Below are 142,082 nucleotides of genomic sequence, written 5' to 3'. Positions count from 1 at the left end.
CTTCATATCTTCTTAGGCTATCTTGCACTTTCTTTTTCTGGATTTTTGTGTTTCATTCATTTGATTTCCTTTTGGGGACCTGCTTTCTGTCTCAGTCTGTAATATTGTAATATTTTGGGGAGAGAATTTTCCTCTCAGACCTCTGTGTTTCTCTCACCAGGCAATCCAAACAGTAATGGAAATGAGCATTTTGGTTTATGTAAACAAAAAAATATCTGTAATAATTTATGGTATTTATTTAAATGACATGCAAATTACTTTGTGAAACTTGGGAGGGAAGCAGCACAACTGAAACAGAACAATTGTCTCCAAGAACATTCATTTCAAATCCACATACAATATTTAATTCATGCTTAATTATTTCCCCAATGCTAGTCTAAGCATTACTAGTTTCCTTTGTCCTTTTGCTTTTGCATGCAGTGTGATTAGCAAAACTGCTTGTGCTCTACCAAGTCCTGCACATATGGGGTTTAGCCTCATTGTTCAAGGGGTGGAGCAACAAGCAATATGAACATTCATGCTGCCAAATTCAGCACACGTGAGCCCTCCAAAGCATACGGATATCACCCGTTTCATTTCAATCCCTGTCCATATTTTGCATCACTACCATAATGGCAACTCCATTGTCTGGATGTATTATTCGAAGCAGCTTTTCTCCCATTGTTTGTGCACTGTAATCCTGGAGGTTTCTGTAGTTGTCGTGAGCAGCTTACTTGAAATAAATCACTTTGCTCTCACAGATCACTTTCTCTCAACCTGATGGCAAAGGAATAGGCCATGACTAAAGCATGAGACCTGTGATCTTTCTGAAGAAAATCTCTTCAGTAGAGTTTGTAATGGGGGTCTGTTCTCAAGGTTTGGACTCAGTATTATCTTTCGTCCCTCCTGGATTTTTCTATGAGGCAGGATGGGAATATAGGCTGAAAAAAAAGAGTAATAATGCTGGCTGTGGATGTGTACCATAACAACATTTTACACATTTCAAATACTAGCAAAGGAACACATTTACCGTTTGACAGAAATTAAGGACAGTTGTTTAATTCTAGCAAAATCTTAGCCTTTTGTTCTTCTGTGGTATAGATTGGCACAACCTGCTGTGAGTCTTCAACAGGCTTTTGAGAACGAAAGAGCCCCTGGAACTTATCATAGAGAAGGGGCTGCCCAGGTCTTTCCCTTTGTAGTATTCAGATAACTGCTGAATCAGTGGCACTCGCCTCTTGTGATTGTCTAGATGCCTGCTGTTGTAGGTAAAGCCCTCTCGCATTAGCTGTTCTTTATAACTTATGCCAGTATTACTGTATTATTATTATGTATTACTCCTAAAACAGTCATTTATGACATTTTTAAGGCAATGGCTCCCAAACTGAGGTCTGTAGAAAGCTAGCAAAGGGCTTCTTTGTAGTTTGCAGTTTCTGGGCTTTTTGTTTCCAAAGTCTAGATCACATTATAGGACAAATATAAATACGGTTTAAACACTGCCCTGCTCTACATTTAGCTTAGCAATAGCTCCTTAGAGTATGCTGTTGTAGCCACATAGGCCATGTTTATTCCCAAATGGTGACACCCTTGTGAATGCATGTGAATCAGAGAGGTGGCCCAGGAGGCAGTATTAAAATACAACATGCTAACCTGTGTAAGTCTGAAAATCCTACTGTAACACATTTGAGTATTTGCAGTGACTTCTGAAAGCTTTGAGTCTGGTCTGTCATTGTAGAGTGATTCAAATTCACCTCTCCATCTTCTTGCCTCCAAGCTATCACATGAGAGAAGAAAATCAGTCCATGCAAACTGTATGAGGTGATCTCTTCCCTTCTTCCTTACTACCTGGCTGAGTGGGAGCTCTCCTCTTGCCTGCCACAGTGTCAGAACTCCACTCCAAGAGGGACAGTAGACAGAACTGTGTTCCCAGAAGAACAGGAAACTTAGTCTAACAGCTTTGTAATAGCTAGGCTCTCATTCAGCACCTGTGAAGTTGATGTAAGGTCAGAAGTTAAGTCAGCCCAGGACCGTCGACTTTTCCTAGATGCGCTCTTCAAAAGAGCGCTGAGTGGGGGAAGTGACTGTAGGAGATGTCTCTGATTTTTAGCTGCTCTGTAAACCTTGCAGGTGTGATGTGTAGCTATTTTTTAACCAGGATTTTATTTCCACTTGGGTGTTCATACATACTATGACATACAAACACGTAGGCTAGTTTCAGGACACTGACTTTTCAGATTTACTGTGGCTTTTTTCTGAACAGGTCACAAAATGGCTACTCTGTAACATTAAGCACAATACTGAATTAGGCTGCTGAGAAAATGAAAAAAGACAGCATAAAGAACTACTGTAATGAAAGTCTAAAAGAGCAGAAGACACGTACACAGTTTGCAGTTGAGGTTACAGCTTTAACAGCTTGTTTGAATAATGCTAGCTAGCAGTGTCTGCTTTATTCCAAAGTGCCAGCCTATATTCTGTATCATCTTTCAACACTGAGATGATATAAGGCAATTCAGAGTGTTTTGTGACCTTCCGCACCCGTAGTCCATCTTTTGGCATTGAAACTCATTTTACCCAACTCGGCATTTTATCACCTAGGAGTGTGTGAGTAGATCAAAGAAGCACCTTCTACAACAGTGGAGTGATTTAGTTTAGTCACACCGTTCTGCAAATTCACTGTTTCCTACAAGCTGATGAGGCAAACCTCTTCTCTGCTTAATGTCACATAAGGCACACTGAAAGACTGTGAGAGACAGATGTTCTATATTTTCACTTCATATGCAAAACCCTGTTATATTCTTTATTTGCATTCAATTAGAAGTCAGAGCCTGATGAATACCTAATGTAGGAAATGGGGAAAAGATTTGCCATCAAGCATACACTTTGCTTGTGGTGGATCTCTGTAACCTGCTATTGTGCCTTCCTGTAGTGATTTGGTCATTTTTCCTATACTATTTACACCTGCACAGAGGTGACGAGTTAATAGGTGAAAATTGGAGTTATGTCCCTGGTTTTAGAAATGTTGCCTTTCTTCATTCCTTTTAAACAGCCATTCTGCAGCTGCAAAATTCCCCTAAGTGGCTCAGTTTAATATAAATGCTACAATATTTTATATTAGTTTTCTATTGATACATATTGTGCCATGTTTGATCTTGGGAAGCTCACTGTTTTCTCAGGAATCCAGAGTAAAAAATGAGCAACTAACTCAGAAGACACAAAACTGTAGTGTTGTCAAGAAGGGAAGGTTCAAATTAGAAATAAAATATGGAGCAGAAGTGGTAGACTTACAGAATAGAAGCAATTACTGCTGTGACCCTGGGAGAACATACCAGGGTAGTGTAGCATTAGGGGAGAGACGGAGGTAGTCTAAAGCCCTAGACATTAGACAGGGATAAGCAAAGCTGTTTTCTTCACGGCAGTGTAGGGTTTCCAAGACTTCTAAGGAAAGAGATAGAAATCTCTTAACCTCATAAACTTGGATATGATGAGAAGCCTGTTTTGTTACATCTTCCATCCCTTTTCTCTCTGTGGACCACTCCCACTGTTCTGGGGAACACACATTTCTTTCTTTTGAAAGTTTTCCCCTGCCATTATGAAAACAAGAAAATTAAAGGGGGGGGGGGGGGGGGGGGGGCTGTTAAGAGAGAAGTACAACTAGGTGAAAGGATGAAGCCAAGCCTGTCACATATAGTTGCGTAATCCTCGTGTTTTCTCTGGGAATCTGGCACAGAAGCAAATTTACTGTTTTAGTGTTCAACAAGATGAAGTGCCTCACGATAAAAAGAAATCTGTCATGGTTTCCTGTGAAGGTAATAGGAATTTCAGAGAATTGCATCAGGTACTTCTGGACAGTTCCTCCAGACCAAGCCTACTTCTGATGGGCATTTTCTCAAGACTCTGGAAAAAAGCAGAATGAATCATGGTGGTGGCAGGAACAGCCCATCCCCAGCAGAAATAGTTCTTGGCCCCTCTCTTAGTGTGTCAAAAGCTGTGGAAACATGTGGCAAGCCCGGCATGCTGAGGAAATGCTGAACTGGGATGTGGTTATTTTAGGTCCCGCTGCAGGTTAGGGAAGGACTTGACAGAAATCTGCTAGGTGGTTTTTGAAACCAGGATGCCAGTGCACTGTTGCTGTTGTTGATTTCTGAGGCTTGCTTCTGACAGATGACTTGCGGATTTGGGATGTGAAACAGTTTTTTTTTTTTTATTATTCTTTTATTATTATATTTACAAGAATTGCTGGCTGGTAACTGCATACACAATCAAATCTTCATCCAGCTGATTGCAATAACCAGATTCGGTGCAAAGACTTCAGCAGAGTCAGAATATCTCAAAGGGAGTAGTGTGATTTACAGCAGCATGTAAATCCTTAAAGAATACACTCTGCACTGCTCACTTGCATTTTACTAACTTCAACCACAGAAAAAAATAGAATCCAAGAATAGTTTGGGTTGGAAGGGACCTTAAGCTCGTCCAGTTCCAACCCCTGCCAACAACAGGGATACCTTCCACTAGAGCAGGTTGCTCCAAGCCCCGTCCAACCTGGTCTTGAACACTACCAGGGATGGGGCAGCCACAGCGTCTCTGGGCAACCTGTGCCAGGGCCTCACCACCCTCACAGGGAAGAGCTTCTTCCTAAGAGCTCATCTCAATCTCCCCTCTGCCAGTTTAAAGCCATTCCTCCTCGTACTGTCACCAGAGGCCCTTGTCAGAAGACCCTCTCCAGCTTTCTTCTCAGCCCCTTTAGGCACAGGAATCTGCTCTAAGGTCTCCCCAGAGGCTTCTATTCTCCCGGATGAACAAGCCCAGCTCTCTCAGGCTGTCTCCATAGCAGAGGTGCTCCAGCCCTTGGAGCATCTTTGTAGCCTCCTCTGGGCTCACTTCAGCAGAAAGACCAAATATAGATCGAACACCTAAATGCTGATGTAGCCCTAATAACCTGTGTTTATTTTTAATCATAGTATTGAAGTAATAATTCAGTTTGGGACAGAGTGATAAAAATTCCCTCCTTTGATGCTGGCAGATTCATTGCTTTTAATTTTGCTCCTTGGAAAGCTGCTTGCAGCTGGAATGTGGGGGGTTACTTTTTAAAATGTACATTGTGGTTCTCTGCTCAGTTTAGGAATTGCATTTGCTTTTTACATCCAAAACATAAAACTCAAGAGCACCAGCAGACCTGGAGCATTCTGAGTTGTTACACACAGAGTTGGTTTATGTGATCATAGAAAGCATAGCGAGGTTCAGAAGTCCCCAGTGCAGCCACAGAAATTGTGTTATTCCTCCTCCTTCTCCTCCTTCTGCATTTACATTTTCTCAACAAGGACCTGAGGGGAGACGGTTTACCTTAAGTCAGAAGTGAAATCGTAACAAAGGCTTAGCTAACAAAACCAAACCCCACCGTAATAACCCGTTCTTGGCAAACGTCAGCATTTCTAGCATCAGGCAGTGACTTTCCAAGGGCTGTACTGGTGTGCACCGGGATCAGTGTGGCATTTCAAGACACGTATGTGACACAGGTGCTTAACGCTGCTTCGGTGCAGAGCACGTCCAGTTACATGTGCTGCTGCGCCAGACCGGCACGCTTCACCGTGCCGATGATGGCTGCAGTGCACCCGAATGAAAAGATGCATAGGCTGTGCTCAGACGATGCTCCCGGCTCAGGGCCCGGGATGCCCTCAAGGCACCAAGTGCAGGCGGTCCCTCTCCTGCTCCTTCCGCAGCAGCTCGGCCGCGACCGGCAGCCGCTCTCGCAGCACCGCGTACCTGCAAGCACCGTGACATCTCGCAACGTCTCCTCCCTCCCACCCCCCCAGGGGCCGTGTCCGCGCACGGGAGCGGCCGGGGCACCCCGGAGGCGCGCTGCAATCTCCCGAAACGAGCTCCTGGGCACCGGCTGCACCGCGCCTGGCCTTCGGCCTGCGCCCGCCTCGGCACCAGGGCCGGGGCCGGGTTGGCTGCCGGTGCCGCCGCGGGGGCAGGCGGGAGGGGCGACAGCAAACCCGCATTCAGTGCCGAGCGCTCTGCGGAGACCGGCTGCAGCGGAGGGAACCGGGCCCGCTGCTCGGGGCCTGCCACCGCCCAGCTGCGCGAGTCCCCGGCGCGGAGGTGAGGGCTCGCGGCCGCGGGCCCCACGCTCCCTCGCGGAGCACCCGCCAGCGCCGGAGGGCTCCCGGGCCTGGCCCGGCGGGACTTCGCTCCTCTTCCCGCACCGGCGGCACCGCAGCAGTTTCCGGCCGGGCGCGGCTGCCGGCTGAGGTAGGCGGTGGGGAGGCGGGAGGAGCGGGAGGGACGGTCGCGGTGGGGGTCGACGCCGGCTCAGCCCGAGGGGACCGGGAGCCGCGGCGCTGGGGCCTCGGGAGCCCCTGCGCTGCCCGGGGAGCTCCCCCTCATCCCGGCCCGCTGTCGCCGGGTTTGCGTTTGCGGTGGCCGGGAACGTTCCAGAAGAGGCCGCTGGGGCAGGCAGGCGCGGTGGGGAGCGGGGCCGATGGGCCGCGGCCCACAGCCCGGCGGGTGCCGGGGCTGCCCCGGGAAGGTGGCGGGAGAGCCGCGGGGCCCTGGGGCGGACCCGGCCCCTGGTCCTAGCTCTGCTCTTCCCCTCCTCGTCCCCCGCCGCTCCAGTCTTTGGGACCGCACCGGGCTTTAGAGCGACCTCGGGGTACGGAGGGAAAGGCACGGAAAACCTTCTGTGCGGCTGCACTCGCCTTTGTCTTCTCATCCGTGGCTGCCCCCTATCTGGCAGTGTTCAAGGCCGGGTTGGACGGGGCTTCGAACAGCCTGCTCTAGTGGATCGTGTCACTGACGGTGGCAGGGATTGGAACTGGGTAAGCCTTAAAGTGCCTTGCAACCAAAACCAGTATGCGATTCTGTGTTTTATTATGGTGGAAATCCCTTTAAATAAAAACACAGGCCACTATGATGCTTAAGAATAATTTAATGAAAACAGAGGACCAGCAGTTCAGAGGCAGTCAAGAAACCAGTGCTGAAATGGCAGCCCTAATCCTGGTATAGTATAAAAACTGCAGATTCAACTCCCCTCTTTTAAACTCAGAGTATTCTTGCCATGCCTTCCCATTCTAGGACACCAGGAATTACTAATTGTGAACAGTTTGTTTACCTGTTGCCTTAAATCTTGTTTAGGCATCGGATTCACTTCTTACAGAAAGGAATAAATAACTCGAGAATTACAGCTTAAAAGCAACAAAGACTAAAGTGAGTACTTTGGAGATTTTTGAGTTCACAGTAATGTACTTTCTTGTACTTGCACTTTCTTGTAACTTTTGCAGGACAAAATCAGGTAATAAAAACAAAACAAGGTAAAACTCTTCAAAGTGCCCTAGCTACTTTGGCAACACCTTTATGGCATTCTCAGAAGAGAGTTAAAGCACTTAAACATTATTATATCCCCTAAATAAAACACAGTCACTTGGAAATTTTGACTAGTGATACATTAACGTAAGAGAAGCCTAATTCCCTGCAGTGATTCTGAACGCAGTCAAGTGCAGAGTAATTCAACATTACATAGCAAGTCAGTGGCAGGATAATGCATTAATCTCATCCTTACACACACACACCCCTTCCCAACAACCCACAAACAAACAAAACAAAACCCCAAACATCAACCCCAAAAACAATACTTAATTGGCCTATGTTCACAATAGTACAGATAACCAGTAATTGTTATGTTGAAGTATGCAACTGTCAAAGTAAAATTCATTACACTAAAAAGCCTGCTCTGGAAAGGTTTATTCTCCATACTGTATCTCTGCTCTTAGCTCTTTGGAGAGGTAATTTATCAGCACTGCTGTCAACTTCTGCTGGAGACTAGCATTTCCCATTACAAGAGCAGTCAGCTGAGCAACGTCAGTCCAGTCTAAGCTCCTGAGAATAACAACAGCTTCATCGTAGAGTTTCTGCTGCTCAGCAGGAGGCAATTCCAGTAAAATCTGAGGGACTGGCCTGAACTGTCCACTCGTCATCCAGGCACCAAGTAAGCCACCAAATGCACCTCCTAGGACAGAGGGAGAGAGGTGTTACTCCTTGCCGGTTAAAACCTGAACTTCTATCCACAGCCTTCACCAGCAATGTTCCCACCTGTATTAGAAATCAATGCGGAGTTGCATATGTCTACTGAAACTCCATTCATACCCAATGCTCAAAGCACCAAGAAGGATTTTTAAAGCTCTTTACATCCACAGCAAACACAAAGCAACTGCTTGCACAATCAGAGCTAATAGCTTCAAGCTAGAGAAATCAGAAACAGAACAACACTCCTTAGGGCTCTAGTCTCTTTATGGTAAGCCGTACCACCAAACAAAACCATGCCCAAGGAAAATACTGGATATTTACTTTATCAGTGCCATTAGCTTATAGTCTCTTGCCAGAGATTCCCAGACTGAGCCAAGCTTTCAGCTTCTCTACGGCCACACATTGCAGCCTTCTGCTCCCATGAAGTCCACCCCTCAGAGACCAAACCATCAGCTTTGTGTGCTTAGACACATTCACACTTTCATCTGCCAAACCAACAGCCCACCCCAGCTGGCCAAGAAATGCTCTGCTAAGTAGACTGGTTCAGAGGATTTCAGAGGTGCCACTGTCTCAACCTTAGACCTCTGGATGGCTTCCATTTTGCTTCCACAGGAGTCCAAGTCAGCAAGGTCACTACCACGCTAGAAAGAAACACACATGCCTTTCTGATGCACACCTTGTTTCTGAAAAGCTGACAAACAAAATGGCATCTTGTTAAAGGCCATCTATATGAAATCTAAACACTGCATGCCCCTTTCCTTCAACCCATACCTACACACTAGCTTCCTCATTTCTTCACTCAGGAAGTTAACCACAATTCTTGTTCCTACAGCAAAACACACTTACCTACAGCGATTCCAGGTGGACCTCCCATCAGACCCCCAATAAAAGCTGTTGCACCTGCCAGCAGCGCTCCTCGACCAGAGTGCTTGACAGCAGCTTTCATCCCCTTCTCCTGGGAGAGGTGGCAGAACAGCTGCATCACATCATCAACATTGATGGGCATCTTGGCGAGGTAAGATCCTGGAAAAGATACTTTAAATTACCTCCAGATTGCTGCAGCAAGGACTAAACCTTGTTACGAAATTAACGCTAAGAAAAAGCAGAGTTTGGAGTCTGAGGCTGAAAGTACAGAGGCACAGTAAAAAAAAATAAAACATGAATTTATTTTCTCTTTCATTTTTGTGAAAACCAAGCCTACTTGCAAATAGCTAATGACTGACAGAAATGGAAGTAAAACCACATGGTATACAGGAAAATCTGATTTTATGAGAAATTAGGAGACCAAACAAGGGGAAGCACCAGCAATGAGAGATAGGATTCAGTTCGTCCCATCAGCAAGACAGAAAATTATTGGTCTTTGTCCTGTGCCTCCTTAGGATGACCTCGGACCGACCCAACTACCTGAGTGCTGACAAGCATTTGCTGCTTCTCTATGGGGCAATTCCAGCCAGCATTTCATGCAGAGCTCCTCAGTATGAAGCCTCTGCAACACGGACGGGACAACAGAAGGTGGAGAGCTGACAACAAAACACAATACAACACAACAGCTCTTGATGACAGTAACATCATGTGCTTTCCCCCAGTCAAGCTGACTGACTTCCACAGTTTCCTAAACCAATCTAATTGTAATACACATGAAAGGATGTTTTTCGAGCAGAGACACCTGAAGGTGAAGCATCAGGTCCCTGCAGTGTGCAGAAGCCGGCTGTCCACGGAAAGCTACCTGCGTTGCTCCATCCACCTACTGACAGCACTGGCAAACAAAGGGGGTCCCAGAGTAATCCATAGTGTGAACCTCAGTTCAGATCCTTACTGTTTAACATTCCCATCTCATTACCCTACTTCACCCTTCAAAGAAGGATGACTTTGAACAGGCAAAAGCCCTTTCACTCCCCTCGCCTCACTGCCCTACCAATAGAACAAGGAACACTCTCCCAAATGTCCACATAGAAGATACTCTAAGCAGCACACAGCCTGGCCTACTGCTGAGCTGTCCTCGCTGCTCTTCACAACCTCCTCCTGAGTTAACAGAGCAGATCTTTCAGTAAACATCTCCACACTGTGCATGTACGTAGAACAAAAAGCACCTACAGGATGAATTCCAAACTCACCAAGAAATGAAGACAGAGGTCTAAGCTGTCATACCAAGAGCTAGCTTTACCTTGGCAGACACCACACTGTGTAAGCAAGAATGTGGGTGAGAAGGTCCACATACAAGTACTAGAAAGCACACGTGCGACCTGTGTAGATCTTCAAAATCCAAGACACCACCAAATGCTTATGGAGGAACTGATGCCCAGGATAAAACCCATGACAATGTCTTCTGTCTCAGCTGTACAGCAACAGCTCTACCTGTAGTGCAATTTTTTAGAACATCAGCAGTACAGCAAAACCAAACAAAAAGTCCTTGGCAGCTGAAACATACTGAAACTTCACAAAAAAAAATGGCATGCACAAAGATGTGATGATTAAACAGGCCTTAAGTTCATTAACTATTTGAATAGCTGGAATCAAGATATTCCAACTCATAAAGGAAGGCTGCATCACTGGTCTTGATTCTGTTGCTTGAGTAGCATTCGTGCTCTTAAATGATCACTTTCTCAAAATCCTACCTTTAGAGTCCAACCCAGGATTTTAAAATCTGCAAAGAAGGTGGTCTGATTTGAATCATGACTGGCATCTGCAGCCAGGAGAACTTGGTTTAAATAAACCAGTTGTAGCCATGCTCTGCATCTACACTCGTCAGTAATTTTGCTAGGGCTGAGCACAAAATGTAAAATAAACTGTCAAAGAGCCGGCATATTAAATGCCGGCATTTCAGTTATTTTTTTATTTATTTGCCTACAATACCGATTTCATGTTTACTACTGCTGAAAGGATGGCAAGGCCACATTGTAACTCACGGAAAAGTGAAACCATAGAAGCACAGAACGGTTTGCGTTGGGAGAGACTTTCCACTAGAGCAGGCTGTTCGAAGCCCCGTCCAACCCGGCCTTGAACACTGCCAGATAGGGGGCAGCCACGGATGAGAAGACAAAGGCGAGTGCAGCCGCACAGAAGGTTTTCCGTGCCTTTCCCTCCGTACCCCGAGGTCGCTCTAAAGCCCGGTGCGGTCCCAAAGACTGGAGCGGCGGGGGACGAGGAGGGGAAGAGCAGAGCTAGGACCAGGGGCCGGGTCCGCCCCAGGGCCCCGCGGCTCTCCCGCCACCTTCCCGGGGCAGCCCCGGCACCCGCCGGGCTGTGGGCCGCGGCCCATCGGCCCCGCTCCCCACCGCGCCTGCCTGCCCCAGCGGCCTCTTCTGGAACGTTCCCGGCCACCGCAAACGCAAACCCGGCGACAGCGGGCCGGGATGAGGGGGAGCTCCCCGGGCAGCGCAGGGGCTCCCGAGGCCCCAGCGCCGCGGCTCCCGGTCCCCTCGGGCTGAGCCGGCGTCGACCCCCACCGCGGCCGTCCCTCCCGCTCCTCCCGCCTCCCCACCGCCTACCTCAGCCGGCAGCCGCGCCCGGCCGGAAACTGCTGCGGTGCCGCCGGTGCGGGAAGAGGAGCGAAGTCCCGCCGGGCCAGGCCCGGGAGCCCTCCGGCGCTGGCGGGTGCTCCGCGAGGGAGCGTGGGGCCCGCGGCCGCGAGCCCTCACCTCCGCGCCGGGGACTCGCGCAGCTGGGCGGTGGCAGGCCCCGAGCAGCGGGCCCGGTTCCCTCCGCTGCAGCCGGTCTCCGCAGAGCGCTCGGCACTGAATGCGGGTTTGCTGTCGCCCCTCCCGCCTGCCCCCGCGGCGGCACCGGCAGCCAACCCGGCCCCGGCCCTGGTGCCGAGGCGGGCGCAGGCCGAAGGCCAGGCGCGGTGCAGCCGGTGCCCAGGAGCTCGTTTCGGGAGATTGCAGCGCGCCTCCGGGGTGCCCCGGCCGCTCCCGTGCGCGGACACGGCCCCTGGGGGGGTGGGAGGGAGGAGACGTTGCGAGATGTCACGGTGCTTGCAGGTACGCGGTGCTGCGAGAGCGGCTGCCGGTCGCGGCCGAGCTGCTGCGGAAGGAGCAGGAGAGGGACCGCCTGCACTTGGTGCCTTGAGGGCATCCCGGGCCCTGAGCCGGGAGCATCGTCTGAGCACAGCCTATGCATCTTTTCATTCGGGTGCACTGCAGCCATCATCGGCACGGTGAAGCGTGCCGGTCTGGCGCAGCAGCACATGTAACTGGACGTGCTCTGCACCGAAGCAGCGTTAAGCACCTGTGTCACATACGTGTCTTGAAATGCCACACTGATCCCGGTGCACACCAGTACAGCCCTTGGAAAGTCACTGCCTGATGCTAGAAATGCTGACGTTTGCCAAGAACGGGTTATTACGGTGGGGTTTGGTTTTGTTAGCTAAGCCTTTGTTATGATTTCACTTCTGACTTAAGGTAAACCGTCTCCCCTCAGGTCCTTGTTGAGAAAATGTAAATGCAGAAGGAGGAGAAGGAGGAGGAATAACACAATTTCTGTGGCTGCACTGGGGACTTCTGAACCTCGCTATGCTTTCTATGATCACATAAACCAACTCTGTGTGTAACAACTCAGAATGCTCCAGGTCTGCTGGTGCTCTTGAGTTTTATGTTTTGGATGTAAAAAGCAAATGCAATTCCTAAACTGAGCAGAGAACCACAATGTACATTTTAAAAAGTAACCCCCCACATTCCAGCTGCAAGCAGCTTTCCAAGGAGCAAAATTAAAAGCAATGAATCTGCCAGCATCAAAGGAGGGAATTTTTATCACTCTGTCCCAAACTGAATTATTACTTCAATACTATGATTAAAAATAAACACAGGTTATTAGGGCTACATCAGCATTTAGGTGTTCGATCTATATTTGGTCTTTCTGCTGAAGTGAGCCCAGAGGAGGCTACAAAGATGCTCCAAGGGCTGGAGCACCTCTGCTATGGAGACAGCCTGAGAGAGCTGGGCTTGTTCATCCTGGAGAATAGAAGCCTCTGGGGAGACCTTAGAGCAGATTCCTGTGCCTAAAGGGGCTGAGAAGAAAGCTGGAGAGGGTCTTCTGACAAGGGCCTCTGGTGACAGTACGAGGAGGAATGGCTTTAAACTGGCAGAGGGGAGATTGAGATGAGCTCTTAGGAAGAAGCTCTTCCCTGTGAGGGTGGTGAGGCCCTGGCACAGGTTGCCCAGAGACGCTGTGGCTGCCCCATCCCTGGTAGTGTTCAAGACCAGGTTGGACGGGGCTTGGAGCAACCTGCTCTAGTGGAAGGTATCCCTGTTGTTGGCAGGGGTTGGAACTGGACGAGCTTAAGGTCCCTTCCAACCCAAACTATTCTTGGATTCTATTTTTTTCTGTGGTTGAAGTTAGTAAAATGCAAGTGAGCAGTGCAGAGTGTATTCTTTAAGGATTTACATGCTGCTGTAAATCACACTACTCCCTTTGAGATATTCTGACTCTGCTGAAGTCTTTGCACCGAATCTGGTTATTGCAATCAGCTGGATGAAGATTTGATTGTGTATGCAGTTACCAGCCAGCAATTCTTGTAAATATAATAATAAAAGAATAATAAAAAAAAAAAACCTGTTTCACATCCCAAATCCGCAAGTCATCTGTCAGAAGCAAGCCTCAGAAATCAACAACAGCAACAGTGCACTGGCATCCTGGTTTCAAAAACCACCTAGCAGATTTCTGTCAAGTCCTTCCCTAACCTGCAGCGGGACCTAAAATAACCACATCCCAGTTCAGCATTTCCTCAGCATGCCGGGCTTGCCACATGTTTCCACAGCTTTTGACACACTAAGAGAGGGGCCAAGAAAAAAAATTGCCTTTAATTTATAAGTTCTAAAGACATTGAGTAGGTTAAACAAGTTTAAGGGCTGAAGGAGTTGCATCCAGTCCTTCACAGATACTTAGTAATCCAGCAGTCCAAGTAAGAAGGTTACATTCAATGTGGGACAGGCTAGGTGCCAGATTTCCTTCAGTCTCAATGGAAGGAGAAAATTCCCACTCAATTTTTGCCTGAGTTTTTAGGCATCCAAGAGCCTTGTGAAATCAGGTCTTATGTTCCTAAAAGTAGTTTGTTCATGAGTAAATTTGTTGTCTGTTTTGTTAAATGAACCAATTAAATGCTTTGATAAATTGACATGCTTAGAGAAATACACAAATAATGCTCTTAAGGTTTCAGTTCTTATGAAACAATACTAAAATGCTCTTTTAAGCATTGCATTTGGATTGTCTGTCAAATACCTGAGTTTCTTATCGTCTCCTAACAACTGGAACTCGAACATCGGGCTGAATGTATAGTCAGCATATAACATAGTCATATTATAATGAATATCCGTAGATATAGCAAATCTTGCTTACCACAGTGTGGTGTCTGCCAAGGTAAAGCTAGCTCTTGGTATGACAGCTTAGACCTCTGTCTTCATTTCTTGGTGAGTTTGGAATTCATCCTGTAGGTGCTTTTTGTTCTACGTACATGCACACTGTGGAGATGTTTACTGAAAGATCTGCTCTGTTTACTCAGGAGGAGGTTGTGAAGAGCAGCGAGGACAGCTCAGCAGTAGGCCAGGCTGTGTGCTGCTTAGAGTATCTTCTATGTGGACATTTGGGAGAGTGTTCCTTGTTCTATTGGTAGGGCAGTGAGGCGAGGGGAATGAAAGGGCTTTTGCCTGTTCAAAGTCATCCTTCTTTGAAGGGTGAAGTAGGGTAATGAGATGGGAATGTTAAACAGGAAGGATCTGAATTGAGGTTCACACCACAGATTACTCTGGGACCCGTTTTGGTTATTGGCATTAACAAGGGTTTCAGTGAGGTGGGTATGATGTGATCATTTTGGCTAGGGATGTTAAGGATAACAGGAAGGGATTCTACAGGTACATAGCAAATAAAAAACAGACTAGGGAGAACGTAGGCCCCCTCAGGAAGCTCTCAGGAGAACTGGCTACACAAGATTTGGAGAAGGCTGTGGTTCTGAATGACTTCTTTGCCTCGGTCTTCACTGGCAAAGGCTCTGACCTCACCACCCAAGTCTTGGAAGGCAGATGCAGGGATTGTGAGAATGAAGACCTTGCGCCCACTGTAGGAGAGGAACTGGTTTGAGATTATCTTAAAAACCTGAACTTGCACAAGTCCATGGGTCCTGATGAGATCCATCCACGGGTCCTGAAGTAGCTGGCAAATGAAGTTGCTAAGCCACTGGCCATCATATTTGAGAAATCATGGCAGTAAGGTGAAGTTCCCGACGACTGGAAAAAGGGAAATATAAACCCCATTTTCAAGAAGGGGAAAATGGATGACCCAGGAAATAACACACTAGTCTCACCTCTGTGCCTGGCAAAATCTTGGAGCAGATTCTCCTGGAAGGCATGCTAAGGCACATGAAAATCAACAAGGTGCTTGGTGACAGCCAGCATGGCTTCACTAAGGGGAAATCCTGCCTGACCAATTTGGTGGCCTTCTATGATGGGGCTACAGAACTGATGGACAAGGGTAGAGCAGTTGATGTCATCTACCTGGACTTGTGCAAAGCGTTCAACACTGTCCCACACGACATCCTTGTCTCTAAATTGGTGTCCTGGGTTCAGCAGTAGCAGTCATGTTCTCCTTCTTGGTAGCTGGTGCAGTGCAATGTTTTGACTTTCGGCCTGGGAACAGAGCTGATAACAGTGATGTTTTGGTTTGGCCAAGGACTTTGTGAGCCTCATGCTCTGCCAGGGAGGAGGGGAAGCTGGGAGGAAGCAGAGACAGGACACCTGACCCAAACTGACCAAAGAGGTATTCCATACCACAGCACATCATGCCCAGGATGTAACTGGGAGTGAGCCGGAAGGGCTGGGAGACTGCAGGGTTGGAGGAGGTATCGGTCGGTGCTTGGTCGGGCTGAGGGGGGCAAGTTATCGGTTGGCTGGTGGTGAGGTGTTGTATTCTCTTCCCTTGTTATTTCCTTTATCATTGTTATTATTGGTAGTAGCAGTAGTGATTTGTGTTATACCTTAGTTACTAAACTGTTGTTATCTCAACCCGTGGGAGTTGCATTCTTTTGATTCTCCTCTCCATCCCTCCGAGAGCAGGGGGAGGGCAAGAAAGGGGGGGGGGAAGTGAGCGAACAAATTACCTGACTGGGTTTAAACCACGACAATTGGAGAGACATCAATTTGATGGATGGACCACTCGGTGGATAAAGAACTGGCTGGATGGCCGCACACAAAGAGTTGTGGTCAATGGCTCAATGTCCGGCTGGAGACCAGTAACGAGTGGTGTCCCTCAGGGATTGGTGTTGGGACCCGTCTTGTTCAACGTCTTCATTGCTGACATGGACAGTGGGATTGAGTGCGCCCTCAGCAAGTTTGCCGATGACACCAAGCTGTGTGGTTCGGTTGATACCCTGGAGGGAAGGAATGCCATCCAGAGGGACCTTGACACCCTTGTGAGGTGGGCTGATGCCAACCTTATGAAGTTTAACCATGACAAGTGCAAGGTCCTACACCTGGGTGAGAGCAATCCCAGGCACAGCTGCAGGTTGGGCAGAGAAGGGATTCAGAGCAGCCCTGCGGAAAAGGACTTGGGGGTGTTGGTCAATGAGAAAATGAACAAGAGCCAGCTTCAGTGTGTGCTCACAGCGTAGAAAGCCAACTGTATCCTGGGCTGCGTCAAAAGGAGCGTGACCAGCAGGTTGAAGGAGGTGATCCTGCCCCTCTACTCTGCTCTTGTGAGACCTCACCTGGAGGATTGTGTGCAGTTCTGGTGTCCTCAACATAAAAAGGACATGGAACTGTTGGAACAAGTCCAGAGAAGGGCCACAAGGGTGATCAGGGGACTGGAGCACCTCCTGTATGAAGACAGGCTGAGAGAGTTGGGGCTGTTCAGCCCGGAGAAGAGAAGGCTGCGTGGAGACCTCATAGCAGCCTTCCAGTATCTGAAGGGGGCCTATAAGGATGCTGGGGAGGGACTCTTCATTAGGGACTGTAGTGATAGGACAAGGGGTAACGGGTTAAAACTTAAACAGGGGAAGTTTAGACTGGGTATGTGAAAGAAGTTCATTACTGTGAGGGTGGTGAGGCACTGGAATAGGTCACCCAGGGAGGTTGTGAATGCTCCATCCCTGGCGGAGTTCAAGGCCAGGTTGGACAGAGCCTTGGGTGACATGGTTTAGTGTGAGGTGTCCCTGCCCATGGCAGGGGGGTTGGAACTTGATGATCTTAAGGTACTTTCCAACCCTGACTACTCTATGATTCTATGCTTTTATGATTCTATGACCCAACATTTCTGAAAGCCCAGCCCAATTTTGTGGATGGCATTGATATTTCAATCCCTCTATTACTGCAGATCTAGTATTTTACATTCCTCATGTTTCTTAACATCTGGGTGGATTCTGTAGGAAATATTTTGTTGCTAGAATCAAATTGCAGTTCTGTTTACTTGTCAGTTACACAATCAGTTGAGAAATATTTTTGGTTTTCGTCTGGTTCAGCCTCTGACATATAAAACTTACAGCTCCTTTTAAATGTTGATCCACTCATCTGGGGCTTTGGGGTGAACGCAGTAACCTCTGGAATTACTTTATGTGTATGTGTTGTAGTATATGGTTTATGTTTTAGTAGCTCTCAGTAGAGCTCTGTATGTATGGTTTGAACAAGAAACCAACTTGTACGTGCTGTGCATCAGCTACTGTATTCTCTAAAATTCACTGCAGGGCTTAAGATATAGTGAATATGCTGAGAGGTGACAGAAATACTTGCAAGAGTGGAAGAAAGTGAGTCCTCCTTGTAATGTCTTTGAGAATTCTGAGTGCGATGCTCACATTGGGAATGAAGTGGGAACATCTCTGCTGTGTTGAGAACCTTCTTCAATCAAGCCAGAAAGACTCCCAGGTATGTTTAAGTTTGCAAGTGGAAATTCCCTTTGGGGGAGCTGTGAAGGGAGTAAAGTGGTAAAATCATTTACTATGGAAAAAATACTCAGAGTTGGTTGAGTTCCAGTGGGTTTCTGCTTTGCTTGAGGATAACACACTACTAAGAATGTGTGCATTCACTGCACTTTGTATGCCAGCAGATAACAGTGTGATTCCTGTTTTCATTACAGTCTGGGCTTCTTTCACTGTTCAGCCAAGTGCACTTTGAATGTGGTCAGGAAAGATTATTTCATTTATTCAGAGAAGCCCCAGGGCAGCTGATGCCCTTTGCACTGCTGAGGATGCCACGTTACCAAAAGGAAACTTGCCAGTGTTCAGTGCGGTGGGTGGAGCAACACAGGTTGCTTTCCGTGGACAGCCGGCTTCTGCACACTGCAGGGACCTTCTCTGCTCGAAAAACATCCTTTCATGTGTATTACAATTAGATTGGTTTAGGAAACTGTGGAAGTCAGTCAGCTTGACTGGGGGAAAGCACATGATGTTACTGTCATCAAGAGCTGTTGTGTTGTATTGTGTTTTGTTGTCAGCTCTCCACCTTCTGTTGTCCCGTCCGTGTTGCAGAGGCTTCATACTGAGGAGCTTTGCATGAAATGGTGGCTGGAATTGCCCCATAGAGAAGCAGCAAATGCTTGTCAGCACTCAGGTAGTTGGGTCGGTCCGAGGTCATCCTAAGGAGGCACAGGACAAAGACCAATAATTTTCTGTCTTGCTGATGGGACGAACTGAATCCTATCTCTCATTGCTGGTGCTTCCCCTTGTTTGGTCTCCTAATTTCTCATAAAATCAGATTTTCCTGTATACCATGTGGTTTTACTTCCATTTCTGTCAGTCATTAGCTATTTGCAAGTAGGCTTGGTTTTCACAAAAATGAAAGAGAAAATAAATTCATGTTTTATTTTTTTTTACTGTGCCTCTGTACTTTCAGCCTCAGACTCCAAACTCTGCTTTTTCTTAGCGTTAATTTCGTAACAAGGTTTAGTCCTTGCTGCAGCAATCTGGAGGTAATTTAAAGTATCTTTTCCAGGATCTTACCTCGCCAAGATGCCCATCAATGTTGATGATGTGATGCAGCTGTTCTGCCACCTCTCCCAGGAGAAGGGGATGAAAGCTGCTGTCAAGCACTCTGGTCGAGGAGCGCTGCTGGCAGGTGCAACAGCTTTTATTGGGGGTCTGATGGGAGGTCCACCTGGAATCGCTGTAGGTAAGTGTGTTTTGCTGTAGGAACAAGAATTGTGGTTAACTTCCTGAGTGAAGAAATGAGGAAGCTAGTGTGTAGGTATGGGTTGAAGGAAAGGGGCATGCAGTGTTTAGATTTCATATAGATGGCCTTTAACAAGATGCCATTTTGTTTGTCAGCTTTTCAGAAACAAGGTGTGCATCAGAAAGGCATGTGTGTTTCTTTCTAGCGTGGTAGTGACCTTGCTGACTTGGACTCCTGTGGAAGCAAAATGGAAGCCATCCAGAGGTCTAAGGTTGAGACAGTGGCACCTCTGAAATCCTCTGAACCAGTCTACTTAGCAGAGCATTTCTTGGCCAGCTGGGGTGGGCTGTTGGTTTGGCAGATGAAAGTGTGAATGTGTCTAAGCACACAAAGCTGATGGTTTGGTCTCTGAGGGGTGGACTTCATGGGAGCAGAAGGCTGCAATGTGTGGCCGTAGAGAAGCTGAAAGCTTGGCTCAGTCTGGGAATCTCTGGCAAGAGACTATAAGCTAATGGCACTGATAAAGTAAATATCCAGTATTTTCCTTGGGCATGGTTTTGTTTGGTGGTACGGCTTACCATAAAGAGACTAGAGCCCTAAGGAGTGTTGTTCTGTTTCTGATTTCTCTAGCTTGAAGCTATTAGCTCTGATTGTGCAAGCAGTTGCTTTGTGATTGCTGTGGATGTAAAGAGCTTTAAAAATCCTTCTTGGTGCTTTGAGCATTGGGTATGAATGGAGTTTCAGTAGACACATGCAACTCCGCATTGATTTCTAATACAGGTGGGAACATTGCTGGTGAAGGCTGTGGATAGAAGTTCAGGTTTTAACTGGCAAGGAGTAACACCTCTCTCCCTCTGTCCTAGGAGGTGCATTTGGTGGCTTACTTGGTGCCTGGATGACGAGTGGACAGTTCAGGCCAGTCCCTCAGATTTTACTGGAATTGCCTCCTGCTGAGCAGCAGAAACTCTACGATGAAGCTGTTGTTATTCTCAGGAGCTTAGACTGGACTGACGTTGCTCAGCTGACTGCTCTTGTAATGGGAAATGCTAGTCTCCAGCAGAAGTTGACAGCAGTGCTGATAAATTACCTCTCCAAAGAGCTAAGAGCAGAGATACAGTATGGAGAATAAACCTTTCCAGAGCAGGCTTTTTAGTGTAATGAATTTTACTTTGACAGTTGCATACTTCAACATAACAATTACTGGTTATCTGTACTATTGTGAACATAGGCCAATTAAGTATTGTTTTTGGGGTTGATGTTTGGGGTTTTGTTTTGTTTGTTTGTGGGTTGTTGGGAAGGGGTGTGTGTGTGTAAGGATGAGATTAATGCATTATCCTGCCACTGACTTGCTATGTAATGTTGAATTACTCTGCACTTGACTGCGTTCAGAATCACTGCAGGGAATTAGGCTTCTCTTACGTTAATGTATCACTAGTCAAAATTTCCAAGTGACTGTGTTTTATTTAGGGGATATAATAATGTTTAAGTGCTTTAACTCTCTTCTGAGAATGCCATAAAGGTGTTGCCAAAGTAGCTAGGGCACTTTGAAGAGTTTTACCTTGTTTTGTTTTTATTACCTGATTTTGTCCTGCAAAAGTTACAAGAAAGTGCAAGTACAAGAAAGTACATTACTGTGAACTCAAAAATCTCCAAAGTACTCACTTTAGTCTTTGTTGCTTTTAAGCTGTAATTCTCGAGTTATTTATTCCTTTCTGTAAGAAGTGAATCCGATGCCTAAACAAGATTTAAGGCAACAGGTAAACAAACTGTTCACAATTAGTAATTCCTGGTGTCCTAGAATGGGAAGGCATGGCAAGAATACTCTGAGTTTAAAAGAGGGGAGTTGAATCTGCAGTTTTTATACTATACCAGGATTAGGGCTGCCATTTCAGCACTGGTTTCTTGACTGCCTCTGAACTGCTGGTCCTCTGTTTTCATTAAATTATTCTTAAGCATCATAGTGGCCTGTTTTTTCCTTTAAAGGAACTCTTTCTGAACTGAGTACTGAAATTTGAGCATGAAGCCAGGCTGGTACTGAACAGGTATCCGTTGGCAGCAGTGGTGGTGGGGTGAGGTGCTGCCTGCAGTTAACAATGTGAGTTCCAAATGCAGTGTTCTTGAATGTCCTAGCCTGTTGTTCACTGTTCGTTTCAAGGCACTTGTAAGACAAGTTTTTAAGTAGAAAAATGTGTAGGTGTACCTTCTTTTTGTATGTGAAGCCAAGTGAAACTGCTCTGATAATTTCATTTTCCCCTAAAATAAAGACGCGTCTCTGTGTGTGGGGCAGAGTTTCTAGAAGCTGAGTTTTAAATGGTGAAGCTTTAAACTTGGAAATGGCTATTGCATGCATTTGATTAATTGACTCCTGCAGATACCATTTGGCATGAATAAATTCAGTGTACTTTTCTTCTTGGAGTGCAGGGCAATGGTTATTGTTCTTGTCACTTGAAAGCACATTTTTAGTGATGTGAAAAGCTGACGGAAATGAATGGTAAGTGGGTACTCCTTACCCTGTCATAGTTTCATGATGACAGGCCTGAAATCTGTGGTTTTTCAGTTTTACTGACAGATTATACACACTGCACTGGCTCTTTAAAACTTTACGCACTTTGTATAGTTTTAACGACTATTTTTATGAAGCAGTTACTTTCATTTGCAATCTTCTGGTTATTTCACAAATTAAGTTTTCTCCTTCCAAAATAATAGCAGCAGATGATTTGCGTGATAGAGTAGCATGTCGCCTGCTATCATAATTCTTCATTTGCTCTTCAAACCCAGACATGAAAAGTTGACATCTTAATGTAAAGCAGGCCATAGAAAAGATGTTGGTTTCAGTTAATTTATAATAGTATATAGTATTTAAACAGATTGTCAGAAGTTTTAGAGTGGTTTCAAACATCAGTATCATGACTCCCGTTTTAGAGGTATTCATAAATTTGAGCCCAAATGTACGTAGTAAGTTGATTTTATCATTCATATCAGTGTAACAGACATGAATGGAGCTTAGATAATGTGAATTGGTCCTGTATTCTGCTATGTTACTCTATTTCTTAGGGTATTCTTTCAAATTCTAGAAATGATAAATCAGTTAGAACTACTATGTTTAGCCTTCACTATTGCATAAATGGGGTATGTGTCATACAGATACCAACAGAAACAAGGTCTAAGTAGTCTGGAGTTCTGCAAGGATCAGTCTAGCTTATGTTAAACCCCACTGCTGCTGAGCTTCCAAGGAGCTTTATACTCCATGCCCACAGGATAGCATGCTCTTAGTAATCAGTATTTTAACTTTTCAGATTTTCAGGTTTTCAGATGACTGAGTAGAACCAGGAAGAAATGAATTGAATTAAGTTTGTTCTCTGTATCATTATTTAAGAGGTTTGATGCTCATGAAACTTCCTGGAAGGTGACAGTTATGTATTTTCAAAGTGGTAGCAATAGGTTTGTGGTTTGGTCTGAAACACATTTCACTGCTGGTAAGAGAAGAAAAACAGAATCCAGCTCAAGAGAGCCTGGATAAGAAGAATTGGGAAATAACCGCTTCTGATACATAACTACTGAGGGAGAATGAGCATGGCACCACACAATGGTTTTGTGGTTTGTATGTAATTTATGACAGTTCGTACTGTTGAATGCTGCAGAAAGATCAAATTCCACCTTTGTGGCTCTGACTACAGAGCTACCATATGGAGGTCACTGTGGTATTTGGTATGTAGCCTTCTGTGGGTGTTTGGGCAAGTTGAAAGAACCCTTCAGCAGATCTGGTCATGTGAGGAGAAGACAGGCTGCATGAGGATGTAATAATACCTGTCTGTTGATGCTCTTTGGTAGAGATGCAGCTGTCCACTGCTGCATTCCTGCTTGGTGTTGGAAAAGGCCACAGGCAGCAGTGCCATCTTCTGAGACCTCTCCAGCTGAGTGTGCAAGGCACAGTGATCACCAAGGAAACCAGGTAGTGTGGCATCAGCAGCATCAGGAGGCTGCTGAAAGAGCCACTATTGGGAGATGTACATATTTATATAGAGAAACCATCTGTGATGCTGGTTATTAACCTAGTTTGGTTGTAGATGTGGCAGAATCAAGCTATGTTTGCACTGGCAGATATTTTATTTTTAGTTTAAAATTCCTTTTTTTTCTCTGTGTTTTTGTTTTTTTGTTTGTTTTTTTTTTTAAGCTGTCTGATTTGAAGATAGAAAGCAAGCACGATTATACAGTGTGATGTTAGCAAAGAGAGGGAGTATCTTTTTTCTCTTAATTAAAAAAAAGCAACCCTGAATTCAACCATAGATCAGCAATTGAGATGTGCCATCTAGTGGCAAGTAGATCATTTCTCAAATAACAGCCCAGCTACAGAGTAGACTGGAGTTTGTACACATTCCTGCTGTCCTAGTTTAACCCCAGCTGTCAGCCCAGCCCCAGTAGTCACTCGCTTGCTGCCCCTGCATCAGATAGGGGAGAGAATGGGAAAGGTGATGATTACTGAAGAACAAGTGGGTTTTGTGAGCTGATCAGCAGCCAGTTTACAAAGACTGATGGACCACAGTCGAATTGGCAAGCCAACAATTCTTGGCTGTCAATGATGAATTGACTTTTTGGACAAATCTTTTATATCCCTTAGGATATCATAGAATCATAGGATGGTCTGGGTTGGAAAGGACCTTAACGATCACCTAGTTCCAACCCCCTTGCCATGGCTATCAGAAGGAGGATTGGTATATATGATTGATACAACCTGCGCCGCTGTCCCGCCATTGGTACAGGGTCTTCTGTCCAGGAGCTGTGTCCTGTGGTCTCCCCAGTGTGGGGCCTCTGGGACTTGAGCACAGCAGCACATTCATCCATTGATGAAACAACATCCCTTGCTATGTAGGCCTCTTTTACTTTTTCTGGTGCTTTCACATACACATAATTCCAGTCATACATCATTTCCCCCAATCTTAATATTTCTGTTACAATCTATGCAGATTCATGTGGAAACTAATTTCTTCCCATGTTTTCCTTGCAGCAGCTCCAGTAGTGCTCACTAGTAAAATACAGGTAGACTCAAGGGTTTAACCCTGCCTGGCTGCAGTGATAGGACCTGCTGAGTTCGCCAGTAGTTTCGCAGCACCTGTGCAGCCAGAGGATGTAAAAGCAATACGTTTTTCCCTAGAGTAAAAGCTCTTATAGAGAAAGCAATAGCTTCTTAGAAAGGCTGTCACTGCTTGACCAGCTGATGTATAACTCCAGACTAATTGAATAGCAGACTTTCAGCTGGGTTGGAAAGCTTTTAAAAACCCAAAGGCCTTTGCATTGCAGTGAACTAAAGCTATTAGCCCCTAATTAAAACATGAGGTTTCATCTTTACCTTTCTAGTGATCACAGAAATCTATGTGTTTTTCAGGCTGTAAGCCAGAAATCAAACATTCATCACGTAATTGCAGTAAGTGTGTGCTAATACGACTCATTAAGTGTGATCTATGAATTTCAGAAGAGTCAAAGAGATAAATATATAAAATTATTCTGAAGTCTGCAAAAATGAAGGCATTCATTTCTTTGGATGAGTGTTCAGCAGGAAGGATTTAGAAAAATGTGAACATTACAGCTTTCAACATTTGGTAAAGACATCTGTACCTTTGCCATTCCCTAAACCAGTCTGGTTTCATCTGGTGTCCCTGCTAGTCTTTCAGCAAAGACAACCCTTCAGCTGTCAGCATGGTGGGCCTCAGAAGAGGTATCACCTTCTGCTTGTTTGCCAGATGACTTCAGTAACATCCCATCTCCATCCTGGACGCACTTTTCGTTAAACACTTTGTAATCTGTCAGTAGAAAATGGTGTGTTACAGAAGTGTGCTATCACTGTTACACAGCAGCTAACCACTCTCTGACCCTGCAGTCAGGACATGAGCGTCAAAGGAGGACTGATGTCGTAAATGTTAGTAGAGGTTAGCAGCACTGGGTTGAAGAAACTGCTAAATTGTGAATGTAGTTGTTTGCTTTGCTGCAGGGGAATGAAAGATCAACACTGGTGTTTGACCTTAACTAATTAGACCTCACATAGGAGTGTCTGACAGGGATGCAAATAGTTAGCATTCTTTATTTCCTGCTCAGACTCAGGCTGAGTGGGAAGGAGTGATTTAGGGTGAAATTAAATCTTTCCTGTGCTCTGACATGTTGCTTTGGAGTAGAGTACTCTCAGATATTCCCTAGTACATGCAATCTGAAGACAGCAGGAAGGCTTTGTTATTTCTGTATCAGTCAATAAGATGTGATGAATAGTCTTTGTAATATGGGGTCAAAACTGATCTGACAAAAGAAAAGCTTCAAAGGTGTTGTTTTCCCTTTGCCCCACTGCAGCATCCTGAGTGACAACTTGTGTTGAGATGTTACAACAAAATAATGAGAATCTCACAGCTGAGGCAGAATCAGCCCATGAATGCTTATGGAGTGAGGAGGGTTCCCAGTGAAAGAGATCCTGGAGCTGGGGACAGTGTGTGTTTAGCCTTGGCTATTCCTTTCTAGGTAACAGTATTCCCTCCCAGCCGGGGGGGATCCATGTGTCCTTCTGAAGTGGGTAAGCCAATGGTTGAAGCCTGTCCTGGGTCCAGAGCGGTAGATAAACTCCTTCTTCTGATGTTTGTATGAATGTGAGTTTTTGGGTTAACCCAGCAAACTGCCGGTTGATAGTTCCTGTGGATTTCTTTCCTCTTCCCGGCAGGCAATTCTGCTTGGTACTAATGGAAGTCTTCTGCAAGCAGAAAGGAGGCCAAGGCAGCTCTGACTTCTCACTACCATCTGCATTTACTCAAAGTTCTCTTAGGGTTTTAAGCCCAAAATGAAGGGGCCATCTGACTTTTCCTTCTTGTCCTTCCAGGTTAATTTTAAGCCCTACATAACCAGATTTTCAAAAATCCTAAATTAAGGACTTTCTCCCTTTTAGTGCAGTGAAGGATACAAAAGACATAATAGCTGAATGTAATATTTGGGCTTGAGGGAGAAGGAGTGCAAGAGCAAGTGCCTCAAGAAAGCGGGGGACAAGACAAAGCAGTTCAGCAAATACTGTGGTATAGTGCAAGACTTGCTGGAGTATCAGCAGCCTGCTCTGTGCCTGTCTGTGAGCTGAAGTTCACGCAGCAGACTTTTGACAAACTGTAGTTTATTAGTTGCTTATGCAGGAGCAAAGTCAGTAATAAAAGGCTAAATAGTGTGCTGGCGAGGCAGGCTTTTGGTTCTGATTTGGTTGGTTTCCATAAAAAAAGGGGCTTGCTTGTTTTTTTTCCCAGCCATTCTCTCCAGGAATCTGTGTATAAAAATATTTGTTCCATAACCACAGTGAACAGCCTCCCTTTGCCTGGCAGGCATCTGCATAGTTGAGGCTTTCTTCCGTCTCTGAAGTTTAACTCTGCAGGAGCCTGTGCTGAGTCTAATCCTACTTTTGGGCTTTCATATCCCCAGCCCAGCCCTGTAGGACTGGAGTTGCTGACAACAGTGGCAGCACAACCCTGTGAGTACAGGGTGAAGATCAGCCTTCATGTTGTGCCACTAATAATAAGGAGCAACAAGGATAATAAGGAGTACTCTTGTAGTGCTTTATGTCTTCCAAGTGCTCTGCTGATACTAATTAAGGCTTCATGCAGCCTTGCAACAAAGGTATGTGTTTCTACTGTGCATAATTTAACTGTACTGTCTCGTTATGCAATAAGCCAAAATTGGGTGATGTCTTCAGACAGCAATCAGGAAATCAATTAACCAGCTGCTGGCTGCTCACACCCCAACAACTGAGCCAGCTTCAAAGCTGCCCAATGTCTTTCGGTTAGCCTTGGCACATCTTTGGGAACCTCAAATATGAGTGTGCAACAAAGTGGCTCTTGTACTTCACAGTTTTCAGTTTCCATCATGCATGTGGCCTTCACCATCCCTTAACCCTACCTGGAGGATGCAGTCCCAGTACAGCTGAGTTAAACACAGGCACTGCGGTGCTTAAATGAAGAGCCCCAGTTTGTGCCGCTGGTGCTGTGTTGTGATTACGGTATTATACTGATGTGCACTGGTGGCAAAGGAGAACAGGGTCATACTGTGTGGTGCTGATGTGTCAAGGAACAGAGTGGGTGCTCTACTTTAATTGCAAGGTTTCAAAAGCCTTTCCAGGCAGTGAAGCCCTGGCCTGCAGCACTGCAGTGCCTGCCATCAGCTCCCAGCATCAATGTGATCCAGTGGTCAGCAGAAGGGTAGGTGTCAGATAGGTAAATGCCACCGGAAGAAAGATAACCCTGATCAGATGGTCACGGTGCTGGTCTCTGTGTGACCTATTTCCCATCTAGGAAGAGCTAGAGGTCACTGTGGAGAGATTTCTGGCAATACAAGTTCAGTGCTCAGCAGCAGCTCAGAAGGCAATGAGAAGGTTAGCCTGGGTGGGGAAGAAAACCAGGAAGGCAGCAGTAAATATTGTTACATCACTGAATTGAATAGCTATGTATTGAATAGCCTGTACAGCCTGCTCCATCCCCTCTGGTTAGTCCTTTTGGAACTGAAAAGGCGTTATAGAGCTATGAAGAATACAGAGAAGGATAACAATGTATGGGAAGGCATCTGTGTAAAGAGAGATGGGCTGGTTTAAAACTTCAACCTGGAAAAAGCACTTATGGGAAGAGCTCTGCTAGTGGCTGTGAATGGCACAGAGATTAATAGAGGAGCAGTACCATGGTACCGAAGGCAGGGTGCACCAATGAAACAGGCAGAGGTTCAGGAAAGCGCTTGTTCACAAGGTGTAACAGGGAATTGAGGAGCTCGTTGACACAGGATGCTCTCAGTACCAAACCAAAAGTGCACTCAGAAAGTGATTACTTAGATTGATGGCAGTAAACACTATCAAACACACTGGTCCAGAATCAAGCCTGGCCTTGAGAAGTTTCTCACCATGGGCTGACACAGACTAAAGCAGTGGAAGTGGGTGCCCTGTGGCTGCCTCTTGCATGCCGTCCCTTGTGATTTTGGGATAGGTGACCTCTGGCTCTGGTTTGTAAGACTGCTTTCATGTTACCCCAAACACGTGCAGCACACAGTTTCTGCAGTGTTGTGCTAACATAGGTGCTACTACAAGTAAAATAGGACATATGTGCTGCCAAAGCAATTGCATTCTGAGAACAGCACGGCACGCTTTGTGTTGTGCAGAAGGGTTTTCCTGTGACACAGGAAGAGCTGCCTGTTTGCCTTTGTGCCTTTCATCCTGCTCAGGAGTGGACCCTTCCTCTCTGGGTGCTTTCCAATGTACAAACAATTGATTAAGCAAGGTAAGAAACCCAAACCTCTTGCAGTCCATCAGCTGCAATCAGTTATTTCATGTTCTCAGAACTGCAATATCAACTTAAAAATTAAACCAATGTCTTTATTACTTGTGCCAATCAGAAAATGCCTCCATGCTACCAGAATCCAAATCACTAGGCAGTATTTTTAAAGAAGGAAGTCTCCTTTATTCAGACCCACATACAGTGGAAGTTGTATTAAGATGTAGTCATGCTACTGCTTTGTTCTGCAGAATGGAAAGTTGTTTTACACAGAAAGATGACGTGGTCTGATTGAAAAGTTCCTCCTGTTTTCTTTTGGAATGTCTTAAGTGTTCTCACAGAACTAATTAAAAAAAAACATAATAAAAGAAGAGACCTTCTTCTCTTCCCCTCTCCTGCTGTTCTTCCCAATCCTGCAGGCAGCGAGCCTGCAACTGCAGAGATGCCTGTGGTGCAAGGTTGGCTCAGGCTAGAGGGATGTCTCAGCATTGCACCGTACTGGTGTGGCTGGCTCCAGGAAAACTCAGTCTGCAGGCCATGAGAGACCCATTCTGGTGGAGGGTAGGCACGGAAGAGAAAGTTCAGCTGGTGCTGAGTGTGAGGCAGAACTGTAGTGGAGGTGATCAGCTCCCTGTGCTCCCCACACGTCTCGTTCTGGAGCTGCCTATGACAGTTTGTATCTGGGGAGCTGCATTGCTGGTGCTAGGGCGAGCATCAGCTCCTCAGCCTGCTTCCAACATAGGAACTTTCTCCATCCCCCAAAGGGAGGAGGAGCTGCAATGCTGGGGGCTCCACCCCGTGTATCATAGCCCAAATGGCTCTCCTGAGTGGTGAGGGTGCTGAAACAGGGAACCTATGTGAAGGAGTAACCCTGTTTTCATCAGTCTGTTTCTAACTTGTAAGGTCTAAACCAATAAATGTATCCTTTAGAGTCCCTTCTGTGACACAGCCATGTGCTGCAGTTTCACTATGGCATGTCCCTGAGGAGACAGAGCATCAGCTGTTGTGAGTGGTCCCTGCTTGGTGACTGCCAAGGTGTTCGCAGCGCTTTGGGCTCTGGGGCGTGCTAAGAGGGACTGCCCTTGCTCGAGGGCTACACCAGCTGCATTGCAGACCCTGTTTCTATGAAAGTAACATAGCTCTAGCTGCTGTATTATAGTGACAGCAGTGGTACTGCTGAAGTCTTGAAATAGCCAAGTGTGACAGTCGCCTCTTGTCCTCCCCAGATGAACACCATAGCAGTTCATCACTGATTCTGTAGAGCATCTCATTGTGAAGGCGATTTCCTTGTAAGCAGATGGCTGAAGAGTGTAGTGTCCCAAGTGCTTGTTGGGACAAAGCACAGACACAGAGCTTTGCTCAGCCTGCTGGCTGTGGGTGTTGGATCTGCCTTGAAAGTGGCCCTAGTAGAATAAATAGATGTGACTGCAGCCTGAAACCCTGTGAGACAAGTTCGTCCCCCGTCCCCCAGCCACACTGTGCCTGACACTAGCCTGTCTCTGTCGAGGTTTGGGGGGTAAGGCATCTCCCTTGCATGAACCGCAGCAGAAGGCTCTGCTGCAGAGGCTCTTGCAGGGTTAATGCACAGCATCCCTCCCTCTGCTCCATGGGGTGATTCAGTAAAGTCAGCTGTGTGAGGAGTGTCAGGAGAGCAGCTGGGTCCTGCCAAGGCAGTGAGAAACAGCCTCTCCTCACAGAGGAGACGCCCCTGTGAGGGGTGCCAGGCTCCCTGATAAGAAGATGCTGGGGCAGTTCCCATGTTCCTCTGTCCCCAGCCACAGAGGCTGGGCCCGGGTGCTTTCTCAGGGTGCACTGGGTAGCAGGGCTGGGCTGCGAAGGGCATGCAGTCTTAAGGCAGTGTATGAAAGACCTTTGGACTACAAAAGCCACACACAGTGAAGCTTTGCAGGGCTGCCTGGGTTCATGCAGGGGAGATACCTCACCTCAGACCTTACAGGCTGGTCACAAGTGTGCTCCAGACCATTTTTTGAAAAGAGCTAGAGGTTGGTTTGCCTGAAACTTGCTGCAAACACCCATCAAGCCAGAGACTGACAGAAACTAGTTGTCTGTGACCTGGGTGATGGTGACTCTGGTTTGTGGGTTGGTTAGCTGGCTCGCACCACATTATCAGAGCCATTGAAGCTATCTGAAGACAACTGGACGGGTTGTTCCCACAAGTGCTGCTCTCCTGCATGTGCTCCCAGGCACAGGGCTGGGTCTGCAGCTCTGGCACAGTGGAGAGCTGGTGTTCACATAATGGGGTACATGCAGCTCAGGAGGGCTGCCAAAGGGGACCCCAGCACACATACTTGCCCAGGCTGCCTTGTCACAGCAGGGCTGTACACTGTAAGGTGGTCATCACAGGTTGATGACTATGTGGGGATGTGATGTGTGTCAGGGGACATGGTTCCCCCTGTGGGCTTCAACAGGAGAGGGAGCAAATCCACAGAGAGGACTTGGTGTCTCTTGAAGATCCTTTGTATATGAAACCACCAAAGGTTTGGTTTTACCTTGTGTGTAGCTCCTCTGATAAAAACATGTGACTTTTTAATTACTCCTCTGTTAGAGGAAAAGAGACCTGTCTGGTCCTGAGTTCACAGAATCATAGAATCACAGACTGATTTGTGCTGGAAGGCACCTCAAAGCTCATCCAGTTCCAACTCTCTGCCACGGGCAGGGACACCTTCCACTAGACCAGGTTGCTCCAAGCCCCGTCCAACCTGGCCTTGAGCACTGCCAGGGATGGGGCAGCCACAGCTTCTTATGTTAATGATTTTCCTTCTCAAATCTGGTTTGTTATTTTTAGCTAAGTTTCTCACCAAAACAGACACTATTTAAGACAAAAAAGGAGAGGCTAGACAAAGCTCACACAGGGTGAAACATTCTCTTATAGCCTGGGGCAGCAGTATCCTGGCAGCAGGATTGCTGCCTGCAGCTCTGCCCTAGGGTGGTTTAACCACCTAAGAGAGGGTTCTGCTCAGGAGTGCTCTGCTAAAGCAAACCTTCTTATCTGGCTTTCCTCTGTCTTTTTCTCCGCCCTTCTTATGACATGTAGCTGAGCAGCTGTGTAACTTGCTATGGCCATGAACCGCTCCATAAGAGGTTTACTGAAAACATGCTTATGGTTTATTTGCAATTCCAGGCCATATTGGAAATTAAGTCAAATGCCAGTGTTTGCCAGCACTTGACACCACCTCCTTGCCTGCCCCATCTGCTGTCTTGGGACTGCAGTACTGGCTGCTCTGTCTGTTTGGAGGTTTTATGAACTGCATGTGCAGGAGAGGCTCCTTACCATCTGTGTGCACGGTACCAGGGGGGATTCTCCTACCTGGGATATGCAGCATAAAGCAGGCCTGGCTGTGTATTGCCCCTATGCTTCCCTGGAGCACCTCGCTCCTTCCCAGCAGGTCTGCAGAGCATCTCCAGCACTCGAATCTTGGGCAAGGGTTCCTCAGACCTGTTTTCCTAAATTGTGCCCATCTTGACAGTGACAGCTATGTCACATTTTACTCCTGCAAACACCTTTCTTAAAGATCCATGGCCTGAAGCAGAGTCAGAAACAGAAGCCTGTATATTTTGTTGGAGACACAGCGCTTTAAAGCTCAGCAGTAGATGGCAACATCTGTGCTCCTCAGTTCCTCCTGCTAACCAAAAATTCCAGGCTGAGGAAAATGGGAAACTGCCTTGCAGCAGTAGTGAGTCGGGAGAGGCCACGGGCTTTGGCAGAGCCAGAACTTCTGCTTGGGTAAAATCTGAGTGTTTGAGTAACTGGGAGCAAGACTCTGACTGAGAAGCTGGCTCAGTTCACCCGGCTGCCTCCAAAAGCTTGTGAAGTGCTGAGTCAGCACCGTGCTCTGAAAGAGGTGGTGTGTCTTGGCTGCACCTTGGGATGGTGGAGCACACGTCCCATTGAACCTCTTTGATCCTTTCTGTATGGTTCATTCACAGAACAAATCTCCCATTACCTTTCCATTGGCTCTTGTGACTGGCTGCTACAACAGTGCCATTGTCTGCCTCACCTTCCTACTGATTTTGGCAAGCCGAAGAGGACTGCCTCGTTGCATGGCCCCTAGCTCTGTTTCCCTCTTTCTTTGCTGGAGAGTCCCCAGCAGCTGCAGCAGGTCTGATGCTAACATTCCAGTTTTGCTTTCCATGTTCAGTGCACTAGTGCCTTTCTTGTTCTGACAGCTACAGGGACTGTCCTGTGGCTCCTCTGTGCCCAGCTCAAAAGGAACTATTTTTCTAGGAGTGCTTGGGCTCCCATTTTGGCTCAAGGGAGCAGGAGTATTTTTCAGTGCCAAGGCTGGTATGCATGGTGGGATGCTGCACAGTGCAGTGCCCTTTGGGCTGTGACACCTTCAAGCAGGGGCTGAGCAAGGAACCCCTTCTGGCAGCCGATCCCCACACACAATGTTTGGGAGCCTTTCAGGAGGAGGATGTGACCCTACAAAACCCCCAGCCTGCAGATGTTTTTCCGAAGTGAGCATTCAAGCTATCGCTCTTCCTAGACACATGGGTTTGCAAACTGTAATGAATCCCTGGTAAGGTGTTTATTTAGCTCAAAAAAAGAAAAAAACCAAACCATCAGGAAATGCCCCATTAATGCACTGGAGATAGAATCAAGCTGGGAAACTCCAGGCTGGGCTTTAACAGCAGAGCCGGTGATGCAAAAACCATGTGTTCAGCAGGCCAGAAGCCAGGAGCCCCAGGCTCTGATCCCAGGGCTGAGCTCTCCAGCTTGGCTAATAAACTACAGGAAAGCTGGTGGGGGGAGCCTTTGTTTAAATTTCCCCATGCTTTCCTGGACAGGCTCTTTTTACCATATGCATTAACAGTTTAAAAGGCACTATATTACTTGGGGTTTCCAAGTAAGATGTCTTCTCTGATCCATGGCAGCCTCCCCGGGTCTCCCTGCTCAGCTGCAGTACAATACCTCATCGCTGCCTGCATGGAATGAGGATGTGCCACTTGCTGGAAGATGTATGTGTGTGTGCGTTTCCCATAAGGCCATCAACTACAGTGTGCACAGTAAAAACCCAGAACTGATTGGTTTTGGTAGAGTTTGGTTGGTTTTTGGGGGGTTTTCTTCCCTGCTGTGATTAAGAAAAGCTCTTGCTTAACAAGAAAGCATTTGCTAGAGGCGTGCCTGGCCATCATTAGTAGATAAAACCAGTTTATAGCTCTTTTGGGGCTGATAATAGTAAGATCTTTGGACACATAAGATAAAGAAAAGCTGATCTGTAAGAAAACTAAGTAGCTCAAAACTGGACTGTATTTCTGTTTGCATAGCATGTACACCCTTCTGGAGGGTGGGAGGCATTATAAAAACAATCACTGCTGCACAGAGCTATGAACTAAGCTTGGAGAGGGATGGTAAAAACAGAACTCACTGTACTTACTGCTTTAAAATCTAAAAACATCTGCTTAGGCCACAAGGTTTGTTGACCCACTCCAAGCTGCGGCCCCACCAGAAAAATATCATTTCAGTTAATACAGACTACTGCAGGGGATTGCAAAAGACTTGGGAAAAGTAGGTTAGATAATAACATGGTATAAATAGAAAGGAAGCATCAGATTTGGCTTTCTTTTTTTTCACTCACGCTTACCTCAGGAGCAGTAAATAGAAACCTATTAGATTCACCCCACAGCTAAGGGGTGGCCAGCCAGGCCTGAATCCCAGCTGCTCCTCTTTAAGGCTCTTATTAAATAACAACACATTTTTTGTCATATTTTTTCTGGTTTCTTCCTGTTGGCCGTATCTTTATTCGCACACAGTCAACCAATACAAGTTCACTGAAAGAGTGGCAGTTTACAAAACACAGTAAAAGTGATTACTTTGAATCAAAGTTTAAAAAACCCTAAGTCTGGCCATCTGGCAGGCAACGCACTGTTTGCAACAGGTCATGGTAAGGAAACAGTTTATAACACTGGCAATGTACTCCCAGCCATGTTCCTTTTCCAGAGCATAAAATACACAATACAAAAATATAATCAAAGTAATAATGAGTTTGTAGAAAATCTGCTGCAAAACAATTGCTGTTTTCTGATTTGTTTTACCCCCATGCTATAGTATGATAAAATACTTGAATAAACATGGCTTATTTCTAACTTAATTTGAGCTTTAAAGTTGAATTCAAGTGAACTGTAAAGTCTTGGGCTCCAATCCTGGAACTACATAAAGGATCTTAACTTTGGATTTGTAAGACTGATAGACATTAGGTGAGCCCACAGGTGAGTCTCATGCAATGCCTTGGGCTCCTGCTCAGGAGGGAAGTGGAAGTGCAGTACTTCACAGGATCTTAATTTGGGGCATTTTCCTGGATTTTTCAAGACTTAACAAGTCTTCCCTGGGCTACCCTTTTACCTGATAGGCTTGAGTTCATTAGGTTGCTGGTAATCGTAGATTAACAGCCCATTTTTGAGATCTAGGGCTCTGCACTTAGTTGAGACAACTGCAGTAAGTCTCACTCCTCTGCATAATTTTACCTGTCCCCTTCACCTTTCCTTTCTCCCTCCTGGCCTGGTACCATCAAAATGGCCTCCTTCCATGTGAGATTGCTGGATGCTCCAGTGCTTTACTAAGGCGGCTCACACTGAGTTTTGCATGAGCTCCCTGCATTTGGAGCACTATTCCCTTAGTGTTTCCAAGTTGAGAGACCCACTTGTAGAAGTGGAAGCCTATGAGACCTTACCGTGATGAGCAGCTATCCCCTCAGGCTGGCAGGCTTGCACTGAGCATCTCTGATGTACATGCAATGCTCATGGGAAACAGTAGTTGGAACACCCCTTGCCATGACAGAGCAACACACTGCTAGCAGGCAAGTGTTTAACTCTATGATTTCTTGCTCCTTTCTCTCCCAAGAGCCTATCTCAAAGCCTTTAAGAAGAGAAGTCAGTATTGCTCTGTATTTACAGACAGGAAGACGAAGGCACCAAAGGTTGAGCTCACTTGGCCAAGCCTGATCTGCAGGTCTCTACCCAGTCTGTACTCTTCACTGAGCTGTTGCTCTCTTCACTCTGTCATATGAGACACATTCTCAGACGGGTAATCCCATCTCTGCTCCCCAAACAGACACCGCATGCAGGGGCTAAGATCCACCATCCTAGGCACAACTTCCAGGGAAAACATCAAGAAGGGTGTGCACTGGAGGCCAAAAGCTGGTTTCACAATGCCTAAATGCCACTGACTCCCTAGGACTTCAGCTATGGAAAGATGACCAGGATACTTCTGAGGTATAGAACTCGGTGTCTGCTGGCCACTGGTCAGCTTTGTCATCATCAGACTTGTCGCTGTCATCACCACTGGAGGGTTCATAGCCTGGGATGGCAGAGCAGATCGGCTCCTGCTGCCTGCAGTCTCCCTCCGCCTCCTTCTTCTTTTCTCCCAGCAGCTGCCTGTAGCACAGGTTGCAAACCCTCAGGGGCTTGGGGGAAAGCCGGGGCATCAGGAACCTCTGCCTGGAGCAGTCTGCACAGACAACAAAGCCACACTTGCGGCAATGGTGCCTTCGCGTGAGAGCGGAGAATTTGGTCTGCGTGCAGCGCATGCAGATATCCGTCGCCTTGTCCGGAATCCAGGGAGCCGCGTGCTCCGTGGAGGGCTGCCGGCCCGTCTTTGTCAGCAGGTGCCTGATGCACTCCTCCAGATGGCTGATCCACTCCTTCCTCTCCGTCAGGGAGGCTGCAGAAACCACAAAGGACTTCTTGGAGGTTTTAATCATCCAGCGGTTCTTCATCTGTAGAGTGTCTGGCAGCGTCTCCAAAGTGACATCTTCAAGGGGAATGATGTGCTGGGAATTGTACTTCCTTTTGTTGATGACTATGCTGCCATAGACAAGGATGTCATTGAAGAGGAAAAATATCCGAGGTTTTGGTTTCTTGCGGCATTCTTTGGTTAAAATCCCTTCTCCTAGAAGGACCCTTCCTGGCACAGCTAAAGGCTGTCCAGAAGCCCCAAAGCAGTTTTCTACAGCAGCAATGCGCTGGCTGTTGATCTCAGTGTTTGCAAGATGGTCCACCATCTCCAGCTCACTCTGAGGAAAGTAAAGAGGGAAGTGGTGAGCTTGCAAACATTTGCACCACGGTGAGGCTAAGGCAAATGCATGCACAGATGAGACACTTCTAAAGCAACCTGAGGTTACGATAATCTCCTTACCACTCCTCGCTAGTTTGTTACCTTTACAAGTTAAATTTTCAAACTTTATGACACCACTTTGCAACAGTGGTGGAAGCCCTTGAAAGGCAGAGCCAGCTCCTTCATCACAGCCACGCTTTTTACTAGCATAACTGTGCAACCATAAAGAAAGTTGTTTGGTCTGAACCTGCTCTTATGCAGGCATAAGTACTTACTGTACTACATAAGCTGAAGGGTACCAGGACCCCTCCTTTTATCCCTCTTGGTGCTGGGAGCTAACTGATGCTCGTCTGGATGCAGGCTCAGGGAGGAGATTTATGGTCTTAGGAACAAGCCTCCCATTTCTGACTGCACACCCACTTTCTCAAGGATTAGTTAAAGCACACAAACCCCACAATGCTGTTTGGGGCCACAGCTGAGGCAGGAACAAACCAGTGCAGGATCACTTGTTCCCTCTGGTCCTCCCTGCATGACAAAAAGGGGGAAAAAAAAACCCACAAACAAACAAAAAATCAAAAAATGGAAGAAGCACCTACTCTGGGAATAAATCCACACAAGCCAAGCCCTTCCTCCCTTACCACAGTTACATCGGGGCTGCTGGTGCTTCCACTTGAAAGACATGTTATTCTTAAAATAGCTTGATCTCTGCTGAAGCATGTTCATCTATACCACACCTCTGCATCCTCCTTCTCACACAGTCTCAGGTGTCAATAGTCTGCTGGGGCTTTTTTTAGATAAGTGTACCTCTGCAGTGAAAGCAGTTGTTTGCTATCAGTAGTTTGCAGTGAGGAAAGTGCTCCTTGCTGGTTTTGTTGCACCTAGTCCCTCCTGCGCTGAAGGGTGCTGCCCTGAGGCCAGCTGGCCACGGGAACCTGAGTCATTTCCTCCTCCAGAGAGGTAGCTCAGCCATCACGAGGCAGCTCCGAGGTCACAGGGATGTGTATCCCCCTGGCTCCTGTTAGCAGTTCATTGAATCACTGATGCAGAGCTGTTCCCCATGGTTTTCCCTGTTCTCCTTGTCCAGAGCCCCTGGAGCCATGGACGTTGGAGGGGAAAGGGAAGGAGAGGAGGACAACACGACTGATCCTGTATGTTTAGAACAATGATAATTTGCATTCTTCCCTTGCCCTTCACCCCAAATCATCCCTTTGGTATTCTAGAAGGGAAACCACAGAGCTGTTGCTCAAGGGTGCCGCATGCTATTTACAGCTGACCTGAGCTAGCTGGCAGAAAGACCTCTTAATTCCTCTGAGTTCCCAGAATTTCCTTCTCTAGAGCAGGAGAGGGTACAAAGGCACAAAGTTAAGATGCAGGTTTAGCCTGGGGAGACCTAAATGGAGTAACCTACCCTGCAGAAATCAAAAACACTACAGAAGTATTGAGTGGCCAGTGCTCCTGAAAAGCTGGCTTCTTTGAGGTCTCCCTTGAACTAACAGGAGGATCCCAAGGCCTCCAGCTTCCTTCAGGAAGGATGTGCATCCTCAGGGTCTTGAAGCACCAGAATGGATTTGATGGAGTTGGACAGCATTAGGCATATCCACTCATATGGGTATGCTTCAGTGTGAAGGACAATTTACAATGAACTGAAATGCTCAGATGGAGGGAATCTGATACCCTCAGCAGCAGCAGCTGAAGAAATGCCTCAACCAACCCTCGATCTCAGTATGGACATGCAGAAGTTGTGGAAAGGGATTTATCACTGCTGTCAGGAGAGGAGAAAGGCTCTGTTCTCCTTGATGTGTCAGCCCAAGTGGACCTGAGCATGGAAGGGAGCTGCTCTGCTGCAGGACATACATCCAAATCTGTTCTGAATTACAACAATGCACCATGGTGTTTTTTTTTTCTCTCCCTCTTAAATGAACAAGTAAGACTGAAGAACAAATAGGCAGGGCAAACTGCTCTACAACTGAACACTAAACTCTCTGACCGTGAATACCCAGAGTCACATCTATCTTGGAATGTGGTTTTGGGAGGTTTCTGATAAACAAATCCATGGATGAAGAGCTGCTGAGTGAAAGACCAATAATAAAGGAAAGACCAAATAATAAAGGAAAAGAAAAACTGAAATTACGGCTTGGGAAGTTTGGTGTGGAAAGACAGTGAATGCAACAAAATACTGTCAAGAATTTTTGGCAGCAGCAACACCAAGTGGGATAAACCAAAGCAGTTAATCCTGTTCCCACCAGTCTCACTTCCTCATATTTCTGGGTTATGGAGCACCAGCTCTCAGCCTGCTTCTTTTACTTTATATATTTTAGAAGCATGGTCCAACCTTTCAAGCATGTACAGTGCTTGACATGACTCTGTTTCTAGGTATCCTCCTATATCTGAAAACTTTTTGTCAGATATAAAGATTGTGCCTGCAAAGAGCCAGGAAACATGAGCTTATTTTCAAAGAGAAGTGCTAGCAGTGGAACAGCAGTGGTAAGATGTAAAAATAAGAATACAAATTTTAATCTCTTTTCTTTTCCTGTTTGTTCAAGTTTGCCCTGTCGGGTCAGCACGGTCACAGTGCTTTTTACCACGGGATACATACGCACGTGTGTCACATGCAGCAGAAGATTACAGAGCTAACATGAGGGTGTGAAGATGTACTTTACGAATGTGCTACTTTTCACAGGAGTTTTTGGCATGGCAAAGTTTGGGGTTTGTTTTTCTCGTCAAGATCTGTTGGTTCTGCATGTGATCAAGTATTATGCAGTGAATATATAACTCTGTGAATATGACTTATATTCATAGGAAAAAGAATATTATTTGGCAGTCCACTTCAGAAGTAAGCAAGCCATGTTTTAAAACAATGAGCTCTTGTTCACTTGTGATTCTAAGCAGCCATGTTGATGCATGCCAGGCAAAGCATTTCAACTGAAACTCCTGGATCAGGGAGCCTGGGGTATGTTTTCAAGACGGTGTGTATCTGAGGCTTGGGCATAGCAATGTAGTGAACTGTTCTACCCGATTCTTCTGTTCTTGCTGTCACACAGAACTGACAGTCTTGGTATCCACTGCATACCTAATGCATACCACATGCAAGGGATAGTCCAGGCGTAATGGCGTGCACTGAGATCTGACTGCCAAGGTCTGTCAGCAGAAAATGCCCTGCACCTCAGCTCTCTGCAGCTCTTCCTTACTCCCTTCTTCTGCTTTGCCCAGCTGAGAAGTCTCCCCTGGAGTTAAGGTCGGTGTAAGATCTTCCTCACCAAGCAGAGTAAGCAGGATGAAGCCACCTTATAGCCACAGCAGGCATTTAGAGCAACAAAACCATAGTTCCTGTTCTTTTGCTGACAGAAGGGATTTCAGCTTGCCTCTCCCTCCTTCCTGGCATGCTGTAATTGCAGGGCTGCTGGGTGCAGGCTCTGGCAGCCCTCTTCCAGCTGTGCCCCTGAGGCAGCTCAGTGCATGTACGTTTTGTGACTGACTGTCGCATTAGGTCTTTGATTAAGAAATGCCACCAGTCCTAGTGGGATATGGACAAACAGGGCTTATTGCCACTGTTGCTCAGCACACCCAGGACTTGTGTCACATAGGGCCACAGTGAGGGCACAGCTGAGCAGTGGCATTTGAGGAGCTCAGACCGATGCTACCCAAACCAGCAGTACGAGCTCTGTTGCGGCTCTTGTGCAGGTTCAGAGGTGTCCATCAGCCTTGTACAAAAGGAAGGAAAACCTCAAACTCAGGGAAGAGCCTCACCCTCTCCTTCTGCCCAGTTCTCTGTCCATTCACCCGTTCTCAGGCAGTGCAGCACTGCGCTGCTTCCCCTGCACTTCCTCCTCCCCCCTGCCGCTCCTCAGCATCAACGCGGTGAGTGACCACAAGAATAGACATCCACTGGGAGCTCTGGAGCTGATGGGACTCACATAGCAGCATGTAGTAAGGCCACCTGTTACATCCTCAGGCTTGGGCACGGGCTCTTAACAAATGACATACACAGACTGGCTGGTGAGTGCCACCGAGGGAAGAGATGAATTCTGTCTCTCCCAGCACCTGAGAGCCCACGAGCCTTTCAGAAGGGATGCGTGGCCAAAGGTGGGGATTCCTCTCACAGCTCCGCAGCGGGATCACCCCTTCGGCTTTGCTACGCGGTCAAACTCGGCAGAGTTCCTTCTAAAAACCCTGTAAATCCGCGCTCTACCTGGCGCTCAGGCCACGCCCAGACACCGGGGTGCCGCAGACCGGCTGCCCCGCGAGCAAAGAACCGCACTCGGGACAGAGACACGCAGGCGGGCCAGGCCCTCCGGCGGCGAACACGGCCTCCCCCACCGCTGTCCCCCACAGCGGGCGGAGCAGCGGAGCCAGCTCGCTGCCCTGCGGCCGGCACCTCCCGGCGCACCAGCCCGGCGCAGTAAAGCCTAGGTTCCTAAACAGCTCTCCTCCTCTGCACCAGCTACCCTCCCTGCCGCCGCGCCAAGCCCCAAGCGCCAAGCCCCAAGCGCCAAGCCCCAAGCCCCGCCGTGGTCCCCATACCTCCGTGGAAGTGCCTTGGAGACCTCCGGCGAACAACCTCGGGCCGCGCCGCCCCAAGCAACCCCGCTCCGCAAGGGCCGAGCCACGCTCCCGCCGCTCCACCACAAGGTCCCGCCTACCTCTGAGCCCGACAGCCAATGGGCGCCGGCAGGGCTTGGCGTGCCGCGGGGAGCCACGCCCCCTCTCACGGCGGCTGCAAATGGCGGATAGGGACTGGGCGGTGAAGGGCAGCTGGGGTGCCGCTAGAGGGCGCCCAAGAGCGGTCTCTGTGGCGTGGGGGCGGTTGGGCTCAGGGTTGGTGCGCGTAGCCGCCGCTTCTCGTGTCAGGAGCCGTTGCCCGGTGCCTGTTGCCCGGTGCCTGTTGCCCGGTGCCTGTTGCCCGGTGCCTGTTGCCCGGTGCCTGTGACTGCTGCCCCCGTAGCTACCGTCAGACCTTTCCGGCCGCCTCTTGTTAGCCGAAGCCTGGGCTGGTGCCCACCCGGGGCCGCTCCAGGGGCATATCTTGTGGTGGCTGCGTGTGCCACGGGCCGCCGACCGCCCCTTCGGTGCGTCGCTGTCAGGAGAGAAGCCGGGCAGGTGAGCGGAGGCCGCGTCCCTCAGCACCCGCTGCGGCTGCCCCCGGCTCTGTTAAACACCCCTCAGCTCCCATGGCCCATGCTGATGTATAATTCAGGTGCTTCCACACTGTCTGTAATGGGTTTTCTATTTTTAATGGGAGCTGATGGACGTGTCAAGGTGTTAAAAATGTGTGGGTTTTTTTCCCCAGGTTTTTGTTTTCTTTGGTAATAATAATGTGGACTGGGAAGCTCGTAGTGCGCTTCAGGGCTGAAGTGCTTGGGCAGTCATTAGAGCTTCTACAAGACCTTATTTCTTAATACTTTATGTTCGTGTCAGATAAGCAGGTAAACGAGGACATGGACTGAGCTAACTGCAGTGTGTAGCTCCCTGGCAGCTTATGGTGAGGGGTTACAGAGACGGCTGTCAGCAGAGCTCAGTAAACCACAGAGGGCAGGCTGCTGGTGGAGCTGGGAGTTCCAGGTTATTGGTAGTGCTTTATGTGGGACATGAGGGCGCAGCCTTTGCAGACCAGCTGTCACAACTGGGAGCTGTTTTGTGTTGAGCTTGGACACCAGCCGCCTCCATCCTGGCTGCCCCTTAAGCGGTCTTCTGGCTCTGGGGACATCTGCCCAGCTTAGGAATGAATCCTCAACATACATAAAGCTAACTGTAAATATACAAAACACTGAAATAAATATAACAGAGTTTGTCTTAGCTGCCAGAATAACTCAGATATAACTAGCCAAGGGTTATTAGTTTTAAATTGTTTTTTGTCTATGTGCTAAAATTGTCCTGCATTTGCTCTCATGTGATGCTAATCATAGTCTTTACCACTGAGGTGTAGTTGATTTATTCTTCTTCTTGTTCATCAGTATGCTCACCTGGTCACTAATCAGTATATGTTGGCCAAACATAGTGTTGGGCTAGCCAAACAGGCTGGGATTTGAAGGTTGTTTCTACTTTCTCCGTCTTCAGTCAGAAGCAGAGGTGTGTTCAGGCAGTGGTTGCATGAGGTGAGGAAAGTCTCGAGGTATATGCTGTGCATGTAGTCAGTGTTAAGCAGTCACACTGGAGACCTGACTTTCTGTTGCTATTTTATTTGCCTGTTTTGGAAGCCATTACATCCTTGTTTGAATGCCTTATTGAGATACAGTCTTAGAGTTTAACCAGTAGTCTTAAAAGCTATTCAATAGGCACAGTCAGGAGCTCTTTTTTTTCTGACTGTAAAAGTGAAACATTTGTGGGATCACTTGAAAAAGCTGCAGCCCAAATTACCAGCTTTTAATCCAACTAGAGCAAGGTAAAGAGACTTTATCTGATCTGTTGCCTCTGGCATTTTCTCCAAACCCACTTGTTTCTCAGTAGCAGAAACATCTTGCCCAATTGGGATGCAATAATTTCAAAGCAAGTAAAAGAAACTGCAGCTGCTCAGCTGAGTCAGCCAAAGGTAAGCTCTGCAGGGGAGAAAATGGCTTTTTATGATCTTCTAGTGGCAAAATTACTACAATAGCCTGCAGGAAAAGATTAGTTTATACTAGTAACAAAAACATCTGTTAAATTCTGAGCTCACTGCATGTTAAAAAAAAAAGAAAAAAAGCAAACCAAACAGGCATTTGATAAAATTATTTTGAATAAAACTCAATATTGAGATTCAGTTTGTGATGTCAGGTGCCTACTGTGATCTTAGGATAGACAACTGTTTTAACTAATTGACTACATGGGGCATTTCATCAGTGGACAAGACAGCTTTTAGCTACAGAGATTTTATTGAACTGAGCTTGGAATGCTCTTATTACTTAATGAGCGAATAAGTCAACATGTGTTCATTATGTGGGTTACTTGTAAGCAGGAATAACCTCTGTCCTGTGCGCTGTGAGAGCACACTGTGCAAGGAGGTATGAGTGTCTGTCAGATCTGGCTCCTGGGGGTTTCAGCTCATCAGCCTGTTTTAGAAATACAAGAATTGCCATGATTGAATTGTGTCTCTGAAGCCCTACCAGCATCATTTGCATGCTTTAGGAACGAGGTGCTTCCAAATCTGATGTGCAGAAATTGGAGCCCTGCTTGGCTCTTTCAGTTCAGACTGCAACTTCAGACTGTCAGTTTCCAAAATACCACTGATTCCCATGCCTTAGAATGGCTGCCAGACAAACCCCTTTCAGAGGGTAGTTGGGTCCTCAGAATTTTTCTCAGCCCATGTACAGGCAGTTACCCATTTCTTGAGCTATTCCTGGGAGCCTGGCTGCAAAGTGGTTGTCAGAATGATGAAAGTATTCGTGGACGCAGACTTGAGACCCACTTTTTTTCTGCCTTTTGTGTAAGGAAGAACATTGTTGTGTTTTGCATGCATGCAGCACTTTATTCTGAGGATCCCAAAGTGCAGTAGGAATTCTAATAACAGTGTGAGGGTTTCTGCCCTTCTCACAGAGAATAAAACTGAAACTTGGAGAATTACATACAGTCACAAGCAGCTTGATCACTGAAATAGAAATAGTGGGTTATTTGCTATTGTTTTCAGCAGCAACAGGCTTTTGTGCAGAGTGAATCACTTGGAAGGCTGAGGAACATTCTCCAGAGCTCCTGATTCATGTCCCCATGTGCCCCACCACAGGGTCATGTCCCAGATCGGAATCCTCAGTGTTCATTACTAAAGCGGTCATGTGCAAGGAGCACAAAACCACTCATACTTGCAGACTCTAAAGTTGCAGGTTTGTTTCATAAGAGCCTTTGCTCTGCTGTGCCTTGTGTTCCCTGCCCAGACTAGCCCTGATCTGCAGGTCACATATGTGCAGTGCTGTGCATGGACTTCAGGTACAATTGGAACTGAAGTCTTGAACAGCCAATAATAACCAAGCAGGTAAACAACAGAGGCTAAATTTAAATGCTGTGTATACCTACATAATAAATATTTGCTGTAGGCTGGCTTCTATGAAAAAAGAAAGAAGGGGAGATATTGTCCCCAGTAAAAAAGATGTGGTTATCTGCACTATGAGAAGGGTTTGAAATCAGTGTTATCTATGGGCTGTGTACTGGTGTTTGTGTAAAGCAGCTGTCTGTGCATCTCAGTGCTGTGAAGGTATAAGGTATTTTGCTTGTTCCTCCTTAAGTTTCTAAATTTGAAAAATAGCAGTGGTGAAAGAGGAATGTTAGGGGTTTCCCTGCTAAGCCTATTTTGGTTTTCATAGCTTGTTCTATTTGTAGTAGTCTGTAACTGTAATCACAGAACTGGTTAGAAGATCTGATCCAAAGCTTGGTATGAGTTCTAATTTATGTTTTGGATCAGCATGTAATATGTAGTTCCATTTATATCCCCCTTCTTAACTATAAAATACTCAGGGTATTTCATCACTGAAATGTTCTTTACATACGATGTCATCAGTGAGTTCCGTTCTGTGTGACAGTATACTGTGAGCAGTGCTAAAACTTGAAACTTAAAACTATGAGCAAACCAGCTACACAGATTAATGCTGTGGGGTCAAGCAGAGAGTGTGCAGCAGTGTGGTGGATGTCAGGAGGGCATGCTGGACCTCTGGTGCTGGGCCTGGGAAGATGCTACTGCCTTGTGGTGCAGAATACCCCCCTACATCCCCCACTTCCTACACTGGCAGCCTTTCCCCTGTCTTCTGGAGCACCATACCATGTGCCAAGTTACTTAGTCTCAGTTTTTTCAGTTTGTGTCATTAACTCACGCCTTCTTTCACCCTTAACAGTTTGAGTTTCGTCTTCATTTTCTGAGTGGATTGATCAAGTGGGTCTGTCTCCGTGAGTCTCCAGGTAGCACCCAAGAACTGCCCAGTACAGGGACATTCTGCAGAGAAAGCTCAGAAGTTTGTTTTTTTCAGAGGAGCAGGAGAAGTGAATAGGTACTGACAAACAGTAGGATTGGCATGCTGCCAATCCGTTAATTCTGAGCAGTGTTTCCCAGTAATGGGAGCAGGTTCTGCTCAAAATATGAAAGGGAAAAGTGAGAAAGATGTGGAGTAAGAAGATGAAATGCCAGAACTGTGAGAAGGTGCAGGTATTATGTGCAGAGAGGATTATAATATTAAAGGAAAAATACATGAAAATAATGTGGAAAAGAGAGGTGTGCCTAAGAAAAGCTGCTGAAAGCATTTTGCAGCATGATGTGAAGAGAGTACTGCATCTTGTGGGCTTAGCTTTCCTTCCAGAGTAACATAATTCTGTGTATGTTCTTCATCTGAACTCTTTTCCTATTATTGCTATTCCGTTTAAACAGTGATCTCATATTCAGAATGTGTTTTTATTGCACAAAATAAATCATGGTGAGCAATTAGCTATTTCAAACACTAAACTAAGGTAGATTAGGCATTTCAAATATTAAAGTGGGGGAAAAGCACCAGGAACAAGAGTGTGATAATCATTAGTTAATTTGAAAAGATGTAAATGTGTTCACCTATGATTGACTGATTAGTCAAAGACACATGAAAGGGTTTCATTCATAAGCCCCGCTTTGCCCATGGATATAGCTTCTATTTATGTGAAGAACATGCTTTGGTCTCTTTTCTTTTGGAACCCAAGCTGAGTGTGTGTGTGTTGCTTTGAAAGCAAAAATCATCTCTTTGTAAGGGTCCTGCGCCTCACCCCACATCAATGCCTTTTGTGCAGGAAGGCATCTGCTGTGATTGCCTGGGGAAATTTTATGCATCAAGTGCATAGTGCAGAGAGCTCTGGGAAAGGGGGGGGGGGGCGAGGAAATCCTTGTTTCCTTTTGTGTTCTTCAAGTACAAGAGAAATAGAAAGGTGGTGTGTTTTTTTCAAGGTGTTCTGCTGATCTGGAAACAAGACAGCAGATCTCAGCTTGGCTGGGATCCTCATCCATTGCCATGCTGGATCTTTAAATGGAGGGGTGCTGAGCTGAAGGAGGAGCCATGGGTATTTCTTACCAGGTGGAAAAGGTTGATTGGCTTTTAGAGAGTGTATTGCTGCCTGGGTTGTGCAGGGTGTGAGATGTGATATAGGCTAGGGCGCAGGATGTGTGAAGGATCACACCTTCAGTTGTGAAGTGTGAAAACTGTTGTCTGCTTGAGAAACTGGATTTTATGTAATAGGAGGTATGTGTGGGACTGTTGAGGGACATCTGAAGGAGGAGTTGAGGAAGGAAGCTGTGAATGCTCCATCCCTAGCGGTGTTCAAGGCCGGGTTGGACAGAGCCTTGGGTGACATGGTTTAGTGCGAGGTGTTCCTGCCCATGTCAGGGAGGTTGCAACTAGATGATCTTAAGGCCCTTTCCAACCCTAACTGTTCTATGATTTTGCTCTGTACTTCAGCTAAAGCTGAGCAAAAATTGTCCACGTGCATGCTCTACCATCCTGTTTTTCTGGGGGGAGTGGAAGGGACCTGCAAGAGTTTTCGTCAGGTTTCTCTTGCAGGTGTACTGAAATAGGCAGGAAGCCTTGGGTTTTGTCTTCTGGTTGTTTTGTATTTTTCCTTTTTTGTGTTTCCTCAGAATGAACTATTTCTTTTCCAACCTCAACCCTGAAGAGCAGTTGCGGGGAGACAGGGGAAAGCACTGCAGTTTGGCTCTGTATCATTTGGGCTGTTTGAATTCATTAGCTTGGGAGCCCTCACGAATGCCTCAGGCTGTGTACCTCCTCATGCACCCAACTTGGGAGAATCTCTTACCATTACTGCATGCATTAGCCTTCATTAATACAATTAGCATAATAATGATTAGGATTCATTATTCCCTACAAAAAGATAAAGCCAGTAATACATATCTCAGTACCAAATTCCTTAGTGCCTTGTCTTGGAATTGCTTTATTTTGGAGCTGTTTGCTCTTTATATCCTTCCATCTCCTAGAAAAAAAGAAAGCTGCTTAATTGTAAAACTGTTTGGGTCAAAGAAATGTGCTCAGATGATCTTTCACGCATGCTAAATAAGTGATCTATGGGACCCGCACAGCTCAGACAGCCACTCAACTGTTGAAACTGCAAACTTCCTCAAGCACAAAAGCTACTTAGTTTCCCCGTATTGAAGACTTTTTATAATAGCAATAAGACAACTCTAGAGAGAACCATCTAATATTAACTCCAGGGAGTAATCATCTAATCACAATCTGGGGGTGATTTGGAGCACTCATCTGGACCAAATGTCTCACAACACCCTAGGAGTGGTTTTATTGCATGATAGCAGTACCCCATTGAGCCTTATTGCTTAATTAAAAACAAATTCCCAAGTAATTTTTTTGCCTTTCCATAAAAACACAGTAGTACATAGCATGTATAAAACATCCATTAAATGATGGTACATGCAAATTTACATTGTGAGATACAATCCGTTTCTTTACCACTTGGGGTTGAAGTTAAATGTAAAACCATTTCCTATAATCTGTGCACTGCTGTGTTTAGAGAGGAATAAATATGGGAAAGAGAGGTTCATCGTAGGATGCCTTGTTTTTATTAAGTGATATGTTTGGTCTCCTTACAAAGGAGTTCAAATTTTCATCCATCTTGCAGATGTAATAGTCAATCAACAGTGTGGCCTTTTCTGCTTCCTCCTGGAGGTTTCCTCAGCATGCTGTCCTTTCAGTGCAGATCTACAATAGGTATCCTGTATTTCTTCCTGGGAATTTAATTCCTCTGAGCAGAGAGAGCATGAGCAGTGCAGGTGATGTATTTGGGATACATCTAGCTTACAAGTGGTGCACAGGTGTCCTTTGTGGATTTTGTAGTCTGGTTTGAATTAAGCATGGTTGGTGTACAGCTGACTTCTGCCTGCGCTGGTTGCATGGCTCAGAGGTCTCCACCTCCTGCAGTTTGACTGGGACCACTGCTACAGCTGTGGCTGCCCTGCAGAGAACCCAGACTGTGGATGGGGAGAGTATGAAAGTCCTTTTTAATATTGAGGCATGCGTCAGCATCCCAACCCACAGCTCCCTTAGACCTTTACAGAGTGCTTTCATAGCCCCAGATGTAGTGCTCCCCTGAGGACTTTGAACACTGTTGATATGTTACAAGCAAAGAAAGCAAATCCAAGGTTTTAAGTGATTGTTCAAAAATCATACAGGAAGTGCTAGAGAGAATGCTTCAAATTGCTGGTAGCCAAAGGTGTAACTGGGCTTTTGGCCACAGCAATAAATGGGGAGGGGAAGGGGAAATGGTTGGCATGACATTTTCTTCGGATTTGTCACTCAGGGTGCCTTTAAGTAATTGATGGAGATAAGCCTGCAAGTACATGTTTTTAAATATAAGCTGAGAATTAGCAGTAACTATTACTCTAGTTGTTTCACATGCCAAAGCCTTCCAGTGGTGCCTACAGGCTCTGCATAGAAGATGACACTTGTGTCAATCTCACCCGCTGTGGCCTCCACTCTGTTACACACAGCCTTATGGTTTTCCCTATCAAATGGTGGTTGCCCAAGGACTGGTGGGAGCTGAGGCCATGTATGAATATCTGCTGTTGGTAGCACATTGCAGCATTCAGGGTCATAGAAGCAGCATGCTTTGTTCCATATTTAGATTTTGTAAAAAATAAATGGTATGTTTGGTGAACCACTCTGCTAGACTGTTTTGCTGGCTTCATTTTAAAAGTCCCTTTAGAGAGACATTTAGTGTTGTGGTTTGGTACAAAGAGGTTACAACATTGTACAAAGTGGTTACAACATTGTACTAAGGAAATGAATGAGAGGAAATCTAGTCACCTGCCTGAGGTCAGGCTGAAAGCATGGCAAAAAGAATAATTAAGTCTGTGTATTTAAACCAGTTCTGTACATTGGCAGGTCAGGAAAGGACATGAAAGGACCTGTCAGAGTTCTTGAACAATAAACATTTTTACCTGAAAGATCTCTGCTGCTTTTATTAGGAATGCTTTGATCTGATACTCTGGGACGGACTTTTTGTACAGCTGACAGAGCAAGTAGCCAACAAAGGAAAGACCTAATAGGCTTTAGTACCTTTAACGAAGAGTTTCTCTTCCCCCTTAGATGTATGATATTTTACAAGGGCTCTTTTCATCTTAATGCATCACGCAGATGGCTATATGCGGTAGGAGAAGCACGCACTGCTGGCTAGGGGGCAGGGTTTAGCAGGCTCGCTGTCAGACTTGACTGGCCCTCAGCGTGCAGCTGCGGTAGGGTCAGCAATGCTCCTTGCCGGCCCTGCCTGTAAAGCAGCTGCCACTGGCACTGATGCAGCCTGGATGCATTTGCAGGGCAGCGCATCGGAGCTGCCCCAGAGTAGGGCCTGGGGGGGAGCAGCTCTGGTAGTGTTTGGTTTGATTTTGTCTGGGGCTCTTTGTGTTTAGAGGTTTTTTGCAGGTGGGTTTTGCAGCAGAACAGGGGGTTTATTAGCCTTGAACAGAGCAAGAAGAAACAATCGTGCCCTACCTTGTGGCATCCAGACACACTGGGCAGCTGTGGACTGCTGGAGTAGGTGAAGGCATGCCTCAGTTGCATCAAACCTGCAGTTTGCTGAGTGCCTGCAGCAACACTGAAGGGTTTACAGAGTACAAATCTAGCCTATTCCCTCATCTGAGCACTTATTTTTTGTCATCAGGACACAGCAGACATCATATATCTGCATTTATCTAGCCTTTAACAAGATGAGAGTAAAGAGTCTGAAGTTGATGGCTCTGGGACATGTATGACTTACTTTAAAAGTCATGAAGGAAATGAAAAGTGTGATATTTTAGTAACTGGAAGTGCCTGGCTTAGTTTGGTTCTGGCTTTTTTTTAATTTCAACACAGTAGGCAATTTAGAAAATATGTTTACAGTAAGGAAAACGCAGTTGTTATGGAAACATCTGAGACAGGCAGCTGACATAGGATAAGACATGCACCAGATTAGTAGTACAGATAGACACAGTAAAAAGGCAAGTTCATGTAAGGTAAAGGAGCAGTTTCTAGGCGCCGTTTACTCCATGGGTGGCTTTTCACTGACATCGGGGGGGGGGGGGGGGGCGGGATCACTTTAAAACTGCGAGCATGTGGCTCCATCTTCTGGTACCAGAGCAAAATGCATTGACCTGGGAATAGAAGGAGGTGAGGCGATTTCTATAGCACTCTTACGTTAGCTGCAACAAAAACAGTAGCGACAACAACAATAATAAATTATAATAATAATTGCCACAGATCCAAGCCACAAGTTATTAATGTAGTTTTCCTGAGGCTGCAACCGTTCTGCTGCATGGGAAGAAAACTGTAATTTGAAACATTTTCTTAAGTGTGTAGCCCAAAAAGTGCCTTGTCTTCTTTTACAAAACCAGTGTTTGATCAGAGCATGGACTGTACCAGCAAAGCTTGGTGCCTGTGTAGGTGCTAATATTGCCTCCTGCTTATAGCTGTAGGATGTTTTTCTTTGTTTTTCCCCTCCCCAACAATGTATTTGGCAAAGTAGCTAAAATTCATGATACATCATGGAAATGCTAGCTGGGTAGAAGCAGGAATGAACAGTTCTATGAGGAAGACTGCCAGAAGTTAAAAGAAAATAAAGCTGGTTAATTACTTCAACAAACAGTGAATGTTGTTACGGTGCATACTGCACGTACTTAAGTGAGCTTGATTACTCAATCTGTTCACATTAGTAACTCATTTTGTTTTAAATAGAAGTAAGTCATTGTTCAAAACTAGAAGATGTTATTGTTCTCTGGGTAAGCTATGGGTTTTCTAAGTAATCCTAAATAATTGCCCCAACTTTGTTGCTTAAGAAAAAACTCTTAAACAGCACAACAAACCAGAAACAAAGGTAATCATCTTGATGCTGTGCTGTCCTGAAGCTGTTGCTTGCAATGCATTGCAAATAGGAGGTATTGCACTGTAAATGCAAAATGTAAAACATGGATCATGTGTGTAACTTATTTAACTTAGAATCATAGAATCGTTAGGGTTGGAAAGGACATTAAGATCATCTAGTTCCAACCCCCCTGCCGTGGGCAGGGACACCTTACGCTAAATCGTATCACCCAAGGCCTCCTCCAACCTGGCCCTGAACACTGCCAGGGATGGAGCATTCACAACCTCCCTGGGCAACCCATTCCAGTGCCTCACCACCCTAACAGGAAAGAATTTCCTTCTTATATCCAACCTAAACTTCCCCTGTTTAAGTTTGAACCCATTACCCCTTGTCCTGTCACTACAGTCTCTAATGAAGAGTCCCTCTCCAGCATCCCTATAGGCCCCCTTCAGATACTGGAAGGCTGCTATGAGGTCTCCATGCAGCCTTCTCTTCTCCAGGCTGAACAGCCCCAACTCTCTCAGCCTGTCTTCATACAGGAGGTGCTCCAGTCCCCTGATCATCCTCGTGGCCCTTCTCTGGACTTGTTCCAACAGTTCCATGTGAGACTGACTGGTCTGTAATTCCCTGTCATCCATTTTCCCCTTCTTGAAAATGGGGGCTATATTTCCCTTTTTCCAGTCATCGGGAACTTCACCTGACTGCCATGATTTCTCAAATATGATGGCCAGTGGCTTAGCAACTTCATTTGCCAGCTCCTTCAGGACCCATGGATGGATTTCATCAGGACCCATGGACTTCTGCACGTTCAGCTTTTTAAGATGGTCTCGAACCAGATCCTCTCCTACAGCGGGCCCAAGGTCTTCATTCTCACAGTCCCTGCGTCTGCCTTCCAAAACTTGGGTGGTGTGGTCAGAGCCTTTGGCAGTGAAGACCGAGGCAAAGAAGTCATTCAGAACCACAGCCTTCTCCAAATCCTGTGTAGCCAGGTCTCCTGAGAGCTTCCTGAGGGGGCCTACATTCTCCCTAGTCTGTTTTTTATTTGCTATGTACCTGTAGAATCCCTTCCTGTTAACCTTAATACCTCTAGCTAAGTTTAATTCTAACTGAGCCTTAACTTTCCTAACCTGGTCCCTAGCTTCTCCACAACATCCCTGTACTCTTCCCATGCCACCTGTCCTTGCTTCCACTTATTATAAGCCTCTTTTTTCAACTGAATTTTCCTCAGGAGCTCCTTATCCATCCAAGGAGGTCTCCTGGCCCTCCTGCTGCACTTCCTTCTGGTTGGGATGCAACACTCCTGAGCTTGTAGCAGGTGATCCTTGAATATCAACCAACAGTCTTGGGCCCCTCTGCCCTCTAGGGCTGTATCGCATGGAACCTTCCGAAGCAGGTTCCTGAAGAGGCCAAAGTCTGCTCTTTTGAAGTCCAGGGCAGTGAGCTTGCTGCACACTCTTCTCACTGTCCTGATGATCTCAAATTCCAGCATTTCATGATCGCTGCATCCAAAGCTGCCCTGGAGCATCACATTTCTAACAAACCCCTCCCTGTTGGTGAGCAGAAGGTCAAGCATGGCACCTCTCCTTGTCGCCTCCTCTACTGCAGAAGGAAGTTGTCTTCTACACGATCGAGGAACCTCCTGGATTGGTTGTGCCGGGCCGTACCGTCCTTCCAACAGATGTCAGGGTGGTTGAAGTCACCCATGAGAACAAGGGCCTGCGAGCGTGAGGCTTTTTCTATCTGTCTATGGAGTGCTTCATCCGCAGGTTCTCCTTGATCAGGCGCTCTGTAACAGATCCCCACAGTAATGTCTCCCATAGCTATATTCCCTTTAACCCTGACCCACAAACTCTCTGTTATCTGCTCACCTGTCCCCAGACAGAGTTCCATACTCTCCAGCCTATCCCTAACATAAAGGGCAACTCCCCCTCCCCGCCTGCCAGGCCTGTCCTTCCTAAAGAGCCTGAAACCTTCCATTCCAACACTCCAGTCATAGGAGCCATCCCACCATGTTTCTGTGATACCCCCGTAGATGTGCCCACATCTCTAATTCCTCTTGTTTGTTCCCCGTGCTATGGCATTTGTATAGAGGCTTACTTCAGTGGACATATGTAAGTACGTTTGGGTTTTGGTTTTTTTGTCACCCTAGATATTGAGCTTAGGTTATAAGGGACTGTTTGTATGAATTATTAGTTCTTAGTCCAAACTCCTGCATGGCAGACCTGTGAGAATGAGGGTGTGGGAACATAAATTTAATGGTCCCACTGCTTTTGCCTGTACTTCTGCCACTCTTGCACTAACATGAGTGGTGAGTTATTTGCATGCAGCAGTTATCCATGGTGAGGGTTGTATGGAGACCTGCTTGGAAAGAGTGGGCTCATGTCAGCCCAGCTCCTGTATGGCAGGCAGTCATAAAACAGAAATCATCCCTAATAGCAGCAAGGCTGTGGAAACTAGAGATAGAACTAGCCTTTATTCCTCAGTGGGGTACTTTCAAGCCCCCCTCAGAGGGAAGCATTTTAAATGGCCACAGGCTGTGCTGATATGATTATATCCTCTATGGCTTGCATTTATCCTTTCTAAATTGTCCCTGCAGCTGGAGTGCACTGGGCTTCCCCTTGGTGCTACCTGAAGTTTCCTCTTGAGGCTGTCCCATGTTCCTATGAGCTCCCCCCCCACACACACTTAACATTCAGTTTCATCCTGTTCCATTTCATTGGTGATTTTAAGCTTTAATTTTTAGGGTCTGTGGCTTTCTCTGTATCCTGTGGATTATTCTAAAGGGATATACTCACCTTTCTGAAAGAAGTCACAAGGTAGAACCTTTCACCAACTCTAACATTAAATAAACTCTACAGACCTCTTTAAGGAAGTACAAACCCACAACAAATCCTGCCTGGATTGTGCTTGATAAATCGGATCTTTTGCAGACATCTGGAGATTCTGTTTGCAAATCAAATGTGCTTCCAGCCAGCCTTTTTTGCAGTCATTGTTACCATAATTCAGGTTAGTGTTGTTGCCACTTTTTACTTGCTAAAACACATGTGGTGCTTTATCGCTTAAAAAAAAAAAAAAAAAAAAAAAGAGTCTGCTTTGGAACAGAAGTTCTTTTAAAACCTGCCTTGTAAGTCTGCTGTTTGGAGAAACAAATGTCAAATCAATTGTCCTAGCTCTGAACTGCCATTCTGAAAATGCAGCTGTGGGAAGAGATTACTTGGGTACTGTGATGGGGAGCGCTTAAGAATCTAGACTGAGAATTATGTAGCAACAGAGACCTAAAATAACAAGTGGAACAAGTAAACTTCTGGCTTTTCCTACAAAGATTAGCTTAAAAAATACTAGATCCCAAGTGAGGGTGTTCATGCCAAGTTTTAAATCCCATTTGAATTTTTATAGCAGTTATAATCTCTGATATATAACTTTGCAAACAGGGTATTGTAACAGAAGTGCTGAGTCATTTGACTATTGCCTCACAAAAGAGAGTTGCTGCAATAAGCTATAACTCTGTGACAAGTTTGTAAGGCTGCCTTATGTCTGCATATTATCGGTGGGTCTAAGATGGGGAGAGTATTTGTGTGTACATGATCAACTGTATGAGGTTGTTCCAGTAGTGTCAGCCTCCTAAATGTAACAGACACAATGCAGTATATCCTTATCCACTGAAATGTTGCCACAGGGAGAGGCTGAGGCTTGGACACACTGTCATGGAAAATAAAGAAAAGCTTATTTATTCTTTCTTTTTCCTATCCTTATTTTTCCATATTTAAGAAAGAAATATATATTACAGAAGAAATGGAAGTTCCCAAGGAGCTTGGGCTGCAGAAGGATTCCACGTGCCAACTCTCTTTTCCATCTCATTATCATATGCTTGCAATCAAACTCTAATTTTTGAGATAAAAAACCTGCAGGATTCTTTACTGGGACTATTAAACCTTCAATCTTCATTATTTAGGATGGCTACTTACCTTCTACTCAATGAAGCCATAATGCAACCATTCCTATAAAAACTATCAAAATGGCTACTGTGGCACCGAGTAGATTTTCCTCCGTGTAAAATAATCCTCTGTGAGTGAGACATAACTATCATTCACATTAATTAGGCAGCCATATAATGGGGTGTTCAATAGCTATTACATCATTTAAATTCTTCAGTGAGCACCTCAACCACCCAAGAACTATCCAGCTGAACATTTCTGAGTCCATAATTTTGAAATAATCCTTTAGAGGAAGAATATGCATGGCAGAGTGTTGCAGGCAATTTCACACACACACAAAATCATTTTATTCAAATTTATGGGATTATTTTAACATTTATGAGAAGTGCATAATCCTATTTTTCCTTTCCTCCCAGAATAATAGTGCTAGTAAGTGGAGTCCATTTTAAAGATGATATTGTGTGTACACTAGAGGATGGCCAAGCAGCTGGTATTCGGAGGTCTGCCTTGGGAGTTGTACTCAGATACACCACAAGCGTATCCCTAAATGTTTTGTTGCAAGCCTGGGGCTCCAGAGCCATGTGGCTCAGCTGAGAAACCCTGACTCATGGACCAGTCAGGGTTGAAGGTTTGGCTTTCAAGTCTTAACTTCTGCCTTTAACAAGCATATGACAACTTCAGCATTTATATTCAATTTTGGTTATTGACTTAAAATTCATGAGGTCAAGCCAAAGTCCTTTGGCATTTCTGGTAACATTGTACTTCCCAGAAACTATTATATGAATATTATAATTAATGTTCTATTTTTTTTTTTATATGTTATGACTAGTATCTCAGTCAAAAGTATGCATGGTTGTCATGAGGCCAGGAGCTCATTCTGAAAGCTGAAAGAAATAAGGCTGAATTTCTTAACTAATACACTAGGATGAAAATTCTGTTATCAGGCCTGTACCACATCTTGAACATGCTGTTCAGTTGCCTACAGAACATGGTGGCTATTAGAAGATTGATCAGCACCTGAAAGCTTCTGAAAGTAAAACAGTGTTGTTTGGCAACAGTTATGTGCTATGGGAATAATTCCTAATGGAATGAAAAAAGGTAACAGCCTAAAAATAGGCTGGGGAGTGGGGCAGGATAGGCAGTAAAGTTTAGGTTGTGCCTTTTCCCTCAGCATCCTGGTTCAAAGCTGTCAGTTATGTTATGTTAGACAACTGTATACTCAATTTTTTTTTCTCTCCTCTTAATGGTTTTAAGGTACTGTACCTTATCTGACTAATACACTAATAGAAAACAGCAGAGAGCTCTTAATTCAGTATTAAGTGTTGCTGGCTTCTCCGTAGTTCTCTATAATTCCAGTCCAACAGGCAGTGTGCAGAGCTAGATGTCAAAACCCATCTGCAGGTAAAGCGGCAGGTACAGTTTGTTCTGCAGCCCAGGAGGTTTGTATTTGCCAGGTGTAACAGCTCTTCTCAGCAGCAGTGGATGCTAGATCCTCTCTCACGTTTGCTCACTAATGTAATTAAACCAGGACACTGAGGGAGATTTCTGCCTTACCAAAAGAATACATTTTCATCACAGGCTGTAAGAAAGGTGAGTCTGGGTTGGAGTTAGTTACCATAGGAATGACAGAATTAAGGAAGGTGAGCCTGAGAAAAAGATAGGTCAAACCACTGTGAAATTCCATGGAATTGTCCATTGACAACAAATAATTTGACTTGGATCACCAGAATCATGGTCTGGTGAATGTTGTAAGCTCTGTAAATCCAGTTTTTGTTTATCTAAGAGGATTAATGAAGGTGAGCATTTGTTATATAGGTCAACTAATGTGTTTTACTCAGTGAGCCCCTGCATGCTAACAAGCTCACCTTGGGTGCAAGAAGGCAGTACAGCTGGGCTAGGAGACACAGCTAGTAAGGGTTAATCTTTCAAAGTACTCAGGTGCTTTCCATATTGAAAGAGCTTGTTTAGAATTTAGGTGTTGCCAAAGAGGCTGTGGCGGTGCAGGAGACTGCCCTGATATAGTTGCTACTGATGACAGGGGATCTTCTGTCCTGCTGCTGATGCTGCTTCCACTTCACGTGGTGCATAGGCTGAAGAAGATAGAGCTGTTGGAGCCTGAAAGGAGAGCTTGTGGATTGTTGAAGCTTGTACTCACATCACTTAAGGTCAAAGTGAAACAAACGGAGATTAATGAAGGAAATTGTAGTGTGTGCGGCAATGTGGCCTTCAGTGTGAAGGTGTCAGTGACTGCAGCAGGAATGATAAGGTGACCAGAACTTTTTGTTAGTTAAAAACCATGTCTGTGTATGGTTCTGGGACTTGTAACTGGTGAATGGGCATGTGTAACTGCTCTGGTAATGGACCTGAGGAACTACCTCGTTTAAAGAAAAGCAGTGCTGCCCTGACTTTGAGAAGACGCTGTTCCTCTTGAAAACATGCTGCTGATGCAGAGGAGCAAGATAGTGTCTCAGGTCTAAGGCAGTACAGTGGGTCCTGCCTTAAACACAGCTGTGTTTTAACTGTATTTTAAAAGGAGTAGAAGGAGGTGTGGAAAAAAAAACAACAAAAAGATAAGTGAACTGTTGTGGTTATGTGAGGCAAAGGATGCTATTTATGAAGAGAATTATAAGCAAAGATGTTATTTGATAGCAAAACTGTCAGTAGCTCTGTCATGTGTGCTGGTTCTTTGCACATGTGCACCAACAGAAACGTGACAGAGTGTAGACCTGGGCTGTTTTAAGAGCTGTTACAAATTCAGTGTTTCCCAGTCACCCATTTGCCTTGGAGAGTAAAAAATTCTGATAATTTTTAGATGATATCCTGTGGCTTTTGCTCACTTCTCAGGGACCACCTCATATTTATTTGTAGAATGTTAAAGATTATCTCTAAAGCTTTTATAAAAGCTTCATAAATACCAGGAGAAAAGAAAAAGTGCTGGAGAGGGACCAATAGCCTAAGTTGGTTAGTGTGACACATGCAGTCTTTATCAAAATTGGAGTATGTTTTTCCTGAGAAAAGTAGAAGCCTGCAGATGATGCACAGAATTACCAGTGAGTGTCACACCAGTGAATACCTGCAGCTTTTCCCTGCAGGATTTGTTTCCACTACAAACTGACTCCCCTTTATTACTTAGTCTGAACTCCATCCAGTGTTTTTAGCTCTGTATTCTTTGTCACCCTATGCCATTTCTTGGTCTCTTTCTATGAAAAAAAAAAAAACACCACCAATGTTTCCAGCTAGAGGTTTTAAACCTATGATTTGCAAATTATCATGAAAATAGTGAAGCCAGGCTTGCCTACCTTTTATTTACACATCTTGGAACAATCAGGTGTCAGAAACATCACAGGATGGACAGTACCTGTTTGATCAGTACAAGATAATCCTGTTAGGGCTACTTGATGAATACTGTACTATAGCTCATTTAGGGTAAGCACTTCAGTGCCACTACTGGGATCTGTAGGAGGTGGATGTTCCTAGTGCTTTAGATACTGGGAGGTGGCCCCATCAATGCTGTATCTCTTCAGGAGTGCTCTTTAGGGCTATACCCATTGCTTCTGGCAATTTTCCAAAGTGCTCCCAGAGCTATCATGGGGTCTGTGGAGCCATATTTTTTTGTCTTGGTGGCCTTTCCAAGGACTATGAAAGTATGCTGGCATCTGTGGTGCATTCTTCAGGGGGCCATTTGCTTACTCAGGTCATCTGGGGCTTTTTCCCTGTTTCAGGGAATCTGGAGTTTTGTGCTGGGAAGGGTATCTGGGCTCCTGTCGGTAGCGCAGGAGGTCTTTTGGGCTCCCCAGTGCAAGACAGGCACAAACATACTGGAGAGAGTCCAGTGAAGGGCCACTAAAGTGATGAAGGGATAAAGTATCTCTTGCATAAAAGCCTGAGAGTGCTGGCATTGTTAAGCCTGGAGAGAAGAAGGTGCAGGTTGGGAGGGTAGGGAGAATATCTTATCAATGTCTATAAACACTTCAAAGGAGGGTGTGAAGAAAATGCAGCCAGACATTTTCCAGTGGTGCCTAGTGACGGGACAAGGTGATGGGCATAAACTGAAGGATCAGGAAACACTTTTCATGGTTTGGGTGATGGAGCACTGGCATGGGTTGGTTGGCCAGGGAAGTTGTAGAGTGTGCCACCATGTCGATATTCCAAAGCCATCTGGATATGGTCTTGGGCAGCTGGCTGTAGGTGGCCCTGCTTGAGCAGGGAGGGTTGGATCAGATGACATCCAGAGATCACCTGCCACCTCAGCCCTTCTGTGATTCTGGAGTTGCTACTGTCACAGCCAGGGCCCCTAGCTACCACAGGCATGAGAAACTTGCTCCAGGCTTTGAGGGCATCCGGAGTGCCTGCTGCTTTACTCCAGCCTCAGTGCTCATGAAGAAGAGGAGCAGGTAATTTTGCAAGTACCATGGCTTTTAAGGCTCAGTGTTCACACTAGGGTAGGGTTGAGTGATTAGGGGGTTTTGAAGGGAGAGTTTGAGAGGGTGTCTTAAAAAGCCTTGCAGGGGGGAGTGAAGCAGGGAAGAGGGGGCTAGAGTTGGTGGGGGGCTGCCCTTGTTGGTGTGCTGTGCGCACATGGGTGCCAGTACCTCTGCTGCTGTGCCTGGCTGTCAGTGTTACAGATCCTATGGGCATGATGGACTTTACTGTACCTCCTCCAGAAAGCTCTGGCTGATGAAGCTATGCCACAACAGAGACTACAGCCATCAGCATCGCTGGATACTGATGATGACTAGGGCAGACCTCACACTATACTGTTGTTTTTGCTGCTACTTGCAATGGATCTGCAATGGCCTTAGAGATTGCAGGTATCCCTAAAGCCTGTCCCAGACCCACCAGATGCTGCCTTAAAGCTGCCAGCAGCCCTCAAACTCTGCCAAACCCTTCCTGAAAGCTCCTCCTGACCCCAAGCACTCCTCAAAGACACCTTAAGTCTCTTTTAATTCCTCTGTCTTCCTATCCCTCTTTTCTTCTCCTCCCTATGCCCTTTCTGTATTTTTGTCTTCTATCATCTGAAGGTTTGGCATTCCTTTGTGTGTTGCCAGGCCTTCATCAGGGCCTGGTGGGTGCTCTGTGATGTTGATCAGCAGTGAATGGAAGAATGATCTGCTTTGTTCAGATATGTGTAACACCTTTCCAGAGATTTTTGTTGCTGGGTCACAGGGCTGTGGATGTGCTCTGGGAAAGCACCACTGAGCCAACATGCTTTGTGGGCAGTATGATTGGTAGTGAAGAGGCTTGTGGTGGAGGTGTCAGGAAGAGAGAGATCGGTCTCCTAGTACTTGGGTGTTAGGGCCAGGTGCCCACAGTAGGTTAGCCTGGGAGTTGCTGTTACCATCTGTCTCATACATCAGTGTGCAAGTTGTCCTCTGCATAGGCTGTCAGTGCCTTTTGCTTGCCTGTGTCCAGATGGGGCTGTCACGAGGTACAACTTGACTCATGAATGCGATGCCAGCACATAGCCCAGTTTCCTGTTGGATATGTGTTTATGTAAAGAGGTGTCTTCCTTGCATCAGCCTCTTTCTGCTCCTCTTGCACCTCTACAGCAGTGGCTTGCACTTGACTCAGCCTTTCAGGCACATGGTTGAAACAGAGGGCTTTCTAGCAGGGTCTGTTCAATTTGAGCTACTTGTGTGCATTAGGCAGTCTATGAAAGTGATGCAAAACCTGGCTTTTCTTGTTATCCTGCTACAGTCTGTTTCCCATTAGTTTAGTCTCTCTCGTACTTGGTGTTTTAGAGGCTGCTTTCTGAATGGTCTGGAGACCAAAAATTTGGGTGCCGTGGGTGTTGTATGCCTGGTCTCTGGGAGAAGAGCTGGGGCAATGCTAAGTGGAGAAGCATATGTGGGATGTGGGAGTCAAGGGATGGAGTGCAGGCTGGCTTCCTTGCTCTCAGGTCAGTGAGCAGGATGTTCCTGGTGGCAGCATGCTGAGTAGGCAGTGCTTTGGGGCATGGTGGTGGATGGTGTCTTGGGAGTCTGAGAGGCCTTAGCTTTCCTTCTCCCGCCTCTGTCGAATGAGAAAATGGGTAGGTGGGAGGACTGCTTGTTCCCCCCTTCTATGTTAGGTGTTCTTCGTGCCATTTGTAACATTGCAGTGTCTGTCTGTGCTGCAGTTTCCCTGAGGAGTACCATCTGCTAAAGGCTGAAGACAGCCGGGTGATTAGGTATAGCTTGGACGAGAAATGTGCTGGACTAGAAATGTGGTTAATGGGCTAAAAACATGTCTAGTTTACATCATAAATATTTCCCCATCCGCAGTATTTTACCCTCACTCTGGACCCTCTGCACCACCTGCTGCATAGCCGGGGTAACGCATAACGGTTGTTACTGCGCAGGAGTTCCGGCTCACAGTGTGGCAGGCAGGCTCGGTGCAAGGACAGCTTGGAAAAGTTCTATGTATTGCTTCTTGCATATTGTCACACTTGAATTGTGGCTGAAACCAAGCTTATAAACAGCAACTGTAAAGTGTCTGTGATGTGTCTTACGGTTCTGCTGCACTCAGAAATGAAGGGGAAATGTTTTAAGCTGTGGGCAGTAAAACCTTGGCTTCTCTTTACTCTCTTCCTGCTTGCACGTGCTTTCATTTTTCCTGTGTAAAACTGGGTGTGGAGGTTTTCTTGTGCAGTTTTTTTTTTTGCTTAGAATTTCTTGCTGGGGTTTTCTCACTCAGGTATTGTGGTTTTCTTCTTAATTTTGTGGGATTCAGTATTTATCAGTTAGGATTTTCAGTTTACACATTTACCACTCAGAGCAGGGTTTTTTTAAAATCTAATCTTATCCATAAGTTGTAAAGCCCAAACAACCATTTGGGTTCTGATATCTGCAGTTTTTCAGCTAGAGTTTATGGTTTATAGCAGCGCTGTTCACAGCGCTGCTGGGGATTTATGGACTCTCAGGGCTGTTGGTGGCATTTTCCATTATCCTAGGGACAGCCAGGCCTTGCCAGCTCCAAATGAGGTCCCTGGGCTGCTCCCAACTTTGCCTACAGCACCCTGATATGCCTCTAGTGTGTTGGGGGCAGAGGGGTGGGGCATATGCTGGTGGCACTGGGAGATAAGGATGCTGCATGCCACTGGGCTTTCTTCTTCTGGTTGTGCCTCACAAAGTCATCAGTTTGCCCTAATCATCCTCTAGTGTTTTTATTTTCATTATACCCCATAGCTCTCATTTTGTTCTTTTTCCCTTAAAACTAATCCTTTTTCCTTTTTGTGCACCCCAGGGCTTCTGCCTTTTTCTTTGGCAAGCTGCTCTCAGGAGCCAGGGTCCACTGTCTCTGAAGGGGCTGGTGGTGATGGCTCTTGTTCCTGACCGTGGGATGAACACTGCCATGTTCCTATTCCTGACCATGGGACCACTGCTGCATGTTGGGAGGCTGGGGACAGAAAGCTCCTGGTGCAGCTAGTGGTGTTGATGGCAATGGTCCTTCTACATCCGATATGGTATAGTTGAGCAGGGGAGGTGAAGCTTGCGGTGGCTGCGCTGGGCCTTATCTGGGACAATGAAGGCATTGCCCTGAGATCAGAACTGTGACCACAGCCACAGAGAAGGTGAGCTGGGTGTCCCTGCAACTGGGAATGTCCTGGGCAATGTGAAACAAACAGTGGAGCAACAGCATGCTGGGACAGGCGGAGCTGCGCTGGGGTGAGGGATGGCCCTGAAAAGGGGAAGGTGGTGCACTGGAGAGGTGCACTGTGGCACACCTGCGAGCAACCCCAGTTCAGCTCCTATTCTATCCCAGGCACCCCTTCCCTGGGAGCTCTCTGTCACCGCCGTATGCCTCCAGCATGGTGCCCAGAGTTGCCCAGACCTCCACTCCATGGCCCTTCCCTAGCATTAGTAACTAGTACTAATAATTGATATCTAGTAGGTAAAAAATAAATCCATCACGTTGGGATAAATGAGAGCTAGTTAGGGATCTATCAGCTCTAAAATCTGTAGCACATCAGAGATGGCACAGTCTTAGTTAAACCAAACAAAATGCATAATGGTTTAAAATTCCTATGCATCTGTAAGAATAATATTTGCTATAACTGTATTTTCTGTTTTTGTATTAAATTATTTCCTCTTTAAAGTAATGATAATATTATTTCCAATAATAGTGGGTGCAAAATAATAAGAATGTACTTCAAATGAAAATAGGTAGGTACACAGCAGGTGTATGATCTGTTTCTATTGAGAGCTTTTAGTACTTGACAATGTAAATTTCCAGAAACACAACGTAGATTAAGAAGAAGAAAGAAGCTATCAGTTCTCTTAAAGGAAAACTAGTTAGCATGTATTATCTGCCAAATCTTCCCAACCTTCATGTCCTAATAAATTCTGAAGCTCTTCTACAACATCTAGCAGTGTTGAAGGTTTGGAAGGCATTGCATTGATAGGAATAGGAAAAAAACTCAGATTGAAAACAAGAAATCAATAAACGTATTGAGCAAATGTTAAAAGTTTAGGTTTGGTTTGTGTTCATATCACAAACTAATATAGTTAGAGACACTTAAACATTTGTGAGTGTTAAATGTATGTTTACTGAGTAATTATAGTTAACATCAGAAAGTTGAAGAACGCTTTCCATTCCTGTTATGTGTCCTTTTGCGTTAATGTTTCTTAAACATCATGCTGAATCGTATATCAAATTCCAGCTTCTTTCTAAGGTACATTCGGTGGCTGCCTTAGAAGATGTTTAACTTTATTTTTCTGATGTCTTTAGAAGATATTTGTAATATCTTCTTAAAATTTTTGCATTTAAATACATTGTTAGTATTCCCATACATCCTGATACCTTGTGTTCTCCAGTAGGCCAACAGATTAAGGTGTTAATAAACTGAACAATTGAGCTATTATTTTACTGTAGCTACACTTGTGCATTTCAAATTGTCATTTTTGTTGCTACTGAGATTTCCCCTCTGTACAGGATTACCTTTGTTCAAAACATACTGTGCAAGTCACTGATTAACAAGGGACTGGCTAATGTGTCTCATTATATTATGCAATTTTGATATTGCACTTCTTTTCACCAGAGGGGCTGAAAAGAAAGTTTCTAAAAGATGCTTTTTCATCTGAACTCTCCATAGGGCCTAAGTGGTCCAGCCTTTTCCCCTGGGCAGGCTTTAGCACGACTAGGCAAAGGAATGTTACTGATCACAGCGAGCTGTGACCTTGGCTAATCACTCCAGGCCTGCTGAAAATAGCTGTACTGCAGTAGGACTCCCCAGCAAGGGTGAGGCCCCAGGGCCTCTGTCCCTCCTCTGCTGGCATCTGGCCTGGCCTGGGCAAGAGGAGCACCAGTGGGTGCTTTGATCTTCACTGTAACCCAGCCCCTGGGGAAGGCTCAGGCTTTGGGCCCCTGCCCTGCAGAAGAGATGTTGTAAAACTACAGACTGGTTTGGATTGGAAGGGACCTTAAAGCTCATCCAGTTCCAACCCCTGTCATAGACAGGGGCACCTTCCACTAGACCAGGTTGCTCCAAGCCCCGTCCAACCTGGCCTTGAACACTGCCAGGGATGGAGCTTCTTTGTGCAACCTGTGCCAGTACCTCACCACCTAATGTCTAATCTCAGTCTCCCCCCCCATCAGGTTAAAGTGATTCCCCCTTGTCCTGTCACTATAGGCCCTTGTGAAAATCTCCTCTCCAGGTTTCTTGTCAGCCCCTTTAGGCACTGGAGCTGCTCTAAGGTCTCTCTGGAGGAGCCTTCTCTTCTCCAGGCTGAAGAAGCCCAGCTCTTTCAGCTTGTTTCCAGAGCAGAGGTGCTCCAGCCCTCTGATCATCTTCACGGCCTCTTCTGGGCTTAGTTGAGCAGGTCCGTGTCCCTCTTGTGCTGGGGGCCCCAGAGCTGGACACGGGACTGCAGGGGGGGGTCTCCTGCATCTTGTTGTCTTACAAATCCTCCTGTACTGGGCTGCCCGGAGCACTCTGAAGAGTCCCTGCACTGACTTCTACTTAATGAAACAGGGCCCTGAATCCTTTATCCATGAGTACGGACCCAGAAGAGCAGGCTTTTGTAAGAACAAGCACAAAATGGTTTTCAACTTGGAAACTGTCACATTTAACCGATGTTGAATCTGTCACACTCTGCCTCTCCTGTGTCAGACTCCGCAGCCGTGCCGCCGTTCGGGGCGCGGGGCCCAGCACTTTGCGGGCCCTGCCCCACAGTGAGCCTTCTCTTTTAAAAGAAAAAAGGCAAACACGGAGCGAGAAGTGACTTCACCGGGGAGGACCCGTCGTATGAGACCGCCCCGGCGGGGCGGGAGCAGAGCGGACTGTTCCGTCCCGGCGCCCGTAGCGGGGCGGAGCAGAGGCTGCCCTGTCTCTCCAGTGTGCGGTCGGGAGCGGAGCGGGTCGCAATGGCGGCAGGCAGCGCCATTCAGATCCCCAGCCGCCTACCGCTGCTGCTCACCCATGAGGGCGTGCTGCTGCCTGGCTCGACCATGCGGACCAGCGTGGACTCGCCGCGCAACATGCAGCTGGTGCGCAGCCGGCTCCTCAAGGGCACCTCGCTGAGGAGCACCATCATCGGCGTCATCCCCAACACCAGTGACCCCACTTCCGACTGCGACGACCTGCCCTCCCTTCACAGGTGCTGCCCTGCCCGGCCCGGCTCGCCCTCGCGGCTCGCTGGTCCCGGCTGACCCTCTCCATAAGCCTCCTTGGCCGGGCCGGCGCGGCCCCGGGACGAGCTTGCCCTGATGTCACCTTCGCGGGGCGTCGCGCTGCGGGCATGGGCCTGGCCGCGGGGGCGAGTCCGCTCCGCGTCGCCGCTGTGAGGGGGGCGTTCCTCGGTGCCCCGGAGGAGCGCCTGTTGGAGGGGGCCATGGCGGCAGGGGCTGTCAGGCTGGCATCTGGGGAAGAAGGGTCTGAGTGAGGAGACCAAGGTGGACTAGGAAGATAGGATCAAAGAGCGCAGGCCAGGAGCGTTAAGCCTGTCGCAGTTGTTAACGCTAGCGTTTCTCACCTAACAAGTAGCATGGAGAGTGACCTAGTTCACATAAAATGAAACAGAATTTTATCCTGTTAATGTCGGGTAAAGCATGAGTAAAATTAATATGCTGCAACCCTTACTCACAAAATTATCGTATCAGTGGACTTAGTAAGGTTTTTGTAAGAAAGTAACTTCTGGTTTAAATCTGCTTAAACAGGTACATGTTATCTGAAACTGGTAAGAATGAGGCTGACAATTTCACTGAAGGACTGTAAATTACACTCAATTTCCCAGCATGTTAGTTTAAGCAGAAATGTCAGTGTTCTTGTCCACAGCAAGCTTCATTAAATTATTTATGAAAAAAATATGTTTCTAAGTTGGGTGACTGTATTATATTTTCTTAGTTAGTTTTTCAGTTACCTCATTAGTTTTCAGGTAATCTATGTTATTTGGTTGCTTTTCATGATAAATAAATATGACCCAGAAGGTTCTTGAAACCTCTAGTAAGATTGCTGCTTAATAATGGGCACACAAAATGTTCCGTGGAAGGTGACAAGTAACACAGATATTTGGTCTGTTTTTAGGATTGGCACTGCTGCCTTGGCAGTTCAGGTGGTTGGCAGCAACTGGCCCAAGCCACATTACACATTGCTGGTTACAGGCCTCTGCCGATTCCAGATCCTGCAGTTGCTGAAAGAGAAGCCATATCCTGTGGCGGAAGTAGAGCAGTTAGATCGACTTGAGCAGTTTACTAATCAGCATAAATCTGAGGAGGAGCTTGGAGAGCTGTCAGAACAATTCTACAAGTATGCAGTGCAGGTGAACTGTTTTAATCCTGTGTATCATATATCAATGTATGCATTTTTTTCTTTGTTTCTTATCTTCCCTCCTCTTTCCGTAGTTCTTATGTTTTTCAGTGACTGTTAGAATTTCAGTATTTCTTCTGCAAAATAAATATTTTTGTTACATGTTAAGGTTTCTGTGTTGAGTTGCAGGGTGCCTATACAGCTTGTTGCAGTATGAGTCTAACTGTGTATGTTAGCACTGTGCAAAGTTTGTATTTTATATATAGTACTACTGTAAATACACTAAGAAAAGGAATATTTTTGATTTTTTGTTCTTGAATTACATATGTATATGTATAAACATACACAATGGGTTGAAATTTTGTGGTTTGGTTTGATTTTTTTTTAATTATTAAAGGAGAAAAACCCCTCTAGAACCTTGACTGTAAACAGATGTCCCCAGGTGTGAGTTTGAGTTTAAAGGATGTATAGAAGAAGAGTCATTGTAGTGTTAAGGTAACTGGGAAGGTTTTATTCAGCATGTGTGTGGAAAATAAGAGATGTAGGCACTGAAAAAAGTGCCTCAAATGATGATATTTTTAACAACTTGCACAAGTTGAAAAACAAAAATCATGGTTGCCTTGTGCTGTTAGTGCCTGCTGTGAACATTTAAAAATTTATTTCAGTAGCTTTTTGGAAAAGAACCTTGACATCTTTCATGCTGAAAGATGCAACTTTTTTTAAGTCAGAGAAAAAGAAACATAACAACAATGAATATTGTTTATTGTGTGTTCCTTGCAGTTGGTTGAGATGCTGGATATGTCCGTTCCTGCAGTTGCAAAGCTGAGACGTCTTTTGGACAATCTGCCAAGAGAAGCTTTGCCAGATATACTGACTTCTATCATCCGTACCTCCAACCAAGAGAAGCTTCAGGTATTATGACCTTAAACCTTTTTTAAGTGGAGTTAGATGTTTGCTGGTTTGGGTTTTATTTTTCAGTTAATTAATTTTTTTAGATAACTGTGAAGTTGCTTACACTTGAGACTGTACAGCGATAATGTTGTGTCAGAAGTTATTTGTGTTACACATGAGCATGAATATTTGTAAAAAGGTTTTACACTGTTGTGTCCAGGTGACTTTATGCAAAAATGATGCTTATGGCTTAAGACTTACTAGTCTGATTTCTGTATTTGTTTGCTGTGTTTGGAAGTTTTGTTGTTCCTTTTGTCACTGTCAGTGCTACATGTTCAACCTTGAATTGACAGCATAAGCTAGCTTCTTTCAAAGCACAGTAGAAGTTAATGCAGAAATTAATTTGAAGTGAAGGTGTGTGCTGGGCTGAATGTCCTGCTGGAGGAACGTACATAATAAATTTACCGTGTCCTTTTGGTTTATTAGAAGTGCTAAAGAAAAGAGCAGCCAGTGGAATCTGTGGAAAAAGGAAGAGCCAAATTCTACCCATTTCCACATAGCAAATTCATTAGTCATGAAAATGGAATAGCATATAAAATTTTAAAAAGACAAACAAAATAAAAAACCTCTAAACAAACAGACAAGAAACCCCTTAAGGCATAAGGTGATTTTTTTTTTTTCTGAGTTAATCAAGGTGATCATGCTGTAACTTTCTGAGAGGTCTAACTCTTTCGATTCAGTAATTGAAAACCAGAATGCTGATAGATGTCTGCCACAGAAAATACAACTGAAATATTAAGATGGTTTAAAACCAGAGAGGATAAAAGACTTTTTTTCTGTTTTGGAGTGCTTTGTAGTTTTGGCATCCAGATCTTTGAGGCTGGGGTTTGTGGACTGTATTCTCATTGCTTTTCTTGCTGCTTTTTTTCCTAAACCATCTATTGTATAACTGTATAACAGAAGACAGCAATAGTGTCCTTTATGTTCCCCTCCCTGAAGCTGATGATCCATCAGAATGAACTCACTGGCAACTTGTAACTCCTTGCTTTTAGATTTTAGATGCTGTTAGGCTGGAAGAACGGTTCAAGATGACTATACCATTGCTTGTTAGGCAGATTGAAGGCTTGAAGCTGCTTCAGAAAACAAGAAAGCCCAAACAGGATGATGATAAAAGGGTATGGACTTTAAATGTGGATAATTAAACATCATAAATAAGTATGAAGATACACTCTTAAGCATACTAATGCTTATTCACTAATTTTAATCTGTGCAAAATTTTAATTTATAGCAGTAATGTTTCATGGTCAGTCTGGAGCTGCAGAGAACGCCCCACTGGCAACTTTGGTATTTTAAGCACCTAAAAGATAAAATATAATTTTAAAACAGCCAAGGTTTTATTTGGGGTTTGTTTTGTTATCATTTTATCATTTCGGTTTTATTTTCATGGGGGGGGGGGGGGGTGGTGGTGGTGGTGGTGTTAGTTTTTGGTTGGTTGGTTTTATGCTGGGTGTTTTTGGGTGGTAGGTCTTTTGGTTTGTTTTTTTTTTTCTTCTTTTTTTCTTTTTTTTCAATCTGAGCACTTTATGACATTGAATAAAGGCTCGGGTTCCTTCAAAGATTCATTTGATGCCCAGTGGCAAGCGCACATTGAGTTTTGGTCAGTGGAGTGAAAGTTGTACATTTTGCTAATAGCATTGCAGGTGAATGATAGCTTTTGAAATACAAATAAAATATGTGTGTTGTAAAATGTAGCTTGCTAAACTAGGGCACCTTAGACTTTTGCTGCATCTACCTATACTTACACAGTTTAGTAAGCAGCAAGTACTTGAGAAATGAAAAAAGGTAAAAGAGATTTACCTGTTGTCCTTGGTTCAGCAGTAACAGTCATTTTTCTCCTTAGTAGCTGGTGCAGTGCTGTGTTTTTGACTTTCAGCGTGGGGACAGCGCTGATAACACCAATAGTTTTAGTTACTGCTCAGTAATGTTTACTCTGACCAAGGACTTTGTGAGCCTCATGCTCTGCCAGGGAGGAGGGGAAGCTGGGAGGAAGCAGAGACGGGACACCTGACTCAAACTGACCAAAGAGGTATTCCATACCACAGCATGTCATGCCCAGTATATAAACTGGGGGCAGTTACCAGAACGGTTAGATCACTGCTTGAGTTGGGCTGGGTATCGGTTGATGGTTGGTGGGTGGTTGTATTCTCTTCCCTGGTTATTTCCCTTATCATTATTATTATTGGTTGTAGCAGCAGTGGTTTGTGTTATACCTTCATTACTGGACCTCTCTTATCTCAACCCGTAGGAGTTACATTCTTTTGATTCTCCTCCCCATCCCTCTGGGAGCCAGGGGAGGAAAGGTGGGGGGAGTGAGTGAACTGCTACATGATACTGAATTACCAGTTGGGCTTAAACCACGACACCTGTTTTGTAAAAATAAGGCTTATTATGCTTAGTATGTTGGGATGCGATGCCCAAGAACTCATGAATAACTTTTTCAGTTTTGTTCTTGTTTTCTGTGCAGGTAGATGCACCTAGGAAGTACGTATTTCCTAAGTATACAGCAATATACAGCAATATAACAACTACAACTTTTTAAAGTAGTACCAGTAATACTTTGTGAAGTTATTTATTGGATTAAAGTCTTCTGAATTTTTCTATGGAGGTTCTCCCAGCACCTTGTATATTTTTGTCATGGTTTCCATTCAAAGCCGAAGTATCTACTTGATTTAAAAAACAATATTATAATCTGGCTCTGTTTTCCATTTCATAGGTTGTAGCTATCCGTCCTAATAGAAGAACCAATCACATTCCCAGCACTACAGAAGATGAGGAGGAGGAAGAAGATCATGATGATGTTGTCATGCTGGAAAAAAAGATTAGATCATCCAGTATGTCAGAACAAGCTCTTAAAGTTTGTCTTAAGGAAATAAAGAGGTAGGAGACTTTCATATGATGGTTTCTTCTCTTGCATTAACCTTCCCTTATTTGATTGTGTGTTTGTGTTGCTGTGTTTTGGAAATTATTTTTTAAAAATTTAGTAGAGTGCTGTTTTTTGCTTATACATTTCATCATCTTTTTTGAGCATCAGAAGTGATGACAAAGAAATATGAAGTCTTCTAGATATGGTTTATACATTAATATTGCATTAAACTGTGAGCTCTAAGCCCCTATGTTGTGAAGAGCTAAAAAACCTCAGCTGAATAATACCAGTTTTTAATAATTATTTAATTAAAGCTGACCCAGTTATTGAGTCTTTTTCCTTCTGTTTTTCTTTCATGATTGGATAACTGTGCTATCCATGATGGATTACAACCTCTTCCAGTGAGGATGTGTAGATAGTGATGTATGCATTGAGGATGCAGTGTATGCATAGGAAATGGACTCTTTTTTTAATTTCTCTTTGTATCATATAAATAACCTATTATTATGCAAAGACAAGCTCATGATCGGTGGAGTAGTGACTTGCTCTTTTAGTATTGCTTTGTCAGAAAGTAAGATGATATGCTGTTCTTTAAAGAGTTTGCTAAATGTCCATCTTGTGGTGCAGAAGAGTCTTACTTTGCAGTTAATTCCTGATTAGCCTTATGAATTCTGTGCATATATTTCCAGATTGAAGAAGATGCCTCAGTCAATGCCAGAATATGCTTTGACGAGAAATTACTTGGAACTGATGGTAGAATTGCCATGGAATAAGAGTACAAAAGGTAACCCTTTTATTGTTGATTGTGTCTTCTTACACAGACATTTTAGGATAGGTAACCATCATGTAAACACTGTGTACTTAGTTCTGTCTTGTCTCATTATCTGACCATAAAAATGTCATTAATAAAAGAAGGTTCTGCTGTGTCTTAAGTTACTCAAGTTTCGTGAGGAACAAAAGGATGAAAAAGCACAATTGTAGTTAATAATTGCAACATCAGGTACAATAGAAAAACTGAATGTCATGTCAGCTTTGTACTCTTTATTTTCAAATGTTGAGCGTAGAGTGATACTGTTAATATGGGAATGGTGTACAAAAATGGAGAGCAAGTAGAGTTGAAAACCAGACATGACTTCCTGCTGAACAACACACGTAGATTAAATGGGCAAAATGACTTTCCAGAAGGTGTTCTGCTGGAGAAAATGATTTTAATACTTTCTAGCAGCTACTGAAGAATGAAGCTTTTGAATGTGATTTTAAAAAGAAATTTAACGTAACACACCATCAGAAATGTCTGTCTTTTGCCGTCTTAGTAAACGTGGTGATGAAATTTGGCCATTTTGAACTAGAGCCTTGACTGTTTACAGATCTTCTTGTAATATTTTCTTTAATCATTAAATTGTAAAAAGATCTGCCTGCAGATCTTTGCAGATCTCTATGGTGTTATTCAAAGAATACCAAACCGAGTAAAATATTTTTTGATACTGATGTCCTAGAAGAATGATGTTTTGGTTACATTTTCTCTTTAATCTTGTAAAATTATGCCATGTCACATGTAGTGTGAAGTTTCACTTTAAGCAAAGTTTTGAAGTTTATATTCGCATTCATGTGGCTGAAGCTTTGGAATCCATAGCTACAGTGAATAAGAATATATGTGAATATAAAGATAGAAATACAATAGAAAATTATGATCATTAGTGAATTTTTTGTCTAGTGGTTCATCACAAAAATTTGCACTGTTGATGATGAGACATGATTGTCTGTATGTGAAATAGGCACACTTACAGTATGAGGAGTCTGCATGTAGGATGAATACGATTTGAAGGGTGGGTGTGTGCGGAGTTGATAGACTTCACTGCTTCCTGCCTGCTATCTTTATGTTGTAGAGCAAAGGAGAAGACAGCTGCCAGAAATTCCTGCCTTTTGTAAAGCATTAGTTAATGTCCACCAGTGGGGTCTTACCATTTATCACAAATCACAGCAATTGCAAAATCCTAATTTTTCCAACTGTGGTATCATGTGGGTATTTTATACAGTGCTAAATCACTTTGTGTTGCATAGCAAGTAGAGTGTGCCCTTTAGGCCTATGAGATCTTGCTGCATTTGTGAGATAGTTATAGGCTCTTATCATAAGCAGATGATGAAGACATAGGGATGAATTTGTCTTTTGAGAAGACCTTACAGGATCTAACTTACTTCTGTGAAAAGGTAAATGCTGAAAAATTTACTTATCACTGAATTGCTGTTACAGAGTAGTTCATTTGAACCACATTCCCTAAATTCATTCGAACCAGATTTTGGTCTGTGATGCTTTAAACCAGTGTTTTTAATAAATTTCATTACTGTAATCTGTCTATTTTATGTTTAACTAAGTGAGAATTATAATACCTTTGTTTTAGGAAAATGTCTAAAAAGTGTGTGTGTGTGTGTGTGTGTGTGTCAGTGGGATTGTTTTGATGAACATGTTTGAGAATGAATTGTTTCCGTTTTTAAAGGTAAATGTGCTCGTATCTTTTCTGTTGTCAATTACTGATAGATCGCCTGGAAATTCGTGCAGCTCGAATTGTTTTGGATAATGATCATTATGCTATGGAGAAGCTGAAGAAGAGAGTTTTGGAGTACTTAGCTGTCCGACAGCTTAAAAACAACCTCAAGGGACCCATTCTTTGTTTTGTGGGACCCCCAGGAGTTGGTAAAACCAGTGTTGGAAGATCAATTGCGAAGACATTGGGTCGAGAATTCCACAGAATTGCTTTAGGAGGAGTCTGTGATCAGTCTGATATTCGAGGCCACAGGTAACTACTTCTTCCTTTCCTAATTGAATTTTTTGCTTTTGTTTGGTGCAGAATGTAGGTATTATTTTATTTGTTTAGCTAATACAGAGCTGTTTTGCTTATTTCAAACAATGGTAATTATTAATTATTTTTTCTTGGTATTCAGTGGTGTTATTTGGTTAGAGAATTTTAGTAGTTTGAATGGGTGTTTAGTGTTGAGATAAGGCCTTTATTCTTTCATACGCTACTGCCTTTTATTGTCATAGGGGAGAACGGAATTTCATGTTCAGTCACGTTAGCTCTTTGAAGTAAAATTCAGTAGGAAGTCTAATGCAAACTCTTAAATGTTGTATCTGATTTTTCTGCTTTTTAAGAAGGATGTAAAGATCTAGTTATACAAAATAGCCTATGTATAGCAATGCATTACTTTAAAACCATGTTTGTTGATAAAACAGAAACTGAGAGGGATACTTACAGGTTGCAATTGAGTTACTTAGTATCTCAGACTTGTTAGTGTAGTACTTTTCCCATTTCAAATGGAAGTTTATACAAGGACACCTAAGCTGGATCATGTCAAAGGAGGTTTTTTTGGGTGACTTTCTGTAGGACTTTTTTATGATCTTGCATCTCTTTATGTATATACTTCTTAGCCTGTTAAACCATTTATATGTATTAATCTATTTCCCATTCCTTGCAACTGGAAATACGATAGGTAAGGTAGATAAGTAGGTGCCAAATATCAGTGCAGCACTTTTTGGTTCTGTTAAACATATTTTATGCTTTTTGCATGCAGCATAGGATATTTGGTATAATAGATTTGTCAGTGTTCTAAAGATCTGTAAAAGCATGTCGGTTTTGGGTGGGTTTTTTTTTTAAGTCACATTATTAAATAAAAGTTCTTACAACATTATGTAAATTATTATGAATTAAAGCTATTATCTCTTTGATGCCATGTAGCAGTTAATTTTGGTCAATGGCTATGCGGCTACATCAGAATAGACCATCATTCTGTCTTGAGTTATAGGTTATTTTGTAATTTCTCTTTCTTTTCAAAGCATAAAAAGGACCTTGGTATTTGTATCACTTCCCTATGAAATTTTAATGATAACCTAAAATAAATGCCCCACTAAAAGTTCATTTTGTGATATCAGAATTAAGACTTCTGACTGTAAGCTAGTTGCATGTGTGAATACATTACAGTGGTGGAAACTCACAATCCCAACTGGAAGGAATGCAGGAAACTCAGTGGGAAATATTATGCTGAACATACATATAAATCTCTAGGAATCTGGAATATGAGGTATTTCTATGAATCTGGAGCATAAGATACTTCTTAGACTAGAACATGAGAGGTGAAAAAGCAACAAAACAGTGATTTTGTGCTTGATGACAGCTTGAAAATTCTTTTTTTTCATGAACTTTAACTTTAGCACTCTCAATAAAACAAGCAATATGCCTTTATTTCTGCATGTATTCTTCTGTGGCAAATTTGCTGGAGTTTTCCAGCGTGTTTGACACTTACCTAGAGTTTGTAGCCTGAAAGAATTATTTGTGGATTTTTTCTTAGTTTAGGTTTTTCTTACTTATGCCAATATACCATGCAGCCACTGTGGGTTTGTAGGTAAATATGGTTTGATGCATTGGTTTTTACTACATAGCAGCACTCTGTGCATGTATGTGTGTTGTTTTGGAAACCTTTGTGATAACTGGCCTTCCCCTGTTTACTTACACAGTAATGGAAAAAGAAGCAAAACTGTTCTCCTCCTGCACTACATATTATTCCTGTAGTTCATTAACAGTGCTAGTCACTGTTTCAGAATTCTGATGTTTTAGATTACTTATGATATGGATCCTAAGAGCAATTTTAAAATGTAATTCAGCAACACGTTGCTATTGAAACTGAAGCCACTAGAGGGTATTCAATACTAAGCAATATAGTTATCAGTCACTTTTCCGGGGCAGAGCAGGGGTGAAGCCTTTGTAACAAGGAAACCACGTCTGGGAAATTAACATTAAGAATAAGAGTAAAGCTGTCATCAACTCTTCCTCAATTGCCACAAATTCCTTATTGTGTTCATTTTTGTTGTTATTTTGATGAGTTTTCTTTTGTTTGGCTTTCTATCTTGTGCTTAGGCCTAACAGAGAATAAAGAGGTGTCTGATAATGAGGCTTTTAAAACTTTTACATTCAAGTGTTTTTGACTGTCACTGTAGTGTTTTTGAGGGAATTATTAAATAATTAATGCATGTTAGAAACTAACCATTTTAAATTTCATATTTGGTAACACAGTGTATTTTTCACAAGCAAAAGATACCATCTAGTATTATCAACCATATCATGTGGTTACTCTTCAACAAACAAGTGTATAGTTTAACAACAAACTTCGCAGCCGTACAAGGAGTCCTTTGTGAGGAGTGCTTTTGCAAATTTTTTGTAGTTAAAACTGACTGTTGCATACTGATTTTTTAAATTCTGTTCATTTTTTCTTTTCTCCTCTGTTTCTGCTTATCAAGATAAGATTTAATCAAATTAAAAACTCTGGCTTTTCTCGAGAACTGTCTCTGTAATGTCCTTTTGTGTGAATAAGTCATTCCAAGTTATTCACAGTCAAGTGAATCCACATTGTGCATCTGGTGGCAGTCACAGAGAGTAATTACAGAGATGCTCTGGAACTGGAAGGGACAGAGGGTGCTGTTCTCTGAGTTTTGCTGTTCTCTGAGTTTTACTGTCCAGTAAACAGGCTGATCTTCTGATATTATGTGTTAGAAGCCATTTTTCTCCTGAAAGTTCTTTATTAAGCTTGAAGGCTTAAGTCTGTATCAACTGTGTGTACCAACTAATGTACTAAACGCACTATAACATTAAAAAAGAAACTCTGATTCAGTTTCACTTGCAAGCAAATATAACCTGAAATAGCGTTCACTTGGGCCATTTATTGCAGTTTTATGTGAAGGATGCAGAATGACAGATTCAGCAAGCGAAATATATGAGATGGCAGCAGGGTGGGGAGTGGAGTTTCAGTAAACATACTCTTCTTTGGTGTATAGCTAGGGCAGTTGGAAATGCCCAGGGTTTGCCATCTCAGTGCAGATCATGTGCTCGCCACTGGGGTTTGTGAGTTATTTTTTTTGATCAAGTGCAGAGTAGCAACTGCCATTCTGCCTTCCCAAAATGAAATCATCATCTTGGTACAAAAGCAGAACTGCTTTATCAGGCATCCTCCAGCTGTTGTTTGCATTTACCCATTTACCACTCATCTATATTACATGTTAAAGTTTGCTGGTTTACTTTTTTTTAGCTTGTATTAAAAAAAAAACAAACCTTAAACCCACAAAAAATACCCCCCCAAACCAAACAAACAAACCACACTGAAGGATGACTGTCCTGAGTTCAGCAGTAGCAGTCATTTTTCTCCTTCTCAGTAGCTGGTGCAGTGCTGTGTTTTTGACTTTCAGCCTGGGAACAGTGCTGGTAACACCAATGTTTTTAGTTGTTGTGCAGTAATATTTAGTCTGACCAAGGACTTTCTCAATCCCATGCTCTGCCAGGGGGGGAGGGGAAGTCAGGAGAAAGCAGAGACAGGAGACCTGACCCAAACTAGCCAAAGGGGTATTCCATACCACAGCACATCATGCCCAGTATATAAACTGGGGGTGGGGGGAGTAACCCGGAAGGGCTAGATTGCTGCTCAGGTCGGGGTGGGTATCGGTTGGTGGGTGGAGAGCGGTTGTATTCTTTTCCCTGGTTATTTCCCTTATCATTATTATCACTGGTGGTAGCAGTAGTGGTTTGTGTTATACCTTCGTTACTGGACTGCTCTTATCTCAACCCGTGGGAGTTACATTCTTTTGATTCTTCTCCCCATCCCACCTCATGGAAGCCGGGGGGGGGGGTGGAGTGGGAGGAAGCGGGGAGGGGGCTGTGAGTGAGTGGCTGTGTGGTTCTGAGTTACCAGCTGGGCTTAAACCATGACAATGACTTGGCACTTTTTTCCAAGAAGGTCACTTCATTTAAGGTCTTCTCAGTACTGATACTTTATTTTATACAGGAACTATATGATCTCTGTTCCATGTGTGTGGTTTTATTATTCTTAAAAACGAAAGACGTAATTGTGCCATTTAACTATAATGGTGCTGGTGAGATCACTGTGAAGCTCTTTTTTTTCTCTCTCTCTCTCTCACCTCTGTGTGGAGCACTTTTCCTTACATTACCATTGCTTTTCAGTTTCTGGAAGTTTGGGTAGTTTATTTATAGCTTAGCCCTGTGCTGAAGACTTGTTCAGGTGAATGTGCATGAGAAAAGGTGTGGTTGCTCACTAGTACAGCCAGGCTAGCAGAAGTTCACCACACATACCTTGCTGCACAAGAGAAAAACAAACCTCATGCAACTTTGAGAGGAATAGCTTTATCATATAAGTACAAAGCAGAGATACATTGGTAAAGCACTTGAGTACATGCATCCTCTGTCCTTGCAAGAAAATAAGCTGTGACCTTGTGAACTAAGTTCAGAAATAGTTTGTTTGGTGGCATTAACGTTGTTGTCTGTTTCTTCGTCTGAAGTTTGAAAACTACTGTAGTTAAAAACAAGTTAAAATGTTTTGTCTTTATAAAACTGTGAAGGGAGTGAGTCACATTTTTATCAATAATACTAGTACTGCTTTAAAGTTCTGATTCAGACACATTCCCAGTTTACATAAAGTCAACAAGGTCAGACCTCCCAGATGTTTTTCTTGCGTTTTCTAGGATACATAGCTCCTAATGACATGCTGTACAACTCTAGTGTTTTTTTTAAATGTACCTTTTTAGTGATTTTAAAATAAATTAAAAATCACTAAATTACAGACCACCTGTGGCATGAGCTCTTAAGAGGTTTCTTCAACAGTTACTACACAAGTGAGATAACCAGGAAACTTCATATATACTCTGTCTTGTATGGGAAGCAGCTTTAGGTTTAATGCATGGAGAGAAACAGTGCATCAAAAAATGAGCAAAGCCACCTTGTGCTAATGCAGAATATTGTTTTTCCTCCTTTCAACCCTAGCTAGAACAATGAAAAATAAAAAATAGCATCACATTCGGTGGCTGCTGTTCACAAACAACAGTATTCAGTTTCACAGGTTACAAGGCAAAGGTTTACGTACAGACAGATAAATGGCCATATCTGCTTGTCATTTTAATATGTTCTAATGGGTTTATATATAAATATCTGCAGGGTTTGTCTTACCAAGGACTTTTGTGTTGTGTTCCCTAATAGCTATTTAAAAATAAAACCAGGCTACCTATGTTTCTGTTTTGAAGGTAAAATACCATATTATTTTTCTTTGACATCATACATATGACATTTGAATTAGAATTGTTTTCTTGCCTTGGAGATCTTGAGTGTTTGATAAATAGTATAATATAATAGGTATTGGTCCATCTCTAATAGATGTATCACAGATTTAGGCTGTTACACATGGGAAAAGCAAATTGATACCTAGGTATTTGTTACCCAAAAATTTATAGTCCAAGTTTCTATTTCATGATACCTGATCAAATTATATAAATAAATTTAATCATGCTTTTATTTGAAATATTTTATATCAATTAAATGGTTATATTGGACTTTGTTGTTTAGATTTACTTTGTCTAGAGGTGATTGAAAAGACAAATGAGAAGACAGTATGAGAGAAGAGTGAGAGTAGTCAATTGTCAGATAGTGAAAGGAAGAGCAGAATGTTTCAACCTACCGTGTGCTTTTCTCATCTGTTAAAAACCTAATTCTGTGGAGACTGAGTATTTTGCAGAACTACTTATATTTCCAACAATAGTTCCTTTAATTTTGACCTTTTGAGTTTCTTGAAAAAACTCTTGGGTTGTATAGGGAACAATTTAATCCTCTTCATAACATTGGACTCATTTTGGTTGGACTGTGGTTTCTGTTCAAGTTATAGCTCATGACCCAAGGCTTACTCTGGTCAGGGTACATGAAAAAAAAGTATTGATTTTCTGTCACTATTAGAATGTTTTTTCTTATTACTTGCTTTAGAAGCCACTTAATTATTATACTCTTAAAACTGTAGTACTCCAAGGTATTGATCTCACTTGACTTGTCATGAGTTGTCTTGAGTGTATTTGCTTTTTTCCAGTTTTAATTCACCACAAATCTTGATACACTGTGTTTCAACCTACCTAGTATTATGGCTTATTTTAAAATGTCAAGAAACTTGATTGTGTGCAGCAGTTAAATCTTACTGAAAGATGCTGTATCTGGGAGAATCTTCCACAAGTGTAAATGGACTTGAATCTGCAATGACTGTGACTTTAAGTCTATTTTCAGGGTTGTTCGAGGGCAAAAAAAGGTATTTCAGTCTATTAATAACAACTTTTTTTGTATCACAAGAAAGAAGAAGCTTTTCCTGTTTTTTTTTTGTTGTTTTTTTTTTTTTTGTGTCTGTGTGTGTCTGTGTGTTTTTTTGGGTGTTTTTTTGTTGTGTGTTTTTTTTTTTTTTAAAGTGCTTCTATTTGGAAAATCTCCTATAAAGTTTTTAAAAGTGGTAGATCTGTGTGCATGAATATAAACAAACATCTATTGTTCAGAAAACATTTTGGTACCTAACACTTTTATTCTTTGAGTTGTGTTGCAATTGTATGGTGCAGGGAGAGAAACAGTGGTTATTCACAGTGCTTTCCCGTGACTGGAGAAACCCAGTTTACCCTCATTTAGTTTATAAACCAAAGCTGTTTCTTAAAACTAGATGCAACATGGGTATCTCAGGACTTTATATAATTTAAAAGGATCAGATAAAACTTGTATATAGAAAATCACAAACACACATTAGAAAAGTATAATGTCTTTAAGCATGCACTTGAGAATAATGTACTAAGCAAGAAACAACGTTTAAAGTTTACCTAATTATGTTATCTGTTAAGTATTAGAAACAGGCTGCATTGTCTCTGAAGCATATAAAACTATTTACTAGTGCGGTAATCACCTTTTGTTTAAAAAAAATCTCAAAAACAACAAAATCCCCACCACCAAACAAAATCTAAAACTACAAATAAAATAAAAAAAACCCAAGAAAAATGAAAAAGAAATCCCCAGATTGCTACAATCATTAATTTGGTTGCACTGGTAAATGATTCACTTCTGTGAACTTCAATTCTCCTTCAGTCTTGTAATTTTCTGATTGGATATTATAGAATCCTTTCATTCTTTTGGCAAGGTTGCCTGTGTGCAGATGGAGAATGAAGTGGCGTGCTCATATAATAGCACCCCCATGCAGATTCTTAATCTGTAATGAATGTTACACAGTGCAGCCCTCAGTGGAGATGAATCCACTCGCTGAGGAGTAAGACTCCACACAAAAGCAGAGATACGAACTATTGCATGCCGGCTGCTCCAGTCTTTAGCAGCTGTCTCATGAAAGTGGTAATAGGCAAACTAAAATTCTGCTGCATTTCTGTCTATTTAGATAAACACTTACTTTTGCTCAGATGTAGAATTGAAGACAGTAACTGCAGTTTGTTTTCTCAATGATTGAATATGGCATGGAACTAACTATTGCTGTGTGGTTTAAGTTTGGGTTTTTTTAATATTTAAAGTTTTCTCTAGTATCTTTTGAAATTACTCCCATGGTATTTTTGGTTTTATCTTTCTAAATGTCATCCTGTTTATTTTGGACTGTACTACACCACATCATATGGCAAAGCAGGTCTGTTCTGTGTATCTGCTTTGTGAGGGTCATGAGATAGGTACTGTAATTCAGCACTTCATGTGTCTCTTTCTTCTTCAATGACCAGTATTTCATACTTTTAAAAAACTTCGATAAATGCAGCAAACAAGTGATACGTATACGTGTAAAATGTAGTTGCTCTGTGCGTTGTGAAAAATAGGTTTTACCACTATTACTGAATTTCAACTCATTTTTGTTCTGTTGCATTGTTCTAGTTTTTTATTTCATGTTGAAATGACATAGTAAATTCAGTTATTTTCTGTGAGTAGTAACTAAAGCATGCATTTTATACAGGGGACATTGACAGTTCAGCATATTTGGAATTTTGAAGTAAATTGTAATGTGCTGTGTGAACTTGATTCTTGTGACAAAAACCTGCTCACATCATTAGTAAAATGTTACTGACGTTCCCAAATCTGCTTCTCCATGTTCATACCATAAAAGGGTGCATATACTGAATCATGTTAAATGCCTACAAGCCATAAAGTTTGGATATTCTTTAATGTGTATCTTTATCGTTCCAGATTGGCTAGTGCACCGTGGCACTGGAATTTTCATCTACTGATGTAGTTGCTTATATTAGCTCAGTTGCATATTCTGTGTTTTTATCAACTTGTTCCAAAAAGTTTTGCAAAACAGCAAGAATTGTTACAGTGCTGCTTATTCTTATATTTTTGTTTGAGTTTTATTTTGGATGTTTCTATCCCAGTTGCACATGGCCGCTCCCTCTTTCCCCATATACATTTATTTCTTGCAGGCGCACCTATGTTGGAAGTATGCCTGGCAGAATAATCAATGGACTGAAGACTGTTGGGGTTAACAATCCAGTATTCCTATTAGATGAGGTTGATAAACTGGCAAAGAGCTTGCAGGGGGATCCTGCAGCAGCCTTGCTTGAGGTGAGAGATGTTAAATCACAAGCACGGTTTCATTTGTAATTAAAAAGAACTGAAATACTGGGCTCAGAAAGAAGGATTCACTGGACAAAAGATAGCATGAGAGTGTCAGCTTCTTTAGTCAAATACCAGTTACTATATTTTAATGTTGGATTTCTGTCAATTACTTGCGCACAATGAAAATTTTGTTAGATAGTATGCTGAATATCTTTAGTCTCAGGGATCTGTGCTTAAACACAAAGAAGTGTTTTATGCTGAGTGTTTTGTATATTTAAAGACTGTGCAAATCAAACATTATTTATTTGTGGGACTTCAAGACATTGGTTTTTAATGACCAAGTGCTGTTAGCCATAGGAAAGAGCTGTAGAGCAGCCACATGGTAGCTGGACTTTTTCAAGCTTTCCCTCTCTTTCTTGGAACAATTGTAATGTATTTCTGAAGTTTTTGATGGTACAAACTTATATTGGAGCCAAGCATTTTATCTAGCATGCAGTCTGGACTAGATGTGTGTTTTTTTAGCAGTATTTTTTGAATTAGTGTTGTAATTAACTTTCTGAAGTTTTCCATTTAAGTCATGGATCCCCATCCTTGACTGATTACGATGTGGTGTTTGCTTTCCATGAGATTCAGCTATACAGTGTGTTTTTTTCTGAAATTCTGAGACTTTGACAGAGAATGTGGATGAGTCTAGTTTTGAAGTATCTGGTGGTGTCATTTTATCACAAAGAGTTTAGAGGTGTTAAAGTTGACTTGCTTAAAGTCAAGTGAAATCTCCGAGATACAAATAAAGACTTTGATGAATGAGGTACTGTTGCTATATTTTGTAAGTCCCTCAACTGTTGTGAGGTTATTTGAGTAGGTTACTTCTTGGCATTTCAGGAGGCTAAAACTTAAGTGATTACAAAGAAGATGAATTGAGATCTATGCCTTGCAGACTTCATGTGTCCGAGGAGTCTGTAGCAGAGAGCGGTAATGAGTTGCCAGAACCTTCTTTCTGCCTTCTGTTTTTCCCTGGAGTAAGATACGTGAAGATATCCCAATACGATTTCTTCTTCCACTGACTTGCATGTTGAGTGGTTTTATTCTAACAGTTTGCTTAGAGGGAGGAAAGAGCATCTCCTCAGGTATGGGGAAAAGAAAGAGAGCGTTACCCATCTCCAGCATCTTAGTGCAGAAGACTGTGTACGTCTTCCTGTGCTAGCACTGATGATGAGGAAAGGAAGGAATGAGGAAGGTCATGACATAGCAAGACTGGCTTAGCCTGAAATCCTTGAGGCTGTCCAGAGCAGGTGTAGCACAAGTGCACTTAATGGTTTTGATATTGTGCACATTTAGAATTTCCTCATATTGCTGCATTTTTACACTGAATATCTCTCTTTTATGTCTTCTCTGGCTATAGGGCCTACCTTCCTATCAGTGTTTCAGTTCAACTGCTTATGCAGTTGTTCAAATGACATGTTTCAGTCAAAAGGAGCTGGTTTAGTAGAAGATATTTATCCATTTGTTTTGAGTGAGTCTGGTTCACTTTCACTGAAATAATTTAGGGCTTAATCCTTGAAGCATCTCAGTTGTTATTAGACTTGTGATAACTTATATAGCTGGGTGATTGTAGGGGGGGATAAAAGTGGTTCCGGTAATATTTGCCTACAGAGTCATCCTAATGACTCTTTTTGACTGACAGTACTTAATATAGTGATTTGAATATGAAAAATGCTACTTACATTAAGGTGTCATGAGCTCATCTGTATGACTTTCTGCAAATGAAATGACAATTCACATTCTACAAATGTCATTATTTTCTTCCTACTAGATAGTGTAAAATTACTGTTTTGACAAGGCCAACTAGTTCTTTGAAAGTCAGTTTATGAACAGGCTATGGTTTGAGAGCTCTGTTTTGATCTTTGCATGTTAACATGAACTAGTAATAATTTAAGTGTGCTAGAAAATAGCATGGCTTTATTTTTCTAGCTTTTAAAAGATAACAGTTATGGTTCTTTACTTGGATATTTATAAGTATGTAGAACACATTTCAAGGGTACATGAAGAGCCTCTAAGTACAAGGAAAACAAACAGGTCAGTGTAACAAATACTCAAATACATTTTCTTTGTACTTTTCACTTGTGGGATATTATTTACTCTTTGCTGTCAATGGTAATGAGCTCTGTTTCTCAGTTTGCTGGTATTTCTTCTGTCATTTCCCTTTAGATACTGAACTAAGCGGGCCTAAATTTAGTCAGTGCATGGATAAAAAATAGCTGAAAATTGAATTTTGTTGGCTGCCTGTTGTTTGTAGGCAATCAAAATCCATAATGAAGCAGTGATTTGGCATTTCTTGGAAGAGAATTTTTTTTTTTAAATTTTCCAATTGTGAATCCAGATTGGTACATTAATGTTGCTAATTTTATTCAACCTTTGCTGTTTCTTTTAATGAATTTTTCATTCCCTGTTTTGCAGTAGAGAATTGGTATTTCTGTTCTTCTATCATGTCAAGTGTATAAGGGTAAATGAAATTAATTTATTTTTAAATTATCTGTGTTTGAATTTTTGATACTTTGTTGCTGCTTTGGGATGTTTCCATTTCCCACATTCCAAAACCACACTTTCAGTGATTATTCAGCTCAGCTCTTGCCATGAATTTTTCCAGCTGACATTTGTCAGGTTAGCTTCCAACTGTCTGCTTGGGCTGCAGTCTGTATGTAGGTCATTGCTAATTGACCATTAGATTAATCTGGAGAAGTAATTGCTCTATTAACCGTGTCTGGGCTGCTCCCATGTAAGATCTGTATATTTCTACTGCTGCCTGAACATCCTGAAGCAGGTGCTTTACCTCTTCTAATGGACAACTCATGCCTGGACATAACAGCTTAATTTTCATCTGCTTTTTGTGGTTTACATTGTGGTTGGAAAGTCCATCTGGAACGAGCAAAGGTGGAGAACAAACAATAGTAAGCGGTCACCTAACTGACATGTTTGTTTTTCAGAATGCAGCTTCTTGTTTGATAAGTGCCATTATAATGCATAAAAGGAGCATCCTTTTTTGCTTAATATTTGGTGTGTTAAATTCTCACTGACTGTCTACAGTGGGATATATTCAAGAACATTGCTATATCCTGTAAGCTTGGAAGCAAAGCTTGATGTTTTATAATTTGGATATGTGTTTAGTTCTAGTGCTTCTGCAGAGTTGTTGCTTAAGCAAAGCAGAATGTCTTCCTATTTCCAGTTACTGTTCATCAACAAGGGAATATTTTAGCCTAAATTTAGATGACCTCTGTTTAAAACAGAAGAAGCCAGAAATGGATCCAAGCGCTTGATAGTGAGTGTTTGTATGCAGGGAAATAAGACCAGGAGCATAGCCAGGCAATTAAATGTTCATGGAACTTGTTCTGGATTTCGTGGTAATAAAAAGCTGGAACAGAGAAGCCTTTGTATGCATGTGAGCTGTTGGCCATAAATTAACCAAGATATTTCATTCGTTCAATGTTCTTTTTCTAATATTTTTGTATTACTTTAATTTCTTTGAAAACTTTTGATCTTGAACTTTAGCACAGATACCTAACTCACGAGCAGATCTATTTGCTTTGGAAAATCTCTTAAATGCTTAGGCATGATACTGGTTTATGTCTTATTCTAAGAAATGGTTGCTGTGGCAAAGAGTTATTAGTCCAGACAGACTCTCACCCTTGTAGAAAATCTCAGATAATTGACATTTTTAGGTATAATATGTGTTGGTTTTGATTAGTGTTTCCTTTCCCTTTATTTGATAGTATTGTTTGCACATGATTACCGCATCAGTATTTTGTATCTTTGTAAATGCTGTTATAATCACCAGCTCAGCACTTAATAGAATCCATAAGGATTTTTGATTGCAGACTGGAAGGAGAAAGGGATAAATGTGTGTAGATAAATGTGATAAAAAACTCCAGCTTGGTCTGCCAGAATACATTGTTTTTTTCAGGATCTTTGGAAGTAGTTGCAAATACATCAGCTAATAGACTGGAATTTTGTGGAAATACTGTATTATCAGTGCAAAATAAAAGAAGGGGAGGGTAAGTTTAATGAGGATTTGCTGTTTAAATCAATTTTGAAAAAATTATGAGAGTAGACTTTGGCTGTGGGACTAACACTTGGCATAGGTCTACTTTCTTTAAGGACAGGTTGTAGATGCTGTGATTAGATACACTGCCTGTTGTGTCCTTATGCATTTTAGGGCTAGACTGTAGGACTAGTTGAGGTAAGAGACATCTATAACTCTGAATTATGCATCAGTGTACTTGACTGGTCAGAATACTTCAAGGCCTTTGCCTTCATGAGTAAAGGGAGTAAATGATACCATCTGCTTGCTGAAGAGCATAAGAAGCTTTTGAATAGTTTATAGCTAATGAGCAATAGCATTCACTGAGTTCCAACCTTAGTTTTAGAATTTAGGCATATGCTTCAATTTGTTTTAAGATTTCACTATGAAGGGAACATATAACTTGTATTTTATTACAGTTGAAATACACTTTCAAGCATTAGTCTTAAATCTATGCAGTACTTTCTAATAAAATCAGAAATTGTTCTGTTTTAAAAGAAGTTCTGCTGTGTTTCTGGCATTCTATAAAAAAAAATCCTTTTACTATTTTTTTGTGAGTAGAAAACATTTCTATTCTAAAGATTTTTAACTTTTCAAAGACTGAGCAGATTTTGAGAGTAATGAAAATTCAGGATAGTTCCTCTGATAGCCAGCTAAGATGTGCTCAGATTCCATTTTTTAGAATTATCAGCTCTGTTGTTAGCTGTAATTCAAGTTGCTTAAGACAAGGGGTGCATTCATTTGGGTATAGGCAGATAAATTATTTTGACAGCAGTGTGTTATTTCTCAGGAGATGCATAGGTCCCATTATTTGTAACATGAGAACTATTCATGTCAGTGTAGCATTGATAATTCGTCATTTGGGAAGGCAAAGTGTGACAGTACTTTAAGAGGGGTGGAATGAAGGTGGTTCATAGGTGGTAATACAGAAACCAAATGTAGATTGCTATATGAACTTCCAATTTTCAGCACTGTTAAAGAACCTACAGGAGAGCACCTGTGATTGATGTCTATAGTTATCACCTAATGCAGAAGATCAGCTTATTTGAGTAAGAGCTTAAATACATGCCAGTGTTGCCTTAGCATACAAAAGTGGTACTAAAAGCAAGGGGAAGACAATACTATTATTTAAGCCATAGTTCAACTTGTGGAGTAAATTTTTGAGGTTGGTCAGACTGGTTGGTATATTCTATTATTCTCTGTTATACTCCCGTGCTTGTTTAATATTGTCTCCATTTTCTAATACTGTCTCCATTTTCATTTGGGGAAAAAACAAAAATACAGAGATAGTGTTAGTAAAAAGCCAGGGCTCACCTAGAGTCAAGGCTTTCATGCAGTGTCATGGGCAATAAGAAAAGTGCCTAGTACTGCATTACTAGTAAAAGGCTGGACAAAACTGAAGGAGTGATTTAGTGGCAGCAGATAAGGATATTCTTCCCCTTGGTTTTCACAGTTAGATTTCAAGCTGGTGTGCTTAGAGTAAGAAGAGCTACAGCAGCAGACGAGGATTGGAGTCAGGGAGTTCTTGAGAGAGTTCTACTGATACGAGTCCATGGGACTACATGGACTGCTTTTCCGAGGATGCTGAGTGTCCTTGAAAGGCCACTCTCTACCAGCTGTGAAAGGCCATGGAGTTGATTACAGGAGGTGACTGGAGCTATGTTGCAGCCATCTTTAGAAAAGGGTAAAAAGAATGAATGGGAAAATGACAGGTTTTTTTTTTCATTTGGTGTGGAATATTGTTACAGAGTAATCAGAGTGAGGCAGGATATCGAGAGTCAGATTTTAGTAATGCTCATAACATATTTATGAATGTGAAGTCAGATTTGACATATCTGAAAGAAATGTAATAAAATGTGCATATTTTATTTACTTCTAATTCAGCAACTAAATCAGTTTTGTGTTCACTCTTGTTAAGGTCTTGGATCCAGAACAAAATCACAGTTTCACCGATCACTACTTAAATGTAGCCTTTGATCTGTCCCAAGTCCTTTTTATAGCTACAGCCAACACCACAGCTACTATACCACCTGCTCTGCTGGACAGAATGGAAGTTATTCAAGTTCCAGGTACCAATACAGTGTTTTCATCAAAGTGGCTGTTGCAAGTCCTTAAATAATGTTGGGATATTTTTTCTGAAATGAAAGCAGTTCCTTAAAGTAAGCCTGCCAGGAATCTAGGCTGGCCAGAGTCATTAGAAGAGACTAGTCAGGATGCCTCTGTTAGGCCTCTGTTGTGAGAAGGAAGTTCAGTTGTAGGTGTATGGAGATACTTTGATACATTCTTTAACAATATTTTTACTAGTTAATGTGTTAGTACTCTAACTGGCTATTGGCTAATGCATCTTTTCAAGATTCCAATGAAGAAAGGGATTGTTGTAACACTAAAATTCTGTTCTTATGTTCACATGAAGTTACGAATAACCGTGAAATATACCAACAGCCTTTTAAACTATAGCTGAGGTCTTTTTGTTAAATTGAAACAGGTAAAATTATAAATGGTAAGAAATTTGATTATAGTAGTGTATAAGCAAAAAAGATTAGTAAACATATGCTTTTTCTTTTGAAGGATACACACAAGAAGAAAAAATTGAAATTGCACATAGACACTTGATTCCTAAACAGCTTGAACAACATGGCCTGACTCCACAGCAAATACAGATTCCACAAGTAACCACTTTGGACATAATTACCAGGTAAATCTATTATTCATTGCTTTAAGTTTAAGTATGTTCTTTTTTCTAGTAACTAGTAAATCATTGTTCTGCTGACAGACAGGGTATGCTGCAAAGTGACCGCACACTAGCTGTATAATATGTGGAGTCTATTAAACAAGCATTCTAAAGCCAATAAGCACACTAAAAGCAAGCACACTAATGTGAATTAGGTAAATATATCTCTTTATATATAGTGAGTAAGTACAGTTAGACAAATCAGAGATACAGGTATGTAAGTAAAGTACCAAAGAAAGTTAGCAATGCATTAGATCATTACTGTATAGAGAGAATAGAGATTAAGAAGAAATACATCATCAGTTACCACTGAATCATAATCCAGGCCCACACTTCCAGCTGGGAAGCCTCATTGCAGCCAGTGCCAGGAGTCTCAGGTAATTGGGAAAATTCCAGTGCAATGCGTTCACCCATAGGTGAAGCTTCTTCTGTGATGACAAGAGAGTCCCGCTTTTATACCCTTATCAAAACAACCAGCTTTATGCCAGATTCTAATCATTTACTTGTGGGGCTGTGCAGTTTCTTAAGATCTTACTGTTGTCCACTCTGAGAGCGCTGGCCAGGCGCCCCAGTGCGGCCAAGTATGAAGGTCATAAGACAGTTGCACACCTATGTTTTTCTGCCTCTTTGTGACAAACAGTCACAATGAACACAAACATATATAGGCTGCCAAATACATTGTGTCAAACAAAGCCATTTGTTACGTTTCTCATTCATGAGAGGGAATGAACTCGCATCCATTACAATCATTTATAAAGGGTAACACAAAACATTTCATAAGATCTGTTGTCCTTAATAACTTCAGAAGTTCAGCAGTTGGTAATTTATAGAATTGCTGTTCCTGAGCAATGTCTGGCCCTGCTGCCTAAACTGAATTATCCTTCCCTCTCCAGAGAATTCCTTGTTCTGGCTCTCAGGGCATGGCTCACAATCACTTGTGTTGACACAATTTGCAAGGCACTAGGAATAAACAGCAATGCTTGAAGCTAGTATTCTGTAGTGTTCAGTGTGTGAAGCTGTGGTGTTGACAGCCAGCAGTCTTTATTTTAAACAATGAAGTTTGATCTATGTCATTTTCATAGAAAGTATTGAAGTTACTATTTTGTTTCTTGTGACTTGATGGGCCACAATTGTCTAAAAATTGGAACTGTATAGAAACTATTCATACAGACTCTTCATACAAACTATTTAGATAATAACTACCTTATTTCCAATTAATTAAGTATTTTATGACCAGGAACAGCATTTTGGCAGTTAGTGAGTGTTATTGTCGGGTTTCTTTCTAATTCATAGAGTAAAAGAATTGAAAAAGATCTGAGAAGGACTCAGTGCTATTGGAGCATTGTTTAGCATTTCACTTGGCAGGAGCCGACCTGTCTTCTTCCTATTCTTTGTATTTTTTAACAATTTTATCAGCAAATCACAATTATTTTGATAAAAGCACGTGATATTTTTTCCTCTTTATCCTGAGTATCCTGGTTTTCCTGAGTAGCCTTTCACATCTCATTTTATTTGAATATATTTTTTAAAAAGAAATCATGTTTATATTTAAAAGATTTCTCTCTTACAAAGCACATCCACCAGTAAAACATTTGTCTCTTGCTAGGTACACTAGAGAGGCAGGAGTCCGCTCTCTGGATCGGAAGCTGGGAGCTATTTGCAGAGCAGTGGCAGTGAAAGTGGCAGAAGGACAGCACAAAGAAACAAAGCCAGATCGTGCTGAAGTGGGTGAAGAAGGTAGGTGTCTTTGAATATTTCATTAAAAAGGATACTTCTAACATAGTCACTAAGATGCTGATTTATCAACCTTTTCTGCTTTTTTATGCTTAAGGGCTCTGTTTTCAAAATGCAGCTAGAGGGACATTCTTACTAAACAGGGTTCAAGTAGTCCTAAATTAAGGCTTGGGATTAATTTCAACCTGCCAGGTTGGTAATTGGGAAGTACAATGGTCTGTTTCATATCTTAGGTATGCAGTCATGATTTGTGTATGGTTTTGACTTCCTAGGCTTTTTTACACAAATATTTCAATATCTTTTTTTTTTCTTTAATAGAAGACTAAGCATGGCTTTAGTTATTGTATTTAAAGCAGTTCTTTAACTGTGGTATGCATGGTCTACCAGCTCAGAAATCAGTCAGGTTGTTTTGTTGTACTCTAAATGTCTGCTTGAAGAGCTTTGGAATTAGAAAGGTGTAGGTTACTTCAGTGTGTGTGTGTGCTGATTTCTCATGTATACAGACAGTAGTGATTTATCATTCCCAGTCATCCAACAGACTGAATGAAAACTAAACATAGAATTCTTAGACAGTAAAGATACGCAGGTGATTTCTTTGCCAGTAAAGGTAGACCTCTTTCTGTTCTTGAAATAGAAGGGAGGAAAGAAGGAATCAGGCCCATAATCCAGTTCATGTGCAATGTGCAGCTGGTGACTGCTCTCTTTTCATCCTCAGATTAGTGTTCTCTTTTATAAAAACCAACATACCTACTGTGTTTGGGGAAACATAACATACAGAGCAGAGACTGTTGTGCTTTTATTCCAGCCAGTTGCTGATGGAGCATCTTGCTGTGCACAGCAGTTTTATGTTGAAGGCTTCAGGGTGCTCACTGCAGCACCAGGTATTGTCAGGAGCCCTCAGTTCAAGGTGATGATAAATGTGAAAGGACAGAATCCAAACCTGAAATTGAGCTTTTAAAATGTGCCTAGTTCTTAGTCTCGATAAAATCTAGCGAGCAGGGTGTCAGATATTTGGTTTGTTTGTTTTTCAAAGACTGCAGTGACTCCGGTTGATACTTCCTAACAAGAAATACTGCCAGTCTGTCAGAGAACAACAGTGTACCAGAGGACACTGGAAAGCAGAAACTGCAGAATGGCTGTTTACTTTTGCTCCACAATACTCACAAACAAAACACTGAACAGACCCCTGTTGGTCTGATGTTGTGAAAGATTCTGCAACGTAACTGGTGTGGAAAAAACCTTTAACATGTTGTTGTGGTTTAAGCCCAGCCGGTAACTCAGAACCACGCATCCGCTTGCTCACTCCCCACCTTCTTCCTCCGCCCACTCCCAGAGGGATGGGGAGGAGAATCGAAAGAATGTAACTCCCATGAGTTGAGATAAGAACAGTCCAGTAACTAAGGTGTAACACAAACCACTGCTGCTACAACCAATAATAATAATGATAAGGGAAATAACCAGGGAAGAGGATACAACTGCTCACCGCCCACCAACTGATACCAACCCCGACCTGAGCAGTGATCTAGCCCTTCCAGGTAACTGCCCCCAGTTTATATAGTGGGCATGACGTGCTGTGGTATGGAATAACCCTTTGGTTATTTTGGGTCTGCTTCCTCACAGCCTCCCTTCCTCCCTGGCAGAGCTCAGAAAGTCCTTGGTCAGAGTAAACATTACTTAGAATCATAGAATCATAGAATGGTTAGTGTTGGAAAGGACCTTAAGATCATCAAGTTCCAACCCCCCTGCTGTGGGCAGGGACACATCACACTAAACCATGTCACCCAAGGCTTCGTCCAACCTGGTCTTGACCACTGCCAGGGGTGGAGCATTTGCAACCTCCCTTGGCAACCTATTCCAGTGCCTCACCACCCTAACAGGAAAGAATTCCCTTCTTATATCCAACCTAAACTTCCCCTGTTTAAGTTTTAACCCGTTACCCCTTGTCCTGTCACTACAGTCCCTAACGAAGAGTCCCTCTCCAGCATCCCTATAGGTCCCCTTCAGATACTGGAAGGCTGCTATGAGGTCTCCACTCAGCCTTCTCTTCTCCAGGCTGAACAGCCCCAACTTCCTCAGCCTATCTTCATACAGGAGGTGCTCCAGTCCCCTGATCATCCTCGTGGCCCTTCTCTGGACTTGTTCCAACAGTTGCATGTTCTTTTTATGTTGAGGACACCCGCACTGTACACAGTGCTCCAGGTGAGGTCTTACAAGAGTGGAGTAGAGGGGCAGGATCACCTCCTTTGACCTGCTGGTCACGCTCCTTTTGATGCAGCCCAGGATACGGTTGGCTTTCTGGGCTGCGAGCGCACACTGAAGCCAGCTCATGTTCATTTTCTCATCTACCAACACCCCCAAGTCTTTCTCTGCAGGGCTGCTCTGAATCTCTTCTCTGCCCAACCTGTAGCTGTGCCTGGGATTGCTCTCACCCAGGTGTAGGACCTTGCACTTGGCATGGTTAAACTTCATGAGGTTGGCATCAGCCCACCTCACAAGCGTGTCAAGGTCCCTCTGGATGGCATTCCTCCCCTCCAGCGTATCAACCGAACCACACAGCTTGGTGTCATCGGCAAACTTGCTGAGGGTGCACTCAATCCCACTGTCCATGTCATCAACAAAGATGTTGAACAAGACCGGTCCCAACACCAGTCCCTGAGGGACTCCACTCGTTAATGGTGTCCAGCCAGACATTGAGCTGTTGACCACAACTCCTTGCTTGTGGCCATCCAGCCAGTTCTTTATCCACCAAGTGGTCCATCCATCAAATTGATGTCTCTCCAATTTAGAGACAAGGATGTCGTGTGGGACAGTGTCGAACGCTTTGCACAAGTCCAGGTAGATGACATCAACTGCTCTACCCCTGTCCATCAGTTCTGTAGCCCCATCATAGAAGGCCACCAAATTTGTCAGGCAGGATTTCCCCTTAGTGAAGCCACGCTGGCTGTCCCCAAGCACCTTGTTGATTTTCATGTGCCTTAGCATGACTTCCAGGAGAATCTGCTCCAAGATTTTTCCAGGCACAGAGGTGAGACTGGTGTGTTATTTCCTGTGTCATCCATTTTCCCCTTCTTAAAAATGAGGGCTATATTTCCCTTTTTCTAGTCGTTGGGAACTTGACCTGACTGCCATGATTTCTCAAATATGATGGCCAGTGGCTTAGCAACTTCATTTGCCAGCTCCTTCAGGACCCGTGGATGGATCTCATCAGGACTCATGGACTTGTGCACGTTCAGCTTTTTAAGATGGCCTCAAACCGGATCCTCCCCTACAGTGGGCGCAAGGTCTTCATTCTCACAGTCCCTGTATCTGCCTTCCAAGACTTGGGTGGTGCAGTCAGAGCCTTTGGCAGTGGAGACCGAGGCAAAGAAGTCATTCAGAACCTCAGCCTTCTCCAAATCCTGTGTAGCCAGTTCTCCTGAGAGCTTCTTGAGGGGGCCTACATTCTCCCTAGTCTGGTTTTTATTTGCTGTGTACCTGTAGAATCCCTTCCTGTTATCCTTAACATCCCTGGCCAAGCTTAATTCTAACTGGGCCTTGGCTTTCCTAACCTGGTCCCTAGCTTCCCAGACAACATCCCTGTACTCTTCCCATGCCACCTGTCCTTGCTTCCACTTATTATAAGCCTCTTTTTTCAACTGAATTTTCCTCAGGAGCTCCTTATCCATCCAAGGAGGTCTCCTGGCCCTCCTGCTGCACTTCCTTCTGGTTGGGATGCAACACTCCTGAGCTTGTAGCAGGTGATCCTTGAATATCAACCAACAGTCTTGCGCCCCCCTGCCCTCTATATCCCATGGAACCTTCCGAAGCAGGTTCCTGAAGAGGCCAAAGTCTGCTCTTTTGAAGTCCAGGGCAGTGAGCTTTCTGCACACTCTTCTCACTGTCCTGAGGATCTCAAATTCGAGCATCTCGTGATCACTGCATCCAAGGCTGCCCTGGAGCGTCACATTTCCAACCAGCCCTTCCCTGTTGGTGAGCACCAGGTCAAGCATGGCACCTCTCCTTATCGCATCCTCTGTTACTTGCAGGAGGAAGTTGTCTTCCACACAATCGAGGAACCTCCTGGATTGCTTGTGCTGGGCCGTACCGTCCTTCCAACAGATGTCAGGGTGGTTGAAGCCACAAATAAAAACATCGATGTTATCAGCGTTGTTCCCAGGCTGTCAAAAACACAGCACTGTACCAGCTATTAAGAAGGAGAAAAATGACTGCTACTGCTGAATCCAGGACACATATGTATGGCTAGAATAGTTCTGGACTGATACAGGAGACAAAAATAAGGAGACTCATCTGTTCCTTTGAAATAAGGCAGGTCGTAGATCTGAATGGTGCCTCCTGAGAGTAAATCCTGGGGGAGGAAGTATTACTACAATTATTACTACTACTATTGCTTGTACAAACAGGGGTATTAATTAGAGTATAGGAAGAGTTTTACCCATAGTAAAAGCTTTTGTAATTTGTCTCTGGAAATCTGTTTATTGACAGATTCAGCTTTACCATGCCTTTTTTCTCCTCATTCGATATTTCCCTTCTGAAAATTAAATCTTGTTTTATCTTGTTAAGTTTTCTAAGACCATGATAACACCTGTGGAAAGTGTAATATTGGAAGATGGAATTTGGTCTACAAAGCAATTTCTGCTTAAGTGGATTCAGCTCAGCTTTCTGTAAATGTTTGGCTTAAGGAAAGTCAATTCCTACTATGGCTGTGCATGTGTGATGACTCTGCAGTTTAAAAAGCCCCATTGACATTAAAAGGAAGAGCTTTTAAGACATCTTTAATGCTTTCTATATATGTCATGTACATCTTGTCAACCTTCTCTCCTCTGTGCTGGGTAAGTCGAACACAGTTTGTCAATTCTTCTGTGATACCTGAATTTGCTCTTGAAGCAGAATGCTGAGCTGAGCCTTTGGGCTGTGGTGGCCAGGGTTGCTAGCATCGAGCAGTATCAGGTGTCTTTGCTACTGTCACTTTTTTGATAGTAATTTCGTCAAGTCATGTTTTTAAAGTATTTCTTTACAGGGAAGGGTATCTATGTCTAAACTGGGCTTAAAAGGTCTAACATGGTTGCTAAATTTATAAAAAGTGTCATTCTGCTTTTCAACCCTTCTGGTAAAATAAAGGAAGAGTTTCAGAGCACAGCTCCTGATACTATAAGAAGAAACATTTTATTATTAAAGCAAAGAACAAAAAAGAACTGTATTAGACTTCTCAATCCAGTGAGGGAGGTATTTACAATGTTAAAATTAGCACTGTACTTGCAACTTAGGTGTTTACACTGTTAAAATTATACTCTGTTAAAATTAGTACTGGACTTGGAACTTACCAAAGCAAAGTGAAAACAGAAAGCTAAATGCTTCAAAAGAGGGCACATGCTAGTTTTTTTGGATGACACACAATCTGGAGTAAACCCAGAAGAAATGAACTGTGAAGAGTTGCTTTTGTATTTCTGGAATTGAAACTTTCCATTAGAAAAAGCTGCATTAATAAAAAGGAGTCCAGGGGACAGGTGGCTCTATAGATAAAGTTTGGCATTAAGAAGACATGTATAGAATGGTACAGTCTGCAAAATGTGTTTTCTTTTGTACTAGTAGTATGCTTTATACCCTGCTGTATTTTTAGCTGAATATGTCAGTTGTTGGGAGTGTATGAGAGTAGGACACTGTTAAAAATATTTTTGTTTAGTTTTCATTCAGTCTGTTGTAAACAATGAAGTATTTAAAACAAAGCTCAGAAATAGCCCCAAGTGCTTGTGAGCTGATACAAATAATGGGATTTGTAACCTAAATTTATTTCTTTGGGTTTTTATTTCCCCTGGATTAGTGGACATTTGTGCAGTTGTACATAGTGATGATGCATTTTTATTTCATATAATGAACGACTTTGGAAGAATTGGTAATCAAGTTGTTGTCTCTTAGTAGTTTCAATTCTTAGAATTGTTTCTTGATTATTTTTTTTTTCTGCATAAAAAGACCTATAATCCGTTTTTACTTTACACATTTGTCAGTTACTGATGTGGGATCGATACTGTACAGTTAGTTCATTCATATATCGTGAGTGGTGAATATGTGAGAGCAAACTACAGGCTTGCTTTGTAGATTCCTACTTGGTAAAGCATAATTTATGTATGATTCGTAGCATATCAGGGTAGTAACATGGTGCCTATTTTGTTCAGCTGAGTGCCTTCTGTCTTGTCGGTTTGTAATAGAAGTTGAAAGACGTTAGGTGGTAGAACTATCATTATATAGAACATCATTATATTATTTAGATCAGGTTATGAACTCAAAAGTGGAGCATGTGTTTTTGAGGTTTAATAAATATTGGGCTTTTGACGTTGTTTGATTTATAGGGTCTAAAAATGGAAGATACCTGCCACAGCAGAACTGATGTTAGGAGATACACTGTCAAACTGCATTTAGCACCTTCCAGAACTGCATGACTGAAATACACTGGCAGCTTTATATTGCCTTTCTGGCTCCTTTGACTCCTGAGCTGTATGATGAAGTTGGCAAGTGGAGGAGTGTTAGTTTGCATCAGTTGTTGAATTTGTACAGTGAACTTCAGCAAAAGCAAATGGAGTCAGTTTTTGAGACCTCTCCAGGGAGTCATCCTTGTGTACAGTAACACTATCTGATATTTTACTGAAACACTGAGATTTATGAGACGCTCATCTTGGTTTTGACACTAGAAGAAATTCTAGGAGTCACAAAAAGATGTGAAACTCTGCTTCCTATTTTAGTGCAACTACATTGAGAATACAATGCAGCAACTGTGCACTAGGGCATCATGTCATGATGCAGCAGTTGAAACTCAGAGTGAAAAATGATTTGCCTAATTCAGACTTGAAAGGAGGTTTAGGGTGGGTAATATTTACTAACTACAAGTGATTAAATGAAGATTCGATCTATGTTGAAACCAAGGCTTTAAAAATACTTCAATAACCTGTTAATACAATACAGTTTGTTCTGCTCTTTGTGAATGAAACACTTGGTTGTGAGTTTAAATGTAAGTTTGACTGAAGTGGTCAGTGTGGTCAATTTGAAGTGAAACATGAAGTCTTTATCTATGTTCCCTTACTCAACTCGAGCATGATACATTTAATTTGCAAAATGTTATGCATGACTTGGGGGAGGTGGGGGTGGTGTTTGCTTGGTTTTACAGAGCCTTAACGGAGCTGGGCTATCATCACTGCTCCTGCAAAATGTGACCTGTTCAATATTCTAGCCAAAACAGCAGTTCCAGCAGCACAGGATCTCCAACAGCGCTGGGAAGTGAGTGTATGAAACCTGAGCAGCATAAATCCCGCAGTGGTATGACTGTAGACACTCAAGTTTGAGTTCAGCTGTGCTGGAATTAGTATGCTTACCCGCTCTTCAGACTGTAATATGTGGCTCTTTCTAAAAATTACTTGGAATGATGTTTCTGGGTTAGGCCAAAGAGACATAAATGTTATGTAAAGTTGGGTTATATAAAAACTATTTTTTTACCATGTTAATTTATCTAAAAACCCCAAAATCTCAAAATCAAGTGCTTCAAGTACATGTTGTTATTCTGTATGAGAATTGATGGACTATAATTATTTTGTGAAAACAGAAATCTTCTGATCCTGTGGGGAAAAATGCATATAGCATTAAATTGAAGTATACAAGTAAGTGTTAGTAGGATTAGGGTCCCGGGAAGGTGTTTCTTTCCACAAGAATGTCTTTTGGAAGTACACTTCGCAAGTATGTAGTGCGTGAGATTTAGTTCGGCAAGGGAAAGTTGCTTTTAAGATGTAGTTTCATGTTAGCCCTGGCTTTGAATGTGGACTGTTGTCAGTAAGGGCAATCCCATCCTGTCCTGTCTAAATGTAGTTTTTGTGGAGTTTGTTTGTTTGGAGGGGCTAAAAGAATTCTGGATCTGTTTATCATGTGCTGGAACATCTGCTACTGTATCAGCTAAGAAAAAAAACATGCTATTTTCCCTCTAATTGCCCATAAACTTGAAACTTACTTCTTTCATGCTTACGTTCTTTCTTACACCTCTTCATAGCAATTTAGCAAAAAAATTTTAGGTTTCTATTATATTCTGCTATCTTGGCCAGCAAGTATGGCTAGAAATCTTTGGCTTTAAGACTTATATATTGCTAGTGATTAGTTTAAATATGATTCATGAGGAGCTGAGAAATTGCTACATGTTGAGGAAGTTTTAGGCTCTCCCATTCACTCATTTCCATTATATCTCTAGGAGAAAGTAGCAGTCTTAAATTCTTAAATATTTGTACCATGGAATTCCTTTTTAGATTAAATCTTGAATTATATATAGTAGCTCAAAGATAGAATGTTTTCTTAGCAGTCCACTTTCCAACAAATGCAGTATTTACATCCAAGACCGATTTGTTTTGGGAACTTGCAAAGGCAGATTCCTGAGGAACATTGCTGTGACCTTTGCTGAGCAGCTGCAGAGTCTGTTTTAAAAATTTTACAAACATTGCCTTTTTTGTTGTTGTTTCTGTTTTGTTTTTTTTTTTGGGGGGGGGATGGGAGTTTTTTGTTTATTTTTGGCAGGAGGGGTGTTTGCTGGTTTGTTGTTTGGGGGGTGATGGTGGTTTGGGAGTTTTTGTTTATTCTGTTCCCCCTCAGTTTTTAAATGTTTAAACAGTTCAGTACCGTGCTGCTTTTGTTGAAGCAGCAAAACAATAGTCAATCAGCAGGTGGTTCCTCCAGTGCACTGTAGAGCTCTGTTAAGGGCACTTCTTTGACTCTTTAGCTTATTTCTCTACTTTAATGCAAAATGTAAGATGATTGAGCTGTGCTCTTAACCAAAAGGTCTGTTTCTGGAAACTTGAATTTAACTCTCTTATTTTAGATGAGTGTGTCATGTAACTTCTGCTATGGTTTCCGTTTATTCTTCTGGGATAGGTAGGGAACATACATTTGTCGTCATTAATGGAAATCTTAATTACTTGCATCTTTATAGACTCTTTGTAGTCAGCAATTCTGTAAAGGTTGTGAATGAAAATGTTTTTTCCTTCAAAAAGTTCGTATTCTGTAATGGTATTTTGGAACATCACTGTATGCTTTTATAGAAAACTAGATAATGTCAGAATTTACTTTCATATTTTCAGAAAAAGTCTGGAGTTTCCTATTGTTACAAATTATAAAATGGGGTGTATTAATTAGATTATGTAAATGCAAAGAGTTTCTGATTCTTTTAATAGGGCAGGCAGCCTCAAAATTACCTGCTGATTTGTTTATGAGAAGTCTCTCTCCTTCAGCTGTATATGTAGAATTAGGGAAATAAGAGCAAGCAGAAATGGAAAACAGTGTTTGTTAGATGGTGAAATCTTGGTATAGAACAAAAGCACTTGGTTTTAAAGTCCATTTTGTTGTAAGATATGAATTGTCCTGTCAGATTGCTCTGGTTTTGAAGATCTATAGTGTTGAAATTGCAATCTGAGTTGCAAGAATAGCGTGTGGGGTTATGTTTCCTAGACTTGCTAGCATTTATGTATTTGATTTTATTCTGTACAGAAATAGTAATTCAACAAAAAAAAGAGACATGCTGGAACAACAGGAGGGTCTACTAACTAAAATAGAGTTTATAGTAAAGGAATGGGATTTGTTCATGGAGCCATGAGCTGTACAATGGAAAGATTAGTGGCTGTTGGATAATTACTGTTAGATTTGAGTCCTGAATAAAAGCTGAGTTGGTGTTATTATGGTAATAGTGATGTAGAATGTTTTCCTTGATACTGTGTGAAGGCATTAGTGAGAATTGCACTGCAGCAAAATTAACTGTAAAAAGGCCTTTATATATCATGATTAATAAAAGGATAGTTGTAGCTTGTGAAGAAGACATTCATTCTTCATCTACTCTTAGAATTACTTTTGCAGCACAGAACACCCCTTAATGTTATATTAAATAGATTAAATCAATGATTTGCGTTTTTCTCTAATTGTTTAAATTACTAGATTCAGTTATCGTGCATGGATCAATATGCAAAGGAAGAGAGTTTCTTAGTTGAAAGTAAAATGAATATGGCGCAGAAGTCTTGAAGCTCAGTATACATTCCTGCATAATGTAAACTATCTCTTTAAACTAGATGTGTTGGGGGAGGGGGGCATCATTCCATCCCAACACACCCAGTCAGTTGCCAGAATAATAAATGCCTGGAGCACTGTAGAGATATCCCAGCCGCTCCAGCCAATGAGCCGGCTTCAGTTGGAGCTCAGCTCAGATGCCTCTATACAAACACCCGTAGCATGGGGAACAAACAAGAGAATTAGAGATGTGGGCACGTCTACGGGGGTATGATATAATAGGCATCACAGAAACATGGTGGGATGGCTCCTATGACTGGAGTGTTGGAATGGAAGGTTTCAGGCTCTTTAGGAAGGACAGGCCTGGCAGGCAGGGAGGGGGAGTTGCCCTTTATGTTAGGGATAGGCTGGAGAGTATGGAACTCTGTCTGGGGACAGGTGAGCAGATAACAGAGAGTTTGTGGGTCAGGGTTAAAGGGAATATAGCTATGGGAGACATTACTGTGGGGATCTGTTACAGAGCGCCTGATCAAGGAGAACCTGCGGATGAAGCACTCCATAGACAGATAGAAAAAGCCTCACGCTCGCAGGCCCTTGTTCTCATGGGTGACTTCAACCACCCTGACATCTGTTGGAAGGACGGTACGGCCCAGCACAACCAATCCAGGAGGTTCCTCGATCGTGTAGAAGACAACTTCCTTCTGCAGTAGAGGAGGCGACAAGGAGAGGTGCCATGCTTGACCTTCTGCTCACCAACAGGGAGGGGTTTGTTAGAAATGTGATGCTCCAGGGCAGCTTTGGATGCAGCGATCATGAAATGCTGGAATTTGAGATCATCAGGACAGTGAGAAGAGCGTGCAGCAAGCTCACTGCCCTGGACTTCAAAAGAGCAGACTTTGGCCTCTTCAGGAACCTGCTTCGGAAGGTTCCATGCGATACAGCCCTAGAGGGCAGGGGGGCGCAAGACTGTTGGTTGATATTCAAGGATCACCTGCTACAAGCTCAGGAGTGTTGCATCCCAACCAGAAGGAAGTGCAGCAGGAGGGCCAGGAGACCTCCTTGGATGGATAAGGAGCTCCTGAGGAAAATTCAGTTGAAAAAAGAGGCTTATAATAAGTGGAAGCAAGGACAGGTGGCATGACAGGGATGTTGTGGGAGAAGCTAGGGACCAGGTTAGGAAAGTTAAGGCTCAGTTAGAATTAAACTTAGCTAGAGGTATTAAAGATAACAGGAAGGGATTCTACAGGTACATAGCAAATGAAAAACAGACTAGGGAGAATGTAGGCCCCCTCAGGAAGCTCTCAGGAGAACTGGCTACACAGGATTTGGAGAAGGCTGTGGTTCTGAATGACTTCTTTGACACGGTCTTCACTGCCAAAGCCTCTGACTGCACCACCCAAGTCTTGGAAGGCAGATACAGGGACTGTGAGAATGAAGACCTTGCGCCCACTGTAGGAGAGGATCCGGTTTGAGGCCATCTTAAAAAGCTGAACTTGCACAAGTCCATGAGTCCTGATGAGATCCATCCACGGGTCCTGAAGGAGCTGGCAAATGAAATTGCTAAGCTGCTGGCCATCATATTTGAGAAATCGTGGCAGTCGGGTGAAGTTCCCAACGACTAGAAAAACGGAAATATAACCCCCATTTTCAAGCAGGGGAAAATGGATGACCCAGGAAATTACAGACCAGTCAGTCTCACCTCTGTGCCTGGCAAAATCTTGGAGCAGATTCTCCTGGAAGTCATGCTAAGGCACATGAGAAACAACAAGGTGCTTGGTGACAGCCAGCGTGGCTTCACTAAGGGGAAATCCTGCCTGACCAATTTGGTAGCCTTCTATGATGGGGCTACAGAACTGATGGACAGGGGTAGAGCAGCTGATGTCATCTACCTGGACTTGTGCAAAGCGTTCGACACTGTCCCACATGACATCCTTGTCTCTAAATTGGAGAGACATCAATTTGATGAATGGACCACTTGATGGATAAAGAACTGGCTGGATGGCCACACACAAAGAGTTGTGGTCAATGGCTTAATGTCCAGCTGGAGACCAGTAACAAGTGGTGTCCCTCAGGGACTCGTGTTGGGACTGGTCTTGTTCAACATCTTTGTCAGTGACATGGACAGTGGGATTGAGTGCGACCTCAGCAAGTCTGCTGATGACACCAAGCTGTGTGGTTCGGTTGATACGCTGGAGGGAAGGAATGCCATCCAGAGGGACCTTGACCTGCTTGTGAGGTGGGCTGATGCCAACCTCATGAAGTTTAACCATGCCAAGTGGAAGATCCTACACCTGAGTCGGAGCAATCCCAGGCACAGCTACAGGTTGGGCAGAGAAGAGATTCAGAGCAGCCCTGCGGAGAAGGACTTGGGGGTGTTGGTCGATGAGAAGATGAACATGAGCTGGCTTCAGTGTGCACTCGCAGCCCAGAAAGCCAACTGTATCCTGGGCTGCATTAAAAGGAGCGTGACCAGCAGGTCGAAGGAGGTGATCCTGCCCCTCTACTCTGCTCTTGTGAGACCTCACCTGGAGGATTGTGTGCAGTTCTGGTGTCCTCAACATAAAAAGGACATGGAACTGTTGGAACAAGTCCAGAGAAGGGCCACGAGGATGATCAGGGGACTCGAGCACCTCCTGTATGAAGACAGGCTGAGAAAGTTGGGGCTGTTGAGCCTGGAGAAGAGAAGGCTGCGTGGAGACCTCATAGCAGCCTTCCAGTATCTGAAGGGGGTCTATAGGGATGCTGGAGAGGGACTCTTCATTAGGGACTGTAGTGACAGGGGGCAAGGGGTAACGGGTTAAAACTTAAACAGGGGAAGTTTAGGTTGGATATAAGCAGGAAATTCTTTCCTGTTAGGGTGGTGAGGCACTGGAATAGGTTGCCCAGGGAGGTTGTGAATGCTCCACCCCTGGCAGTGTTCAAGGCCAGGTTGGATGAGGCCTTTGGTGATATGATTTAGTGTGAGGCGTCCCTGCCCATGGCAGGGGGGTTGGAACTTGATGATCTTAAGGTCCTTTCCAACGCTAACTATTCTATGATTCTATGATTCTGTGATTCTATAAATGTATCTTAGGCCTGTTTTCTTGGGGGTGGGAAGAAGTATTTTCGCTGTATGTATGTGTACAATGCTTTTCTTAATGGCAGCCTCAGGGCAAGGAGGCACTGCCATAAAACTGCCATAGAACCTCAGGAACATCTGGATTGTTCCAGTATTTTTCATTTCTCTGTTATTTCACATAAATACTGCTTTGGGCTTTCGAAAATGGTAATGAGCCTTTTGCATCTGGATCAGATTCTGTGGGGAAATGACTCCGTGTTTACATTCTTCTTCTATATACAGTCACATAAGTAAATGTGCAGTGTAGTCCTGCTACAAATGATGTTTAAGTTCTTGAGCTTATTCATGCAAACAACCAGCTGTGTAGTCTGGTTTAAAACAATCCTGAGGCTTTGATATTTATATGGTCCCCATTATAGTTCAGTTGTATGGAAAACACATTTGTGGAGAAAACAGAAATTTTAAGGAAATTCTGCAAGGAAACAATTGTACAGGTAGGAGATACAATCATACTATAAATGGAGGAATGAAGGAGCACACTTTTGAATCCATAAATACTGCTTTAATTATGTGGTCCCTTCTTGATGATGCTTGAGCATATTGATGCAAAATATACTTATGTGTATATATATACACACATACTTATATATATATCTCTCTCACTTCATGATATATGATTCACACCGGTAGGGATTTCTGAAAATACGTAATAATTTGATCTTTGAGGTATTTTTTGCTGCAAGTGGTTATTGGTCTGGACACCTTATCAGTATCTCATCCGACAAAGGAAAGAGCAGAACCCTGTGTAAATATAATATTTCGAGACAAAAGCCATAGATGAAGTTGTTATATGAATATTATTTGAGGTTTTACCACTGGACAAGGACTGTATATTCTGTGTTCTGAACTGGCTGCTGAGCAAACAAGGAATGTTGATCTCATGAATTAAGCAAAGGCCTGGTCTAGTGAAAGATGTCCCTTTGGCTGGACTAGGTGATTTTTAAAGGTCACTTTCAACCCAAACCATTCTATATTTCTATGATTGAGTAAAGCCATAATAGTCATAACAGACAAAAATCGAATTAAAGAAGTGTGTCAGAGTATCTGCAGCACCGGCTGCAATAAACGTGGGCTGTTCTGTGCTGGGGTAGTGGCTCTGACAGCCCAGAAGGAGGCAGCACACTGGGGCCGGGTGAGTTAGACTTCCAGTGGAGCTGGTTTCTGCCTGGTCTACAAGTAGCAGCTTCTCCTGCACCCCCCCCCCCATCAGCTGGTGTTGAGGGTATGTGTGCAAGGACTGGGGTGTGCAGCAGGGAGGCCAGAGCTGTAGTGTTTGCCACTGTGAAAGGAGATGTTACTGAATGTAATGCAGACTAGCTGTAAGCAATGAGGCCATGTGGCAAAGCAGTGTAGGTAAATCTGGCCAAAGCGCTCCTACTTAATTTGTCAGATCTTAATTACTAGTATCAGAAGTTAAGCACTGGAGTCCTTGCATAAGGAGACCACAGACACACTGTTGTAAACGTGTAAAAATAATGGTAGTTACTGAACTATCAGCATTTCCACATTGAGGTCCATATTCTGTATTACACATTACATTAAACATGATCATCTCCTACACATACGGTTTTTATGTACAAATCTGATGAAAAGTGCAAGGTTGAAAATGAACTTAGTGCATTTTACGATTTGATCTTGTTTATAAGTGAGTCACATCTGTCAGTGCTCTAGATTTAACATCTTTGCTGAACAGTTAGAACATGTTTAATAATTGAGTTTGATGCCATATTATCTGTAGTTTGACAAGATTTTTGTAAAGATGGTTTAAGCACACTTTATGAATTTTGTGAGCATTTCTTTGAATATTTTGTTTTTCTCTGTCATTATTTTTTTAATACCTGCATCAAGAAATACTGCTACAAATCCTAAATCAGATTTTCTTCTCTTAGATTGCAAAGAGCATGTCACAGAAGATGCAAAATCAGAATCCATCAGTGACACGGCTGACCTGGCTCTGCCACCTGAAATGCCAATTTTAATTGATTTCCATGCTTTAAAAGACATCCTGGGGCCACCCATGTATGAAATGGAGGTAACATCCTCATTTGTTTCTGCTTGGCTGCTGTTTCTGTCTGGTTTGACTAGTTGTCTATTTTATTGCTATTGACTAAGTTTATACAATACCAACTTTTAAAAAAATGTATTAGTAACAGCTCTGTATCTCTGTGTGTTCTAGCAAGTGTGTTTTTCACTTAAAGTAGTTTTCATTTTGGTTTAATTCAGGATATGTAAATAACACAATGGCATGACTTTCTGTTAGCAAAGACGCCTGCAGCAGGGCTGAAGAATGTGGTGGTGCTTATAACAACTTTGCTTTTGTCTGGAGGGTGTTTGATGGTCTTCTGAAACAAACCAAAAGTAGAACCCAGGAATCCTGTCTCTGAAGCAGCTGTGTTAAGGACTGTCCCATATACCTCCTTAAAGCCAGTCAGCAGTTTTGGGTGTTAAAACCACGTCTGTTTTCACCAGAATTTCTCAGACATTCTTTAGATTAACGTGATGCTTTGCTGTTAAAAATGTTTTATGATCAGCCAGGCACCTCCAGCTTCCTAGTACTAGCTTTGTTCCTCACTGGGCATGTTCCAGAACTTTTTCTTTCACCCGTGTGTATGTTGCCACAGTCTATGAAAATGACACCAATAAAGTAGTTTGTTGTCTCGGGATTCTCTTTTTCACCATTTATATTGCAGTTATTCCCTTCAGGTGCAGGTGAACTAATAAAGGGCAAGTAGTATATAGAACACTAGGACAGGAAACCAGTTGCTGATGGAAAGCTAATTTTTTCTGTCTTTATGCAAGAGAAAAGATCAGTAAACCAGTAAGTTATAGAGAAAATAGAAATGAAGGGAAAACTTCCAAAAGAGAAAAATTCAAACTTTTAGGAACTTTCCTGTGATAATTACCTCCTAGATGAGGGAAACAGACTCTAGTGGGACTTGGAGGACAAAAAGGGAACAAGATATGCACGGAAAACAGGAGAATGATTGTTATGGAACAAGTCAGTTTTTAGACCTGAACTGAGGTTTTCTGATACGAAGATTTTATCACAGTAGCGCTTCTTAATGGAGACACAAATGAGGCGACACTTTGGAAGAAGACATTAGTAATACATATACCCAGTAATGATTATAACGGTAACTCTTTCTATATGTACTTATATATATATATTTATCCAGTAATATATATATATATTACCCAGTAATAAAATCACACAAGACAGTTCAAGGCCATTTTAATTAAGAAGAAAGTGTGGCTATATTTCAGCTTGATTTGGGATGACTGTGGCCATCGGATCATTTGTGATAATCCTATGGTTAGTTTTTACTAGCCTATCCACTACCTGACTTTTAGAAACAATTACTGAAAAACAGCATGTGGGGTTTTTTTCAGAGATAAAACATTCTATCTGAATTTTCATTTTGAAGTATGTTACATACTTCAGAAATCTGGTCTTTGGAGCTAAAGCGCTGCAGGATCATTTGGCTTTTTAGTGCTTGAATTGCAGGTGCACATTAAGCCATCGTAGTAAATTGAACTTAATATTCAAGGCAGTACTCTGATTTCTACAAATGGTGTTTATTAGTTTCATAAAGGTGCTAAAAATAAATTGAATTTTGTAAATTTGTACAGAAATTCTGGTCAGTTGCAGTTGTACACCCAGTTCCCAGTCAAGAGTAGAATTAATTCAAATAAATATAAACTTATCACACTTATTAAAAATTAGATTGGAGGCCAAGAAATATGCTAATATGTGACTTTCCTTAGAGGTTCTGCTTAGATTAGAACTTTTCTGGAGTTGATTCTTAGCATGACTGTGTTGGAAAATAATTTCTGCTGGTTTGTTCTTTTCCTACAGGAGTAGGTAATGCAAGTAAAATTCTTACATTATGGTTCTTAATTCCAAAGATACAAGAATGCTGTGTCTCGGGTCTTTTGCACGCACAGTTGCCATGAATATGCATATGAGCATTTCATGGATCCGCTGGCCTGTATAAGCTGAAATAAGTTTATCGCTATTGGCCTGTTTATCAAAGATTTTTTAGATGTTTCTGTATTTAGCAGGCAAATTGAGTAGTGCAGAAATAGAACTAGAGATGAATCCACACAACATCAATTCCCTGAGCAGCTCAGGGTTTATTTTCATATGCTATTTGTTGTATTTATTAATAAGCAAATATTTTTCCGTACACTTTATGATTTTTCAATGTGAATTGCTCAGACAGCCACATAATTCCTGCTTTAATGAATTTTCCCAGCTAACCCCTTATGCCTTTGAATTTTGTCAAGTGCCCCCAAGATTCTTTCAAGCTCCTGTGTCAATGACAGGCATTCCAGCCTGGCCAGAGGTGTTTTTTCTGGCTTGTATTCTGTGGTGTGTCTCTCTCTAGCCTTTAAAGCTTCACCTTTGACCTGCATTTTGCCATTTGTAATTAGTTGGAACAAAGATACAATGGAGGCAGCTGCATGTCAGTACTTGGATGAGCGTAAGCAAATAGAACTGAAAACATGACATGACTTAATTGATTTGTTGTCCTTCAGAGAATACCTTAAAGTAAGTGATTAGTCTTTTCAGTGCACTGCTTGTGTATCTATCTTCTGTAGAGGTCTCGCAGCAGAAAAGCAGGACAGAATACTCAGCTCATACTTGTAGGATTTATTACAAATAAATAGTCTTATGTGTCACTTTACAGAACAAATGTAGGAATAAATCACATGAAAGAAGAATCGTGACAGTAAGTTACAAGTGTGGGGTTTCTAACATCTCTGGAGCCTTCATTCCCTCCTTCCTCCCTCCCAGATTACAGCCAAACTGTAGGTCTCATCTACACAAAGTTTCAAGAACAGGCCGATACGTAGCTCTTTTTCCATCATCTAACAGACATGACCAGTCATTCTAATGGTATTTTTAACTGAAGCTCTTTAAAAAGTGTAAGTAAGGATTTTTTTCTAATTTAAATTCCTCTGACTTGCTGTGAGAAGAAATTATTCATTCAGAGGTGCCAGGTTTGTATATGTGTGTGTGTATGTTTAGGCATTTTCAAGGTTCTTTTCTGAGGACAGTTATCCAAACTGGCAGGGCATTTTCTAGACATATTCCTGTCAACACACATCAGTTACCATTGAGATGAAGAGGCTGCGGAACAGGCAATACAGTCTCTACCAGTGCAGCAAGAGAAGTTGCTGGCCTTTGAGCCTGCCACTTAGTGCCAAGAATTATGGTTGAAAGGAGATTAGCACTTACTACACACCTAGTTTCTCTTACCAGATCTCAAATTACTTGTGAAAATAGGAGGAGGTGTCTACATAGTCTGAGGATAAAAGGAGTTTGTACTGAGGTGAGATAACTGAAGAGTCTTTAGGACCATTTGTTTTTTGATCTTCAGTCATGTTTGCTGTTTTCTGCCCCTGAGCGGTCAAACAGTGGAATTAGTCTGTAACTGTTTGGAATTGATACACAGTTAGAATCAGTGCTAAACCCCAAAAAACCTCAAAACCAACAAACCTCATTGATGGCTGCTTTGGGATGAGAGAGGGTACGGACAGTTGCTGTTGTTCATTACACCTGAAATGTTTGAAACCGTGGCAGGCTGCCAAAATACATCATTGTCTCAAGTGTCAAGGAGGATTCACAGTTGTTGGACCTCAGTATAACCGAGATGAATTTTGTTAACCTGAGTTACTAAGCGATTACTAAGGTAATCTAAGTCACTGTAACTAGTAGGAATGAATGCAGAAAATCATGTCAACAAAAGATTAAAATCCTTGATGAGGTATTTTGATACCATAGAAGTTAAAGAAACAGTCATCTAAATTATGCTAGTAAGAGCAAATCCACACTGTTTGATTTATGAAACTTCAGTCCCATGTACTACTTGGGGACTTGCAGCAGCATTTCTAGTGGGCTTCCAGAGGGCATTTTAGTAGGGAACTAAAATACTTAGTAACTTCTGTCTTTGGAGCTCAGAACTGGAGGTGTTTCTTACACAGCCAGCTCACAGCAGGGCCGTTCGAGTCATTCTGCCTCTGAATCTAAGGTCCAGGGCTGTCCAGACCTCTGTACAGATGTGTCTGCTCTTGCAGCTGGGCTGATGGTTAAAAACTGACTTCTCTGCTAACTCTGGGCAGGAAACAAAATCAAAGCACTAAGATCACAGTGAGATGCACAGTGCAGAATGAGTTGATGCTAGAGAGAAAAAAAGTCTATTGCTCTGGATTTGTGTCGTGGTTTAAACCCAGTCAGGTAATTCGTTCGCTCACTTCCCCCCCTTTTCTTGCCCTCCCCCTGCTCCCGGAGGGACGGAGAGGAGAATCGAAAAGAATGCAACTCCCACGGGTTGAGATAAGAACAGTTTAGTAACTAAGGTATAACACAAATCACTACTGCTACCACCAATGATAATAATGATAAAGGAAATAACAAGGGAAGAGAATACAACACCTCACCACCAGCCGACCAATAACTCGCCCCTCAAGCCCGACCAAGCTCCGACCGATACCTCCTCCAACCCTGCCGTCTCCCAGCCCTCCTGGCTAACTCCCAGTTACATCCCTGGGCATGATGTGCTGTGGTATGGAATACCTCTTTGGTCAGTTTGGGTCAGGTGTCCTGTCTCTGCTTCCTCCTGGCTTCCCCTCCTCCCTGGCAGAGCATGAGGCTCACAAAGTCCTTGGCCAAACCAAAAACATCACTATCAGCTCTGTTCCCAAGCTGAAAGTCAAAACACTGCACTGCACCAGCTACCAAGGAGGAGAAACATGACTGCTACTGCTGAACCCAGGACAATTTGCAAGTAGTATAAAATGTGATGTTGTTAAATGTGCTTAGAAGGGACAAAAAAAAAAAAATGCAGAGTTCAGAACTGGAATTCTTTTATTTTGGTTCTGTTGTGATGCTCCTTTGATTTGTTTTCTATCCAAGAAATTAAACATTGAAATTCTCTAAACAGTTGACTGAGGAATTCATCCCTTTTTCAGGAATGACTCAAATTAACTTTTAATTCTGCATTTCAATAGGAGACCAAATTATTTTAAAATGTGCCTATACTTTTATTTTACAAAGGAGTATTTGTCTTTTGCTCCAGTCACTGCCTCACACAGTAAAAATTCATCCAGTTTCTTTTTTGCCTTGTAATAAATATCTAATTTACTAGCTCAGAACATGCTGAATAGCTGTATGATCTTTTCAGCAGGGCTTCTGCATCTTGAAACTCAAGAAAACAAAGGGACTTTCTGTATATTCTTAAAGAATCTCTGACAGAGGAAAAAAAATAAAACCTGGAACTTGTATGGAAAACATCTTGCCTGTCTTTCCTTCCCCTTAATGTGGCACTCGGAGCCCTCCATTACTCTTGTCAATAACTGGGCCTGGGCAGACTTGTAGATGAGTAGATCAGTCTGGTGTGGGTAGAGTTTGCTCAACTACTTGTAATTACTAATGGGACTCAGTCAGATTTCCCATCTTCTTTCATTTCTAACAGAGTCATGTTTGCATTTTTCAGAATTGTCGTTTCAATGAGCAAAATCAGTGTTATCTGATGGTAGTTTTAGCAATGTATCCACCTTGAAAGAGGCATATAGATAACGTTTGGGAGCAAAACTGGGTTTTTCATTAGGTGATACAGTCAGCACAAACAAACCTCTAGCAGATGGACTAGATCATACAAACATTGGCAGAATACTTGAAGTCATTTGAAAAGAAAGATTCTCATTGAACTTTTGGGGGTGGGGAAGGTTTCAAAAACTTGATATACCCAGATGTTTGCCATTGCCTTAAGCTAAGCAGCCATATACAGCTCTGATTCTGTAATGGATGTTTACACATTAGCAGAAACACTGCTACATTAGAAAAAAATCTGAATGTTTGGATTTACCTTTTGTGCTTTAGTGGGTACAGTTGTTTTGAAGGGAACTATAAAATTGTTTTTGTGATAGTTTTGTTACAGCTGTTCCCTAAACTGTTTCCCTTTTGTTTTCCTTCAGGTGTCTGAACGCTTAAATCAGCCAGGAGTAGCCATAGGCTTGGCTTGGACTCCCTTAGGAGGAGAGATCATGTTTGTAGAAGCCAGTCGCATGGATGGAGAAGGTCAGCTCACTTTGACTGGTCAGCTCGGAGATGTGATGAAGGAGTCAGCACATCTTGCCATCAGCTGGCTGCGCAGCAATGCCAAGAGATACCAACTAACCAACGGTAGGTTGGGAAGAAATGACAGTGCATTATGGAGATGGTGTGCATCTGTTGGCTAGATAGACAAGTCTGTAGTTTTTCTCTAAAATTTAAATACAGTTTATGCTAAATATCAGTTTTCATAGTCTTAAGCTTTCATACCTTGAAAATTAGTTGGGTGTGTGTGGCAGCTGTTGAGCTGCAGTGCAGTAGGACTTCAGCCAAGACACTTTTAACTCTTGAACCTCCCAAAAGTTCTGTAAATGGGTCTGGTTGGATCATCTGCTGACTAGTCAGTAATTGGCCAGTATCTGTCACTTACGGAAGTTTAGACAGGTTAAAAAACTAAATGGAATTGATGCATGACATGCTGTTGGTATTAACTGCATATACATTTATCTCTCTAGTTTACACTGTTATGTCCTACAGGTTCAGCAAGGTAAAAAGATGTAAATAAGAGATTTACTTTCTAATATTGGTTAATCCTGGGTTTCTGTGAAGTGCTAGTTCTTTAGGATGGTCTCTGAAAATTGACATTTAGAGTTGGGGACATAAAACTCCCTAAAAATTCTGTGTTGGAATTGCTTGGTTTCTACATTACTCCCTACTCAGAATTTCCCAACACATGCAAATACAAAGCATATTGGTTGACTTGTTACGGTTTTCTCTAGGAATCTGGATGCAGAAAGCACATTGAGTTGTCTTTTTGTTTTTCTAGGGCCTCTGCGATACAGTGGTGTTTTTTCAGTCTACTGTTTGTTAAAAAAATAGTGCTGAGGCTTCTAATTCTCTGGTGGGCTTTTAGAATAAAGACCGGGAACAAAATGGTTTAAGATTTTTCACATTCAAACCATTCTTTTTTTCCTTAAGCTTCTGGAAGTTTTGATCTCCTTGACAACACTGACATCCATCTGCACTTCCCAGCTGGAGCTGTCACAAAAGATGGACCATCTGCTGGCGTTACCATAGTAACCTGTCTTGCCTCACTCTTCAGCGGGCGGCTGGTGTGTTCAGATGTAGCCATGACAGGAGAAATTACACTAAGAGGCCTTGTTCTTCCTGTAAGCATCATTTCAGAAAAGAGCCAAGTTTTATTAATTCTCCCTATTCTGGGTATAAAATCTGGTTATAGCCATTTGCAGCAATCCAGTCTCTTTTGGTGCGCTGTCAGGCTGAGGGGAAGCCAGCCTGCTGCAGTGCCACACCATTCCTTATGGCCTTACATTGAACGCTAAAGCTCCCCTTGATGCTGCTTTTGGGGAAAGCACTCCAAAATGTTTAGCGAGAAAGGAAACCTGGACATCTTAAAATTCAAGATGGTCCCAGAATTGCAATTTCTAAACTGTTAATATAGAACTAAATCCAGTTTAATGTGAAAAGTTGTTTCTTAAAGCTCTTGCAGTTACTGAATGTAGGTTACTCTTGAAGCCATCTCCAAATGCGCGGTTTTGAAGTTGTCTTAAATTGTTATTTGTACATAGTTCAGTTGAATGGTTCCTGTGAAGCTTTTTCAAAGCATGAGGTCAAAGGCAAGTTTTCAAACCAATAGAGTTTTAGTTCTCAGTATCAAATGGAGCCTGCTATAAGTGATTAGGCAGATATGGAATTTGAGTTACCTCTCATACCAAATGATGGACAAAGGAAGTGTGAAATAGTTTTTATTTTGTTTCATGCAGTAAACCAGAGGTAACATGGAAAGGTGTCTGACTAGAAGGGTCTCTGAAACAGCATTATGGTGGCAGTCAGACTGATAACGATGATTGCCTGTTGGTCAAGGCTGTAGTGAAAAATAAGCATTGCATTGAGGCTGCCCTGATGCAGCTTACTCAGTTTAACAGATAAATCGCCTTTACTATAAGCAGCGACCAAATTTTGCCTACTCATTACAGTTGGTGCAAAAATTGGTTATATCTAAATACTAGACCAGATTTACCTTCCTTCTATATGTTGTCTAGAATCCTGTGGCATTGCACCCTTAAGGCTACTTTCCCCCTAAACCTGGTACTGTCCTTATCATAAGAACAGTTTTAATGTAGGTACAGGGTTTCAGCATATCCTGTGAAAAAAATGAGTCCGGGCCCTGTTTCTTAAGAAATCCTGAAAAGTGGTGACTCTTCCACTATTGATGCTCTTGTACCTGCATTCCCAGATTAAATTTTAATTTTCTTTCAACTGTTACAGAAAGGATACAGCAACATATTAACATACTCCCCTCATTAAGCATATAATGAGCTAAAACTACAGCTGCATTTTTGTTTTCCTAAATGACTGGGGGAGGGAGAACCTTTCATTAAAGTTTAACTCCTCATGTGATTTGTTACAATGATTACCTCATTAGATCGGTGTCATGAATGTTTTCATGTATGTATTTCTTCTCATTAGGTGGGGGGAATTAAAGACAAAGTCCTGGCAGCACACCGAGCTGGACTGAAGAGAATCATCATTCCTCAGAGAAATGAAAAGGATCTTGAAGAAATTGCAGTGAACATACGGCAAGATTTGACTTTTGTTATGGCAAGCTGCCTGGATGAAGTTCTTAACGCAGCTTTTGATGGAGGCTTTGCAGTTAAGCCCAGAGTTGAGCTTCTGAATAGTAAACTTTAAGCAGCCAGGCCAAGATTACATCTGTATTGAGTTTCAGAGATCAAGAGTTATCAATATATCAAGTAGAACTGTGAGCTAAACTTGATTGTTTAAATGTGGGTGTAAATGTGTACTACTACAGCAGTTAATCTAAAACCACATTTTACTAACATCAACAAAGAATCATGGAAAAAAATACCCCTTTACTGATAAGATTAAAGCATGAGAAAGCTGAGGCTGCCAAGAAGGAATCCTCAGCTCATCTGACATAGCTGTATATAAACAGGGAATAGGCTGAGAAAGTGGGGGCTGTTCAGCCTGGAGAAGAGAAGGCTGCGTGGAGACCTCATAGCAGCCTTCCAGTATCTGAAGGGGGGCTATAGAGATGCTGGGGGGCACTCTTCATTAGGGACTGTAGTGATAGGACAAGGGGGGATGAGTTCAAACTTAAACAGGGGAAGTTTAGAGTGGATATAAGGAAGAAGTTCTTTCCTGTTAGGGTGGTGAGGCACTGGAATGGGTTGCCCAGGGGGGTTGTGAATGCTCCATCCCTGGTGGTGTTCAGGGCCAGGTTGAACAGAACCTTGGGTGAGATGGCAGGAGGGCTTGTAACTAGATGATCCTAAGGTCCTTTCCAACCCTAACTATTCTATGATTCTGTGATTCTACAATACATAATTCTGTGAGCTGTAGTTAGAGAACACAAATTGCAGCAAATTCAGCTCAGCAAGAGTCCAATATGCTAAAAAGTAAACTGATTTAGCCCAACAGTTTACTTATTTAGGAAATACCATTCAAAACACTAAGGAGCAGCAGCAGCAGGGGAAAAATAAGGGGTTTGAAATCTAAAAAATATGCTTAAGGGATCTGAACAGAAGCAATATGGTCCAAGTTAAGTTACTAAGTCCTTTCAACCCTCACCTCTGGTTTGTGGCAAGGTCTATGCAGACATCATTTTTCCAACCTAAATCCAGGAACCTACTCCAAAGAACTGAAATGTTCTAATTCTCATGAGAGGAGGGAGAAGATGCACTCAGGTCTAGGTACATGCAGTTGTACTGTCAGCACCAGGAGATGGAGCACACTTGAAGACTGTGAATAAAACCTGGTCATGTTTTGGAGGGACAACATGTTGTGCCTTTCTTACCTGACAGAAATCACTTTGAGCCTGGGGTGCCTGTGTCTGGAGTTAGCCTATAAAGAGTGAATCGTTCATAAACAATGCCACGAGAACACTGGATCATCACATTGCATTAGGTACTGCACACTGCAAGTGATGTAAGAAAAATCAAGCATATTTAAGAAAAAGCCTGTCAGTGTCCCATCTCAGCTGACAGCTTTGTCTTGGCTTCCCCTGAATGTGAGTGTGGATAGGAATTTAAACTTTTTAAATGTAAGATCCTTGAGTATTTCATTGTTTCATGCTAGGGTCAACCACAAGGGAAGCCCCATAGATTACAGTCTCATCCTGCTCATTTATTCTGAAACAAACTGGACTGTGCTCATGAAATGCAAACTCTGTCACTGACAAAAGGTAGTACAGATGTAGCCTATAGATCAAATGTAGTGATTTGTTTTGCTTTCATTTCTGTAGACAGAAAGCTGATTTACCTGGAACATAACAGCACCATAGCAATAAATTATGTGAGTATTTCTGTACCTGATCACAAAAGATTTTACAAATGTCACCGAAGGCAATCTAATAAAATCATAATGTTTCACTATTTTAAGAATTCTGTTTCAGTCATTCACTAGGCACCTTGCAAGGGTAAGAGGCAACAACCACTGAGTCTCAAACCACCTTACAAGATACTTGAACACAGAATACACAAAGAAACTAGACAATTGGTGAAACACTACAAAGGTAACATCACCAATGCACTGCTTCAGCTGCTGCAATTTAAAGCACTACTGCAACCAACCAGCAAAAAAATCTCAAACAGAACCCAAACATTAACATCCACATATCCACATTTGACAATAATTTTCCTTTTAAAGCTTCCCCCCCCCCCCCCCCCCCAAGGGCAATGAAAAGCAATGGAAACAGGGCTAGCAAACGAAAGATCTATTGCATTTCATCCCACCTATTAAATATGAATACTCACTCCCAATACAGCAAAGTAAAACAATGCTTTCTAGAATAAATAGCTACTGTCACAACCATGCCAGACTTTAATACACCATTTATTTTAAATAAGGCAGTGAACTGTGTACAGTGTACAGACTTCTAGTATGTTTTCTGTTTCCATTTCAGAGTGTAGTTGACTCACCATATCCTCAAACTCTTTAAAGGAGAGCCACTGAAAGAAGCTTCTAATACTTTTGAGGATCTGGATCTGGGCCTAAGGATAATAATCTCTAATCATTCCATCTGATGATGAACACACCATATTCCATACAGATTTTTTAACAAGACCAGAGAGCTGGAAACAAGCTGACCTAGCAAGCAAACATGAGTCCCAAGCAGCTGATCACACACAAGTCAGTGTATCCCTCAAAATATCAAAAAGTGTTTAGCCAAGTTTCTGTCAAAATACCAGGAGACAAACCAGAGGTAAATGCAGGCAGGCTTCATTAGGTGAGAGTAATTACTGAATTTGGAAGACTGCAAATAATTACTGTATATTCACACAGAAAAAGATGCCACATTGCTGGATTTCTGAAATGTTTTATCTATTGTCACAAGGCATCACTACATCTTTTAAATCAAATCTGTGTGCTGTTCCAACAGCCTAGATATCAGATTTTAAGCGAAACTTTTACTACAGAAAGCCAGCTATTTCTGTAGCACTTTATTAATCCAACCAGATGGATTTTAAGTTCCTTACCCATACTTACCTCATCATGCATCAAAATAGTAAGAGCAAGAGTTGTCTTAATAGATCAACCTCTGACAAGAAAGTTAAGACAGTGCACAGTAAATATAACTGTATTTTAATGGGTTACAAAAGTAGTTAATAGCCAGCCTACCTCCCCAACCACATGTCCACCACCACCAGGTTTGACAAAGATCTCTTTCAAACAGCTTTTCAGCTTAGTCTATTCTGTGTGTCTATGACTTGGAACACAAATACCATATACATTTATGGCTTCGTCTTTCACATACAGATGGACTGTGGTAAGCCCAGTAACCTTCAAAAGGCTTTCTGTCTGGGGAGTCACACCTGTAGGAGACTGTTTGCATTGTGACGTCCGTCATGTCACTAATATACAGAAATCAGCTCAAGGCAGTGCCTTTAGCAACAACCAAAAGCCATGAAGACAAAAAACTAAGCAAGAGTATCAATGTCAAACTTTGAGCTAATGCAAAAAGCAAAAGTTGGGTTGTTTTGTTTTTGAATTTGCCAGGTATTCTCTTAATGACAAACATAAAAAGACTGAAAGCATCTCATTCTGACTGCCTTTTTTTTTTAAGCAAATGGTCTGGGTTTGCAATTGAAATACTGCTTAAGATAACACCTTCTTTGTACTGCAAACAACAAATACAAGGATGCAATCATGTTTCTAAACATCTCTAAATTTGAAGCCTGAATTTAAACAAAATAATAATTCACAAAACTCTTAGTAATTGTTCCTTTTTGGTAGAAGATAACTCGAAGTACAACAACATCTTGACCTGTTTTTAGAGGAGCTTTCTTTACCGATATATCTTTCAACAGAATTACTTCTTTCAAGTTCTGTACATTCACAGAATAGCTCAATTAAGAACAGCATCACCAAAGAATTGACTACTGGAAAGAGACAAAATTTACCAAACATACAGAAACAGAAGTTTTACCATAGCAATTGTGTATATCAAAAGATGACACCGGTAATTATTTTTTAAAAAGATACAAAAAAGAGAAAAACCTGAATTACAGAAAAGAAAGTCATATTTATTTAATGAAAAACTAGAAGTTAATAAAAATTAGCAAATACACAAAAAATATACACAAACAGCAGCAATACTATGTAGTGACTTACAAAGGGGGGATGGGAAGGGAGGGAAGCAGTGGCCAGAGACCAGACCACTCAACATGGCTTGTCAGTCAAAGGAGTGGAGGAAAAAAAAAAAAAAAAAAAAATCACAAACAAAACCACAAAACAGTATCCTTTTCAACAGTACAATCAATCTACAAACAAGGTTTTAGAATTATTTTACAACATTTTCTGTAGAATCAATTCTTAATACAAAAGATGCCCATTTTGGGTGTATATATATTTTCAGTGGTTTACTGTTGACTTATTTTAAATATATTAGTGTTACTACATGCAACTGCTTCTTGTAATTTAACAGCCTTTCCTTTTATTTACCTTCATATATGTCTAGCCTCCATCTACCAAATAATTCATCCGACAGTCAAAGGTGGTTACCCTAGTTTCAGCTAAATTAAATGCAACGATTTAAACACTGGCCTCAAGAGGTTGGATTGCCATTTTAACACATGGATATAGTTACATTGATGCCTAAATTGCCGTTTTCTGCAAAGAGCTGTGCAATGCTGGTGTCAAAGACTAGACAGTCACTATTCATAATGGCTGTTGAGATCCCCTCATGGATAGATCGAGGAGTTGCTTCCCAAGTCAATCGCCGTCTATGACCATTTAACTCCAGCCGATAAGCAAAGTTTTCTGCTTGCTTGCGGGTTCCTATCAGCTGTACAATCGCAAAGAACTGCTGATGACCATCATACTTCTCCTGTTTCTCCAATACTAACATGAAATGAAAGCCAAAACAAGACTGCATCATAACCCAGTCAACAGCACCAGGAAGATTAATGTCTGTAGCAAGGAAGACGATATCTTCTCCCTGAAGTGTTGTAATGGACTTATGTTGATGCATCAGGTGTGGCATTACAGCATCCAGAGAACCTTGCCATTTACAGGAAGCACCGGGACACGGACAAGAATAAGGCCTAAACTCGCACAGCTCCTCATGGTCTGCTTTTTCTGTGTGTGGCAAAGTTATCTCACATCCAGAAGAGGCATATTTACATGGGAATAGTACAGAATTGGCAACTTTCTCCATCGCCAGGTTACGAATGGAGCCCAGCGGGCCTCGGCAAGTTGGACAGCACGTAAGTTTGGGGCGACAGTTGCTGCAAACAAGATGGCCACTCTGACATTGAAGAATTGGTGGAAGCACATAGTCAAAACACACAGGGCACTCAAAGAGACTAGCCAAGTCATTATTAGAAGCTGTAGTGCCTGTCAGCGCAGGCACCCTCTGTGACGGTGTACACTTTGAAGTACCCGTGGGTAGTGCTGTAGCAGTCTGACGGCTCATTTCTGCAACAGAACAGAGAAAAAAGCATGAGTACCCAGACCCATTTGATTTTCCTCTGCATAGATTTGCTTGATTTACAAAGAAATCTCAAAAGAAACCAGATACAAATGACAGTGCAAAGCCTCCATGTAAAACAAACTGTGGGTATGTTACGTGGAGAATATCAGTTGTGCTCCATACAACACAAACACTTGTACGAGATGCAGATGTAACAAGTGAAGAAGTTCTCAGAATTATTCTGAAGTAGAATTTACTTACTGGAAACTCCAAGGGAGATGAGTAAAGATACACTGAAAACGAAACTGAAATCCTCAAAGTTTGTTGCTGGTGTTTTGTTATCAAAGGGGGAGGGGGTGGTGTTAATACTGCATTTACAAAATACTCCACCCAGGCCACTGGGTGTAACAACTGGGAGCACTATAAAGCAATTCTAAGGCTGAATTTTTAGTTCCCTCGTATTTAGTGAGATGAGAAACCAGACATGATCTTAAAAGATACGACCTTCTCAGTGACCATGTTTACTGTATTTTTTTTTTTTGTCTTAAATTGAAAACCAGTAGCAAGGAAAGCCATAGCTCAGAGATCACTACAATGCTTTGTTCCCAGGACAGGGCACTGAATCTTCATTTTCATTACTCTATTACTAAGGCTTGTAAAGCATATCCACTGCTTCAGCTTCCTGAACTAAACCATTTGTGAAGATATAAGAAAAGAAAACCCAAGAATTTTATTGAATTTCCCAAATAAATTAAAAAGAAATTTGAATTTGAGAATTAATTTTAACATCTTAGAGCTCAAACATTCCCAGTATTTGAAGAGGCACTGATGTTGATTAAGTTTGAGTCAGCGGAGTTCACACTAAAGTTCTGTCCTTTCAAACATCCCCATACAAAAGTTGAGCCCTGCCTGCCAAAGCACCTTGCTCAAGCATTAATAAAAATAACAGGCCAGTTAAAGTACTGATGGATTCATCCCCCCAACTCTCCTCCTTCCCGTGCATAAGAAATTACTAGTACTACCAGAAAAAAATAAACAGTCCAGTTTGAAAAGACAAACCTTCCTAAGTGAAGGAAGTTAAATGTTATCCAAAACTGGCTTCCATTACACAGTAAAATTCTCAACCACCTTAACTGCTTCCGTGCAAGTACACCAGCTCTGCATCTGTCACATACGTATAAAGCTTTCAAAATAAACCTCATCCTTAATCACCCTGCTATATGACATGGGAATATTAGGCAATAGGCAACCTTCCCATATTTAGCATCATTTCACCCGCAAACTTACTCATACTTGGACTAGATACCTCAAAGCAGCATACTGTGCATGCTTTCGCAAGACATGCGCAGTTCAGGGCATGCAGCAAAGGAACTAAGAGACTTGAACATAAAATAAACTTATCCCTTGACATTCAAAAAGTAAACAGACAAGCAATTTCAAGTTCTTCTACAGAAGCACCTCTCTCCCAAGTCAAGAGCTAGAAAAACACTGAGATTCAGTACTTAGTCACATGCCCAACAACAGCATCATCTCACCCCTCAAAAATCTCTTCCTTCATCTCAGGCTTCTTGGACTAGAGATACACAGTTCCCATCTCTGGGGAAAAAAATTAACCAAACTCAAACAATGCTGGACCTTAACTGATACTGTAGAGATATGACAGGAATGTTTGTATCTTCTGGATTCATTTCCGTACTGTAAGGCATTCCAGCTTAGATGAAAAGTTCAAAAGTTTATTTGATCTGTGACAAATCAAATAGATGTTCTGGGGAGGCAATGCCACATGAGCTTGTTGCTAGGGGATTCAAATGGTAAAGGCCTCTGTGAGAACTGAGCACTGCTGTTTTTTTTCCTCAGCACCTATAGGTGGGAGACTCATGACATGACGCAGTTCTAAAATCTAGAACAAATTATACACAGAAAGGAACTGAACATGGGAGAACAAATTCTGATCATGGTATTCACTTGGAAAGAGCTTAGAATCACAGACTGATTTGGGTTGGAAGGCACCTTAAAACTCACGCAGTTCCACTAGTTCACTAGACCAGGCTGCTCAATCACGAATCACATGCATATTCATATGTCAGATTCTAAGCATGTTTCCCTTGAATATTGTAAACACACACATTTCAGAAACATTTGTGTTTCATCTTCCCTGTACTTACAGGTCCTGATGCAGGGATCCCCACTAACCCACAGATAACTGGTGAACGAACCCACTGCGTTAGACCAGTTCCCTGGGCAGTCTGACAGGCTGGGTGAGCTCTGCTTTCTTTAATTACACCTCTGGGGGCCCATTCAACAGTTAAATTAAGCAACATTCAAACTTTGCAGGAGACCTTATGCACAGAGGTACTTCCCACTTAAACCTCCTAAACCTCAATGTACTAGAGAAAAGAACCACGTACTACAGAAAACCGTACAGCCCTGTTTTATCACCATTTCTGTGTGACCAACCTTCACACACACCTTCCACAACTGAGGACTGTCCAAACGAGCAGGGAATTAAACTGAGCAGGAATCTGTGAAGCAGGCCTTTGAGATTAGCACACAAGGAATAAACTGGATAAAACTATAAACTGTAATTCACCAAGCCTAAACCTGCCCAAAGCCCACATTTTCATGACTTGTTAACTCAAAGATGAATAATACATCATGATGGAAAAGTGAGAATTTCTTATAGCTCTCTTGAAAACTACAAGTTAATCACAAACACAAGCGTTAACAGTACAATATATTTAACCTACTAAACTATCAAAACCATACAATTACAAACCACATAAAAATAACTACAGAACTGGAAATAAAATACATTTTTAGTTAAAAAAGCTTTACTACAGGTAAAAACCCCTAATACGCAATATGTGTTACTATCTCTGTTTGCATACACTGGGAATGAGTCTCTAAACAACAGCGACAAACTAAGGCTAAGCATCATTGTCAAAGTATTATTTCTTACAACATAAATTATTCAAGAGATTGTACAAATTAAAAAACAAACAAAACCCTAACAACAAAAAACCAAAACAAAATCAAGAGTGAAAAGTGCATTTTAAGATTTCTTAGTTCTAAAGCAAGAAAAACTCCATCCTTGACACCAGAACGCACACAGCTGTTGAGGGAACTCCTCAATACGGTTCTGCGGAGGGGTGAGCTGCACACTCCAGAGGGACAGGCTTGTAGAGCTCCTACACAACAGCTTACAGCCCTGCGCACACCGCGAGTCACAAGTCGCTACCTTTCCCCTTGCTGGCGTTACTTCCCGGCAAGCAGGCACACAGCACTTCCTTCCACGAATGCGGCGAGCTGGAGGCCGATCTCCCCGTCATGCGGAGCGGAGGAGCTCATCGCGTCTCCGCTGGGCTGTCCGGGGTGCACAGATACCCGGCGGGACCCCGCTCCGCTCCAAGCGCTGCTGTCACCCCCCCATTACGGCTGCACCCACGCTCCGGCCCAGCGCCCCAAAATGGTTTCCCCAACCTCGGTCTCGCCGCGGGCCGGCCGCGCCGGGCAACGGCTGGGTTGGGTTGGGCTGGGCTGGGCTGAGCTGGCTCCTCCTGCCGGCGCTGCCCCGCGCCCGGCCGCGGGCCAGCTGCAGAGGCAGCGCGGCCCACACCGGCCATTGGCTGCCCCGGGCGGCCCCGCCCCGCCTCCGCCCGCAGAGGGTAGGGCGCGGCGGCCCGGCTCGGGCGCAGCGCGGGCGGCCCCCGGCGGCCGTTGGCACCCATTGGACCGCGGGCAGCGCCTCGCCCCAGCACGGACACCCCGAAGGGCCCGAGTCGGCCCAGGACCGCCGCGCACACCGCCGCCTCCTAGCACCTGTACACAGAGCCCCCCTCAACACCGGTATGTGATTCTCACGTGCCGCAACCACTTCTCTTCACATACAGAGATGGATCTGATAATCCTCCCCAAATAACCGCTTCTAAAAAGCTATAGACTGCATTCAAAACACGGATTTCTCTTCCCGTTGCCGCTATTTCAATGCTCTAATTAGCATTTTCCACTGAAGTACCCGTTCAACATGAATTTTCACCATTTCTATGAAGCAGAAGCATACTAAACCCTAGGAAAAGACCAACAGACTTGGAAAAACGTGACAGTTGAATTTCCATGTGGACTGTTGACAAAATAGAACAGTTTAAGGATAAAGGAGCTGGAAACCAAGTCAACACGATGCATGATGCACACTCTGGGCTCATCAAACCTTCAGCATTACAGAATACAGACGTAAGGATAGCAAGATCATGGAGGTACAAGTTCCAGCGGTGGCAACAGAACAACATACTGCAGTAAATTGTTTTGGTCACATAAAAAGGATACAGTATCAGAATCAAGAAAATTATCTTTGAAAATGCATCCCTACTACTTGAAATTCAAGTCCTGTTCAAGGAAGACCATGGACCCTTGTACTGGCACTCCACTACATACAAATAACACCCCATCACTAGTAACGAAAACTATCAGGACAGTACAAGACATGCTTCAGCCTCCCCCAGACATGCAATATACAACATCCCCCCCCCTGCTAAGAGTCAAGAAAGTTTCCAAACAACTCAGAAAAGCTGAAGAAAACCAGCACTGAAATGGCTTTCGAGAAATCAAGAGTGCCTTCTGAAGTGTGTGAAACACACCCTGGGCTCTCCCTTCTGCAGTAAAGCAGCTGCCCCAAAACACAAATCACTAGCCCCTCCATAGGTTACTGAATGCTCTGCTAGACTGATGTAATGTACAATGCCTGAAGAGAGAAAGCCTTTGAAACTCCAGACAGATAAAAAAGTTACAGTGAAAAGAGGAAGATGCAATCAATCCACTGTTTAAAAAGCTCAGCTGAGGTGCAGGCATAGGAAAGCAGTTTCAAGGAAGCTCAAAACAATGATACACCTCGCATGCCACAGAATTAACAGTACACAGGAAAGGATCGATACCCTTTCAGCTGCTCATCTTTTAAAGGTGTTGGCTCCAGACACCACTCTAGAAATTACCTCTCTTGCCCTGCACCAAAATACAAGGTACCTTTGACAAATTCAAGTCAATACCACCCACTTACCCAAAATCTTCACCCTCAACAAACGGATTAAGACTTAGATTTAACATTCTAATTTGCTTTTGAGGGAGTATCTGAATATTGGTTTGGGGAAAAAAAAACAAACATGAGACTCTTGTAGAGTCATCTAAACGGCTGGAAGACAGAAAAAACCCTCCGATTCTGTAATGCTGAGGAGTGGTGTAAGGACAGGATCTGCCTTTTCACAGATGCAATAAACTTTTTTTTTTTTCAATCATGTTTCAGAACTAATTGAATTCCGAGACTTCCACTCAAAATGCATTCTTAATGCATTACAGCCATCAACAAAGTTAGACAAAATCTGTCAACTTTTTCAACTCTACATTCATATTTGAAAACAAGACTTTTTAAAAACCAATCCCCTTTTACTGAGCACTGCAAATGAGAACATTTCATGACAGTGTTTGAAGTTGTAAAGAAAACAGATAGGTTACTTTTTCTAAGATGTGATGTAAGCCAAGGAGTGCCAAAACCTGAAAGTTAACCTGTTGAAAATACTCATTAAACAGGTGTAAATAAGATCTTAAAAGAAGATAAAGATTGGTAACGCCTGTAAAATACTATAAACAATAAATTGAAAATACTAAAGAGTGACCAATATTTCCTTGGCAGCAGCAGCAGGTTTTGTGAATGCAACAGAAAAAAAGTGTGTGTATATTTAGGAACAAGAATGGGTGCACATATACAAGTATACTCTAAGTACGTAATATCACGCCCAAGAAGCTGCAAGTGTTAGCGATACTGAAGTCACAAGTGAGTATTATCTTGAGAATGAAGGTGATTATAAAGCACACTTGGTTCTGATTAGAAAGGGGCTCCAGCATCTTTTAAGTAGGGAGCTTTCTCACAAATTTTAAAGTAGCACTGATTTCATATAAAAAATTCTTAGGATACCATAACTTTGTAGCATGGCTGCTCAGTTATGAAAAGTCTTAAGTGGCTGAGGTAACATCTACAGGTCTACGGAAAAATCAGCTTTTCAACAACTTGTACTTACTATTTCTGAAAGTCATCCTCCAAGGAATCTACCTTTACATGTCCTCTCTTGCACTCATAATCAGCAAAACAGAAGGGAAAAGGGTTTTAGCAGGCTCTAGTGAAAATACTATGTATTAGCCTCACCACCACCAAACCCACACCTCAGCAATCAAACACATGTAACATTAAGTGCATTATGCACAACTCTCCCAGTGAATAGCTTGTATTTTTTTAATTAATATTTTTAATTTCTATTTAAATTTCAAGACACTTGAGGGCCCAAGGTTTATCAATTTATCTCCCACTGCTCTTGGATGATTTCAGAGTACAAAGGCTTGGCATGCTTAATATCAAATGCATGCTTGCTCCTGCAAGTGTGATTAACACCAGGCACAGAAAAGTACATCCCAGCTTATCCACTGCCTCTCTACCTACTGGCCTACTTCAAAACTTCCAGAAGACAGTTCCTGACATAAATTATTAATCAACTACAAAACACGATTTAGTCTCTATACACTCTGGTTTTGATTCATGAATTATGAATTTTTTCAACTCTTCCGGACACTGTTTTCTTTAGTGCCCTTTAACTACATGCTATTTATTACTTCAGGCATCTCAGGGCTTCTAATTTCCTGCATAACAGCCAAAAGCCAGAGCAATCCAATGTAACAGATAATAAAGCAAGCCCCTCAAAATATTACAAAATTGAGGCAAGTCACAAGATGATTTCCTTTTCCAAAACATCACCTGTCCAGTTCATTTCCTTTGTATACAAAATTGCAACAGTTTCCATCACCTTGTAGCGACCTAGCCTGCCTGGAAGTGCAGGTAGTTTTTTTCTTGCATCTGAAGACACTCCCTACCAACCCCTCTTCCCAACCATCAGGAAAGGAAATCCCAATGGATTTCTATAACCATGGAATCAGTCATCCTCTTTGTGGCTACCTCTGCAGTGAGCCACCAGACCCTAAGGCTCAGTGTTCTGATGCTATCAAATATATTCTCATGTACATAGTATGATAACCAGTTGAGTCACTGCTAGTGGGCAATCCAGGTCTTCTCCAAATTCAACACATACTGCATGGCAGATGCAGATCCAGACAGCACTATGTAAACACAAACAATAATATTACGTCCATCAAATTATAGTGACCTGTTTCTAATCCAATACAAAAGCTTGAGTCTTGGCTAGTGTCCTTTGACTTCTGCTTCACCACTAACTATTTCTCCTGCCTATCAATGCCAGAATATAAAATACCAACCCAAGACGGTTTTCCTAGGTACTGAAGTTTTTCTTTCCCACAACTTTAAAATGTAAAATTAAGAAGGAACAGTGCCCTATAAAAGACATACAACACTACATAAAATCCATATGAGCAAGCCACTACTACCATGACTACAGCTTAATGTAGTCATCATGTAACTTTTGAATGCGGTAGTCATGCAAGTTTTAAATGCAACAAGTAATTTCATCAATGTAAAAAAAGCCAGTAACCCATACTGTAGCCAACCAGAATTTTCCATACTCTAAAGAATCAAGATCCAAGCTGGCATGGAATATTGGAGACTATACTGCTATGGCACTCCAGTCTGGTAGAGAAAGGCTAACTGAAGACCAGAGTTCAGAGAAAGAACAACTAACTGATAAACCCCCAAATTTCATTCTAGAATGAACACTAGAAATGTCTGATTAATAGCAAAAAACTGAGTTTGGACTACTCACTCTGTACTGTACTATCAAAGAACATCTCAGCTTTCATATGTCTTGCAATTATAAGAACACAGACCATAAACAAATAATAAAGCAAAATAGGATGTGCATCTCTCCCATCTTCTCAGAGATGGAAGGAGAGGAAGCTGGACAGAAAACAAAAGGTAGGGGAACTATAAAGGAAATTCCTTAAAATTCTAGCTATACTAAAAACAATTTATCAAATACCACCACTAGGGAAAGAAAATGCAACAATATATGAAATAAACAATAATAGCAAAAATTACTGATATGTGGTAATTTATTAGGTATTAGAAAAAAATTCTTCCCTGTGAGGGTGGTGAGGCCCTGGCACAGGTTGCTCAGAGAAGCTGTGGCTGCCCCATCCCTGGCAGTGTTCAAGGCCAGGGTGGATGGGGCTTGGAGCAAACTGGTCTTGTGGAAGGTGCCCCTGCCCATGGCAGGGGTTGGAATTGGATGAGCTTTAAGGTCCCTTCCAACCCAAACCAGTCTGAAAGTTAAGCCACAAACTAGCCAGTGAAACAACCTTCTTCATTATATAAACAAAAATATAGAGAAAAAGAATCATTATTTAAACACAAATCAAAACCAAACACTTGCATTAGAAAGATCATGGACCACTTCCAAATTGGACGTCACCATTTTTTTCCCTTTTAAAAACAAGCAAATAATTTATCTCACTGACACTGCTGAATCCCATCTACTATAGAGGCATGATGATGGTACTACAGAAATACCACTCAAAGCTGTGTAAGTGCACACTCTAGCAGTGTACTGAAACTGGGCTCTGTGACAAAAGCCTTGTCTTCTTTCCATTCACTAGTTCTGTATCCTCAGTGCCAGGAGTCAGTCGATGGTCAGCGCCTTCCTTTTACACAGGACACCTGAACCACCAGCATGCCTACAAACAGAACCTATACCATGAAAAACTATGGTATGAACTCAAACCAGCAGCTGTCCTACACTAGCCTTCTCAGATACCAAACTGAACATGCCTTTTGGCAGCCTGCTGTAGTTTGATCACAGAAAAGCTAACTGAGATAAAGTAGAAGTTAAGGTTTCAAAATAAAGATAGCACAAACCACCGAATCTAACAAAGTAAGAAAAATTTCATATGAAAATGCAGACAACTCTATGCAAACAGTAAATACCAGAGACAATGGGTTTTATTTTTTAGTAATATCTGATTTCCTTTCACAGTGCACAGAACACACTGAACTAAGCTGCGTCAGGATCATCTTCCAACAATAGCTCAGCCCAGTAATTTCTATAAACACAGGTAGTCAGTTACCTCTTAAAAAGTTCCAGACATAGAATGCTGCAATAAAATGGCAGGCAGGCATACAGGAGGATCGGCTACAAAGTGAATTAGTAACAGCACTAAAAAAAACAACCCAACAAGTTAGTTTTCATGCTGAAACATATACTACCATCCAGAAGTATGTGAAGCAAGAAGCACTTGATTCTATTCTGTATCACAAATGGGCTCTGTATACAACTTCTATTAGCTCAAGAAAAAAACCCGAAACAAAAAAAAAACAACCAAAACTATGTAAATATTCACAGCAAATCCTACCGAGTGTGACAGTTTGGGGGCTGTGGTTCTTTCCTCAGTCTGATTTTGTAAAACCTATATTCTCCACTGCATACTGTAACTTCCATGCAATATTGCATCACCATTCCCTTGTCTGTGGCAGACAAGGGAAGGGTGTGGCGTACGACGTGGAAGTGCCTACCTTAATTCACTAAGGCTGAACACTATAAGAAGAACCTGTACTTCGATGTGTCTTCACATACAAAGTCTTTCTGTGATAACTACTCCCATTCAAATTCAAGACCTATTTTATGATCAATATTCTTCCTGCATAACTAAACAGTTAGTGAGTAGACCATCAGAATAACCAGACCTGATCAAGGAGGACCTGGCCTATAAAAGAAACTGATCATGACACACAAAGCTGCTCTGTAGGAGCAGCCAGGACAAGTTTATGCATATTGACTATGTTTATTAAAATCTTCCCACAAGAGCGCACTGCTTAGGTCCATACATATTTCCATCATAAATAATAATTTATTCTTGCCATGCTTCATCTGTTCTGTATTCCTGTAAGCAGTCCTGTTGACAGTGGAACCCTGTGAAGAATGGTAATATGACCTGTAGAGGGCAAACATGTAGGGGTGGGCATAAAGAACTGAGATAACTAATTCCAGAGTACAGATCTGGGTGCCCTAAGGTATGACAAACATGAAATCTGCACACATGTACCTTCAGCAGCACACAGAGTGACACTGGAAGCCTAACCTAACTTATCAGAAATTATTAAATTTTCAGACCTTCTTGTACTAACCTACACAGAACCTCTAGCCATTCTGACACACAACATAAAAATAAAACACACAACATTTTAAATGTAAAGAATCAAGTATGTATTTTTAAATGGTAACTTCTACATTTTGGAAGAAAGATTTTCCTACTGTGGATACCCAATTCGGGTAGGAAATAAAGAGCACTGATACTATTTACACTGTAACAAATGTAAGACCTTAGTAACATAAATGCAAAAGAGTGGTGCTTTCACATTTCTGATGGTTCCAGACTTACCAGCACTTCATTTCTTTGAACTCCCATTTGCTGCATGTCTTGTGTTTCTAACATCCATTCTTTGAATTACATATGCTTCCATTAAACCCAATCCAGTTTCCTGAAATGACTTGTTTTCCCCACTCCTCAGTCCTGAATCAACTGTTTCTGTAGTACTGTTGCACAAGGATTCAACTGCCACCATTAAAAATCTTTTTAAAAATCATTACTACAGTGTTACTCAGATTCCTAAACCTGGCTACCGACAACTCTACCATGGTTGTACTCCTGCACAGAGCAACAGCTCTACTACTTTTCATGAGAAAGTTTTAGAATGTGGCTTTATCTCAGAAATAACAGCACTCTTCCAGCAAGCATTATCAGCCTGAGACACAGAATGGGTTGAACTGATCATTCCACAGACTACCATGTCACATGAAAAGACTGAGCATTCTCTGAAACCTAAAAACAATAATAATATATACATATGAAAGGCTTAGTGGTAATAGAGCATTATTGTGTAGCATGGGCGACATGGGTTTAGCTCCTGCTCTGTCACAAGTTTCTGAGTCACCACAAGCAAGTACTTCCCTGCCTTTTACAGGTTTTTCAAACATATCTCACATGTTTTTCAGACATTAATGCAGAAGAGAACATATTAACTTGATAAGGATACTAAATTAACTCTGTAGACCCTACCTAAATCTACTCAAGGTTAGTAATAAATAAATATCATTATACACTAAAGGACACCATATTAAATTATTTAACATCTCAGTTTTTACAGTTAGAAATAGTCAAACTTCAATCACTATTTACTTTCCAACTCCTTGCATACGGGTAACTGCCCTCTACTCATTCTAGTATTTTGTACATCAAAGAGACAAATTAGGGAGACAGGGCAGCTCTCTTCTCACTAATTCTACTGCATTAGGCCAATCTGAAGGCCTGCTTCTGTGACATCAATACCACATTGATATTTTACAGAAAGCAAATAAAGTAATCTTTCTTTAGAGGGATCCTTGTATTACCAAAAAAAAAAAAAAAAAGTGCCTCAGCTTTCTTTGTGAAAATCCAACTACCCAACTCTTGAAGCAAGTGATTCAAAATCAGCAGAAGAGCAGCTCTCAGTGTTCTTATGTTCTTTAATGGCCACTGAATTCTGACTAGGTATATCTCAAATGCTAAGTAGAATGCACTCACTATTTCACATATTTGTATTGCCTGGGAAATGGTTCATGGCATGCAAAATGAAAATTCAACTGTAACTGCTCTGAAGTCAGGCCTGACTCTGCATCAGAAAACAAATACAAGATATTATAAACGGTTTTGAAGTGACAGGAATAGATTATCTTTCTGCTGCTTGATGCTCTTTTTATCAGTAGTTTCTAAATTCAACACCCATGACTATGTCCTTCTTTGCAAAATATTGTCCTCTCTTCTGGTATCCAGTTAAATCAAAACTTGAGCCTATGCTGCAGTGGTGAATATCAAACATCAACTGTTAACAATGACTCACTATCCAGAGGACAACTGTAAATTTAAGTACTTTTGAGCTGGCTTCTGTTACAGAAGTTTTACAAAAATATATTGAGTTGGAAGATCAAGCATTCAAAAATTAAGAAATAAAGTTTCACAGGCAACCCTAAGACTACTTCCTCATATTCTATTAAGAAACTCCCTTTATTAAATAACCTTTTTTCCTAAAACCTCCTAACTCCTCTAGTAGATGAGCACCTGTACATCCATGGAAGAATTGTGATTGTACAAGGAACAACTTTTCCTTAAATGGAACACTAGATTTTAACATAAAGCTGTTATGCAAAGCAGCTGGTTTTAATACCCATAAAAGCGCCTTAAAATTACTGTTTACAGGTGCTCTTTTAAAAGAATGTCTATCTCAATTTCTGTTATGGAATGCATACATTTTATTTGTAAAATTTCCTTTCTAATGATTATACTTGACTTAGCACAAAGCCAGACTAAAATTTTATAGTACACCACCAACATCTGCCAGCCAATTTATTCCCCAGTCACACCTGTGCAACCAGTCTTCAAATTACATCCCTAATGTACTTGCATAATCACACAGATATGAGCCACGTAGTGATGAACCCTACACAAATTAATTCAACTTCATTGACACCTTTATGCACAAAAAAAGGGGGGGGGGGGGGGGGAATTTCTGTGAACCAAAGTAATTTTGTGCCTCTAATGATTAATATATATTATACACATGTATGCATATGTATTTCAAAACAAACAGAAATCGAGAGATAAGCAGAGCATTTTCATAGCTTTTACAGGAAAACAACTGCACATGCACATAACAAGAAGGAAGAGAACAAGACTTGAGGCTCCTATATAGGCAAAAGTGAACAACTTTACACAAATTTAAAAACTAACTTCAATTAAAAATAAGAAGCTTATCTTGTACACCTTAAAGTGGGATTATATATGTATTGACACACAAACACATATCAAAGCATGTTTCAAACATGATTTCCAAACCAATATGAGGTAATTTAAGAATATTAAAACATCTGATCACAAGACTAGCAAATTCTGAGTCCTACACCTGGTCAAAAAATGCCAGAAGGTTGTAAGGTTTCAAAACACAAAACCACAAAAAGTTAGAGCCCATTTTCACAGACTTGAGAACTGGATTAAGATCTTTGTTCTAAGGTGCTGCATGAAGTTGTGTTGGGTGGTGCAGTAATTAAGAACAGCCCGGTGGAAAAGGACTTGGGGGTGCTGGTTGATGAGAAACTGAACATGAGATAGCTTCAGTGTGCGCTCTCAGCCCAGAAACCAACCGTATCCTGGGCTGCATCAAAAGAAGCATGACCAGCAGGTTGAAGGAGATGATCCTGCCCCTTTACTCTGCTCTCGTGAGACCTCACTTGGAGTACTGTGCGCAGTTTTGGTGTCCTCAACATAAGAAGGACATGGAGCTGGAGTAAGTCCAGAAGAGGGCCATGAGGATGATCAGGGGACTGGAGCACCTCATGTATGAAGACAGGCTGAGAAAGTTGGGGCTGTTCAGCCTGGAGAGAAGCTGCATGGAGACCTTGGAGCAGCCTTCCAGTATCTGAAGGGGGCCTACAAGGGTGCTGGAGAGGAACTCTTCATCGGGAACTGTAGCAATAGGACAAGTGGAAATGGGTTTAAACTTAAACAGGGGAGGGTCAGGCTAGATATAATGAAGTTCTTTACTGTTAGGGTGGTGAGGCACTGGAACAAGTTGCCCAAAGAAGTGGTAAATGCTCCATCCCTGGCAGTGCTCAAGGCCAGGCTGGACAGAGTCTTGGGTGACATGGTCTAGTGCGAGGCAGCCCTGCCCATGGCAGGGGGTTGGGACTAGATGATCTTAAGGTCCTTTCCAACCTAAACCATTCTATGATTATCTTTCAAAGAAAAGTAGCAACACTACGTGTTTAATGGTTCTGGAACACCTTAACAGCACTTAAGAATGGCTCAGTTCTAGTATTTCTTCAGAACTTTCAGATACCACTACAAACAATCAAAGAAAATATATACAGCACAAAGAACAATCCACCAGATAGAGGCTCCACGACTCCCTCCAGGCACACAAACACAGTATGTCTGGGTGCAATTCTACCATTTCTACAACAAACAAAAGCAAGCTGCTACCAAACTGAATGGTTGCAGTGCCTTTTACCTATTAGTTTTCTTTCTCTTTAAGGTAACGTATTCAGCTAGATCAGTCTTCCACATCTACAGGAGTGCTTACATCGGACATCAGGAAGACACTGAAAACAAGCTGGCAACAGAGAGCCAGACCAGTCTTTCTTAGCTGTAAAACTACACTTAGACTAAATCCAAGAGCACCTACAATGAGAGAGGATGACAGCTCTTGCAGCAGCAGTGGCTCACAGGTTAACACATGAGCCATGTTAAGCCATACCCAGAGCAAGCTGCTCTGGGAAGTGAACCAGGTAGTAGTTACCCATTCCTCGCAGGTAATTAGTTTTCAACTAAACTTGGAACTAAAACTGGCCCATTTCACATTCACATTGGTGACAGCAATATTGCAAGTTACCACTAGCAGTCTGAACTGAAACTGTCTTTAGCTACTGCTGAACTATAGCTTGTGCAGTGCTACATCTTCTGTTATTTCTTCTTTCCTAATACCAGCGTGTTAACAGCAGCTAACCACTTCCTTTAGAAAAATCATACACCATAGGAAAACTAATACCCGCATCATATTTCAGCATAAAGCAATGTGTACCAAGACTTACAAAACAGAACTTGGAAACCTTGTATTTCAGCTGTCATCCTCTTGCAAAATATAGAGGACACAGAATCTTCCCTCATGAAAGACCTGTAATACAGACTAAACAAAAACAACAAAGATAAGCCTCTTAACACAACTATATTTCTAAGTTAAACACCAGCTCTAGCAATTTTTACCCAAAGGAAACGATTTTCAAGATTTCTCTCCACCAATTTAATACCAAATTGTTTTAAAATACTCCTACTCCAGTTAAAACCTCTTCAACCTTTTGACAATCTGTATGTTAGAAAAATTTAACACACAATTTTACTTCACATGTAGTTTTCCTCTGACATATTTCATCTGAACACGTACTTGAAAATAACTCTTTAAAAAAGTGTGGCATTCTAAATGCTCTTCTTTGACAGCATTCAAAAAAAAAAAAATACTGAAAAGTCACTGTGGTCTTTCGTCAAGGACTAAATGAATTTTCACTCCATTTAGCACTGTATGCAAGAACTTAAAAATACTAACTTAAAGACTTCATGTCATCCAAAATAATGTTCAAGTAAGTGCTGTTTCACTTTAAGGGACCTGATGACTAATTCCTTAAGCAGCAGAAGTTACCTCTACACTCTCCTTGTTTTTCTTCATGTTTCAGGCAAGGTCATCAATTGTTACAAGAAAAGATACAAACCTGTTCCAAAGGAAAACGGTCAACAACTGCCTGTAGATAAATTTACTGCTCTTTTTATATCAATTTCGCTGTAGGAATATATCCACAGTGATTTTTAAAAAGGTATTTCCAGATGCAGAAGAACAAATACAGTCTTTACCACTGAAATAATATTTTACTTCCCCACTGAAAATAAAGCCAACCTCAGCTTCCCTATTCAGCTTCTAAAAAGAGAAACAAATCAAAATCAGAAGTGCACCATTTGGTTAATTGTAATTATCTAGCACTTTAGCTGATTAAAGTTCTGTGGAATTAGTAACCAAATCTCTCATTATTCCTGTGATAACACAAAGAATCACTATTCTTCTTGTCCTGGTCATTATATAGAAACACAGTATGTAGTCTGGACTAGAACTAAAAAGTATGTATGTGTATGAAGCATAGCATAAAATTTAGGAATATTAATGAGGCATTAATCTAGGGTTTGTTTTCTTTCTTTACTTAGTATAGTTAACAGCTAAACACACTATAGCATAACATAAAACTACCTCACACTTTGAAAAAGAGTAAATTGCTTACACCAAATTCTCTTACTAATGAAACAAAGCATATATATTAAAATAACAGTATGTCTCTACCCATCGTGTATTTTTGTTAGAATCAAAAAGGGTACATCTTACTATTCTTTTTTAATCACAGACTGGTTTGGGTTGGAAGATACCTAAAAGATCATCCAGTTCCAACCCCCTGCTACAGGCAGTGACACCTCCACTAGAGCAGGTTGCTCCTAGCCCTGTCCAACCTAGCCTTGAATGCTGACAGGGACGGGGCAGCCACAGCTTCTCTGGGCAACCTGTGCCAGGGACTCACCACCCTCATAGTGAAGAAGTAATCACAACTAGTTGCCACTTTTCTTAATACTGATTTTCCTTAAAAAAACAAACAAAAAAAAAATCAAGTAAAATTATCTTCTGCATCTACAATGTTCATAATGCTAACGTCAGAGAAGAGATCCTAAGCTGTAGGTCCCAAGCGATGGCTGAGATGAACTAGAGCCTGCCAGCACTTTTACTCTTACTGCTGCTGCTGTTTGCAGCAGGTGGTATTAACAGTACCAACCAGGACTTGGCTAACCACAGTCAGCAGCTGGAAAGACAATTTTCACTTCGGCTTTCTGCAGACTGAGTTTACGCATCACAACTGCTGAACTGAGCTCCTCACATGTGTCCAGAATTTCATATACCATTGATTTGCCTTAACTCATTTAGATCAGATTAGCTCCTGAAAATAAGACAACCACTAAAGCAAAACACACACAAATAGTCTATTTGGCAAAACTCAGTCCAACTTTTAAAACTGATGGTTACCAGACCACAAACGCTATTACAAGCATGAAAAAACAAGAAAAACAAAGTGATTCTAACTTAACATCACATTTCTCATAGGAGTTGTATGTATAGTCTTCCAGAATGCTTCATGTAAGATCAGAGCTCATAAAACTATCCTACTTTATTGAAGCTTTCAGACCAAAAAGGGTTGCTTCTTATGCAAGCATACTCATACTCCCACTCTTCAACATCAGAGGCAGGTATCTGATGTCTAAGCAGTACCTCTTTCACAATTCACACTAAGCAGACAGCAGCAACTATGCTCAAACCTAAGTATGGAAATTACTTGTGTTATTTAAAATATTACTTTCCCTAGTTCACACCTACTTAGCTGGAGCCACTGAATTTCTGAGCTAACTCCTCTACTACAGTCTAATTAAACTACAGCATTAAAAGCATACCAACAGAAACAGCAGGTTAAAGGACCAGATACTTTGTCATGACATGCACTGTCAGGACTAAAATGCTCATTATTCCATCGTTTTCAGAATTCTTGGGTCACACCAGATTCCCAAAACTAGTGGATAATTTTTTTCCTTGTGCTTTCCTATGTATTTTTTCAGTGCTGTGAAAAGTGCTAAAACTATAGGAGAACATTAGTTTCTATTTAAGCTCACACAATTATTTCTAACACTCATTTTTTACACCAGTGTTATGGTGTAGAATGTATTATAAAAGCAGAACTAATCAATTTATTCTTTAGGTATGCCCCCCAAAGTTATTTTCTACAACAGACTACTGGCCCAGAGATCCATGTTTTATCCTAAAAGCCTCTATTAGTCCACCTGTATTCCAATACCCCAAATCTTCTTGAAGATCAGCTCGAATATCTCAGGCTCGAGAAGAGTCCCTTCCCTTTTTCCTCCCTCTCTAGAACGCACTGTGCTAGCCTCAGAGTTAAACAGAAAAGTGAAACTATGTTCCATGTGTGGAATATCCCATGTCCTTCATGACCTAGTCCAATTAGCTATGAGCTTCCTAACATCCACTCATCTGCCACACTAAACAAATTAAGCCACTTTATCTATTTATTTAGCATATGAGTAAACCGTTTATTATAGAGGAAAGGAAGTATTCTTCCAGACTGGTTGAAATAGAAGCTGAAGAGATAATATTGGAGAAATATTGCATGTTTGGTGCTACATACGAAACATGAGCTTATAATAAAAGTGCCAAAAGTTCACTATCAGGAAAAAAAAAACTTAGTTTTTCTCCTGAAGAAATACTTAGGACGCTTCGCCTTTCACTACAAACGCTATTGTATCCTGTCCTTTTAAATCCATAGAGAAGAGAACTCCAGCCTTTTAATTTTACAGGGGAAGCCGCGGGATAAGTAAGAATTCCAACACCCCCCCCCCCCCCCCCCCCGTCTTTGCTCCCACCGGATTAGAGAGGAAGGAGACAGCAGTCTTCCCAAGAAATACCACAGAGGAGCACCGAGCGGCCCATTTACCCCGGCAACCTGTTTCCTGCGGCGGCGGGGCCCGCCGGGGCGCAGGCAGAGGGGCGCCGCCGAGGCCCTCAGTGGTAGGGCCGCCCTGGCCGCCCTTCCTTGGCCGCGCCAGGGCCCGCTCCGCGAGCACAAAGCGCACAGCGAGGCGAGGCCGAGCCCCGAGACCACAAAGAGGCAGCCCCGCGGCCCAGACCCTCCGCAACAGCCGGACCGGGCCGCCGCCTCAGCCTGGCGCACAACAGTACAGCAGAAGGGCTCGCAGCCGCCGCGGGGCCCCGTCCCTCCTCCCTTCGGGACCCGCAGGCTCGGCCACGGAAGAAGGTCCCGCCGCACGTCGCTTCCCCGGCTCACGCTGCCTCAAACCCCGTCGCGGGCGGCGGCACGGGGCCCGTCCGTCAGCAGGGAACCGGACGCCCGGGCTGCGCTTAGGCCGCGGCGGGGCCTTGTCCCGACTCTACGCTGCGGCCGCCGAGCCGGCCTTGAGGCCGCGCTGGGGCCTTCTGCAACCGAGCAGGGGTCGCCCCACGCTGGGGACCGGGCGCGGAGAGGGCCCCGTCAGGCCGGTCGCTCTCGCCCCTGCGAGGTCCCTCGGCCTCCTCCCCGCAGCACGCTCACCTGTGGGCGCTGGGCTGGGCGAGACCCCGCTGAGGCGGCCTGGCTCCCCCGATCGTGCGGGCTACGGGGCGACTGGCTGCGCCGCTCTCGCCGAGACGCTCAGTGCCCGGCCCCAACCGCCTGAACCGACCGCGCGCTGCGTGCTGCTTTCCTACCGGCCGAGGACAAACCACCACGAGAGCGCGCCAGCTGCGGCGGAGCGAGCTCTTACCGCCTGCCGGACGCGCTCCCGAGGCGGGCGGGCGGGCGGCAGCGCGCACGCGCACCCAGCAGCGGCACGCAGGTCGGGCTACCCCGCTCCTGGGGCGGCGCGGGCCGGCGAACAAAGGCTGCTCGGCAGCGGCACGTCTGGCGCCCGGCTGCCGGGGGCCTTCGGGCCGCGCTGTGCTCCCACCCACTTGTCGGGCCTGGGGAGAGGCCGCTCCCTTACCTGCGCCGCTACCCAGCACCGCCGGGGTTACCCGGCTCCCCCCGCGGCCCAGAGAGCAAGCAAGCGAGTCCAGAGGAGCCGCACGCGCGGCCCTCGCCTCCCCGCACCCGGTGGGCCGCGGCGGCGTGAGCACTCGTGCGCCCAGAGCAGGAGCTGGTTGGCGCAGCAGCACTGGTGGCGGCAAAGCCTTAGAGGCGCGACAGGGCGCTCCCTGACACGAGGGCTGTTAATTCTGTTTAAAAAAAAAACTCAAAAAGCCTCCAAACGAGGTCTTAAAGAGGCCGGTAACATCCAGCACAGAAGCATGGTGGTGGTTCTAAGGGACTGCGTACAAACTCCTCTTCCAGTCTCTTTAAAGGCCTTGCATAATTCAGGTTAGGTCCCCATCCGGCAATGCCTTTATTTAGGGCATGTAACTTTCAACACATAAACTGAGTGAAATTAGTATAGCTACTGCTGTGTTTACATATGCTTTCTTGGATTAGGACACTGAGCATCTACTGAAATTATTCAGGTTTGCCAGAGGAGAGCCACTGTTTATTTTCTGTAAATTATTTAAAAATATGTATTTGCTATCCTACTTCAATTTTGAATGACTGAAGCATTTTCTTGGCTAGTTTAACTGGTTATCCAGATGGTTCTCAATATCGTCCTCATTCCTTCTGATGACCAGAAAGCATTTCTTTTTGTGTAACATTCTTGTGTTGAACCTGCCAAGTCTGCTCTTATTCAGAGATTTTGGAGGATTAGTTTTAAGGCAGCTTCTCAATAATACATCCATGTAGTGATGCCGTACAATAGGTATCAAACACATTATTTAGGAATCCTCCCAAGTATAGATAACGTGAGTTATTTGTTGTTGAAGAATGACAGCTATGGGAACAACTTCATTGCACTTAATTTTTTAGCTGCACTCCTTGTAGCTATGCAGTGGCTTTTGAACCTTTTCCTTTAAGTATTCATAAGGAGCAGCACATGCTCCTTGTTGGCAAGGGGTGCCAACTCCTAAGTCAGTTGACTTCCTGAATACTTAAGGAAATACATTTGTAATTATTTTTGTCCTGGATAGTTATAAATATTAAGAGGGGGGTTTTACCCCCTGTGATTTTAGTACAGAGTAGGACCAATCATTTGATGTATTTTTAAACAAACGGAAGTCTGTTCAATAGTTCAAAAAAGGCAGGTTCCTACAGACAGCAAGGAAAAAAAACCTATCAGTTATTATTTTTAGATACGAGAACCAGAATGCTTATCAGTTCCAGCAGTCTCTGCAAAGTATCTCTGTGGTTAAGGCCTTGATCCTACAAACACACACTAACTTCTTGCTAAAAAAAGGGCAAACTGACAGAGTCTCACAGCCCTACTCAGATCAGCCCATTCAGAGATGGTCAGTATGATTAAGCATTTGCCTTTCACTAAATAGAAACTAGTTCCTTGAGTCCTTGAGCAGTGAAAGTCATTGAGCCTTTTTTCTAATGGATTTTTCTGGTCTCTCTTCTCACCACAAGTACCTCCCTGTATTCTTGCCAGCCTCACCTCTACAATGCCTCCCGCTTGCCCACGTGCCTTAATCCTCTGTAGCTCCCTGGCTTGAAGCTGCTGCCCCAGAGAGAATGCCCAGCACAGCTGCTTCCCAGCTGTGGGCACACACGCAGTGCTCCATCACCCTGTTCACATCTTCAGTGTGCACTCTCCAGCTGGCAGACCAAAGAGTACTCCACTACCCTTCATCAGACTTTTTGAGAACATGAACTTCAGCGTCTTCGAGACTTATTCCTCCTTCAAACGGGTGAAATTAGCCCATGGGTTGAAAAGTTAGTAGAGGGGGTTGCCTGGGACAGACCTCACAGCAAGGTTGCACAAGTTTTATTACTGTAGGAAATGAGGGTTAGAAGGTCTCAAAGACACATTAAAAGATCACCTAATCCACCTTCCTGCGCCAAGGTAGAATTGATTATGCTTTCCTTACTCCTGACAGATGTTGGTCTAAACATTCATAAAAATCCTCCTGCAGTAGAAATTCTAAAACCATCCTCTGAAAGTAGTGTTTGTCTGTCCTTATCATTACATTGTTGCTCCCCATGATATATAATCTAAATCTCCCACTATAACTTTGATCCATTCTTGAAACACTCCAGTGAACACAGAAGCATTTTTTTCCCTTTCCAGATTTTGAAGAATTTAATCTTCAGTAAATTACATCAGTTCCTTTCCATCTATAAGTCACCACTGCAAGGCCTCTGATCATTCCTGTCTTTTCTCTCTGCACACTTTGCAACTGCTCCTTTTATTCTTTTTTGACTATTGTTCTGGCAACTGGGCACAGAACTCCAAATGAGGCCCTCCTAAAAGCTGAGTAATAAAGGCTGACTCTGTAGGCATACCATTAAATTAGCAGTATCTGTCAATATGGTAATTTTAAATTGAAGTTGGTCCTTTTAAAATTAAGTTTTACTAATTATTAATTTATCAGTGTTACTTTTGTATGCTTTGTTTACTAGGAAAAGTACCTACTGTCACTACAGAAGTGTATAATACCACTGTGATAAAAGTTATGTATGTATGGGGTCCTATAGTTTAATTAGATTACTGTATTTCCATACTAGTCAATGTAAGTCTTCAGTTTCATATTAAGATGCAATAAAATCTTTCTTCTCTAAGTCTTAGACATGTATTTTATTTTTACACAGGAGATCTGGCTACACAGGATTTGGAGAAGGCTGAGGTTCTGAATGACTTCTTTGCCTCGGTCTTCACTGGCAAAGGCTCTGACCGCACCACCCAAGTTTTGGAAGGCAGGCGCAGGGACTGTGAGAATGAAGACCTTGCGCCCACTGTAGGAGAGGATCTGGTTCAAGACCATGTTAAAAAGCTGGACGTGCACAAGTCCATGGGTCCTGATGAAATCCATCCATGGGTCCTGAAGGAGCTGGCAAATGAAGTTGCTAAGCCGCTGGCCATCATATTTGAGAAATCATGGCAGTCAGGTGAAGTTCCCGACAACTGGAAAAACGGAAATATTGCCCCCATTTTCAAGAAGGGGGAAATGGATGACCCAGGGAATTACAGACCAGTCAGTCTCACCTCTGTGCCTGGCAAAATCTTGGAGCAGATTCTCCTGGAAGGCATGCTAAGGCACATGAAAATCAACAAGGTGCTTGGTGACAGCCAGCATGGCTTCACTAAGGGGAAA

The 142,082-nt window shown here is 42.8% G+C and overlaps 5 protein-coding genes and 1 long non-coding RNA gene across 20 annotated transcripts; 3 read left to right on the top strand and 3 right to left on the bottom strand.

Annotated features, from left to right (window-relative positions):
* Positions 1 to 5,808: 5,808 nt before the first annotated feature.
* On the top strand, positions 5,809 to 20,529 carry LOC133277344 (protein C19orf12-like). Of its 3 annotated transcripts, none has more exons than XM_061469101.1 (3): positions 5,809 to 6,231; positions 18,977 to 19,085; positions 19,949 to 20,529. In XM_061469101.1, exons 2-3 carry the CDS (start codon positions 18,986 to 18,988, stop codon positions 20,212 to 20,214), a joined length of 366 nt encoding a protein of 121 aa, XP_061325085.1. In that variant the 5' UTR covers positions 5,809 to 6,231; positions 18,977 to 18,985; the 3' UTR covers positions 20,215 to 20,529. The 3 variants fall into 3 exon arrangements, with proteins under 3 accessions (XP_061325085.1, XP_061325083.1, XP_061325084.1); XM_061469099.1 differs by having other exon boundaries at positions 6,096 to 6,231; positions 18,909 to 19,085; XM_061469100.1 differs by lacking the exons at positions 5,809 to 6,231; positions 18,977 to 19,085 and adding an exon at positions 19,408 to 19,426.
* LOC133277343 (protein C19orf12-like) lies at positions 7,404 to 11,915 on the bottom strand. 3 transcript variants are annotated; one of them, XM_061469098.1, is made up of 3 exons: positions 11,490 to 11,915; positions 8,848 to 8,956; positions 7,404 to 7,984 (listed from the first exon to the last, which is right to left on the bottom strand). In XM_061469098.1, exons 2-3 carry the CDS (start codon positions 8,945 to 8,947, stop codon positions 7,719 to 7,721), a joined length of 366 nt encoding a protein of 121 aa, XP_061325082.1. In that variant the 5' UTR covers positions 8,948 to 8,956; positions 11,490 to 11,915; the 3' UTR covers positions 7,404 to 7,718. The 3 variants fall into 3 exon arrangements, with proteins under 3 accessions (XP_061325082.1, XP_061325078.1, XP_061325079.1); XM_061469094.1 differs by having other exon boundaries at positions 8,848 to 9,024; positions 11,490 to 11,625; XM_061469095.1 differs by lacking the exons at positions 8,848 to 8,956; positions 11,490 to 11,915 and adding an exon at positions 8,507 to 8,819.
* A 13,894-nt stretch (positions 20,530 to 34,423) lies between the features above and the next one.
* On the bottom strand, positions 34,424 to 40,128 carry PLEKHF1 (pleckstrin homology and FYVE domain containing 1). 3 transcript variants are annotated; one of them, XM_061469092.1, is made up of 4 exons: positions 39,504 to 40,128; positions 37,697 to 37,831; positions 36,843 to 36,947; positions 34,424 to 36,381 (listed from the first exon to the last, which is right to left on the bottom strand). In XM_061469092.1, exon 4 carries the CDS (start codon positions 36,367 to 36,369, stop codon positions 35,548 to 35,550), a length of 822 nt encoding a protein of 273 aa, XP_061325076.1. In that variant the 5' UTR covers positions 36,370 to 36,381; positions 36,843 to 36,947; positions 37,697 to 37,831; positions 39,504 to 40,128; the 3' UTR covers positions 34,424 to 35,547. The 3 variants fall into 3 exon arrangements, with proteins under 3 accessions (XP_061325076.1, XP_061325075.1, XP_061325077.1); XM_061469091.1 differs by lacking the exon at positions 39,504 to 40,128 and having other exon boundaries at positions 36,873 to 36,947; positions 37,697 to 38,299; XM_061469093.1 differs by lacking the exons at positions 36,843 to 36,947; positions 39,504 to 40,128 and having other exon boundaries at positions 37,697 to 38,299.
* A 1,373-nt stretch (positions 40,129 to 41,501) lies between these two features.
* Positions 41,502 to 55,141, top strand: LOC133277351 (uncharacterized). 8 transcript variants are annotated; one of them, XR_009746165.1, is made up of 6 exons: positions 41,502 to 41,605; positions 42,864 to 42,948; positions 44,113 to 44,312; positions 45,212 to 45,356; positions 50,210 to 50,346; positions 54,960 to 55,141. It is a non-coding gene; the product is annotated as an uncharacterized LOC133277351 (long non-coding RNA). The 8 variants fall into 8 exon arrangements; XR_009746159.1 differs by having other exon boundaries at positions 44,023 to 44,312; XR_009746158.1 differs by having other exon boundaries at positions 44,020 to 44,312.
* Positions 55,142 to 65,385: 10,244 nt separating this feature from the next.
* LONP2 (lon peptidase 2, peroxisomal) lies at positions 65,386 to 114,597 on the top strand. Its single transcript, XM_061469090.1, has 15 exons — positions 65,386 to 65,703; positions 66,630 to 66,864; positions 67,632 to 67,763; positions 68,795 to 68,917; positions 70,516 to 70,679; positions 71,355 to 71,449; positions 73,202 to 73,460; positions 81,911 to 82,052; positions 88,040 to 88,190; positions 88,690 to 88,816; positions 90,459 to 90,589; positions 105,611 to 105,753; positions 111,702 to 111,909; positions 112,756 to 112,946; positions 114,268 to 114,597. The coding sequence occupies exons 1-15, from the start codon at positions 65,471 to 65,473 to the stop codon at positions 114,487 to 114,489; spliced, it is 2,556 nt and encodes an 851-aa protein (XP_061325074.1). The 5' UTR covers positions 65,386 to 65,470; the 3' UTR covers positions 114,490 to 114,597.
* A 2,784-nt stretch (positions 114,598 to 117,381) lies between these two features.
* Positions 117,382 to 138,622, bottom strand: SIAH1 (siah E3 ubiquitin protein ligase 1). 2 transcript variants are annotated; one of them, XM_061469115.1, is made up of 2 exons: positions 138,460 to 138,622; positions 117,382 to 119,736 (listed from the first exon to the last, which is right to left on the bottom strand). In XM_061469115.1, the coding sequence occupies exon 2, from the start codon at positions 119,732 to 119,734 to the stop codon at positions 118,886 to 118,888; it is 849 nt and encodes a 282-aa protein (XP_061325099.1). In that variant the 5' UTR covers positions 119,735 to 119,736; positions 138,460 to 138,622; the 3' UTR covers positions 117,382 to 118,885. The 2 variants fall into 2 exon arrangements, with proteins under 2 accessions (XP_061325099.1, XP_061325098.1); XM_061469114.1 differs by lacking the exon at positions 138,460 to 138,622 and adding an exon at positions 122,970 to 123,227.
* Between the last annotated feature and the right edge of the window lie 3,460 nt (positions 138,623 to 142,082).

Source organism: Pezoporus flaviventris, unplaced genomic scaffold (genome assembly GCF_033815535.1).
Source record: "Pezoporus flaviventris isolate CSIRO_AGI_PZ_B2104156 unplaced genomic scaffold, CSIRO_AGI_Pfla_v1 ptg000054l, whole genome shotgun sequence".
Lineage (NCBI taxonomy): Eukaryota > Metazoa > Chordata > Aves > Psittaciformes > Psittacidae > Pezoporus > Pezoporus flaviventris.
This window is presented reverse-complemented; position numbering and strand designations above follow the sequence as displayed.

What these genes read in the sequence shown, in the direction of transcription:
- LOC133277343 (XM_061469094.1), bottom strand. Translation starts at nt 9,007, where the DNA reads ATGCCCATCAATGTTGATGATGTGATGCAGCTGTTCTGCCACCTCTCC. An exon ending in TCCACCTGGAATCGCTGTAG is followed by an intron (nt 7,985 to 8,847) that starts GTAAGTGTGTTT and finishes CCTCTGTCCTAG; the next exon opens with GAGGTGCATTTGGTGGCTTA.
- LOC133277344 (XM_061469099.1), top strand. Translation starts at nt 18,926, where the DNA reads ATGCCCATCAATGTTGATGATGTGATGCAGCTGTTCTGCCACCTCTCC. An exon ending in TCCACCTGGAATCGCTGTAG is followed by an intron (nt 19,086 to 19,948) that starts GTAAGTGTGTTT and finishes CCTCTGTCCTAG; the next exon opens with GAGGTGCATTTGGTGGCTTA.
- PLEKHF1 (XM_061469092.1), bottom strand. Translation starts at nt 36,369, where the DNA reads ATGGTGGACCATCTTGCAAACACTGAGATCAACAGCCAGCGCATTGCT.
- LONP2 (XM_061469090.1), top strand. Translation starts at nt 65,471, where the DNA reads ATGGCGGCAGGCAGCGCCATTCAGATCCCCAGCCGCCTACCGCTGCTG. An exon ending in TGCTGAAGTGGGTGAAGAAG is followed by an intron (nt 90,590 to 105,610) that starts GTAGGTGTCTTT and finishes TTCTTCTCTTAG; the next exon opens with ATTGCAAAGAGCATGTCACA. An exon ending in TAAGAGGCCTTGTTCTTCCT is followed by an intron (nt 112,947 to 114,267) that starts GTAAGCATCATT and finishes TCTTCTCATTAG; the next exon opens with GTGGGGGGAATTAAAGACAA.
- SIAH1 (XM_061469114.1), bottom strand. Translation starts at nt 123,060, where the DNA reads ATGACGGGGAGATCGGCCTCCAGCTCGCCGCATTCGTGGAAGGAAGTG. An exon ending in TAACGCCAGCAAGGGGAAAG is followed by an intron (nt 119,737 to 122,969) that starts GTAGCGACTTGT and finishes GTTCTGTTGCAG; the next exon opens with AAATGAGCCGTCAGACTGCT.